This window comes from Miniopterus natalensis, chromosome 19, assembly GCF_054644295.1.
Source record: "Miniopterus natalensis isolate mMinNat1 chromosome 19, mMinNat1.hap1, whole genome shotgun sequence".
NCBI lineage: Eukaryota > Metazoa > Chordata > Mammalia > Chiroptera > Miniopteridae > Miniopterus > Miniopterus natalensis.
This window is the reverse complement of record NC_142099.1, coordinates 27,927,075-28,071,253: the sequence shown is the minus strand read 5'-3', so window position 1 is coordinate 28,071,253 and position 144,179 is coordinate 27,927,075.

Here is a 144,179-nt window from a genome sequence, read left to right as displayed (position 1 = left end):
AGAGGAAATCTTCAAAGAACTAGAGGGGAAAAGAACACACATTATAAAATGAATGACACACACAGCAGAAAAGACAAGAGGGGAAGGGAACTCTCAAGTCGTAATATTCTTACACTACACAGGAGATCGGTAATATTGCAACTCTCCAGCAACCACTAAAAAGCAAAATAAAATGCAGAGTTTTGAACAATAAACCCGTGGTGGACATAAAGTGAAATCATCTTTTTAGTTTAATTAATCTAAAAAAACAGGAAAGGGAGAAACAGAACAAAGAACAGATGTGACAAATATAATAGAAACAACAAGACAGTAGATTTAAACCCAGCTATATTGATAACTACATTAAATGTGTTACAGATTTCAGTTAAAGGGCAGATATTGTAAAAATGGATAAAAGAACAAGACCCAACTATATGGTGTGAATAAGAAACCTACCTTTTGTAGAGAAACATAGGTTTAAAGTAAAACGATGAAAAATATATACTGTGCAAACACTAATAAAAGAAAGTTTGAATTGCTACGCTAGTTCAAGGTAGTCTCCAGAACCATAAGTATTACCAGGCGTGAGGAAGGCTGGGTCATAGTGATAACAAAGTCAAGTCATCACAAGGGCATAATTTTTCTAAATGTGTATGCACATAGCAAAATTTCAAAACACATAAAGCAAAAACTGATAGAACTGAAAGAAAAGACAAATTCACAATTATTGTTGGAGAGGTCCACCTTCTTCACTTAGTAATTGATAGACTATCTAGTCACATGCACAGGGGGATAGGACATGTCACACTTGGACATCAACATGACCTAAATGCATTTATAGAATCCTCCACTCAGTAACAGTGGGGTACTCTGTTTTTCTTCATGTGAAAATGGAACATTCACCAGATTAATCATATTTTGAGCCATAAAACATGCATCACTATGTTTAAGAAAGTTAAAATCATATGTTCTCTGACTACAGCTAAATAAAAATGGAAATGAATAATAAAGAGCTACTTAGAAAACCTAAAAATATTTGGAAACAAAAACTACATTTCTAAATAACAAATGGGTAAAAGAGGAAATCAAAAGGAAGATAAAAATGTACTTTGAAATGTATGTAAATTAAAATGAAACATTAGAATTTGTGGATGAAGCTTTTCAGGTGAGAGAAAAGGTCTCATATCAATTATATAAATTTCTACTTTAAAAAAACCAAAAACAGGTAAGAAGAAAGCATTAAATCCAAGGTAGCAGATGAGTAAAAATAAAAAGGGTGACAGCAGAAACGAGCCAAGTGGAAACCAGGACAGCAGCAGAGAAGATCAAAGAATTATAAGCTGATCCTTTGAAAGGATCAGTAAGATTGATACACCTCATATCTGGAACTGTCTCATATGTATGGTTGCCACTAGCCACCTGGGGCTATTGAGCAATTAAATTGTGGTTAATATGAAGCAAAATATGAGGTAGATGTAAAATACACACAGGCTGCTGAAGACTTCTAGAAAAAAAAAAATAGCAGAAAAATTTTATCACTTTAGGTTAAGCAAAGAAATCTTAGAACATAAAATGTAAAAACAAAAAACAAAAAATTTGATAAAATAGGTATTATGAAAAAAAATTTTTAATGTTTAAAACTGCTCTTCAAACTTTTTCTCTTTAAAAGAAATTAGGAACAAAATGTGAAGGTAAATCACAGACTGGAAGAAATGTTTGCAAATTATAACTGATAAAAGACTTGAATCCAAAATATATAACACGTTCTAACAATTATTAAAACACAGTATAGACAAACAACACAATTAAAAATGGGCAAAAGATTTGAAGTCATTTCACTTATAAGATATATGAATGCATATCAGCAAATTAAAAGATGCTAGTGAACAGGGAAATGAAAGTTAAAACCACAATGTCCAACCCCTTGGAGTGGTCAAATTGAAAAGGCTGTAAGCATAAAGCATTGGGGAGGTTGTGAACCAGCTTAACTCTCATACATTGCAGTCACCTTGAGAAACAATTTGACAATTTTTTTAATTTGGCAATTTATAAAATTAAGCTTACACTTACCAATGCAACCATTCCATCCCCAGACTTACTCAAAAGAAAGGAAAACCTGAACACACCAAGACTTGTACATGAGTGTTTCAAGGAACAGTCCTCCAGCCAAAAATCCCCTTGGACATACCTAGATCAAAGATCTGGATGATTACAGCCATGCTCTTTCCATTACTCCAGAAGACGGGCAAGGTAACACTTAACAGCAGGTCAGTGGGGCAGGTCAGTCCAATAAAAGGCATAAGCTTTGCCATGGGACTGACCTGGGTTGGAACTCTAGATCTATCATTTCTCAGCTCTGGGAACTTGGGCAAGATCCTTAGTCACTCCGAATCTCAGTTTGCTCAGCAATGATAATGGGATTAACAATATTTATCCTATTGTGAGCGATAAGCATGAAATGAAATAAAGTAGGTCTCTAGCATGGTGCTTGACACATAGTAGGTACTTAATACCTGATACCTCTAAATGTCCCTTCTATGCTGTGCCTATGTTGCTGAATTGGGTGTGATTCCCAGTCCTCACTTAGACCACATAAGCCACATAAATCAAGAGTTGATAGATTTAAGTAAGAACAGGACATTAAGACCCAGAAGAGGACTTTTGAGGTTTCAACTAAGACTTTCAGGGAAGAAGAGGAATCATTGCAGTGAGGGAGAACACATACCAAGGGAAAGCTCGGGGTAGCTCAGTAAAAGGGCATTGTAAAGAAAGTTACAGGATTTGGAGTCTGGATGGGTGACATAGGGGGCAGCCCAAGGAAATAGGGGTTGATTCTAGATTGGGGCTGTCAGAAAGTGAAGGCAGCTCCAGGATTGGATATCTGAATACTAGATCTACAAGGAGAGCAGATGGGCTACAATGAGTAAAGAAGTAGTAATCGTTCATCTTAGCCTCATGTTTAGTATTTTGTGGAAAACAGATAACTTTGTTTTCACCTGTACTTAGACACAATTATGAAGTGGACCTGCTTTGTTTTTTATCACCGACTCAGAGTAGTGACCTTGCCTGAGATTTTTATTGTGTGAGGTTGTTTATGTCCTATTATAGAATAACATGACTAAGCTGTGAGTCCCATGCCAGCTTTCAAATGCCAGGGATGCTCTTTTTCATTCGTTTTCCTTTTTTAGTCAAAAGCTGGAAACAATACAAATGTCTATCAACTGGTGAGTAAGTAAACAAAATTTGGTGTATCCATGTAATTCAATCCTACTCAACAATTAAAGAAATGGACTGCTATTATATGCAACAACATAGATGAATCTCAGATGTGAAAGAAACTAGATACAAAAGTCTATATACTATGTGATTTTAGTTATGAAAAATTCTAGAAAAGTCAACAGAAGAGTGGCTAACAGCTGATCACTTGATGTATTCCAAGGGTAAACGCAGGTATTGACTGCAAAAGGGAGGAGAGAAATTTGGGGTATGAAAATGGACTACGTCACGATGACGATAGTAGTTATGACTGTAGGGTCAAACTTCATCAAATTGTACTCTTAAATTGGTGAATTTTATTGTATATAAATGTTGCCTCTATGATTCTTTAACAATATATATTTACCCTCTTTTGGGGATAAGAATGGTTCAGTCTTTAGATACGCACTAACCAGTCTCGTCCTAGAGTCAAGTGAAAACATTTCCAGTCCTTCTGATCAATTAACCTTCCCCAAGAGTAGGTAGAAGTTTTCTAAAATGGGAAAATAAGAGTTGATTTTTTTTAGTGGATCAATTAGGCTAATTAACCACTGGTCAAGGAACACCTGGATACTGTCCCTTCCCCAGAATTGACCCTATCAGTGGCCCTCATATTCCTTTTTTCACAGCTACAGTGACCTCTGAAGAAATGAGGGTCATCAAACAGAACACTAGCATGTCACTTCCCTTCTCTTGACTGTAGCTCTGACCCTCTACAAAGGAAGAGAGGTGGATATAAGCATTTCTCAGGGCACTTCTAGCTCAGAAAAGCCTCTTATATGGGTTACACTTGCAAGACTCAGTTTAGGTTCAAACATGCCCCTGACATTCAGTATGTGCTTGTGTGTGTGTGCACATGCACATGTTGTTAGGGATGTGGGCTGGGTTGAACAGGTATAGGAGACGAGTGGATGCTAAGGATTTGGTGGATTGTTTCATCCAGCTAAAACAGCAGCAGCCTGAATCATTTTGAGACTTATTGAGAGTGTACAATACTTATTAATTTAATAAAATGGTTATTGCTTATCATAATGGAAGCTACCTAATAAAAATAAGATGGAAATATCCTTAAAGTAATAATTTCGTGTCAGCTCTGATTCTTCTGACATTAACTCCTTCAAATTCCACTGAGTTTCTAAAACCAGTGCTACCATCTGACCCCACAAGAGGGGCCTCTACTTGAAGTCCCACACTTTAGAGGGCCCCTCTTTGTCCCATTCCTTCAACTGCTCCTCACCTCAATGAGTAAGAAGTCCATGGGCCTGAAGGGAAATGTCAACCCAGAGTGTGTGCCTGCAACCACATCTATCTAGACAATGTTTAGAGTACCTACGCTCCCCAGATCCCCAATCAGCTTGGAGTTCACTTCAGAGCCTAGGTAAGCCTCTCCCCCGGTCTTCTATTTACCCACACCTCCACTTAAGGGGTGAAGATTGGACAGAGCTTAGATGTGTAGACTAGGATGTTCACAGGAATGCTCACAGGGTCCCACGTGGTGCACGTCAAAGCCAGGACTGGAAGAAGAAGGGGCGGGGGGACACAGGCCAGGGGCCAGGGCTTCCCATGGTCCCATGAGACCACTTTTAAGAACAGAACCCTGAGGGCTCTAAGAATTCTAAAGGTAAATCTGGTCTTCAGGTTACTACTTGGATATAATTGTCAGTGTAGACATTTAGAATATATTTTATTTCAGTTTTTTAGCTTCATATAAGAGGTTTAAATACATAGACATTGGCATGTTAGTCTCCGTTTGGTAACTGTGCCCTGGGTTTTGTGAATGTCAGGAGCAGACCCGTCCAGAGCCCACAGACAGTCTGAGAAGCGTTTATTTGCTTTAAGACAAGTTACTCCACTATGGTAACCGAGAAATGTCTAAAGGTGCACATCTCCACACAGTTATACCCACTGGTCTTGGCTGGGAGAATTTAGACCCTGCTCTTCGGTGCTCTGCATCCCTCCCATTGATCATTCCACTTAATTTGAAATAAAACTAATAAATGGAAGGATTCTCATTATAAACTCTGATTGGTGACATATTTAATATACATTGACCTTAATTTGCTACCACAGAGATTAGTTCAGGAGAAAGCTAAGTCTACCATGAAGGGATTAAAGATGCAGAGGTTTTTTAAATGAGTTAAAAGAAACTATTAAAAGTAATTTTGAGCTGTGCCAGTGAAACTGCTAGCCAAGGAAGGGGCAAGTCAAACAGAAAATAAGCAGATAATGAAGTGCTTGGAGAACTTATGGGACACATTACCCAGAGAGAAAAAATATGGAAAAACATGATGCCAGGACTATTTAGCTGTGTAAGGCCAGCCTTGATTAGTTTTCAGGCTCTCCACTGGAGCGAGGGTGTGTGTGTGTGTGTGTGTGTGTGTGTGTGTACATGTGTGTATAGTATGTATGCATATATGTGTGTATAGTATAACTGTGTGTATAGTGTGTGTGCATGCGAGTAGCAAAAACAGAGAGCTATTTACAAGGACATTTCACCTTTAGGGAGGAACAGAGGCCATTTGTTCCATGATAGGTATTAGCAAAAGAAGCCATTCTCCTGTCCCCTTCTCCATCTCCCTACACACACACACACACACACACTACAGAAAGTGACATATCAGCTGTCCACTATGGTAGCCATAGTTTCATCTAGCTTCCTTACTGGGGAAAAAATACCTCAGAAGACACTCCAAGTCTCCCAAGAATTTCTGGTGACATTAATTGACCTTCAAAGTCTTGCAAGGTTAAGATGGATGTGTGGAACAGTCTTGCTATATTAGGAAGAGTTTATGATTAACTGTGGGATTGACAGGTGTCCAGAGCACCTAGTAATCTTGACATCCTGTTGTCAAAATAGACGTGTTAGAAAGGGATGTGGATTTAAGAGATGTGTCCACATGGTGTCTGCTAATTTCACAGAAGGAGTCATCTATATAATCTATAATTGGGTTTCCAAAGTACTTAAGTCAGAAGACAAGACCCACTCAGACTTGGCAGACCAGTGGCAGGAGCCCACAAGCCGGAGGCGGGTCCCCAGCTCGGGAAGATCAGAGAAAACAGGCATAAAGCCGCTAGAGCTGAGAAATTCCATGTTCCACTGAACTCATGGAGCATGTAAAAAACCATGACACTTCTCATTAAAAACAACTTTAATTTGATGGGTATAAGATTCTGTGAAATGATATTAACTCACTCAACCAGAGGCTGTAATCCAGTGGGAAAGCATGAGGCTGGGATCAGGAGACTCGGCCCATCCAGCTGAGCAAGTCACTTCCCTTCCTCACACCCACCACCTACCTACTGTTAACTTTAAATGACACTGAATTGCACCCTGGGAACTCAACAATAAAGGAAATAAGAGTAGCGGTTGATAAGTGTGCATTTTACACGAAGTGTGTCAAAGTACAAATATCTAAAATGTTCTTAAAGGGTCTCTGATCTCCAAGGTAGTGTCAATCTAAAAGATGAGTAATGGGAGCACATAACATGAAGAAAGAGAGCAAGCCATCTGAGCACTGTCCTGGGGAGAAGGTGTTGTGAAGAGTTAAATGAGGGTTTGATCCACCTGGCAGGTGTGCCCTGTGATGGACATGTGTGGAGCCACTACGCAACATTAGCCATTTCAACCACATCAATGCTTCCTCATTCTGAGGCTAACCTCTACAAGGACACTCTTAATTACAGTTGGCTTCCCAGGTAGCTTGTCCAGAAGGAGAGACTATGTTTGCCAGAGATTATGAGTATAGGGTCAGCTTAGAAGTTCCAGTTCTCATGGTGCCCTAATAAAAATTATTTTATGCCTTAGTCTCTTGTGAATCTATTCTGATTCTACCACTTACTCTTTGGATGTGCTTGCACAGGGTACCTTCCTCTAAATCTCAGTTTCCTCATGTATAAAATGGAAAACATCACCTTTCCATCTTCTTAGAGTTGTGAGGGTTTAGTGATTAAAGCATGTAAAAGCACTTAGCACAGTGCTGGGCACCTAGTGTGTCCAGCAAATGTCCGCTAGGACTATTGCTGCCTTCCTTCCCCTTGTTCTTTCTCTTGTCTCTCCATTTATCTCTCCACCCACATACCCCCATCTCCTCTCCACCTCATCTACCAAACCAGTCAGCCAGTCACTGGGTCATTGAGCAGTCATTTGCCGTCTAGTAAAATGTACTTAGGGACATGCACTGGGCTGGACACTGAAGCATAAATAAAACCCAGATTATCTCCTCAAGGGCTCCCTCTCTCCTTGGCACTGGACTCTGCCACCCCTTAACATTGTGAAGGACACACAATAATAGGCACAATTGTATTGAATACACTGATATTATTGTTGATGGTATCAGTCTTCCCTGATGAACTCCAGAAAACTGACAAAATTGAGTCTCTGAACCTACAGACTAGAGGGGTAGTCTCTAGACTGTGGTGACTTCATCAGTCTTTTTTAGGCTTCCTAGAAGCCAGGCCTCCCTAGGTGATCTCCCCCTGTGTTTCCTTTAACCGATTTCTCTCTTATAACTTCTACACCATGTGAAATAATTCAAGTTGTTTGCACATAATAGAATCCAGATCATTAGAATACTTTATGTTGGTGTTCCTTGGGCCAGACTATCCAAATCCTATGGGCAACACTTACCCAGGTCTCCTAATACACTAGGTCATTCCCTTCGACCTGGTTTCCCCTTAGCACTATTGTTGTCCCTCCCCACCCAGGTAGCTGGAAACCACAAAACAGCATCTATTCACTTAAAGACACTGTTATAACTGAGTTAGAGCATTTTCTTCCTGAAGAGATATTAACATACTTAAAAGTCCTTGAAGAAAATTGTGTCAATGGTCACTACCTTTACTCTTGTTCCTAGACTCTCTGAAAGACAGGGTGGGAAGGTTTTTTTTTCTCACAACTATAAATGGATTTGAAAAAGCCAGAGGAGGAAATTTTCTGTTTCTATAGAGAGCCAGGGTGACATGACAGATAATTAGCAGGACAGCCTCTTTCTCTGAGATGGGAAGCTTAGCCATATCAGGGACTTAAAGCCCCCAGCCCTTCTAATATCCCCTAGTGAATTTCTTCTCTGCGAACAGCCAGCTCTGCCAAATGACAGTGACTTTCGCCTTGAAACCTTCAAAGGCACCTTTCTTTGAAAATCCCTTCCCTATGATGCAGAATAGCAATAGCTTTGCCATCTTGGCTACGGTTTGCAGGGTATGTTCAGGTGAAAGTGAGCTGAAGCCCAGACGAACTGACCTGTCCAACAGGATCGTGCTTTGAATATGAATGTGCCTCACATCCTGTCTTTCTTGATGTGAAATTTTTCATTTTCTCCTTTAAAGCATGGAGCCTGAGAGGGTGGGGAGTTCCCCAGATGCCTATTTGAGGGAACAGAGAGTTTAGGTCAAAGTGGGGAAAATGTTTCTTTCCTTGGAGTATCACACTGAATTATTTTCGTGTTGATATGCAGTGATGCTTTGTGTGAGGGGAAAATGGAAAGAATGATGTCCATGGGCATAGTTGAGCAAAGAGACAAGTTATACAATCTATTTCATGAAGCCTGAGCTGATCACTACTGAATTTCAAGGGTGTTATAATTTGTAATCCATAAATGCTCCCCTTGAAGAGCTTCTGAAGCTTGTTTTTAAAACATGCGTCTCAGAATAAATTGGCATACATAAGAATCCTTCTCTATCTTTTTCCCCCCCCAGGAAGTGGTAATTTCACTTATCTTTCCCACAGGTTTTATTTACTTTCTATGCAGTTATTAAGCTCCTCCCCCAAAGTAAGAAAGTTATAGGAAGAAGAAGAAACTTTCCCAGGGACTTCCCAGAAGAGCCCCAGGGTGCCTTTGAAAGGAGACCCAGGATGTCAACAAGGAAGGATAAGCAGCGGAGCACCAGCCACTGGAGCAGGTGGAGTGGCCACCACCGGGGTCCATTCTAAAAACTGAATAGGGCTGATTCTCTTGGCCAGTTCAAAATCTTCTTCTTTTCTTTGTTCAGTCTCCTTCCAGAAGACATTGTCAGTGTGTCATCTTCTGTGTCAGTATGCTTTAGAGCATCTCACTCCACCGGATACCATGGGGCCAATGTCGCTAACAGTGACACTTAACAAACCAGGCAGAGAACTGCTGTCATCCAGGCGTCCATCCTATAGTGAAGCCATAGCACAAAGGGCATGAAGCTGAGTGCTATAAATAGGAGTAGCCATCACTTTTACCTGTTCTCTCCTCACATCTTTTTTTTTTCCTACCCTCTTGTCTCAACATTTACTGCACACAGTGTGTATCAAACACATGCTGAACACACAAGGCATTACCTCATTTGACTGTCCCCAAACCCTGCAACTACTATCATCATCATCATCATCATCATCATCATGGAGATTTTTTATCAACGTGCACAATTAGGTAGAAGAGATAGGATTTGAATCCAGATAATCCGATCCAAAGCTCACATACCAACATCACTCTACCCATTTACTCTAGCTCTGTTCAGCATGTTGAGTATGGCCAAACCAGAACCTTCTAATTATTGTAGAAGATCACGATAGGCTAAAAGCATCGGGTCTTGATGTCATCAACTAGGGAAGTAACCTGAACTGCAGCATAAAAAATATAAGTTAGCTATAAAGAGGGACTTCTTGAAGTCGAGATTTAAATTGACAGTCCATTATCTTTTTTGGATCAGAATAAATTTTGAGTTGTTTGAACAGCCATACCTAAAGCAGAAAATAGACTACTCATGTCGTTTTCTAGACACATTAAATTACTGGTGATTGAGTTCCTGGTATTCGTTGTTTCTGGTTCTCCCCTTTCACAGTACATGCAGAGACATATGCCCTTGGCCCATTAGTCTCCACTCTTTCTCATTTATCTCCCTGCATTTTATTGACTGAGAATTCTTAAAACATGGGATGGCTTCCCTTAAGTGCCAGCCTGACAATCCATTAGTAGTGTCTGCCTCTTTTACTGAACCAAGAGAGACTCGCAAGTCTAAGGATGCCAGGCCCCGTTCCCTGTTGCCTCCTTCTGAATGCATGGAAGGCAGACAGTGGCACAGTGAACACCTGACTGAGCTGGGAGCCTGGAGGGGTGGGCTGGTGGAGTATACAATTCTGGAAGAGCTTCAGGAGTTAGACTCACTTGGGTTGGACTCTCCCTAAGTCACAAATTAGCTGTGTGACCTTGGATAAATTATTTAAGCTTTTTGAGTCTTAGTATCCACATCTTTAAAAAGAGTCATTTTATACCTACAAAAAAAGGGGGGCATGCAATGAAAGTACCTATTTGGGGGGCAGAGATCTTGAATAGACATTTCTCCAAAGAGGGCATATGAAAAGATACTTAACATCACTAATTATCAGGGAAATTAAAATTAAACCACAATGAGACATCACCTCACACCTGTCAGAATGGCTCTCATGAGTGCTGGCGAGGATGTGCAGAAAAGGGACCCCTCGTGCACTGTTGGTGGGAACACAGATTGTTGAAAGCACTATGTAAAACAGTATGGAGGGTCCTCAAAAAATTAAAAATAAAACTACCATATGACCTAGCAATTTCATTTCTGGGTATTTATCTGAAGAAATCCAAAATATTAATTCAAAAATATATATGCATCCCTTATGTTCATAGCAGCATTATTTACAATAGCCAAGATATGGAAGCAACTTAAATGTCCATCATTAGGCACATGGATGAAAAATATGTGGTACCTATATACAACAAAATATTAATCATAAAAAAAAAAAAAAATCTTGTCATTTTTTGGCACCACTGATGGATCTAGAGGGTATTTTGCTAAGGAAAATAAGCCAGACAGAGGAAAACAAATATCATATGATTTTACTTATACATGAAATCTAAAAATTAAATAAGTAAATAAATGGACAAATAAAACAAGAACAAACTCATAGACACAGAGAACACACTGAGGGCTGCCAGATGGAAGGGCAGTTGGGAGGATGGGTGAAAAGGTGAAGGGGTTAACAAGTAAAAACTGCCAGTTATAAAAAGAGTCACAGGGGTACAAAGCACGGCATATGGAACATAGACAATAATATTGTAATACTATATATGGTGTCAGGTGGATACTAGACTTATCCAGTTATCATTTCATAAGTTATATAAATGTCTAATTACCATGTTGTACACCTGAAACTAATATAATATTGTATGTCAACTATAATTAAAATAATTTAATTTTTTAAAAGAAAGTGCCCGTTTTTATTTTTTAAAATAAACTTTCGTGCCTAATTTTTAATCATAAGCTGAAATCACTTTATATTTCTTTTTATATTCCTAACCTACTCTCTCTGTTGTAGTCAAATGGGACTATTCAAAGTCTTTCCTATCTTGCTTATTAATCTAGAATATTTCTCTCACTCCACAAAATTCCCTCCTGAAGACTTTTATTGATCCCACTATCATTTTAATTCTACAATGTCTAAGAAACTTTCTACCAAATATTCAACCTTCTTCTTTAAACTTTAAAAACACACAATATTCTTTGCAATACAATTTCTACTCACTTCCTCAGCCTCATCTCATACTATGCACCTCTCAATTTAGGCATCAGAAATGCCAAATAATTCATCATTCCAGAAGTCACCATAGTTTTATGTGTCTCTTTTTGGAACAGGTTTCTTTGTCTAAAATGTGTGTCCCCCTGGTGGACTCCTACTCATCCTTCAAAATCTTACGGTGGTATCGTTTCCTCCATGTAAAGCGTTCTCTGATGTCCTCTCTGTCTGGCTTACCAAAATTCATCACCCTTATTTCTACATTAATTCAACAACTTATGAATTTGCTATTATTGTTTTTATCATATGATATTATAAATTTCTTATTCACAAATGTCTAAATATGAACTCCTTGAGGGTAGGAACTATAAGGTATGTATGTTGTATGTCTAGGCACCGTGGCTGGCATGTAGCTAAAGGGTGCTCAAAAATATTCAAAGGGATGATCTAAATAAACATCACATATAGTCTGAAACACTATTTTGCATTTGGTCACATGTTCTCTTATTTTGTGGTTATGCCCATCTGTCTAGACTTCTCAACAGATTGTAAGTACTTTGGAGGCAGAAAGGACTTCGTTTACTCTGAGTCTCCTATAGGGCCAAGCATTTCCTAGGTAATCATTTGTCAGGTGGGACAATGCAAGAGAAGAGGGTGGGAGTGGATTTGCAGCAAGAGGCGAGTGGATCCCAATCGCTCACGGTCATGAGGCTGGCAATGGCCTTTCCAAATGCACAGGAAAATCACATGGGGCTGACCACACACTTGTCCTCCTGACCAAGAAAGCCTGGAAATCTTATTAACTGGTATAAAGAGAAGGTCCAGGATCTAAGGCTGAACTCAGTTCTTGTAAACGTGCCCGTAACTACCTCCAAGAGACGATTGTAAAGCCTGCTATGGAAAGGTATTTGTCTTTCAGCAATTACACATATTTTGCAAGTGCTAACACTTATGTGGTGGAAAAAGAAGGCCAAAGGGAAAAAAAGAAAAACAAATTGGGGATTGGGGGGAGAGGGGCTGGTTTCAAGGAATTTTATCTAATTTCATTTTAATTAGATCCTTTTTCTAACTGAGTTTCTAATTTTTCAATTAGCAATTAGCAGCTGCAACTCATTCTGAGCATCACGAGGTGCCAAAGACACTAATTACACCACAGGAGTGGGAGGCTGGAAATGAGAAATAAAATTATCCATGAATGTTATTAGAAGAAAGAAATGATTACTCTCTGTAATAATATACTGATGTGAGCCTAATTAGATTGAAGGATTCAGAGGGGAAAAAATGAGATTTAAAAATGAATTACATTTAGTTGCCTTGAGGTCACAATTTTGCCATAAATATTGCTTTAGAACATCTCACTTGAAAACACGTTTGCGAGCCTGATAATGTTTATGTCAGGTTGTTCGGAAATGACCCACGTCTCTAGTATACAATAACTCAAAACATCGGTGACTTCCGAAATGCCAATACTCTTCCCGTAAAATGTGTGTCTGAGATTTCAAAAATAAACACTCACACCCATGCACATACATAAACAAAGCAGGGAAAACAATACCCAGGCACTGGGCAGTGCCAGAGCAAAGGTGTCCCTTCTGGCATTGCAAACCAGGGGTGGAATTTTGAGCCACGAAATGGAAAGTTGTGTGGCTGTCGTTTCCAATCTGTTGGTCCAGTTCGTTTCCTTCCTCCCATGACAGTGGTGAGCCTGTAAAAGTGTTCTAGGGAAGGAAGCCACAAGTTGGTGGCTCCTCCATATTTAGAATTGCTAGTTTGAGAAACACTCCAGTCAAGAAGTGTATAGTTTTCCATTAACAAAGCAGCCATGCAGACCATCTGTATTCTCACAGAAGCACTAATTTTCTGGCTCTGGACACAGGAAATCAGAACTATGGTATTGATTCCTAAGTAGCTGCAAAGAACTCTCCAGACTCCCCAAGGCCTGAGTAGCTGACCGTGGGCTCCCACGGAAGCCATCCCTTCCCTGCCCAAGTGCCACGCTAGTGACTGGACCGGGCCTAGCAAACATTCTCACAACCCCTGTGGCCCGTAGGTTGCGACCTAATACTGCCTCCTCTTACTCTCCTTGGGAGAAAGGTAAGATTTTGAAGGGAAGCGGGAAATTCAGGGAGTATAAGCATCTACTTCACCTCCCAATAAAATTCCTGAAAATCTTACTGCTGTCCACTTTTCTCAACCTCTCCACAGACTTCCTCAATTCTAACGGCTTTTCCTCTTTCCTTATGATTTCCAAATGCCTTGGCCCCTCTCCTGAACTCTGTCCTGACAGTTTTCACCATTTAAGCAGCAATCGTAGCTGAAGTTTTCATCCTCACCTTACAGTCAACACTGGCAACATCCATCACATGTTTATGCTCCTCAGCCACCGGCATTCTAAACGCCTGTCAGGGTCACGGCCACCCTCTCATAAGCTCAGACTTCAACCCTTGAATTAATCGTTAATTTCCCCCTTCTCCCCTTCTCCCTAGCTCCTTTCTGGGCATTTCTAGTCCTGCCAGGTCTGCCTGAGAAAGTCTCCCACCAGCTTCTCTTCTCATTGCCAATGCCCTGGAGTCGGCAACCTTTATTTCTTACCATAACTTTCTAACCGGTTCCTCTGGAAAATGCCCCTACCCTCCTCTCCCAGCTTTATCTCTCTGCAAAACGGCCTGGATCGTGTCATTTCCCACCAGAATTAATGAGTGGTTGCCCTTGCTTTGGGAAAAAAAGCTCCGACTCCTAAGCCTTCGTGTCCTTTCTCCAGCCCACATTCTGAGTGTAATTTTTGTCTCTTCTGTTCAATATTCTATGCGACAGCCGAACTCATGTAGGGGTTCAATGCCTTGCTTGTCCTGTATCTTTTAATTGATATCCCTCATATCTATTTCCAGAAAGTCAAATCCTACTTATTCGGCAAGACCCAGCTCAAATAGTGATAATATTTCTAATCCTCCTTGGCATGCACAGAGGGCTTTTCATTTTCAAAGCAAGTCCACATCCATAGGGTTTATTTCAGCCCCACAGCAGCTCCAAGGGAGGCAGGGAGGAGAGGCATTACTAAGCCTCTTTTAGAGAGGAGGAAACTGAGGCCCAGAGGGAGAAGCGAGTCACCTGGCAGTCAGCGAGGGACCAGACGCAGCCCCACTGACCTGAGCTGCTGCTCTTCGCAGCGCCCACAACGTGCGGACTGTTTTCACTTTTCAATCGCCCAACTGGAGTCTTGCAGTAAAACAACTGCCCTCCTGATGGGACCTGGGAAAATTGATGAGCTCCCGTTCCCTGGCCCGCCTATCTGTCTTTCTATATCTCACCACATTTGCTACTAATTATATTTCTCTTTATAACCTGAGCTCTCCGGTTAAGTAATGCAATTGATCATTCCTGAAAAATATCACTAATTTCAAAACGGCTCAGAAGTATTCTGTCATACTGTTTTCTTTGTCATTTCTCCACCCTGATGTTAGAATTATTAAGACGGCACATGCATCAGAGGGAAACGAAAAGCTAAAGACACAGTAGTGAGGGCCTAGAAATGTAGTGTCTGTATGTGTCAGGGGAGGGAAAGACTTAGGGAAGAAATCTGATCGTTTAAGACAAAAAAGGCAAAAGTTAATTTAAGACACAAAGGAACAAAAGAGACATAAGTCTTTGTTAACCAGAAGCTTCCAAGGGATACGGCATCTGCAAAGAAGAGAGCAGGGTGCCACCCTTGCTCTGTAAACTGAGCATCGCCTTGCACTTGTCTCTGTCACTGCTAACAGGTTGTGACAACTCTGTCAGCGAGCAGAAAAGCAGGACTGGGTGGGATCGGGCTGGATTGGGAAGGGAAGAGGTTTCATATTGCAATTTCCCCCACCCTAAGAGCGTATATTGCTTAAGCTACTCCTCTCTTTTGTTCCATTCAGGAAAGTAAAACCAAAGAGCTACCTCCCAAGCTTGCATGGAAGGGGTGGCACAGGGCAGGCATGACTGACACCACCTCCCTGGGGTAGTTAGAATTCAGAGCTGTACCGGGGGCTTCTGTGTGCTTGCTCTTCTACTAGCCCCACTCACTCTCGCAGAAAAGTGGAATAAAGTAGAGAAGGGAGAAGCGAGGATGACGATGCTCAGAAACTCCATGCCCTCAGGATTTCCTCTTCTTCCCTGAAAGCTTTAGTTTAAGCCTCAAAAGTCCTCTTCTGGGTCTTAATGTCCTGTTGTTACTTAGATCTATCAACTCTTCTTGATTTGTGTGGCTTATGTGGTCTAAGTGGGGAATGGGAGTCACACCCAATTCAGCAACATAGACACAACATAGAGCATTTAGAGGTACCTACAACGCTAGAGACCTACCTTATCTCATTTAATTCTTACAGCACACAATAGGATAAACATTGTTAATCCCATTAGCATAGCTGAGCAAACTGAGACTCAGAGTGATTAAGGATCTTGCCCAAGTTCCCAGAGCTAAGAAATGATAGATCTAGGTCTGTCCCATGGCAAAGCTATGCCTTCCCACTGGCCTGCTCTGCCCCACTGGCCTGCTAAGTGTTAGCGTATCCATTCTCTGAAGTAACACAAAAAGCGTGGCTATATAGTCATCCAGATCTTGGTTCAAATCTGGTTCTACCACTTACATATTGAAGAATAGTAATTTCTATCTTAAATGACTATTTGAAGCAGCCTCCCGTGCATTACTGGGTAAAGATGAAGGAAACATTTTTGTGAGCACCTGTACTACCCCCATTATTCTACCTCATGTGTGAAAGGCAGCGACGCATAATGGGAAAAACATAAAACTTTACACTAAAAAAGAAAATTAGGTTCGAATTCCCATTATGCCATGTAGTAGCTGTGACCTTATACAAGTCACAACCTCTCTGAACTTTAATTTCCTTTGTAAAATGGGGACTCTAATGTTATAGATATCTTACAAGGTTGTCATGTAAGTCACATCAAATGTAATAACAGATATGAAAATACTTTAAAAATATAAAGCATGCTCAGCAGTTGAGCATCAACCTAGGATCCAGGAGATCACAGTTTGATTTCCGGTCAGGGCACTTGCCCGGGTTGGGTTTCGGGCTTGATTCCCAGCAGGGGGCATGCAGGAGGCAGCCAATCAATGACTCCCCCATCGTTGATGTTTCTATCTCTCTCCCCCTCTCCCTTTCTCTCTCTGAAATCAATAAAAATATATTTTTTAAAAAATTAAAATTATATATGAAGTATTATACAAATATATTAAATATTGTATAAATATCTCATTTAAACATAGATATACGCATATACCTATATGCATGTATATATAAATACATATATAACATAATATATACATATATGTATATATGGCATATTATATATATCTATATATTTATATTTTAATATATAATGTATGTGTATGGCATAACATGCTTCAGATAAATTAATCCTCTGTCTTCTCCACTCACTAGGATCTTTTTTAGCCCTATTTATCTTTACCCAGGTGAGATAATACCTAGGGAGCCTCAAGTCAGAGCAAGAAGTCAGATCACCTGTTAACACAAATAACTAAATGGCACTTGGTGTTACTCTGGCTTCTCAGTGGGGTGCGGGAGGAAGAAGTCTTTAATCTTCTGAGTTGTGGGGTAAGAGGCAGGGGGAGAAAGCTCTCCGGCCTGGAGCGTGCAGTGCTCTTTCCGGATGAGAGCGCAGTCAGGACGCAGGCGGGGTGATCTGCTAACCCAGAATGGGACAGCGCGAGCGGTATGCGTGGCAGGACAAGGACGTTGATTTCTCTTTCTGTTCCACATTCTTGAGATCGGAGAAGCCAAGCCCTCCAGAAGGAATGTCTCAGCTGCTGGTGGAGAAGCAGTGTCCCAGAGGTGGGGACGGAAGGAGCAGCCTCTGCTCCGAAACTCTGGATCTGACACTGTCCCGCTCCTCTCTCTGCCCTCCTCTCCCTTTCCCCTCCTCCCACTGCTGTCAGTTGCCTAAGGAAGGGGTCATGGAAGGACTCCCTAAACCACCATGGATGGACAGGGAAGGCTAAAAGATGGGGGCCAGGAGTTCTGGGGGCCTCTCTTGCCTTCCCAGGCCCTGGGCTGCGACAGGGGGAGGCTCACTGAGCTGTCACAATGTTCCCTGCCTGGAGCCTGGGTGGCAGCTGTCCATGCCAGGCCAGACTTGTGAAATCTCTTCCGAGCTTTGCTTGTCTCACAGCCCCCACCCCAGTGCTAACACCCCTTTGTCTCCAGCTGGCTCTCGGCTCCCTACTGTTCTCATTTGTGATTTGATTTTGCCCAAATGGGAAGCGTAACTCAGAGCTGGGCTCTTGTCCAACTGGTCCAGCACCATCTTTCTCTTCCCTGGGCTGTTCGCGCGCTCCTCTTAGGGAGGATCCTTGCTGGGTCTGCCTTCCTCTCTCCATCTGGTGCTGCACCCCCGCTGCGGGGGGCCTGCAGGGCTGGAGCTGGCCAGGCAGGGCAGCCGGTGGACAGCGAAGCCTTCGCGGCTGTGGACGGGGAATCCAGGCTGCCTAGGTTTCTCTGCCAGCCGATATCAGAGAGACAAAACACCTAGAGAGATTTTAAAACATTCGAGACAAAAAAGCGAACGCACAGGATGGGAGAGCTTTGTCCAGCCAGCACTTTTATTAGTAATAAATCTGCTCTAAAAATGTATAAGAAAAAAAATTGGGCAAATCACTTTCATGAAAACCCATTTCTCCCATGCTCAGCCGTTTTCCCACATCAACTCTTCACTCTCCCAGAGACAGCCTCCAGCCATGTAACACAACAGTCGAAACTAAACTCACCCCAACTCCACCCTGGTCCACTGCAAGGAGCAGGGTGCTGCAGGCCCGCAGAGCCCACTGGGCTTCTGGTTTTGTGCTGACCCATCTCCGCGTTGAAGGCTGCAGGGAGATTGTGGGAGACAAGTGCCCGGTGTTTCATCTTCCCCGATCCTCAGAATGGGGGGGAGTCCATGAAGGGGTCCAAGGTGATCTCAGCCAAGCTGCCAGGAAATGACTGCTAACCAGTCAGGGACAGAGCCTTGTATCTATTCTGTGTGGCTGGATTTACAGAGGTCAGATGAGTTTGCCTTAAAAGTGCCCTTGCATGACCCTTCAGGTGTTCATCATTAGCTGTGCCACTGTGGAGCTCAGGTCCTTGCAAAATAAAGGGGACATTCAATGGGCAATGCTGGCATCACATCTCTGAATGGGTGATGCTTGTGCACATCTCTAAATACACAATGCTTGTCATACATCTCTGAACGCTTGCCACACATCCCAGTACTAATTTTCCAGGACCTGGCCACTACTCATCGGCTATACCCATTTACTTTTGGGCCACACAATGGACCCACATGGTATTTGCACCCCTCCAAGAAGACAAAAAATAAAGAGTCCAGAGTAGGCCACGCCCTGCACCTCTCAGCATCCCTCGGGAGCAAGGTCACCACCTTCTCCAGGAGGTTCCGCCTGATTGCGTTGGAAGTTTGAGACTCAGTGACCACACACACTGCCCGGGTCTAATCCCAAGAGCACAGCCATGTAGCAACCTGGAAGCAAATGCACAAACCCATAAAGCATAATTACGCCCTAGCCAATAAATAAACAATCACTGGCACAATTAGTGCTCACTCCTTTGGAATTCCCATCTTACCTCAAAACAGCCTTTCTCTCCAACCGTGTCAATACATTGATATATTACAAATAAGTGGTTTCGTGGGGGTGAGATGCAAGCTCTCTGGAAACTAAGGGTGACTAGAATACACTTCCAGGGAAAGCATTTGCGTTCGGATGCAAAACAATGCTAGAACCCCCAAGCCTTACCATGGACCCCAGCAGCAATAAGAACACGGACCGGGAATGAGCTAAATAATGTTCCTACTGTGCGCCTGAGCTAGAAAAAAGAATGAAGAAGAGGAGATAAAAGAAATGACAAGCCTGGCAGGGGGTGGCTCAGGGGTTGAGCATCAACCTAGGATCCAGGAGATCGCTGTTCGATTCCCGGTCAGGGCACATGGCCGGGTTGCGGGCTCGACCCCATTGGAGGCGTCCAGGAGGCAGCCTGTCAATGATTCTCATCATTGATGTTTCTATCTCTCTCTCTCCCTCTCCCTTCCTCTCTCTGAAGTCAATAAAGATATATTTTTTAAAAAAAGAAGAAAACTCCATGCCATTGTCTGGGAACCTGGGATGCTGGAGGTGGGGAAGGGACATCAGAGTAGGGAAAGAAAGAAATGAGAAGAGACAGAAAGGGGGAATACGCCAGGGTGCAGTCGAGGGCCCCTCACTGCACTAGGTGGTCTCTCTCCCTGGGGCACTTTTTGTCCACTTAATTAATTCAGGACTAAGGGATATGGCACCAACTATAGGCAAGACTCAGGGATGAGATACAGAAATAAACAAGATATATGGTTTCTGGTCTTAAACTGTGTACATTAGTTCAGCTGGGGCTAAATTATAGACACAAATACTACTAGTTGGACATTACTGTTTGCCATAGAGCTATACGTTAGTTTGAAAGAAGGGATTCTTGGCCAGGGATGAGGAATTTCATTGAGGAGTTGTAACTAAATGAATCCTGGTACTAAAGAATTTCTTTCCAGGGATTCTGGGTAAGAAGATACAATCCCTAATCCCGGAGGACACTGTGGTACAAAATGACAGATGAGTTGATAATGAAATGTAGAACTGCTCCCAGAGGTTTCTAGGCCTAAAGTTTGGCCACATGATACATCCACAATCAGGCATCTCATTTATTCCCATGTTGTCTTTTGCATTTATTGCTGGGCCCTCCTCTACTCTCCTAGGCATTTAGAGCCTCTCCTTCCCCTGTAAGAGCCATAGTTTCTGCCCATGGCTGCAACGAAGTCTCCTGGGAGCCTGTTAAAATGCAGATGAATAGGTCCTCACCCCAACTAATGGAATCAGGAGCACAACCTGAATTTCTAATGCATAACAGGATCCCTGAATGAATCTAAAACTGTTGTGTCTGTAAATTGCAGGACCAATGCTAATGCTGTAAGGCTGTCCCACCTGTTGCATTGCGAATGCTAAAATTTCCTGATCGTGATGTGTCAACACAGTGACCTCTCCCTCCAAAAGCCAACTCATAATGATGACAGAGAGGGTTTCACTCGTTAAAATTTTTTGTTTGCTTTCAGAAGTTTCAGACCTTCTTGGAGGGTGTTTGGGGGTGGGGCACGACCAGGAGTTAGACCTCAAGATTTCTTTGTCCAGCTTGGCTACAAAAGCCACCTAGGACCTGGGTTGCATATCAATATATTAGGTCACCCAATTAGTCTCTACTGGCTGCATAAACTTTGGGCTGACAAGTCTCAGGTGAAAGGTTCTTGAGAGTAAGTGTGCAAAAACCTTCTTTCCCTCTACAAGGAATTCTCCCTCTCGAGGATACTATTTCTTTCCAAGAAACACAAATTAACTAGCTGCCACTAATAACCTCCAGACCAACACAAACACCCATTTCCCCTTGAAATTAACCTTCTATTCTGAATCTAAACAGCGTCTAATTAGCCCCAGGCACTGGTGAGCTAACTAAAAGAGAAGTCTGTAGGAAATTAAAACAGGGGATAGTTTCACTGATGAAAAAAAGAAGAAATAGCAAAAAGGCATCGTCCAATTATGCTCCTTCAACCTCCGCCCCCTGTTCTTTATCCTGCATCTTCATCTGTCTTCCTTTCTTACAAACCTTGTAAAAGAGTCTGCTTTTCAGACGAATACTTTTCCCATCTCATCTGACACCGAGAAGGCAGGAAAAATATTGCCCATCACGATAAATATCAGTATAATATTCCAATTTTCCAGCATTTGACAGCAATCAAGGGAAGAGTAATGTGTTTCCTCTGTGACTAAATCATTTAGAGACCAAGGTATTCTGTCTCATTCTCATTAGGAAAAAAAATATTCCAATAATCTCATTACCCCAGTGTGAATAACACTGAAAAGGCACCAAGACTAATGGCTTCTCCTGCGCTCGCCTCCCCGGATACCAGCGGGCTATGCTTTGATGGGACATGCCTTGGAAACGGGGCATGCGACCGGGTGACATCTACTGCCCTCAGAGCCCCGCCCGACACGTCCTGCTCCGTCTGCAGCAATGTTTGCACCCCCCCCCCCCGGATTCCAAAGACTCTCTATGTACTTTCAGAAAAAGCTAACACCAGTGGAAAAGGAATGTGGTCATGGCATATTAAACTTTATGAAAATTCTTCTGGAGAATAGCGTAATTTCACGGCACATTACCCTGAAATGACCTAGTACTTGAACAATTAATTTTTAAGGTACAGCCTTGACTTCCCCTTCCTGTATTTGACCCATATCTGAAATTGTCAACAATGCCAAGGGTTGGGCAGTGAGTGGGGAGAAGAGCAGGAGGCTGGAAAGGAAGCCCTGTCTACCATATTTTTTTTTATCAGCATAATGCTCCCCTCTTTGGTTCAACATGATGGAAGAGAGCAGTTACTCTCATTGGGGAATTTCTCAAGCAGCACGGCCTCCCAGGAAACGGCACAGTCTAGGAGACATCAGCTCTACTTCTTATGTCTGCCACTGGTTTACTGTGTAACTTTGGACAAACTTCTTTCCCACTCTGGGCCTAAGGTGGGGAAAGGAGGGATCTTCCTTGTTATGCGTCTAAAAGGAATTCTGCAGTGGTAAGCAAATAGGCATAGAACAGGTCCTCTGGTCTCCTTGGAATTAAAACTCAGAATTTCTCGGAATTGTTTTGCTGTGCTTTCTACATCCCTTGTTTCATTCTACCCACATGTTTTCTCCATCTCCCTCCCTCCACCACTCCCCTCCACACACACACAGAGAAGCAGAGAATTGGTAGCCAAGAGCATCTTCTTAGACTCACATAAGACACTTTAAATTCACAGGCAAAAGCCATGGTACAGTAGAGTTCAGAAGAATCTAATAAAATATCCATGTGAGTTCCTTCATTCTGAGGGGGAAAAAACAAGACTCAGAGAAGAGAGATTTTCCCCAAGATCACAGAGTTGTTTACTGGCAGAACCACCAGTTCCCAGTCCAACACTCTGCCCTCTGGACCAAGCTAGTGCCACCATTAAGGTTTTCTATCATATCAAGTTCAGAGTTCACAGAGGCGGAGCTGGACTTACAGATACAAGCTTCAGAATAAAAGGGTTTAGGGTTTGAAAAAAGCCTTACAAATTACTGAGGCTGACTCACTGGGTGGGTGACCAGACATCTAGATTTGCCTGGGACTGAGGGGGTGTTTGAGGCATGGCACTTAAAACTAGGAGAGTCCCGCAAATACTGAGATATGTTGGCCCCCATAAGGCCCCTCCAGATGTTGCTTACATTCATTCTCCATCCCTCAGCATCCTAATGCGTCAGCGCTGTGGCACCTAGGGTGCCCTCATTTAGTAAATCGCATTGCTCAAAGTGCAACCCACAACTGTGGGTCTGTAGTCCGCCCTTCAGGGCCTCGCCGCACAAGCGCAGAGCTGTAGGCAACTGCCCCCAGGCATCCTAATGCAGGGCCTCCCTCCCTGCATCTGGGGAGACAAGAGAATTAAAAGCTCTATGGACACTGCGAAGCCTTCTAAACATGTTCTTCTCTCTGCCAGCCTTCGTTTGATGAAACAACTTCTTCTGTCTTCCTGGCTCCTTATAGGAAGCATTATTAACTGGCTGTAGAACAAGGTTTTTGCTTTGTTTTGCTTTTTACTTATCTGAGACTCCAGTGTCTCAGATCTCATTCGGAGACAGTGCTCCTTTCAGGGGCTGGCCTCGGGGTGATCAGATAGCACAGGCAGACAGGTTTCTGAGGCAATAGTACAGCCAGAATCTGTGGCTTTTTGTGAGATCTTTCTGGGACCCGGATGAATTTCCAGCCACATCTACCTGATAGGGCAGCCACCCTCCTGGGTAGGAATGGTTTTCTTTAGTGAGGTGATCAGATGGGTGACTGCTGCAACCTCACACTTACTCCCTTGGAAACCGTCTTGACCGGCTATTACCTCTTTTCAAGGGATTGGGAATTACCTTCTTTGCATAGGACAACAGTTCTTTGGATGATTTTCCAGGGTTGCAATGCAGATGGCCAAGTCCACCAAAAGAAAAAATCGAAAGAAGACAAAAATTTGGGTTGGGCTTTCTCTCCTCCCATTAACATCTCCCTTCCTTTGCACTACGGCAGGGAGCAGTGTCCTTCACTGCCCTTCAGAGTCCCCACTCTCCCAGTAGGTACTTTCTTTCCCCTAATTGCCATGTGCTCCATGTCACCACCGACTCCCCCCTCTCTTCCTCTCTCTCTAAATCAGTAATTTTTTTAAAAAAGATGAGAATGTTATGTTTCATTTTCATAACGATTTTTTTCGTAAAGGAGTAGCTCACTGACTATAAAGCAAGGCCCTAAATGGATGTTACCTGCTCTACCTAACCCCTCCCCCTATTCGTCTTGCCCTATTGAAAGCTTCCCATTTGTATACTGAACTGGGATGGAAGCTGGTGGCTCATATGACTGCTTCTTTAAAAATAAAAATAATTGTTATGTACAGTCAGCTACTTTGTAGAATAATTGTCTGTTTGGGTCTATTTGACATTTCCTCATAATTGCATTCAGATTACATTTTTGTTGTTGTTGCAGAAATGCCACAAAAGTAATGCTGTTCTTCTCAATGAAACATATCAGGGAGCATATAATGTAAATTTGTGCTATTACTGGTGATGCCAACTTTCATCTCTTGATTAAAATGGAGTCTGCCAGGTGACTCCACTCTAAAGTTAATTACTAAGTATTTTGTACTTATTAATTAATAAGTAATTTGTGGGAAGATGCTCTGACAATATGTAAATATATTGTTCCTATTCATATTTTCCCTGATAGTTTTAATTTCTATTGATGATTCTTGCCTGAATTATTTAATATTACGATGATGCTGAAATGGTGATTTTTCTAATGCTCATACTACTTTTACCTTTATTAGTTGGCATCCGACCATAAGAAAGAGTTTTTCCTTCATTTCCACTCATTCATATTTATATTAACATGAAAACATGAATTCTTATTTTATTCAGTGGGTCATAACCTGTTATATCACTATTTATTTTAATGCTTGAATTGCTGGATTTAGCTAGTAGGAGTTCACCCAAGCAGACTCACATATGTGTCTCTCCTATCTTTTGACGTTCTCTGATCATTCTTATTTTCTGACCCAGGAAGATAGTACACTCTCACGTTGTACTTTCCCTTACTCAGTCCAAGAATTTATTATTTCTCTAAGAAGTTCTGATTTCTTTTCATGGATAATGGTATTTAGGAAGCAAAATCTAGGTCTGTTCTTTGCTCCTGACATATCATTGGTTCTAGGTCTGCTCAATAGCAAAGCTAGGAAATACATATGGGTGTATACACAAATATCTATATTTCTACTTATTTATTTATATGTGTGTTTGTGTATATATACATACACAAACACACATATAAATGTAGACAGATACCTACGTGTGTGTGTGTGTGTGTGTGTGTGTGTGTGTGTATAATATGTATATATATATATATTATACACACATGTAGGTAGATAGATAGATATACACAACCATGAGTTCACACCAATACCTCCCATTCTAGCCAAACATGCCAGGGTTTATTATGGCCTCCTCTCTTTCCATACTTGTAAGGCTCATCTGAACAGTAACAAACTGGCTCCCACTATCCTCAAATTATTTGCTTATTTGCTCAACTCCCTGCATTTAACTAATATCAGGTTCTCTCCTTGGCCACAGCCACACCAATCTTGACCACACAAACTTCCTCATTGACCGGGCTAGAACATACCACCCCAGCTGAGTTTCTGTCTCCTGTCCCACAGGACAGATCAGACTATGGGTTAATTCTTCACATTCAGACAATATTGCTAAAATTCTTGTGTTGACAGTCAATAGTCCATTAGGGAAGTTTAAAGAAAATATAAAGATCTTTTATATTTATCCATAGTTTTACCTTTTGTGGTACTCAGCATTCCTTCTTGAAAAACTAGGCTTCCATCAAGAATCATAAATATATTCTCTATTTCTTTTGTAGTTCAGATGTGATGAAGGACAATTATCCTTGCTCTTATCTATCTGAAAAAAAAAAGCAAGGATAATCTTACTGGATAGAGGAAATTTTTAACCCTTACCCAAGGATATGTTCATTGATTTTAGAGAGAGAGGAAGGAAGAGAGGGAGTGGGGGGGAAACATCGACAAGACTGGAAATCTACCCTGTGACTTTTCGGTTTATGGACAACACTCCAACCAACTGAGCCACACTGGCCAAGGATGGATATAGAATTTGAGGTTGACGGTGTTTTCCTTTTTTTCAGCACTGAAAGATGTTGTACCATTGTCTCTTCTCTCTCCATTGTTTGTGATAAGAAGTCAGTCATCCTTCTTGTTGTTCACAGTACATTTGTTGTTTTTTAATCTAGCCGTTTTTAAAACTTAATTCTTATTGTTAGTACTTATCAGTTTGATTATGATGTATTTAAGTGTTATTTTCCTTAATTTATCCTACTTGAGGTTTGCTGAGCTTTAGGATCTGTCAGTTGACACCTTTCATCAATTTTGAAAACTTTTAGGCCATCATCTATTCAAACATTCCTTCTACTCTTCTCTCCCCCTCTTCTCCTTCTGAGACTCCAGTTATATATGTCCTTGGCCTTTTGATATTATCCCATATGTCTCGGATACTTTGCTTGTGTGTGTGTTTTTGTTTTGTTTTTTCTATTATTAGTTTTAGTTTTAGTTTAAATAATTGCATTGACCTATATTTCAATTCATGGATAATTTCTTCTGCTGTACCCAGATTGCTATTCAAGCCACTGAATAAATTCTTTATTTGTGATACATTATTTTTTTATTTCTAATATTCCCATGTAGTTCCTTTTTTTACTTTTTTGGCTGAAATATTTAATATATGTATAATGTTTAATTTAAAGTCCTTATTAGCAGATAATTTCAACATCTGGACCATCTGTGTGTCTCCTACTGACCCTTTTTTATAGCTGACATTTTCTTGCGTCTCCTCATATTTAATAATTTTAAGTGTATACAGGACATCATATATAAAAGAACAGTAAAGACTGAAGTAAATAATATTTAAAAACAGAAAAAAAATCTCTCATTTTATGCCATGCTGCTAAAGTTTGTGGACTGAATAAATCTACTCTGCACTTGAGCTAGATCTGGGCTTTTTTGCAACATTAGTTACATTCACCTTTCCAATTGTTCCAAATATTTTGAAGGTAGGATCAGGTATTTTCCTTCAGCAGGCCTTAGAATCTGCATACCTGTGATAACCTTAAGAATTCTCTAGGCACTATCATTCCAAATTGTGGGGTATCTCTCTCATTTACAGTCTGTAAAATATTTGGGTACCTGGAGAGTATTCTTTGCTGGCTCTCCATATCTTGAAAGAACTATTCTACAGGCCTGTTACTAACCCTTATTTGGCCATTAAACTGCACTTAGTAAAGATCCAGAGAAACTTTTCTGTTTCCTCTTCTACCTTTGTCTTGCTGTACCACTGCTTTGCTCTTAGAAAGTCCCCTGGTATCAGAGGGAAATCTCTCTCAGTTCTTCCACCCTGCCCTCACTTTCAGCACACTGCCCAGGTGTGGTGGGTGATATGGAAAAGGCCCATGGGAAAGAGTTGGTGATTGTATGTAGAATCACTCTGCCTGGGACTCTTCAAAATTCTGAACTGTCATGTCAGTCTATATGCAGCCATGTTCATTAAGAGTAAGGCTGGCTTCTCATTAAACTCTTTCCTTCCCTTTCCATTATGTATCCAGCAATTAAAACAGCTGTAAGACTATTCTTTCTTATAAAGGGCTCATGTCTTTGGATTTAGTTTATTTAGGATCCTTTGAATCCTCAGAGCTCTGATGGGTTTTAAAAAAAATTAAAACTATGATTTTGTGGTTCATCCAGCTCGTCCTCATTGTTAGGATGAAAATAATTATCTCCTGCACCAGCTTATATATTTTGTCCCTTGGTTTCTACAAGTCTAATGTTATTCACTTCTTTTCTGGCTTTTAATTCTTTCTTTGTCTGATCTTGTTCACATCAAGCCTTGGAAAAAACACAACTCATGGGATATATGCAAAATGCAAATTTATATTGGTACCTCACTGTCCATTTATACTTTTTTCATTCTTACCTGAGAATATGTTTTTATTGATTTTAGAGAGAGAGGAAGGGAGACTGAGAGAGAGACAGAGAAACATCAATGTGAGTGAGAAACCTCAATTGGTTGCCTCCCACATGCACACCAATGGGGGATCAAACCGTAACCTGGATATATACCCTGACTGGGAATCAAACTGACAAACCTTTCAGTACATGGACAATGCCTAACCAACTAAGCCACACAGGCCAGGCCTATACTTTTTATTGCGAGGTCCCTTTCCCATGTGCCTAGATTAACAAAAACAAAAACAAAAAAACACAGTTACACTTGGGAAACACATAAAATCAAAAAATTACTTAAGTCATAGAGTCTCCATTAGAAATTTCTAGTTCAATATGTTGATTGACATCTCAATCTTAATTCAAAGGTATAACAGCTCATTTCCTTTTCTCATATCCTAAAGGTCATTACTAAAAGCAGATAAACTACCATCAAGGAAGATGGGGTCACCTTTCTCTCTTTCTCTGTTACCTCCTCCTAGCTGCTGTTTTTTAACCTGCTAGGATTGAGTTGGGGGCCCAAATGAAAGCAGGAAAGAAGAGGAATGAGAAGCTTCTGCCTTTACTAGTTCTTCCTCAAGATGGTTCTGTTGCCTTTGGGCTTGGCCAGAATATAAAGCTGGCTCTTTCTCTCATAAGCATATTAGTGGGTTTTTGGAGGCTTCCAGACTGAAGTCCCAACTGGAACTCTTCTGACATAAGGTCTCTTGATCAAGATAACTTTTAAAATTACACCAAATTAACATCTTATCCTGAGGTTCACATCCCTTCTCTAGAATCAAGCATCTCTCATTTTACTGCTACCACAGGCCAGCTCAGATGGCCTCTCCCTCCCATTAGGTTTCCTTAGGCATGTGCTAAATGCAGTCACTTGTCCCCCCAATTCTAAATACAAGATTTACATACCAGCCTTTCCACGTGACCTCCTTTGCAGCTCCTCTGAACAGACTTGAGTGAGAAATCATAGGAATCCCAGGACAGACTTTTTCCAAAGAAATCATCGTTAAGTTCTCCTGTCAATCTCAGGAGATGCCTTTGTATTTTAATTGTTAACATGAGAGCTAGCTAAATATTCTTAGGCACCTACTTTTACATATCTGTCTGGTAATCCGATACCTCACTTTGTAATTTTTATATCTATTTTCTCTCGTTGCCTCAGTGAAAGCTTCCAATGTAACATTCTGTTTCATCTCCCTTTCTCCATCCTTTAAATGTTGGTATTCCACAGGTTTCCGTCCTTGAGCCAATTATTGCATCACTCAGTACTCTTGCCTTCTCTGAGCAGTTTTTCCACTCTCACGGCAACAATTATGCACATGCAAATTGCTCCCAAAACCTTATGTCTAGGTCTATTCCCTCACCTGAGTCTCTAACTCCTAATTCCAACCACTTACTGAATAATAACACTGGAGCCTCCATTGGAACTTCGAATTTTACAAGACCCAACTCAAACGTATTCTCTGCATTGTTTCTAACTTCTTAGTTCTGCTCTTTCATCTTCTTAGAATGCCCTTGGCTTCCCCCCGCACATTTCCCTTCTTCCTATGCATGAAGAAAACTAAGAGCCTACTTCTAGCTTAGGTGTCAACTTCTCATTTCCCACACCCAGAAAAACTGATGGCTTCTCTTCTAGATCCCTGGGATTTTTCTGTCTCCCATCAATGGCATTGTCTGCTATATATTCCCATGTGTGCCTGTCTCTGTCTTCATACTTTGGGAATTCTTCAAAGGCAAGGACCATGGCAGAGTCATCTCCAGGGCCCAGGGCCCCTGATCCTGGTACCTAGTCTGCTATCACTAAATTTTTGGCTTTTGTTAATTTTTATTTATGGACATTACATCATTGGAACTTTATGATATATCATTAGATCAAAATTATCCTCAAATTCCAGACAAGAAAATTATAGTTCAAATAGTTAAGTCACTAGAAACAAGGTTTCACAGACAGGAAAGAAGCTGAGCCAGCATTTTAGGACTACATTTTATTCACAGCCTAGTACTCCTCTTTTCTGGGATGTTTGTTTTCATGCCAACCTTAGAGTGTCTGGCCTTTCAAGCATCCTTAAAGCTCTTTCAATCCTTAAACTCCTGCTGCGCATTTTTAGATAAAAGATTTATGAGGACTTTTCCTCTATTATTCTGGCTCCTCTTAATTCCTTCCAAAGAACAGGCCTAAAATCCAGCAATCAATTCATTTGACTAAGTGGTATGTCAGGCTTTCGACTTTGTTTCCTCATGATATCCATATGAGCTGTTCATAATACAAGAATAATGCCACCTCTGTGCATTTCTGCCTTTTTTGTTTACACAAGCACATCATCTAAAACCTGGCCTGAAGTTAAAAGGGTATTACAGAGCCAGCATCTCCCCAAGAGCCAGGCATTGGTTCAGACATGCTCCAGGCTGTTTTTTCCAGCCCTGGCCTATGACTCATAGGTGGGTATTGTAAAGAGAGACTGAGCTTTGTTGAGGCAAACTTTTTTGAACCTGACAAAGGTTTTTGTCAGCTTTGCCAGCTAATACAGTTATAGCTGGTGCATGTTTTAGTAGAACCTGAGACAGAAATGGCAGGTGATGTTATTCTAAGAACGGATCCCGGGGAGCAGGGAAGATAAAATTGGGAAGGGCGAAAAACCGGTACAAGGATGTGTTATCAAGCTGGTGGATTCCTGTGGACAACTGGACATCAATACCAGCGAGACCCTCTGAGGAGCTGATGGAGAACACACTTGAGAAATGTTCACCTCAGGGAAGGGAGTGGAAAGCATTTATCACAAGCTCCCTTTTCCCCGTGGTCAAAGATCATTCCATGGAGCAATACTCCTACTCACTTCTAAGTCGTGCATGTAGATGTCAGTTCACTTCTGCAGGATCCTCACCATGGTGCCACACAATCCTGAGGCTGAAAACAAGCGAGAGAGGGTCAGGGTGCATCTGTGAGAAGCTGGCTACCCTAGCAATGGCTGAGCGAGTATGAGATGATACACATGAAGAGTTCAGCATAACATGTGCCTAAATTGAACAGCTGGTCTCCAACGACAGAGCTGTAGTAGGTACCTAAAGAAGCAAACTCAGATCAACTCTGGAGGAAGGTATCTTCATCCAGAGCCTCTGGGAATCCAAAGAAATAATTTTCAAAGGCCATGGATAGCACAAAACAATTTTCAATTACATAAGGAAACAAAGTAAGAAGAGTGAGAACCAACAGTCCAAAACAGAAGTAGAAACAGGTCCCTGAAGACTCAGGTATTGAAACACTAGAAATATATTTTAAACCACTATATTTAGTATTGAAAGAAAATTAAAGCGAAAATAACTGCCTTTAAAAATGACAGCACGGTTTGGCCGGGCGTGGCTCAGCAGTTGAGCATCGACCTAGGATCCAGGTGATCGCGGTTCGATTCCCAGTCAGGGCACATGCCCCGATTGCTGGCTTGATCCCCAGTGGGGCATGCAGGAGACAGCTGATCAATGACAACTCTCTCATCATTGATGTTTCTATCTCTCTCTCTCTCTCCCTTCCTCTCTCTGAAATCAATGAAGATATATTTTTTAAAAATTAGCATTTTTTTTAAAAAAAGTTGTGGTTTGATTCCCAGTCAGGACACACACCTAGGTTGCAGGTTTGATCCCAATCAGGGCCTGTACGGGAGGCAACTCATTGATGTTTCTCTCTCACATCGATGTTTCTCATTCTCTCTCTTACTCTCCCTTCCTCTCTCTAAGGTCAATGAAAGTGTCCTAGAATGAGAATTGTTTTTTAAAAGACAGCATTTGAAGAAAATGGTTTTGTAGTGCACATGCAAGGAGCTTGGAAGTCACCATTCACACACACACACATACACACACTAAACAAACTGTAAATCAACAACTTTTCTTAGAGGCATCAGAGAATTGAGGTCGCAGGACAAACTGATGCCCCAAGGAATTGAGAGATAATAGGCAGATATTTTTTAAAATCACAAATTAAGGAAGAAAGACCTTCACAGAAACCAGCACTGGGGTTAGGAAAACCTAAACTGTAGTTAATGAGTTGCTGGGGGCTCAGCATGGACAAGCCTGAGAGTTAAAAACCCCAGGGAGGCTCAGCATATGGAAGGTGCACTCGTACTTTTGTAAGCTTTACCTCCAGGAGCTGCACCAAGTTCCCACAGTGAATATTAGAAAGAAAAAAAATCCCCTTTTGCTACCAGCAGAAGGGGAAAATAAACCATTTTAAAATATACCAGTGTTCAGTTATTCTTAACAAGGTCTGCCTGATTTTTATCAGCGCCTATCTGGCCTAAGGGAAATGAAATACCCAACTCCAGTGCACTCTAGCTCTCCTCACTCACCCAAAGTGGGAGAAAGACAAAAAATACTGAGTAGCACTTGTGAAGGTCACAGTCCCTAAGTACAGGCTCACTAAAAGACTACCACAGAATTACAGAACACTTCTCCTACCCCACATACCTTACCACCACATCAGTAAGTATTTCTTTATAATAACAAAAACATACAACAAAAAAACCTTCCATCTCTCAGATCTTATTTAAGAAGTATATAAGGAAACCAAAAAACAAGAGGGAAACAAAAACAAGGATGCCAAAGTATATTTTAACCTTGACATTTTCAGTTACATCAAACAGTAAAGCACAGCCTAACCTCCATCCAGATAAACATAGAACCTCACACTGCAGGCCTACTTACTTTAGATCATATGTGGTTTTCAACAGAAAATTACAAGGCATACTACAGGACAAAAACAGTTTAAAAATAAAAAGTAAGCATAGAATCAGATTGTGTTATGGAAGAGAAGCCAGAATTATCAGACCAAGAATTTAAAATAAATATGATAATTATGCTAAAGGTTCTAATGGAAAAAGTGCTCAACATGCAGAAATATATGGGGAATGCAAGCAGACAGGTGGAAACTAAGAAAGAATCAAAAGCAAGTGTAGAAATCAGAAACACTACAACATAAATAAAGAATGCATTTAATATGTTCATCAATAAAGTAGACACAGCCTTGGCTGGTATGGCTCAGTTGGTTAAGTGTCCTCCCGTGCACCAAGAGGTTGCTGGTTTGATTCCCGTTCAGGGCACATGCCTGCGTTACAGGCTTGATCCCCAGTAGGAGGTATGCAGGTGGCAGCTGATTGATGTTACTCACTCACATTGATGTTTCTGTTTTCTCCCTTCCTCTCTTTCTGAAAATCAATAAACTATTCTTTAAAAAAAAAAAGTAGAAACAGCTGAGGAAAGAACCAATTAGGTCAAAGCAAAGAGAAAAAAATTTAAAAGGCATAACAGAATATCTAAAGAACTGCAGGACAATTACAAAAAGTATAACTTAGACCTAATGGAAATACCAAAAGGCGAACAAAGAGAGAGAGGAACAGAAGCAATATTTGAAACAGTAATAACTGATAATTTCTTAAAATTAATGATAGACACCATAATACATATGTAGGAAGCTCAGTGGACATCAAGCATGATAAACACCACACACAAAACTACACCTAGGCATATCATATTTAAACTGTAAAAAAATCAAGGATAGAGAAAATATTGAAAGAAGCTGCAAAGGGTAAGGAAAGGGAAGAGAAATCATACCTATAGAAGACCAAGGATAAAAATCATATCAGACTTCTCAAAAATCATGTGTGTGAGAGCGGAGTAAAATATTTAAAGTGCTGAAATGAAAAAAACACACACACACACACACAAAACCCACGCCAACCGAGAATTCTGTATCCAGACAAAGTATCCTTCAAATGTAAAGAAGAAATAACCTTTTAATACAAAGGAAATTGAGAGAATTTATCACCAGTAAACCTGCCTTGCAAGAAATGTTAAAAGAAATTCTTCAAAAGAATAGGTAAATTGATACCCATCAAAAACTCAGATCTACGTAAAGAAAGGAAAAGTATGAGAATAAATAAAAGCAGAATAAAATTATTTACGTTTCTTATTCTTAACAAATTCAAGTGTCAAAATAATCATAGCAACAATGTATTTAATGACTGTAGTGTATGGATAAGTAATAACAATGTCTAATGGGGTTATTTTTTTAAGGATAGTTTTAAATACATGGCAGCAAGAACAACAACAAAAAATCCATATACAAATATCAAGAGGCCTAGTAAAATGCCTCATTCAGAACACACTTGTCGCCACAATTTGAAAAGAAATCTCCTGTAGGCTCAAAGCAACCATCAACCGAGCAACGCCCATGAAGATTCATGTGGAAGGGCTGCCTGGGGGCAGAGGAGCAGATCTGAGTGGCTGTGCTGCCAATAAGATAGGTTTAGCACTAGATACTTAGTGACTGTGGCCAAGAAGGGATCTGAAGGCTCTTCAGTTGCCCTCTCCTGCTCCTTCATCCTGCTGCTCACTCATCCAGAGGGTGAGGTTGTCTCACAAGAGCTAACAATTTTTAACAACATAGTTTTAAGAATCGGGGGGGGAAAAGAATGTCACTTGGAAGAAAAGACAATGGAAACCTTCTTTAATATAGATTTCTAAGTAATAGGGCCCAGGCTCTCTAAACAACTCTGAAATATTTTGTTTTGAAAACAAATTGATTGTGAGTGGGCAGTGGTGAGAGCAGGTGGGTGGGTCATGCCACATCACTGCCATTATGATGCTTCCTGATTTAAGACCCTGCTAGTTACCTACCACCCTGCACCTTGCAGGAGCCCAAGATCCTCCAACACACAAGTGGAGGGCCCAATCCAAAGTGCTGTGACCAAAATGAGCAAGCGGATGGTGACCAGGCTCACTCTGGGGCTGCTGTTTTTGGTGGTGCTTCTACCCACGCAGATTTATTCAGAAATTCCTTTGATCACTACGCCAGAGCCTCCTGAGCCGACCACAGTGCCATCCAAATGTGCCTCGCAGTTAACAGCCAGTCTCCTTGCGGTCTTATTTGCTCTTTTACATCTCTACTTTTAAGAGACCCAGGCCAAGAAATATCTACAGTTCAATTCATATTCTACAGCCTAATCCATATGGCATCTTGAAGTTCAATGTGGCAAGGGAAAACAGGTCTTTCTCAAATCTACTAATTTCTAATCTACAAATGCAGAAAATGTTGAGAATCTCCCATTGGACTGGTTTAAAGAGTATCTGCAGGTTTGACTCTGTAATGAATGCCAAGAGTGAGTCTGCTGGAGTTTCACGTACAAGGACAGAAAGAGACAACATAGAAAATTAACGATGTGATTAAGTGTAGCTTAAAAGTTTTAAGTATGGACATCTAAAACTTTACCCTGAAAATAATAATTTCACCTGGATCTAAAGGAAAAGATGAACTGTGGAATGGAGAGTCGGTTTTCACTTTGCTTCATTAAACCTAGAAGGCAGTAAAATGATTAGGTAATTTAAAGAGCTTCCATGATGTCAATTATATGTATATTGGAACCACCAAGTGTTACTATAAATCCTTTGTATTTCAGCAGTCTTAATTTGTTTTGAAATTTTTATTTTTTAATGTTTTTTATTGAGACTTTAAAGAGAGGAAGAAAGAGAGAGAGAAACATCAATGTGAGAGAGAAACATTGATCGGTTGCCTCCTGTTCATACCCCAACTAGGGACCGAACCCATAGCCTGGGTATGTGCCCCGACCAGAAATCAAACCCGCCACCTTTCAGTGTACAAGATGACACTACAACCAACTAAGCCACACTGCCCAGGGCATCAGCAGTCTTAATTTAATGTTCATATATTCTACAGAAAGTTTTACACTGTTAAGTTTTTACTATTCTCTTGGGAATTTAACTCTTTCCTCTAGGGCTTTGTATTTGACATTGAGTTGACTTTACATAGTAATTGACATGTGCCAGGGCAATGATGGATTCTAATCTACTACAAATCTAACCATGAGTAATTCTTGTACATACACTTAAAAGTCAAATGACAGATATTTCCTATCACACATTTCCATCCAATAGGAGCGCCAGATTTTTTAAGCTAACTTGGATCACTTAAGTTGATTCCGAAGTTTAGAAGTGCATCGACATCAATCATTCTTAAAGTACGACTTTTTATTTCTGCATATGTTGAATAATTTTTACAGTTTAAAAACTTAGATAAGTTTTGAAGGCATATTTGACAAATCTTGAAATTAAGAGGCAAATATATGAAGGAGACAAAAATAATGTATATTAGGTATTTGGGAAGTGAAGACTGGCAATTTGCCTGCATTAAATTTACAACTGTTTTGTGCTCTTTCTGTAGACATTTTTTAAAAGCTTTATGAATCAGAATAGCTATATTTGGAACACTTTCTATACCAGTCAATGTTTTTAAATTGTTAGAATATGGTCTAAGTCTACTTGATTCTGGAAATTAAAACTTTTTACAACTGCTTTGATATATGAAAGCCTTTTTAGAAATAGACACTCCATGAAACCTTTGGTTCACATGTCACACACTGATGCTTAGATTATTACAGTATCCAGCATGGCCATAGCACTCTTAAGTCTTAAACCAATATTTGCCATCTTTAGTTTTTCATACTTTTAATTGAATTTATTGGGACAATATTGTTTAATAAAATTATATAGGTTTCAGGTACACAATTCTATAATATATCATCTGTACATTGTATTGTGTTTACCACCTCAAGTCAAGTCTCCTTCCATCACTATTTATACCTTTTTCTACCTAGCCCCCAATATTTGCCATCTTTGGAAACCTATACGGGAACAACCAGATCCAACAGATCTCAAGCTATTTGAGATCTATGTGTGTGAACACTTTTCTGCTTTATATCTGAACACTGTACATCTGTTTTGGATTCTATATTGTGCTTGGAACTGATTTGCATTGAACACAAGCTAAATAAAAATAAATGGCTGGAAGAGAAATTAAAGTATTTGACGTAAAAAAAAATTATATTAGGAAAAAACCAGCAAGAGAAATTCCTCTGCTAGGTGCATGCCCAGTAGAAGCCAAATATTACAGGGAGAAGTGCTTCTGCTATGAGGTATGCTCAGTAGGAACTAAGATGGTAAACATAGATGACTGTCAGTCTAACCTGGAAAAAGGATCCAATTGGATAAGGGACACAGAACCCCAAAAGATCTAGGGAATGGATTGGTTAGGGGGAGAAACCAGCAGAGTCCATGAAAGATTAGAAGTTGATTGATTAGTTTGAAAGGGCTCCTGGTCCTTCCCAAGGCCAGGATAATATAACCCAAGCTTAACAAAGCTTTACCCCCCACCCCGCTCTCTCTCTCTCTGTCTCTCTCTGTAACACATGCTCACCCCAGTCGCCCCTGTGTCCTTTCTCCATAGCAGCCATGAGGTCCCACCGGCTGTGCCACCAGCAGCAGCACCGAGCTCCAAAAGCAGGCCTGGGCACAGGGCTAGGCCGCGCCCAGCCAGGACCAGGCTACGCTAGCCGATGGGGACAGGCACGGGCTCACCCAGACCAAGCTTCAGCATGGCACAGACTTTTGGACACTGGCCTCTGTACTGGGCTTGGTGAAGACAAGGCTGGACCTTTCTCATGGCAGGACGGATGGAGATGAAACGTTGGGAGCATAGGGGCAGCCTCTTATTTTTACCCAAATAAATCTTACCACCAGACTCCCTTGTGGGTCCCCGAAAATGCTTTTCTCAGGACCCAAGGACCCCACTCCCATTGGCAACACAGTGAGGCCATGTACCAAATTGCCACAGAGGGAAATAATCAGTAACCTCGGGAGAAACACTAAAAACCTTATATAGACCACGGGGTGAGGGGGGTACGTATTCCTTCTGCCCATCAAAGGTCTACTGGTTCAAGGTCACAGGTAAGGTGACTGAGTGAATTCCCTGCCCCAGAGAAGAGGCTGCCTCCTGAGGAGAAGCTATCCCTGCACCCCAGCCAGCAGCTTCAGTCTCTCTCTAATCATGCCCCTAGTTGGTCCGAGCAGAGGGGGCTGATTGCTCAAAGACTTGAAAATTAGTGGACAAAAAGCAGAACCCTTAGAATAGCATTTTATCTGCATCCAAAAATGATTTTCCACTCTACACCTCCCACAATCTCCACTTAGGCAGCAACACCGGAGCTCTCTGATTATCCCACAGGGTTCTCCCGTGTGCTCGAATATTTCTCAGAATCGAATTGTTCTAATTCGCTTTCCTTTAAAGAAAAATGCAGCGATTGCGTTGTAACCTGAAGGTGTTCAAAGGAGAAATACAACCGTGAGCATTAAACAAACAACTTGAAGGAAAAAAGAGAGGAAGAAAGGAAGGGAGGGACGGAAGAGAAAGGGCGCAGAAAGTTAATGTCCCAAAGGTCTGGGACTTACTGCCTTAAGAAAGCATCACTCAGGAGAAAAATTTCTGCTCACTACTTCGGAGGCCAAATGAGAACCACTTGAAAAAGCCAAACCCAAGAGGTCCTGTCTCCACACAACTAAGTTTTCTCAAAAGTGAAGGCGAGTGACATTTACAGCTTCTAGGAGGAGCTGATTATCACTAACAGCATTATTGTTATTCTAACCTATTCCAGGCCTTTTTTTAGCATCACGAAACTCCCTGAAAGTGACTTCTGTCTCTTTGGTCCTTTCTATACCCTTTCCGCTCTCTTTGCATTACAATACACAGGCCAACAATTCTGTAATTTCCCCCCATTGAAATGTATCTTCTCCCCACTCCCAGAAACAGACTAGAGTGATTATTGAATAGGTCTGGGTACTCAGGGCTTCATCTTTTCTTGCTGTAAGTAGACAGCCGTTTTTTATTCTTACGATAACTGAAAAAATTGAACAATCATTGTCCTACAGAGGTGCTGATCTGGGAGCAATTGTGCTCTGTACCACTCCATCCCCCTTTGGGAGCAAGATCGGTTTTTAAAATAATGACTTCTCTAGCAGTTTATTACCAGCCTGGAGTCATTTTCACACCTCAGAAGTGAAGGCTTAATGAGCAGAGAAATTAAAGAGTAAAACTCTGCTGGTGTCTTCTTAAACGGTGGCATTTTGGCAGCTCAGGAGAAGACGCGCTTGCAAAGGAGGACACATCACACGCTCTTGTTCTCCAAATGACCTTTAGGTAACGAACCTCAAAGTTTCCCCCTCCCCGCCCCACATCCCCACACCTTTCTTTTTAATCTTGGAGGAGGTGCCTCCCAGGAAGACAGGGAGTTGAATAATGGAGCTGAGTTCACCTGGTAGAGAGCTGAAAACACGGTCACGCTCAACAAAACCCCCCCAAGTGAGCAGTGACCACACCCTCCCAGACCCTCGCCCCACAGCAACTCCCTGCCAAAAGTTACAAATTCTTAGGCATCTTTTAGAAACACGCTCAAGTATCTCTTGTTCTTACGTTACCGGAGTTGGGGTTCATGGCTTGCCCAAGGTAGAAACAGAGAAGGAACCCCAGAGAAATTTCCAGACAGATTTTATTGAGCTTATGCTCAAGCATAAGGGAGGCAGCACAGAGGAAAGAAAGGTCCTCTGAACTGGCTCCAGGGTCTGGCTCTGCTTGGCTGCTTTTACAGGCTGCGGATAAAGCGGGCCCGCAGGAAAAGGAGAGCTTTTTGCAAAGGTGGACACGTGAAGGGTTCAGGAGTGGAAATTTCCAGGCTAGGTCCTTCTGTCCAGTTGCCTGGCAACTATCTCTGCATCTGGGCTGTGGGTGCAAGATGGTGGTGTTCTCACTATCATAGCCACAGGGACGTCCTCTGGAGGCCAAACTTCGTCAACTGCGCACTCAGAACACTGGTTTGACATCTTTGCCACCTGATCTTAACTTGGCTTCCTAGCTACCCGGTATTTTTCCATTCCCAGGCCAAAGTCCCTATACCGTCTCGTTTATCCTTTCATAACCTTCCCAGTTAGTTGCTTCCTCTTCAGTGCTCTTCAGGGCCATGTCAATTATTTGCACATATTGTGATTATTGTAGTTTTAATAGTCTACTTACATGTGCATCTTTTCCAGTGGGCCTTGAGCTGTGCAAAGACAATGACGAATGTTTGTTTTTACATCCCTGATGCCCACTACAGTGCTTTAGCAAAAGTAAGGCCTTAGCGAATATTTGGTCAGTGAATAAATGATTGAATGATTCTAATGATTCTTTTCAAATGAATGATAGTGTCAGGGATCATAGCCTTTGACTCAAAATAGAGCAATAAAGACCAATAGGTCAATGGAAGAATGGTTTGTGCTCTGCTCAGGATTGCCAAGTTTACGTTAGAGAGAAAAGAGAGCTCACCAGTCCACCTCCAACCTCTTGAATGAAACTTTCCACATCACTGCTACGATGCAGAGGCCCTGGGAAGCATTTATGCAAATCTATTAGCTTTCCTACCTGGCCTGAAAAGATAAAAAAATCTCACATTCGGATGATCTTTCTCTCATAACACCTGTAATCTTGGGGGATCTGTTTCTGGCTAAGAAATCCTCTCTGAGGGTGTGATCAAATTGCCAGAGTAGGCAAGTCAAATTAATGAAGTAATAGCAATCAGTCTGTCTCGGCAGCTACTGAACTAGCATCTGCCTGCCTAAATTGCTTACCTTGCTTGGTTGGATTTGAAGCTCTTATTGATATTTGGAATGTTTATCTCATTCTGTTAATATCGGTAGTTAGAAGGCTGGATTTTGATTTCCAGTGCTTTCATTTATTTTCTCCTTCTGGTAAGGAAAGCCAGAGAGGAAACAAATGAAGAGAATGTGGCTGTTGGGGTGAGAGAGAATATTGATAAGGAAGGAAAATGTGGAATATGAGGGTTCTGCTCCTGAGAAGATTCAGGAAGGTTGACATCCCTTCAAGACAACCAGCAGCCAAGGCTGTTAACAGACATCGAAAGCATTTCTGAGCAATCTCAGGTTCCATGTGTTGTTTGTGGAGTGGGCTTATTGTCATAAGAGTCAGGAGATTCGCCCCTCCTCTGCAGTAGCTATGAGAAATGAGGCTGTTTGCTTTAGAAAAGCCAATGAAATTAGGCTGGTGTTTACTGTTTCATAAAGGAATAGTGGATAAATTACCCACCTAGACCATATTTGGTAGAACTGTTAGTTAAACGTGACAGCCAGGCCTGTAATTTACACCGCAGTTTGGAAATTTAAGCTGGGAGGCTCGGAGCTCTGGATCGTGCATTATAAAGCTCCTTTTGTACTTCTGGCTCATTTTGTGCTGGGAATCATTTAGCCATTGACTCTAACTGCTAATACAGTTCCATCAAATACCAAGTATAAATCAAAATTACTGCGTCATTCAAAATCTGTCCTCAGAGTTGTTTATGTGTACTTTTTCCACCATTACTTCAGTATAGTTATAAGAGAAGCCGCTAAATTATGATATATTGTGCATGCCTTGCTCCTATCTTACTAGAGCCTCTTGCAAATAAGACGTAATCCATGACAAATTATTCTTCTAGTTATACAACACATAAATAATGATAATAAAAAGGGAATCAAATTGATGAAAGATGAAGAAGAGAGAGAGGAGAGAAATGTTTCAAATTAATAGCTCTTCTCTTGGCCTTGGCTGTCCAAACCAGGTGGGAAAGACAAAGGAGGGATTTTAAAACTAACTTTGCCACACAAGAGCTTATGTTCCTGTTTGTCTAGTCCAGCCTATGAGAGCAATAGAAAAGTCACTGGTCACATACATACCTTTCTGTTTGAAGCCGGATCTCCTGACTAACTTTTAGCCTTATATATAGAAGCCCCATTCATCATTTGTAAAATCATTCCACTCAAAGAAATATTTGTTGTATGCAAAATATCATGGATCATGAAGCTAACAGTGGGAGATGCCCAACCCAGCAAATCCACTTTTGCTAATATCCATTATATGTCAATAGACCTCAGATGGTAAAAATCACTGGAGTATTCAGTCTGAGCAAAGCTGCCATCCTGCCTGAGTCTTTGTTTTATGGCTTTTTAAATTGTACTTCGGTACAAAGAATAAGTGGGTAAATAAGTTAGCGGTAGATTTATTCACAGTAGATTAAGGAATATTGTGGCAGGAGGAAATTGCTAATGTCTTAATATTGTCCGTCTGCCTTTTCCCACATTTACCTCTAAAATTCTACCAGTCAGGCTTGGAGAATTATGAAATCTACCTAAAAATATTAAAAATGCCTTGTTGCCCTGGCCAGTTTGGCTCAGTGGTCCAAACGGTCAGGGGTTCAATTCCTGGTCAAAGGCACATACCTGGGTTGCAGGTTTGATCCCTGGCACCCCCTCAGCTGGGGAAGGCAACCAATCAATGTGTCCCTCTCAAGTCGATGTTCCTCCCCCCCCCACCTCCTCCCTCCCTTCCACTTTCTCTAAGAATCAACGGGGGGGGGGGGGGGGACATATTAGGGTGGGGATTAACAACAACAACAAAGCTGCCTTGTTAATTGAAGGACTTACCCCCTTCTTCTTCCTATATCATCATTTTCTTCCTTTGTGCCATACATTTTGCAGATATGTCTGATACCGAAAGACATAAAGCAACAAATCAAAAAAATCCTATCTGGAGCCATAATGGTCATTAATCTTACATTAACACGGCAAAACAAAAGATTTGGGAGTGGGCATTTATCAAATTGTACTTTCCCCTGACTGCTAGCTACTACAATACAAACATGAAGCTGACAGATGAGGTGCTAATTTAACTGTCTAAAAGTAGCTTCAACAAAGACTGTTAGAATTGTATCATAATAACAAGACATTTTTTTTTTTTTCCAGATTCCAGTACTTAAAAACGTCTGTTTTCAAAGGAAGTTTCAGAAACTGTTATGAGTCTTGAAAATTTGGGTTGTCACTGATGAGTCCTCCTTGGCATCAATAATCAGCTGCTATCTCAGGATGCTGGCTCTCCAGGGCCTCAGCTCAAATCAGCAAAGCAGTTTAGAAATCCAAAGAGAGAGAAGAGCCTTTGTAATTAAGAATGTTCTGCCCATTTATAGAATCAAATTTTCCAGAAACACAGCTTAGTATAAGCCACGTTTCATGAGCATTTCAACATAATATAACAAACACAAGCGTTTCAATGAAGCAGACAGCAGAGCAATTTGTTCTAGCAGATGGTTCGCCCTGGGATCAGAGCAATTATCTCCTTACTCTACACACAGGGGTAGCAGAAGATTCAACAGTTGACTATTCAAAGCAACTTAGCAGTGCAAGTGAATTTCTGAGCTATTAAAACAAGCAGGGTTTGCATCCTGCACTCTCCATGAGCAAGTCCTGCAGAATGTTCTGAAGAATAGCAGATGATTGCTTTGCCTTATGTGCGTGGTCCTCCTGCCGAGTTATCTTGAGGAACTAGACTCAGAAGATGCAAGGACGTAGAAGACTGCTCACTGTTCTGCCACCCCTCGAAGGCTTAGGTCTACTCTTTCTAGCGACTACTGCCTAGGAAAATGACTCTTTCGCCTTCTTTTATCTTTCCTCTGTGTCACCCTGAATCTATGGACCAGTGAAGTTGCCCTCGCTAAAACAAATCAATTCCTAAAATAAAGTTTGCAATTCACACTTCAAGTGGTGAAGAGATCTAATTTTATTTATCATTTTCTGATATGCAACTACAGATATGAAGCTAGTGTACTGAAACCAGCTAATAAATGTTCACTGGAAAAAATTGTTCAGTACATAACACAAACAATAATATTCTATCTAGTCACCTGAGCAATAAATACTTCAATCAATTCCCTTGAGTTGTGGTCAAATATCCCCCAATTTTTTATAATCTGCCTAACTTTGGCAGAAGAAATTATAATATAAATATGGAATTAAACATGTTATGAATGGGCTCAGTCACTTCTGTATACCTAAGTAAAATAAAAGCTAGAAATAAAATTAAATAAACAAGCAGAATACAGTTGGTGATAGAGGGTTGGTGGTTGGGAGAAAATTATAAATCAGGCCACTATACGTATTTGAGAGTTACAGGGAAACACCCACCTAGGAAAGGCTTTTGAAAGTCATAGGATTTATGACTTAGAAAAAAACAAATTTAAGCAATGGAAAACCAAGGGAGCTGGGACACTTAGAATGCTGAAGGCTGCTTGGATTGCAGAAGTCTTGCAGAATCCAGCCAGAGGCTAGACATGCCAGCTACCTTTGTTGCAGGAGAAACTAATGTACCAGGTTTCCCAGACACAAGTGGGAATAAGGTTCTTGGGGTACTGCTGAAATAAGCATTTTCAGAATCCCCCACAGGCGAATGGATGCAGTAAAAGGATTTATTTGCGTGGAGTTACATTCCTTGGATTCCACAGTCCCAGGCTCCATAAACCAGTCCTGGAAGAGGTGTAGCTGGGGTTCCAGTAGAGCCAAAAGCAAGCCTGGTGCCCAGAGTTTCCCTTCCATGTTGCAGCCAGGTCCAATTCAGCACTCAGGCTAATTAAAGTCCACTAGTCCATTGTGCACAGGGGAGTGTGCCCCCTGCAACAGGAGTCCCAAGAAGGCCAGAGGGCCAAAGGCCAAGAGAGAAGAGAGTGTGCTCCTTTGTCTAGGAGTTTAAATATTTAGGTTTTGTGCACTTGCAGTGACCTCGCCCATCCCTGGCCACTAACTTATTCCCAGAGGTGACTGACCCACCCTCCCATGTCACTCAGACCTTACTGGGCATGTGTCTAAACTGCTTTTGTCCAGTCCCTTCCCCCATCTATCAGCAGGGAGAGTGTTAATGTAGCTTTTTGGCAAAGCTGAATAAATGGCATGCCTATATTATCTAGTCTTCCCTTTGTTCTTTTCCTGTTAAATAATAACCAGATTATTATAAAAGAATCACCTTCATTCTCATGGAAATAGAAAAAGGTGGCATCTACTTTGGAGTAGAGGTAAAAGTCAAGGAAGAATTAGGAGATAAAACGTTGAGGCTACCCTAAATCCCAAGCATGACCTTCAGTAGTCTTTGTGGATTCATTGACTCCTGAAGTCTATAAATTGCGACCAGGTATGACTTTCTGCCCTTAGATGAGTGAAGTAGCTTCATATGCCCACGGTTGACTGAACAGGCCTTAAGAGCCTTCTGGGTTTAGGAGGAAAGTATCAAAAAGGTATAGAAAGGAAAGTTTATACAGAGACAAAGTGGGGCCTGGCAGGAGAACTGCCTGGGCCATAGAGATGGAGTTAATCTCCCCACCTGACCGGATAGTTTCCGAAGCAGTGCTTTGCTTTCTGGCTCCTATTCAGAACAATTTGAGACTCTCTGAGGTCTCCATGTCTATTCTGGTCCCAATGTGAAAAATGAGAACAAGACTAATAACAAAAAGTAAAAAAATTATTTTAAACAATTGTTTAAATCACTTAGACACCAACTGTCAAACACTGTGCTGAGTACTTTGAAAAATTTAATTTGACACTCATTAAGCTCTATGAATAGGCTTTATTATTCCCATTTTTCATGTGAAGAAACAGGCTGTTTTATTTTTTGGATTGCAAACTAAAACTCTAACTATACTTTTAATATATTTTTATTATTTAAACTAAGGGCCATTCTGTGACTATTAGATTGCTTAGAGAGAACTTTTTGCCTTTCTATGATTAACTTTTCTTTAAGCTCTAATAATTTAACCCAAGGTTATCAAGACAAGAAATCACATATTGGGATATAGGTAACAGGATGGAAAAGAAGAGAGAAGGGAAGGAGGTTGTCTACCCACCTCTGGCGATTATATTTAACAGATAATGTAGGTTTATTGTCACGAGGATGTTATTGACCCTGTGTCAATGACAACAATAAAGAAAACACCATCAACAACAACAAAACACACTTGTAGCAGGAAGGCTTGCTATGTGGCACTTATTGTTCTAAATGCTCAATGTAAATCATTGAGTAAATTACTCATTTATTATAAATCGTTTAATAAATTACTCATTCATAAGAATTAATGAAGTGCTCTCATACAATTATCATTTCTATGTTCTTTTCTTTTGTCAAGATAGTCACAGCTGTGAAGAATTTACCATATAATCAAATACCAGTAATTTATTTTTTAGAACAATATTAATGGTTGGAGAGGTCTGAAATGTAACTTTTGAACATTTTTTACATTAGAATTACACGGTTTACTTCTCCAACCACTCCAGGAAAAAAAAAAAAAAAAAAAAAGGAGTTTATTTTGTTCTTTATTTTTCTGCTGAGCAAGAGATATATGAACCAATTTCTAGTACAAGACTAGAAATCTTGAATTTGAACCTGCCCTGTTTTCTACTTTTAAATTCTGTTATTTAGAGTAATCTCTGTACCTATTCTAAGAGGGCTCAGCCGGCCCTGATCTAAGCTGAAGTGATGCCATCTTATTTAATGATTTCAAAAGTATCAGGTATTAGCTTTTCTTGCCAACTCACTAACCCTCTTCTTCATAATGATATTGGTTTAAAAAGTACAACAGATGCATAACAGCTGGCTCAGGAACTTCAACACCTCAGCTATCTCTTGGCACCACTATCAATGTTTTCCCCCGAATACCAGTCCTAATTGCTAGTGTTGCACAATTCTGGGGTTTGAAGTCTTAAACACACTACCTACTTATTGATTTTCAAATTATATGATTTCACACAATAGGTGGTAGATAGTTAGGCACTTATAGTTCAGCATTGCTTGATTTTCTATGAGTATAACTTGCAGGTTACAGGAGTTTTTCCTAATTAGTGTGCCTGCAAAAAGTCCTTTTTTCCCCCTAAGTTTTATCCAACAGTACAATTTTTTATGCTTGAGTTGTAAAACCTTTGAAAATAGAATTTTATAATAGGAAGTGACAAATCCTAGCTCAGTTTAACCATCTGCCTTTAATAAGTACATGTTTCTTTCCCCCTGCAAACCCTGACATTTTCTTCCCATGACCCAAGGTCAATCAATCAGAGAAGGAGAGGCGATAATTAAAAAGAGACTGCTAGTAAATCAGCACTGTGAAAACTGCTATAAATGAAGCGCATGTATCTCTGAGAAAGAGCACCGTTAGAACCTGGCTTTCAGGGATGCTTTTCTACTCTTTGATACCTACTGTTTCCATCAATGGCTCCTCCACATCTGAAGTCCATGGTGGGCTCTTTTAGGACCACGGACAGGGACACACAAAGGAGGCAAACTCCTCGCCGCACATGGTGACGCTGAATGTGGAGAATTTTGAATGACAATTACGTGCATTCATCTTAATTTTGGGTGAGGGGCATCTGGTTTGAAGGAGCTGCTGGGATTTCAAAACTCAATGAAGATTGATATTGTCCAGAAGGATGAAGCCTTCAGGCAGACCAAGGGCAAATGTGCCTACCCAGATTTGCTAATAATTAGGTTGTATTTAATTCAATAATTGTGCATTTTAGGAGCAGAGTGCCAGGATCCATCAACATTAGGTTTCTCCCTTGTTCTCGAGGGGAGACTGATAGAGCTCAGGCCAGCATAATCTGTTACTATTTTATAATTGGATTTGTTTTGTTTCCTTCAGTGAACTATTTTGAGAGCTATGAAGAGACATTTGCTATAAGCTAAGAGACAAAAGGGGGCAAGAGTGGAAATGTGCCAAGTGGACAAGTTAGAACATAACATGTAGACGCTTAGTAATGAAAGAACTTATCCTGAGAGATGGAGGGAAGATGTAAATATAGATAAGGGCACATAGAGAAAATTATCGTTATGTCAAATAGAAAATCAACGTTTAAGGGGATGAGTCAAGGAAACAGAATGAAGCGTACACTTTGCGCTTTAAGGTTTTATCTCTTGACGTCTACCTATAAATTTTGCTTTTCATCTTCTAATTTTGAGAAATAGATCACATTTTTATGCTTGCTGGGTAGAGATCAGGCATTGTGATTTTAAGATATTTATTCAAAAATCATTATTACTTGTCATCATAAAGTTTAGATTTTTTTCTTCTTCCAATCCAAAGAACATTCATTCAAATGTTTCTTCTTGGTTCCACCAAATAAAGCAATTTGTCTGCTTTGCTCACTCACTGAATCTCTAGCGCATGAAAGAGTATCTGGCAGATATTCAATACATATTTGTAAAATAAATGAGCATACCTGCCTTTCAAATTTATATTTGTTCTTAAAAGGTTCTCCTTCACTCATCGGTTCAGTAATCTTTCTCTGACCACCTCCATCCCTGCTGAAGGTGGCAGTGTCCGCTCTAAGCTCCCACAGCTCCATGGGTGCACTACCATCAATCTGTGTCATTCTGGCTTGGAGCAAAGTAAGTCTCATAGGTTTCTTGTTTCCATTCCTCAACTACAGTCTCTAACAGCAGAAAGTACTTGAACCTGGTAGATGATCAGTGAATATTTCTTCAATGAAATTAATATTTTAGCCTCAATCTTGTGCAATAACCAGACAGCTCAGAGAATTCCTGATCCACAGCCCTCTTCTGGCTTCACGGCTCCCTTCTAGAAGGGTCCAGGGCTCTGCTGTACATTTTTAAAATAATAATAAATTGCTTGATTTATTACTGAGCACTGAGCTAACTGCTTTAATTTCATTATCAAGGTTCATCTTCGACCTATGGAATGTTATTATTCCCTTTTAAAACAGACAAAATTGAGACTAAAAAAAAAAAAAAAGGTAAATAAAATTTGCCCTAGGTCATATAGCTTGTAAGTAGCAAACCAGACATTTACAGGGGCTGAAACCAGATCAACCTGATGGAATGTGAGCCAAAGAAAGAAAAGATTTTGGAATCAATGTCTAATTTAAAAAACGAAATTCATGCCCTTAGGTGAACATGTTAGAATTTAACATTGTCAAGATTCTAAAGCAAATGTCTTTAGATTTACTCAATTTCCAAGCTTGTATGTACTGAGGACACTTTTTGACACAGAAAAAAAATTTTTTTTTTTTTAGCCAATTTGACTTTGATAATTTCATCATGCCAAAAGAGAAGAGCTAACTTGTGCATTTCTCCACTATATGGCATTATTTGCTCTTACATCACACTTAGTTTTACTTATCTACACACGCAGATCCATTTCGCCTGGGTCAAATAATAATTTTGCCTACTGTAACCTAATGTTTGGAGCTATGATTCCCAAGGGAAGCAGGGACTAGGAGGACAAAAACCTTTAAAGCTTTCAGAAATTAGATCTTTATTTACAAAGATATGTTGCGGCATAGCTTGCAGACACATTCGTATTCAATGTACTTGGAGGCTTACGTGCATTTTTTACTCTGGCCTTTGTTTCCCTCTTCTCTTAAAATGCATCGTACACTTATCCTCGGCTTACTTCAGGATTTCAATTCTGCCTTGGAGATACTGTCCAGATAGTCTGAGTCATTGGTCCTGTTCTCAATAAAGTATAGAAGATGGATAGCTTCAGCACTTTCCTTCAGCTCTTATAAATCTAATAAGTGACTTCATCCATATCGCCTCTTTTGGAATCCTTCACATTGTCTTGGTTGGTTTCTGTTACAGATAAGAAGGGGGAATGTTTGCCAACCTTGATATTGATGAGCCTGAAACGGCAACTCTAATAAATCTACATCTATACAATTTTATTCTTATTGTTCAGCCAGCGATCAGTGGCCTTCCCTAAGTGAAAAACAATGCAGCCAAAGCAATAAAGAATCAGGTATTGTCAGGTCATTTGGTGCTTAAGTTAGGCTGAACCAGGCAACTCTACAGAGCTCCTTAAGGTTAGGAACAGACATGAGCTCCTAGCGATTACTGCCAAATATTGGTGACAACAATTCTCTCCAGACAGTCAGATAAGAAGGTTACACAAACTTTCAGAAGGTGTCTAATTTCTTAGTTAAAACAGGAAAACTGCTTCATCAAAATGAACTTCTTATGAATTATCAAGTTTCTAAAATTAGGAGACACAATATGCTTCCAAAGAAGAAAGAAATTACAAGCAACAGACCCTGAGCAAGAAATATTTTTCTTTGCTTTTACCCCAAATCTCACAAATCTTATATTTTGTTTCAGCATGTGCTTTGGAAAACCAAAATTTCCCCCCATTCTTCCAAGACCCTTTGCTGATGTAGAGATGATTTTTCAACTCATGAAACTGAGTTCAATCACTTTAGACCCAAAGTTTTTGTTTCATTTTGTTTTTAAGGCAAGCGAGAGAAAAACAGAAAGAAAAGTTTCTTAAAAGTGATTTGTTAACATGCCCTGATTGGATAATAATTATAAGGAGATAATTTACAGATTGAATCATGCTAGAAAATGCTGCAAAATCTTGTCCTGAGTTTAACAGAACATTTATCCCTAGTACGATTGCTTTATTGATACCTCTGAGATTTCCAAAAGAGAATTTGCATGGCCCTTGTGTTTAAAAGAGTATTAAAATAGGCCTTACCAGGGTGGACCTGCCACAACATCTTTGTGTGGTCCTGAATGATTAGATCACATGAATCCTTTTCAGAAAGCCGGATAAACTCACATTTGCCCTCTTGGTTTCTCACTGACAACAGTCACACAGGCCCAGCTGTTCCCAGCAGCTGCTCGGTGTAGAACTGCCTGAGCTGAAATGCCTTCCAGCTCATGGAGGTCCCCAGGAGTGCTACAGGACAATCACCGTGTCTGGGAATGGAGGCCAGCTCCAAAGCGAGACAAACCCAAGGCTGAGAGAAGTAAGAAAACAACCCCCATTCTGTCTCTGCCTCTTGTAGAGAAAAAATAACTGTAAACCGTTTCATTCCCAGCCTGCCCTCCCGAGGGCTTCACCTTTATAATGAGCTAGACTAGAGAAGGGGCCTCCATTCCATTCCAAATGAATTATCATTATAATAGGGCATCTAGGCTGCTCATCCAAGATCCCAGAACTGGGGTGACAGTAAAGTGGAGGGGGCAAGAAAGGGGGGGGGATTTACATACAGAGATAAGCATGGACAGTCGTTAAGAGAACAGGCCTTCACTTCAAAAAGACATGAACTCGGCACAGGTCTCCTGCCTGTTAAATATGTACAGCGTGTGCTTATTTGATGATGAAAATCAGACGATGGCTATTTGAATGGAAATGAATTTTAATAAGCTTTGGAGGCAGAGGAAGCAGCAACCCTCCACTCTCCCCTCTATCACCAGGCACCTTCTGGACCATCATTACCACAAAGGAAAGAATGCCGAATGCTAATCGGCAGTGAAGAAAGCTTGCTTGCTATCTTCCTCAGTCTTTGTGGGTGTTCATTAACCCTGAGGGAGCCTCAGCCAGCAGAGGACAGATGTCCCAGGGACATGTCCTATCCCTTAAGAAAAGTAAAATGTTGAGTAGCCTCAGGGATCCTGCCTATAGAAGAAAATGGGAGAAAGCTCCCTTAGGAGTTAAAGCAAAGGACTATTAGCGTTTAGCACTTACATTGCACTATTTAAAAATCTGCAAAATTTTGCACGTACTTTGCACTTTTATAAAATTAAGTATAATATGGTTATTACTCATTTCTTATCCTGACAGAGAGACAAAAGAATCATCTTATTATAAATCTTAATCTCCACCTCCATTCTTAAATAAAAATTAAAACAAATATTCTTGGGTTATCTCTTATTGATATTTAAGAATAGCCCAAGAGCCCGGCTGTGCGTGGCTCAGTGGTTGAGCATCGACCTATGATCCAAGAGATCATGGTTCGATTCCCAGTCAGAGCACATGCCCAAGTTCCAGGCTCGATCCCCAGGAGGGGGCGTGGAGGGGGCAGCCGATCAATGACTCTCTCATCACTGATGTTTCTCTCTCTCTCCCTCTCCCTTCTTCTCTCTGAAATCAATGAAGATATATATTTTTCAAAAAGAATAGCCCAAGAGGACAGAAACATTCTGGTGACCTTAAGAATTTATGAAATATCTTCCCTTACCCCAAGCAAAACCACATAAACCCACCCCTCGATAAAAACAACAGAATAATTTCGAAATTCTTTCGAAGAAATTTGCCTTCTAAATGGCAGAGTTCATTGGGGAAACCATGGATCCCCTAGTAACTATCTTTTTCCAACCTTTTTCATACCAATCCATGTGGTTATTGTTTGTATCTCTCTGTACAAGTTCTAAATTTGTACGATCATTGACCCTCAGTTAGTCCAAGCTCATTAAGCCTGACCTTAAAGGCATCACCATCCCATTTAAATTAAACCTTTTGGTAAAAACCCTGTAAGATTGTTACCAAAGGAAGACCAGTCTGGAAATAGGTTCTTCCATGGTGTCTTGAGAAAGAAATTTCAGGGACACAAGTGTAAGAGGATTTTAAGCGACGGTGCCAAGATTTACTAGTGCGCCCTTGAAAAGGCTGCCGCACTCAATGAGGCACTTCCTTGGCACTGAGCTGGTAGGTCGCGTTCACAGCCCCTGGGCACACCATGCCCAGCGTCTCATCCACGACAAGGTAGTTCAGCTTCATCTCGCTGTGGGGAGAAGTTCAGCTTCGAGGGCAGTAGGCCCGCACTTGAGCCCACCAGACCCAGGAGGGTCACCAGGGCCCAAAGCTGCTGTGCCATCACCCCGGCACCAAAGGCTCCGGTAGTCTAGCTCAGTCTCTGTTCCCATCCAGCCCACTATTGTCACCGCGCTTCAGCCCGCGCCTTGGCGTGGGTACCTAAATAGTAATAAAGGAAAGGAAGCAAAGGGAATCGGGCATTAAGAAGCCTCATGTACTAGGAAGCCACAGCTTCGCACACTCCCCGGGAGACCACAGCACTGCCACACTGTGAGGACCCACCAAGACAGAGGCAGGCCCCTAGGCCCCGGGGCAGGACAAAAGGCATACATGAGTGACTCAGTAAACTGCAGAGGGTGGTGGCAATTCCAGGAATTAACTTAAATCGGTGGGTTTGACAAATACCAGGTGTACTCAAGCTTCAGGCCAGGCGCCTGTGGTTGAGAGACATCCTGAGCCCACCCTTCCTAAAGAATTTACAACCCTTGCAAGGACAATGATTGCTTGCTCACTGTAACCCTATATAAGCCTGTCGTAAATTTGGGTCGGGGTTCGAGTTAGAATTCCACTACATTGGATATGACGGAACCCCAGGTAGCTGGAATAAAAGTACCTTTTGCTGTTACATTATCAGCTCTGGAGTGATTGTCTTTCCGTCGCATAGGGGATCTGATTCTCGGACATAACAATGCCAGTGGCAATTCCCAGGGGCCTCACCTGGGAAAGGATCGGATTGGATAAGGGACACAGAACCCCAGAAGATCCTGGGAATGGATGGGTTACGGGGAGGGCCCAACACTAGCCCCATGGATTGGAAACTTGATTGGTTAGTTTGAGAGAGAGCCTGGTCCTTCCCAAGCCCAAGATAATATGATCAGCATAACAAAGAGCTTCCCCCCCCCCCCATCTCAGTCACTTGGGGCCCACAGCAGACGTCAAGGGCTGCGAGCTCAGGCCTGGGCAGAGCGCCAGCTGGAGTGTAGTTGGGACACAGACTAAGCTAGCCCGATGGGGACAGGGACTGAAGTGGGCTGAACCAGGGGCACAGAATTTCTGGATCTTGGCCTTTGATCTGGGCCCCATGGAGACAAGGCTGGACTTCATTCACAGCAGGATGCTGCTGAACCTGGGGCAGTCCTTTGATCTCTGCTTCTACCGTAAACCTTACCATCCTCCCATGCGCGGGTCCCTGGAAGGCTTTCCTTGTGAATCTGAAAGGGTCTCATTTCCACCACGACACACACTGCTACAGAGAGATCGGGCCTTTTGTTAAGATTCTCCCTATTTCCTTGGGCTTGGGAGAGGGCAGGCTTTCTCTCAAACTAGCCAGTTTCCTCCCTAGCTCTTCCTGGGCGTGCATTCCTATCCTACCCGGTCTCTTTCCCAGGTTTCCTCAGATTCGTCTCCTGCCCTTCATGGTCCCCATTGTGGCTTCTACTGCGCGTGCACCCAGTAGAGGACCGTCCCCCTTAACCCTTTCTCCCTCCCTCCTTCATCTGGGGGAACTGGCAGGTTGATCCCTGGGGTGATGGGAAAGCAGGCCGCTGATGCGTTTGGCTGAGCGATTCGGCTATTCCCTGGAGTATCCGTGAGACTATAGTTTCCCAACCTAACTGAGCTCAGCCAGGTTTCTCCCTTCTCTTTTGTTAATACCAACTAGCTGCTCATGCTAACAAGATCTCATTTTCCCACTGCCCTCTCTAATGGTTTGTTAAAGTCAGTAAGGCTCTCCTGGTTGATTTCATACCAAACCAAATAAATTATGCATTTTTATGAAGGAAAGAAAGGAAATACTCCCATTGCCGAAGGACCAGAATATCTGATACCTTTAATATCTAGAAGTAGATGTTGTCATTAGCAAGAACTGTGGCCTCTCTACAATGTACGTGTCATGGTGTCAGCGATAAGACCACTAACCCTGCTCGCCACCAAAGCATTCGGGGAGAGAAGAGGGGCCAGGATGTCCTAGCCAGCCTTTCCCTCTTCGGATCCTAACGCAAGCACTGCATTCTTAAAAGCATCTGCAAGTGAATTCTTACTGATACGTGTGTCAACCGTGTATTTTGTATTTGAAGATTTGCCTTCTGAGGATTAACACTTAATCCCTTAGATATTTACCAGTCCATATATATATATAGATACACATATGTGTCTATCTATCTATCTATCTATCTATCTATCTATCTATCTATCTATCTATCTATCATCTTACTAAATCTCAATATTTAATGAAGCAGGAGAGAGCAAACACAAAGAGATACACACACACACACATACACACACAAAATCAGTTGTCTTCCTGGAGAGGTCTCTGAAGAACTAAAATAAACCTCTGTTCCTTTTTGCTAGAAAGGTGCATGTTAAGTTTTAAATGATGTGTTTAATGAAGTTGCTCTTTCCCACTTTCGTTTCCTCTTGAGCAACAATTACCAGCCCCGCCCCGGGGGTCCCAGAAGTAAGTAGGATTGAATAGCAGGGAGCTGGGGATGGGCTTGCAAAGGTCTCAGCCATTTTCCCCCCATTACCGCCCGGTGAAGCTGCTCTGGCTCCCACAGCCTAACAAGGTGCTAATGGGCCATGCGTTCTAGCCCAGTTCACAGCAGGTTCTTTCAAATGGGTTGGGGAGGTTGATTTGCATTCGAAATCTTCCCTCTCTCACTTGCTTTTTTGTTGGGGCCTTTGATTTCTACTCCCCAGACACTCTCCGGGCTGACTCAGAATGGCACAAAATCACATCAGTTCAGAATCTGAATTGCCTGAGTTTGGATTTTAAATGTGCCCCATTATTTCATCAAGTTGTGGTGGGGGGAGGAGCGAGGGGGAAAGAAAATAGAATAAAGAGATTTTAAAATGAAAGGGAGAGATGATGACAGATGGATGCAAATGTTCCTTTTAAGTGGAGAGGAGCAGCTGATGTTGGGGCATGAAATTAAATTAGTGCATCTGTGGCTGGATGCATGTCATTCAGCCTCATACTTTCTCATGCAGAGGAGCTGGGCTACCTCATGATTAGCCAGCTTACTTGCATGGGGCCAAGAGCACTTCCCTGCGTGCATGATAGAGGCCCTTTTCATAAAACCGGGCTGCTTGCAAGAAAATCCACCGCACCAGGCAGGCCTCTCCCCTCGCCGTGTCCCTGACACCCTGGGCAGGAGGAGTTGGCTTAGCGGCAACTCGAGTTCCCCAAGTCAAAGGGAGGTGGGAGGGAAACGGAACGGAAGCCCGCACCTTTTCCAAGGAGACAGTGTTTACGAGGGGCCTGCGGTGCGCAGAACAAGTGAACAATCTGCCTTTGAAAGGCCTGCCCACCACGTGCCGCAAGTGTTCGGAATTCATAAATGTTTACAGCCCTTTCTGTAGAGTTACAGGACGGGCTGTTTCTTCAGGACCAGGCTCCGGGGCTGCGCCCCAGAAATAACGGTGCTCAAGCTGCCTCTTGCCTTCTGAAAGCTGAGCAGCCTTCGGGAGGCAGGGCCACTGCCAGGCAGGGTTATGGCACAGCTGAGCTCCTGGCGCTCTAGCCTTCTTCCCTTCATCTTGCATCTCAAATCCCATTCTCTCTCACCCAAAGCTAATAGCCTAAACCAGTCATCCCCCAACCTGTGAGGCCCAGGTCGTTGCCTAATCGGCATTGCTTTGTAGTGACTTTGGGCAGCAGAATGGGCTGCCCCCAAGATGTGCCACCTGGGCATGTGGATTCTTTTGAGCTGGGGACAATCAATGCCCAAAAGACTCAGAGTTTTTTAGTTCCCCCTCAACTGCCTAAAAGGATTTAGATAGAAAGCCTGGTCTAGAAAGAGAATTAATACCAGAAATAACTACATAGGGTATGGGCCAGGTGTGGTGGGCTGGGGGGAGCTCAGGAGGACCTGTGTGTTCCAAGTCTGTGTTCCATTGCCTCTGCGTGGCATGGGAAACATTAGTTTACCAAACATTTGCTCCGTCCATCTTCCTGTTAATTGCTTCCTTCCCTTAAAGCCCCAGACCTCTACTCCCTTCTCCTTAGCTCAGGATAGCATATAGGCCTGGATTGCCTTCCTGTCTTTTAACCTGTCATGTCCATGTGAGGCTTCCGTATGTACAAAATTAAATCTGTTTTTCTCTTGTTAATCTGTCTTATGTCAATTTAATTATTAGACCAGCCAAAAGAACCTAGAAGGGTAGAATAAAATTTTCCTCCCCTACAGTAAAAGCCAATTTAACAGGGGATCCACATTACCCTCAGAAACAGTTACATGAAACTTAAAAAAAAAACTTTTTTAAGCATAAGTTAATTCCTGGATATTTACAACAGAACCAGTCATCACCCTTTCCCACTGGCCATGGCCATATTCTAAGAGTAGTTCCCAAAATGTCTCGTAAACCTATGGGTGGGATCACAGAGAGATTTTTAGAAGGACATTATCCAGTATCAACTTGAATCTATTTAAAAAATGAGAAAAATGATTAACTTAAAAAGTATCATCATAATAATGTTTCTTTATCAAGGTAAGAGACATTAAAATCTCCTTTCAACCACCGAACTATTTCATGGACTAAAAAATAAAAGTTAAAAACCTTCACTATTTTTTGTTTCTTCTTTCAGCAAGGTTGGGGTTCAGAACATGCTACCCCAAAATATGATGCCTTAGCATATCGAATATTTTAAGCTGAAGGGCCTTCCAGTGAAACAGGTCATAAGACCCCCATGTGAGAGGTGCCCCCCTCCTACACCTGAAGGAAAAGAGCATCCTATCTCTAAGACCAAGACTTTGAGAAAAATCCAAGGGAATGGGACTTGCTGAAACTCCACAGGTTTACCACTCTCAGCTCACACCTCTCTGTCCTGTCACATTTTCCCACTGCTGGCCACTCTCATCAAGCCTAGTATCAAAACATTCAGGTTTAACCATCACTTTGGGTCTTTGTTTCCATATAAAGTCTCCCGGATCATATAAAACATATAAATTTGTATGCTTTTTCCCTCTTGTTAGTGTGTCTTTTGTTACAGAGCAGATAAGAACCTAGAATAGTAAATGAAAAATATTGATTCCTCCCCTAGAGCAAGCAAAAGAGATATAAGGAGGAAAGGCATGCTGCTTCCACACAGAGACCAGCATTTTATGGAAAAGACTTTCTCCAAACGGTGCCCACCTATCAAGGAGCATACACATGGGAGGAGGCCCAGGTGTTGCTGTTCACATCATGTGCTCAGGTTGGCAAACACCATGTGGTCTTCCTTCAGGCAATTTTCAAGTTGTCTTTTTAGGTTTCTTACACTGGAAATGCACACATAACAAGGATTAGGAAAGTATAACATCAGGGGGAGAAAAAGAAGAGAGAGAGGATCTCCTGTAAATATATCCCTGCAAGGTATTCTTTCTGGATACTCTCTCACCTGACATTTGCTCCATTTCATGCCTTACAGCCCAGGAAAATTCCCCATAGCATTTTGCAGACAAGCATCGCCGTGCTGCTTGGTTCCCCCACCCGAGGTGCTTAGCTAGCCAGTCCACATTTACCTCCTGTTGCTGTTTCTTTCCCAGCCAAGTCCTTTATTCCCTGAAGCACTTCTGATGTGGTTCTTGGAACTGTCTCCAATGTGTTAGGACTGATCTGCCCCAAGCAAAATGCTTTGCCCATCTGGGCCAGGAAGATGTTTGCATTGTTTTCCATCGATCTTCCTCTCTCCGAAGGAATTGGATAAGAAAGCATGTCTTACTCCATCATTGCCACTGTCCTGTAACAAGAATCTTCGGCTTGGTTCTCACTAGGAGAACATCAAGCCTGAGTGAGGAAAGTCAAATTGTATTGCTTTGGTAGCTGAGCCTTGGTGGATATAGACTGAGGTATATCTTGGGTTCTTTCTCACTGCCCCCTGCAGAGCATCCTTTCTTGCTGTAGCAACCCCAGGTACCAGCATTGTCCCCATAGATCCATAGACACACACCCCCCCCGCACAATTAACCCCAACCATTTTCACTGTTCCTGATATTTTTTTTTTTCAAATGCACCTAACAACAGTTTATCTCATTGCCCCCACTGATGTGACAAAAGAATTAGAATCTAAAGAATAACTGTGACATAATTTTGAGGGCCATGTGGACCACTACTGAGTTATATTTGAGAGAAAGCAACTATATTGCTTCATCACTTCACAACACATAAAGAAACACCCACTAGCTGTCCAATAGGGATTTCATAACTATTTGCTCATTTTATTTTATTGAGAGGAGATAAACCTTCCACTGATTCCCATTATTTCAGGTTAAACTGTACCTATAGATACCAATATTCATTTGAAAATAAAGTGACTCTGGCACAGTCGGAGTGGCTCAGCAGTTGAGCATTGACCAATGATCCAGGAGATCTTGGTTAAATTCTCGGTCAGGGCACATGCCTAGATTTCAGGTTCAATCCCCAGCAGGGGACGTGCAGGAGGCAGCCGATCAGTGACTCTCTCATCATTGATGTTTCTCTCCCTCTCCCTTCCTCTCTCTGAATTTAATAAAAATGCATATTTTTTTTTAAAAAAAGAAAAGAAAGCAGCTTTGAAGCAAGCACTGATAACATTTTAGATCACTGTTTATGAAATTTTACTGTGCACAGGAGTCACCAGGGAATCTTGCTAAAATGCAGATTTTTATTTATTAGATTTGGGGAGGGAATCTGAGATTCTGCTCTGATGTGGTGCTTATGCCACCAAGTTTTCTGAGTTCTTGCAGCTAATTATTAAACTAGTAGCCTTTGGGACCCTCAAACTTGCAGTTGGTGTCAGAAGTAATTGGTCTTGCAGACTGTTTCCTCTAACTTATCAACTTTGAAAGCATTATGCCAAGTGAATGAAGCGAGACAGAAAATGCCACATATCATATTATTCCATTTTCATGAAATGTCCAGAACAGGCAAATCCATGGAAACAGAAAGTAGATTAGTGGTTACCAGGGGAGAATGGGACGTGGCTGCTAATGCGTAGAGGTGTGTGTGTTTTTGTTTGTAGTGATGAAGATGTTTTGGAATTAGATAGTGGTGATGGTTGCCCAACTTTGCTAATATACTAAAACCTATGGAATTGTGCACTTTAAAAGGGTGAATTTTGTCTTTAAAAAAAAAAAAAAGTAGCTCAGTTTTGGCACTCAGTAGGTTACCCTTGAGCAGGCCTAGAGTTGAAGAAACTGGGGAAGAAAGGGAGCTGAGGATTCCCCTGTCCCAAATGTTCCCATGAGCGTAAAGCCCCAGGGGGTTAATTCTTTAGCACCCACTGCAGGAAACTAAGAGTGGCAGTAACAAGCTGAAGTCAGCAGCCTTGGGCTCTGTCCCCCTCATCTCACCCTTTGGATGGCAGTAAAATTCATCACCAGGTTCTCCATAGGAAAACAACAACAAAAAACAAAACCCTTGTTAAAAAAAAAAAAAAAAAAAAACTGTTTAAAAAACCAAACAAACACTTTTCTGCTTTTGTTTCTCATTAAAATGCCACTTTTGAGTCATTTAGGAGGGTCAGGTTGGATGTTGGTCTAAAACCTTTGACAGCTACTCTAATTGCCTGGAGGTCCACTAGCAGTGAGGGCTCTAGCAAGTTTAATTTTGAAGTTTCTGCAAAATCATTAACATGTAACCAGAGCCAGGAAATTAGAGATGAGGAGAGAGCCAGTCTCCTCTGTTCTGGACTGTCACCCCTTCCCCGGGCCAGGACAAGTTTTCCTTCTAAGGTGTTATTTCCTGACAGGGTGAGAGGAACCCTGGGATCTGATTCCTAGTTCTGCCTCTAGCTTATCACATGGTCTCGGGCAAGTTAGTCAACACTTCTGGTATTGGTGTTTTTTTAAAATATGTCTTTATTGATTTCAGATAGAAGAAGGGAGAGGGAGAGGGAGAGAGAGAGAGAAACATCAATGATGAGAGTCATTGATCTGCTCCCTCCTGCACGCCCCCTACTGGGGATGGAGCCCACAACCCGGGCCTGTGCCTAGACCTGGAATCAAACCACGATCTCCTGGATCCTAGGTCAATGCTCAACCGCTGAGCCATCCCGCTGGGCAACATTTCTGGTATTCTTAAAAATGGGGCACTGGTGCCCCTCCTGCTCGGCTCTCTGCCTAAGTGCCGCCTGGACAAGACACTTCTATAGAGAATTTCTGCAGAGTGAGGCGGGGGACTGTGTGCACAGGGCACTCTGGGAACACCCGGAAAGGGCGATCACTGAGCCTAAGCTTAGGTTGGGAAAGCTTTCTGCAGAGAGAGAAATGGATTAAAATAAAACATTCTATCATCACACGAAATTGGTCACTTTTAGGGACTATAAGAGAACACATTAAAAAAACACATTTTTTAGCCAGGCCAGTGTGGTTCAGTGGTTGATTGCTGACCTATGCGCCAAGGTGTCACGGGTTCGATTTCTGGTCAGAGCAAATGCCCCGGCTGGGGGCTCAGTCCCCAGTGGGGGGCGTGCAGGAGGCAGTGGATCCGATCGATGCTGATGTTTCTCTTTCATCGATGTTTCTATCTCTCTCCCCCTCTCCCTTCCTCTCTCTAAAATCAATAAAAACATATTTTTTAAAAACCACCTTTTTAAAGGGTGTTCTAATTTATTGTCTCAAGCATCACGGTGGCCATTTCACGTCCTCCATGGTCATTTAATCACATTGAATCCCTTTCTTCAATCCTCACGACAAACATCCCGGAGACTGTTACGCTCTCCAGTCTACAGGTGAGAATATTGAGCGCACGAAGTTTCCGTAACCTGCTTAAATATCATTTGACTGGCCCGTGACAGAGATGGGTTTTGAACCACGGTTTTCTGACGATAACAACCGCGTTCTGTCTACAGAGCAGTGGCTCTCAGATCCGCTGATAATCAGAATTGCCTCAGGGGTTGTGAAGATTAATAGGCAGAGTACCAACTGCTACATCCTGTTACCCGTCTACTCTGTCCTTAAGGGGCTTCTTAAAATTTCATTTTTAACGCAGTGTTGCATCTTGCATGCTCTCCCTGGCTGTTTCTTTCCTGGAAAATCCTCTGGATCAGGTCCAGGAGGCGGCACAGTACAGTGGGCAAGTACACAAGTTTGGAGCCAGTAGCTGAGCTGGAACATTTGCTGGCTGTATCACCTTAGGCAACGTATTTAACTTCCTTGTGCCTGTATATTCAGCTGTGCAATGGAAACATTGCCTCCTTCAAGGGACTGTTACAAAGATTAAATCGGGGAATGATGTAAAGTGGTTAACAAAGTGCTAGGCACAGGGTAAGGGGGCCATGAATTCCACCTTGTAGGGTTTTACTCCACCCTGTTCAGAGGAGAAGGGAAAGCAGTGAAAGAAGCCAAAATCCAAATCCATTTAAACACTCTGTCCCTGATAAGGGTGCCAGTCAGGGACAGCTCTTCCCCGGTGACCTTCATCTAGCACTTGAATGCTGCCGCAACAAATCCAAATGTTTCCCGTGCATTTTGTTTTCCAAAAGAAGTTAGGGATCACAAAAGCAAGTTTACAGCACTTCACAATTAGAAATCCAGATGCTAATGAAAATCCAATTCAATCTCTATTTATTGATCACCTACTATATACTAGTTGCTGAGAGATAAAGAGAGGTAAGCGGAACACAGCCCCTGTCCTGGAACTCCTGGCTCATTCCAGAGGGTTAGATGAGACCATCGATGATCATAATATAAGGTGCAGCAGGAGAAGCCCCATAACAGAGAAGAAAAGTACTCTGAGAGTTTCGGGGAGGGAGAACCTAATCTCCATTTGGATCAAGACTTCATGAAGGAGGCGAGAGAATTCACACCACTTTAGACGACGGGATGTTAAAAGTGAAGGGAGCTGCCCGGCCAGGCCGGGCGTGGCTCAGCAGTGGGGCATCGACCTAGGATCCAGGAGATCGCGGTTCGATTCCCGGTCAGAGCATATGCCCGGGTTGCTGGCTTGATCCCCAGCAGGGGGTATGCAGGAGGCAGCCCATCATCAATGACTCTCATCATTGATGTTTCTATCTCTCTCTTCCTCTCCCTTCCTCTCTCTGAAATCAATAAAGATTATATATATATATATATATATTTTAAAAAGTGAAGGGAGCAGAGCCAGAGATGTCAAGAGAACACTCCAGGTGGAGGGAAGCGCTGCAGCCCAGGCAGGGAGGTGGAGTGAGGTCTTGATTGGAGAACATCAAGAAGTCAGCTCTGTCTAGCACCAAAGCAAGATGCGCCCAAAGTGGTGGGAGGGGAAGCAGGAGGGCTGGGTGGCAGCTGTATCACGGACGCTTTCAACACCGGGGCGGAGGGGGGACAGAGGTTAACCCGATTTAAGTATAAAGAGCCAATGAAGCACTTTGAAAAGAGGGTGGTATGACTGGAGTTGTGATCAGAGTCCATTAGCCGTGTGGTAAATAGCCCTGCCTCGCAGGAGGTGATTGGGTTTAAGGGAGTCCAAATCACGAAAGCACCTAACCAAAGTTAAAAAGTGCAAAATTCACTCTACTCTTCCCCTTTTCTAGCACCCAGAAAAATCTGTTGTTTTCTGATTGGGCCTGGGGTCTTGTTAAGACTGTGCTGGATGTAAATGTTTCGTTCCTTCCCAGGATCCAGCTACAGAAGGAGCCCCCCAGGACCTGGGCCTAGGAAATCTCTAGGGAGAGGCCAGGGGATATGCTTTTATGACCTTCAGTTATTTGCTTCAGCCCCAGGAGCTTAGAATTCTGCAGTGCAAGCCCGGTCCCCCTCACCCGGCCTGCCCGGGCCCGCCGGCGGGGAGGCTGGCCCTCTCTCATCTTTTTTAATCTCCCTCTTTAGGGGCTCGGTTTGATGGACCAGCCGTGTCACTTGGCATTCAGGACGTGTGCCTCCCCTCTCCTCTCCACTGCACTGAGCCTGCAGCGCGATCTGGGGGGTTGTAGCCTTTCATTTTCCCTTCTTCCCTCCGCCTGCTGCTAGGAGTCTTTTCTTCCCCATAAGAACCTTCTAGCAGCTTCATCAGAGCCATTGTGAAGAGAAGGCGGGTCTTCCCACAATGGATACCTGATGACTTCTCCTCTCTGCAGACAAATCAGTCCTTGGAGGCAGGTCTCATTACTGCTCGTGAGACACTATTCTGAATGTGCCTGCTCCCCGCTCTCCCTCGGTCCCCTCGGGGGAGGGAGGGCAGCGGGAAAGAAGAATCCAGCAAATGGCCATGCGCTTTTTAAAAATGTGGCTGCGAAAATACTTTCCCCACTAATGGGATTTGAAGGAGACACAGCTTCAGCACATTCTTACCCTCACATGTTCTTGCAAAGTCTTTTACAGACTCGGAAGTTAGCTGAATTTTTCTGAGGTTCCTCCTGTCTTGTCCAACTAGGTGTTTCGTCTCCCCAGAGATCAAAATGCACTGACCTCTCCCCCCTCAAGCATCTCAGTGTCTTAAAATTTAAAAAAAAAACAGCCTTTCTGCCCCTCGCCCTAAGTAATTCCTCTTTTCTTTTGTTCTCACACCTGCAGCCTGGCTTCCACCAGCACACTCAAAATTCATGAATTATGCCTCCATTGTGCTTAAGGCGCTGTAATGGACTTGGTGGGGGGTAAATTACCCCTCAACCTTCTCTGTTTCACATTTTTATTTACCAAACGGCCCTTCCTTCTAAAAGGCCAATCCTTCATAAGGCCTGAGTCTTTCACCCTCCTGATTTGCTTGTGATGTCCTCCAGGTAACAGACACTTGTCAGAGTAATTATTTAATTACAGCTACTCCTTAGGGAATGTTTAAATCTAGATTTCCTAATCTAACTCTTTTTAAATGTCAAGACTAAAAAACCCCAGTGAATTCGTTTCTTGCTCAATCTTTGACTGCCTATTGGAATCGGGAAAATAAACAATTTCAAGTTACACTGAAAAGTCAACATCCAGATACCAGTAATGGGGGTGGGGGGAGAAAAGGTAGGCGTCTATATTCACAGGTGAAAGTTAAAAAAAAAAAAATACAAAAAAACAGGGAGAGGGAGAGATTTAGTGTTATAACTGAGTCATTCGTTGGAAGAAAAGCAAACACTACAGCCTGCACTAACAATGAACTCTAAAGCACAGATTCTGGCGGACAACTAGATAATTTTAAACAGAGAGTGAAAGACATTGATTTTGGTAAATGAACATGGACAGCCAACATGGTTTTGATAGTGGAAGGCACATCCCCTCCCCACCTCCCTTCATCCCTGTCACCCTTGGGTGAGCAGTCAACTCCCCACTGCCCATGTTACGGGAAGGGGCCACTAAAACTTCCTGAGGTACAAGGCCTCCTTTGCGGGGACTGGTGCTTTGCCTGCATAATCTTGCCTTTCCAGCTGTTGGGTTTAGTTAGTGGCATCTCCCTTCACACTGAGGGTCTCCTTTCTATGCTTCCTTATTGGCTAAAATTCAGTGAGCTGCAGTCATTGAGTAAATGACACTTCGCTTCGGTCCTATTAACCATTAATATCCAAATGCTAAGGAAAGAGATTTTCCTTCAACCAAATGGGCCGTTTCACAGGAGGTTCACACAGATTCGTGTAGAAGTTCCTACAGATTCACTTGATATAAGTAAACTAGGAACAAGCCTTAATGCCACCCCCAATCACCTAGACCCAGTAGGGAGAAAAAGGGACCATCTCTAGCCTAGGGCTAGAGCGCTCACAGCTCCAAACAGGGCGAGGACAATGCTGATGCGTGGACACTGTCTTGGTAGCCTGTGAATTCTGCAAAAGTGCAGAGTCCTCTTTTGGTCAGGGAGGGTCATCAGTTCTGTTGGCAGGTTCCAGCATGGGCAGGTATGCTGGGATGCCCCGGAGGGAAGTGGCTACCTGAAGTGGGCATGGCCCTTAGGAGGTATGGTTAGACACCCACGTGCTGGGAATCCATGCCAAGAACCACATGAATTCTTTCCAATTATATCCTTCAAAGTCAGCCCCATCTTTCCAAACCAAATGTAGCCTTTGCACCTAAATTAAGATAACATCACTATAATAAAGTTGAATCTCTTCGCAACTCGGTGTCTTCGTTTCAAATAGTGATCATCGAGCACTTGCTTCTTGCAGGTGCCATTGTGATTGAATGACATCATCCAGCTAAGCATGTAGAACAGTCCCTGACAGGCAGTCAGGACTCCCCAAAGGCGGTCGACTACTCCTGTTGCTGCTGTTGTTATATGTTAGAATCTATATGCTGTAATTCATCTAAAGTAGAAGCTGGGGTCTAATTGGAGGAAGATTTCTGGGGCAACCATACCATACACACCCAGAGAAGTGAGGCTTTGCTGTAGCATGTCTTCCTTTACCATCCCAATGAGGGCATGCTGAGCGGGAAGCAGGGGGCGTCAGGCAAAGGTCCCGGAGCCCAGAAGGTCATTCTTGACAATAAGCACAAGTTATTTCCCTGCCGGTCTTGCAGTTGGGTTTGGCCGGTGGCTGAGTTCTAGCTCAAGGAATGCATGAGGAAGCGATGAATGTCCCACACTAGATCATCCACTCCGTTCTTTTCCTCAGATCCTGGCTGAATGGAGAAGCTTTCCAATCCCTGGAGGACAGTAGAACTCTCATGTGGGACACCATCCAGGAGAGACAACATGGACATCGGACTGCGACATGGGTGAGAAGTAGACTTTTGTTGTATTAAGCCACCGAGTACAGAGCCCTTGTTGCTCATTTTCAACATAGAAGCTAATAAGAGACACAATGATGCATATAATAAAAATATAAGATAAGAAGGAAAAGTCGTAGGTCTTTTCCATTAAAAAAACACACAACTATCCTTGCTTAATGGTATAAAAGCTTCCAGTAAGCTGACCACAGCAGAAAAGATTGTTAAGTAAATCATATTTCCATAATAAGAAAAAGACAGTCCCCTATGTGATAAAATTATGTACTTGAAAATATAACAAATAGATGAATGAAATTTGTGAAGGGAAAGCTGAGTAACACATCACAGTGATGCATTACCATGAGCTACACAGGAATTAGCAGTAACATTGTGCATCTTTCTAGACTGCAAAAGAAATATCAGAGTTATACCAATTAGTAAACATTCTTCAGCTGCCAGAACTTCTCTGTAACAACCTCATCAGGGAGATTCTGACCCTTTATCCAGTGGTGGCTACGAGGAAAAGCTGGCCGACCATCTGGCAGGGACGCTCTGGCCGGGATGCTTGCCCTGGGTGGGGACAGGCTGGAGGACAGCTGTGTCCCCTTTACACCCCGAGAGAGTTTGTGTCCTAGGAAAGGAGCCAAATGATTTTACATAGTCTCCCAATTCCTTAAGTTTTCCAATTGCTGTTTTGGGGCTTCTTGGCATAATTTTGTAACTTATGTTGTAAAAATTTCCAATTCTAAAGAATGAACGAAAGAAAGAAAGACATGTCTGCATGTAATGAGGCTTTCCTGGCTGATTTCCTGATGCTCTTTTGGAAATAAAATTATACTGACTTGGCATCACCTGAGCTCTTACTAACTCAGGAATCAAGGGGGGGTGGGAGGAATGGGGAATCTTCTCATCCTAAAGAGGTATCCGCATTTCAAAGCTGGAAGGTCATTTCACAGCTTCCCTGTTTATCTGAGAGAGAAAATATGTTAGAAATAAAGTAAATAGTTAAGAACTAGTGTTAATTGAAGATCAATCAGAAGTTAACCTACATTACATCTGAAATTATAGTGCTAATTGATGGAAAGCTGGGATTCAGTTTAAAAGCAGATGGTTCCCCATGCAGATTTTCACAACTCAAGTCATCAAAAACTCAGCTACCCTGCCTTATTTGTTTACCCCTTCAGTCTCCAGAAATGAACTCCTTCAGAGCCACACAGGCGAGAGAAAGCAACTTCCTCTTTCACTTTATTGGTTTAATTGAGTGGATGCCTATGTTGGGGACGGGGGCTGGGTAGGGGCAGGGCCTGGGCAGTGAGTAGACACATAGATATGACCGAACATAAATTGCCAGTAAGCTTTCCGTTGAACGGTTACTGCGCACAGAACCTCTGTTCCCAGCAATGAGAAATTCGCAGGCCGATCACATTCATCGCCAGGAAAAGCCCTGGATTTTATGCTGCTGCTGCGTTTGGTGGCTCGTTTTAATTAGAGACTGGGAAATTGATCAGTTTTCGCCTACCAAGCACGGATTCGGGCTTAGGTTCCTACTCCTCTCGCCATTTTCAGAATTAATTTCTACAATTCTTCAGCTGCATCAGCACTTGACCCTGAGTTCACATAAATCCAAAACAGCCGGTTGAGTCGGCCGATGCAAACAAGCAAATTCATAAAGTTAAATTTAAAACAAAATCACTGTTTCAGTCAAAAGCTGGTCTAAAATAAAAAAAAGTTGATCTAAATGCAATAGAAAGAGCTTAAAGTCCGACCTTTTAATGAGAAGCAAAGGGAAAGGGCTGTGAAGAGATTTACTCTGAGGCATCTTACCTAAGGCAAAACTTAAAACAAATGTTTTTAAATTTTTATTTTTTAAAAAAAATTGTTTTTGTTTCTTAAAATATGTTTTTATTGATTTTTTTTTTTAGAGAGGAAGAGAGAAGGAGAGAGAGGGAGAAACATCGACTGACTGGTTGCCTCTTACATGCACCCTGAGTATGTGCCCTGACCGGGAATGGAACTGGTGACCTTTTGGTCAACCAACTGAGCCACACCAGCAAGGGCAAAACAAATGTTTTCTAAATGTCACTATCTCGACAACCTAAAGGGCCTATGACACGATATCCACATGTGTCCTTTTAACACTGGATGATTTTAGCATTCTGTAAACACCCATATTTCTTCTCTACATACACACACACGCGCACACACACACATACACACACACACACACACACACCCCAAGACAAAGCCACTAGTTCCCGACGCAAAGACGGCATGCTTTTCTTAAACAGATACGGTCATCACTTAATAGAACCCACTATTTTGGAAGCAAATGAATCCTTTCGTTTTTAAGATGATATCAAGTACAACATGAACTTGCATTTCAGAAGACAGTGGTAGACATGTGGCCTAGAATTGAAAACAAGAAGTAGGGAGGGGTGAAGGAGGGGACAGCTTTGAAAGGAGGTCTCACCAGATGATGAAAGGAATGTTCTGTAAGAAATCAAAGCCATGCCACTGTGGAGCACAGCCAGGCCCCACCTGGCTGGCGGCTAAGGCACCTGAACAACTGTGGAATAAGTCAGCTGTCCCTCAGTTCCTCCCGGTGTATTAGAGAGAACAGTGGATGGAGGGCAGGGGACAGGGGTCTGTTCTGGGCACCAACCAGCCACATGAGACACCAACCAAGCCCCGTGCACTCTGTGGGGCCCAATTTCCTCATCTCCAGACTCAGGGGGCTCGTACCATTCAGAGTTGCTTAAAATGAGTTTGTCAGAACTCTAGTTCCACAGGCGGTCCTGTAAGGTGAAAAAATAAAAATACTGATTTACATTAAATTAAACGACTCTGTAGTCAGAGAAATTAGGGAAACACGGTGTTAAACGCAGAACCTATCAGCCCGTCTGGTGCTGTGTGTCATGAGCACTGTTACTTCTCTCCCTGGAACAGACTGATGTCCTATTTATTGATAACTTACCATCCACCTCAGCCCTATGATCAGAATGCCAGTTCCAAGAGTTGAACTACTTAAAAAATAGTGACTTGATTGTTAAGTGGTAGGAATTCTCGAAACACTTGGGAAATAAGTCTTTTGCGGGATGAATCGAAATAGTTACACATTTTCATGAAGTTAAATTAAGAGTCCAAGGTTGTAGTGATTTTATTACACTGCTTATCTGAACCTGTTATGTTGGCTGTACTGATAAACCTCATGTAACTTCATTTTATTCTCACAAAGAGGATATCTTTCCTGACCCCAGCTTACAGATGAGAAAAAATGAGGCTCACTCACTAACTAGTGAGACAGTGAGTAGAGTGGCAGAGCCAAGATTTGAACCCTAGTCCTTTGATTGGAATCCCTCCATTTAGCTTCTGTACTGTGTTTCCTCCTCAAATACCTGTTTGATCCGTGAGAGTTGAGCTTGCCTTTATTTTCTGTATTTTCATAGTTCCTAACACAGGGCCAGGCACAGAGACACTCTCTGACAGATGGGCTGTTTGCCTCTCTCCTCTCTCTCTCTCTCTCTCTCTCCTCTTTCTCTCTTTTAATGTAGCTCTTCTGAGTAACACATGCTAACTTCCTTTCAGCCTCTCATATTGATTTTTAGGAAATCCACAAAGTCTCCAGATAAGAGAGAATACACCAGAAGACAAACATCAGACACAAAAGAGCTAAAGGACATTTGCTTTTAGAATAAACTAGGGTGACTCTATCTGGCCAGATAAATGTTTTCACTTTAATGGGAAGCAAAGACTTCAGCTACATATAGACACCCAAGTCCTCAAACAGTCACAAGTTCACCTCTGCAAAGCCAAAGGCCAAGTGGGGAGCCAGAGTCATTTCTCCACCACAAGGAGGTGCGATTCAGGAATCTCCGGGTTTCATCCACCGCCCATGTTACAAAGGGGTCAGGGAGCCTCCGCCACAAGGCATCCCAGCCCTGGTAGCCCGTTTTTGGGATAGCGAGCATGGGGGCTCCCATCAGCACCTCTGAGCCATCCCCAACTGCCTGTATTTTTCTAACACTCCAGGAGCCTCTGAGAGGCAGCAGCAACTCACGGTGCGCAGGAGATCAGCGAGTGAGCACAGGGTGCCCTGGTGGGCCCTGTGGCTGCAGCTGCTCCCCGCATCAATTAAAAACGGAAGCACAAAAATCAGATCAGTTAAGGTTTTATTTAACTTTGACCCGAACAACAAGACTGTTTGCTTAGGCAGCATGTGGGCAAGAAACAAGCGCCGGCTCCTGGGTCATCTGTGCTCGACTTCGTTACACAAACACACACGGGCAAGGATGCTAATGGACGGCACACCCTCTAAAAAGAGTGGCCCTGACAGTTTCCCAGAGCCAGCCTCTTGCCCACCTGTGTGCTCTCTTACCTCTCCGCCTCCAGGGCTCTAGATCACTGGAGCCAACCCCTCCCCTCCCTGCCCCAAGCCCTGTCTCTCCCCTCCCTCCTCTCTCTGGCTATAGGGACCCTGCGGCACAGGCTGGAGAAACTCGGGGAGTCTTTGAATGGCATCTCCAGACCTCAGTCACTGGATGGGAGTGCCAGGGCAAGGAAGCTGGTAGGGGCTGGGAAGGGGCCTTGGCGGGGAGGTGGTCTCAGGAACTTGTTTTTCTGTTCAATCTGTTTGCTTTTTTAAATCTTTTTCATACAACCACTCAAAACCAGCCAGAGTCGGGGGACCACTGCTATAGAAGAAGCATCTGTCTTGGGGAGAGCAATTGAATTAGGTGACCCATAAAGTTCTTTTCTACACTAAGGTTCTGATATTCAGTGTCTGGGGCAAGATAACCCAAGTCCATAGGTGCAAAGAGTAAGGAGTATGCGGTCAGGGCTTGGGTCCTGGTTCTGTCCCTTACTACGTGCCCTTCACCCAACTAATGTCTAGTCTTCTCTTTCTCCATCTGTGAAGGGGGCCGTGACCATCCTGATCTTATATGATCACTGTGAGATTTGCCTGACGTTGTCCATGTAGAGGGCCTAGTACCGAGCAAGTACTTATCAGTGACTTCCAATTAATAAAGCACTGTAATTCTTAATTTAAAGGTGTTTTATTTTTTTCCATTTAAGCAAGTGCTTTGCTCATTACTGTTGCTTTCTTCCAGCGGTTCCCAGACTCTTTATTGGGAGCCCATTCGTATCAGCGGCCCTTGCTGAGGCCACCACATGGGAAAAAGGCAGCACCTGGCCAGCAGAGGCCGCAGTCCAGAACATTCGCCTGGATAAATTGCGACACGACAGAAGGTGGCCCCTGGGTTCAAAAGCTCCGGATGCTCCAAAGGCAGAGCTGTAATTCGCCAGCCTTTCCTGGAAAGAGGAACTGGGGAGGGAGAACTTTATTTCCCATGTGCAGCCTCCCGGGCATCTTCCACCACCCGCCTCAGTCCTTTGTATGTTTACTAATCAGAGCCCAGAAAGGAACAGTGGAAGCAATCTGCTATTATGATGATAATTGTTTATGCTTCTTAATATTATCATCATCATTCGGATCATTTCTGTCGTTACTCTTACTTAATGTCTAAACATTAAGCCCACGGGGCTCTCGAGGTCCACACGCTGGAGATGCCAGTTTAAGCTGTGGCAGTGCCCGAGGTCAGGCTCCTGGGCTGGCGGAGGCAGCGATGACAGTCGCTCTGTTTCCCTCGCCGCTCAGTGAGCTTCCACTGACAGCTCCTCACTCATCCGCCGGCCCTTCTCAGAGACAATCTGTAAGTCATTGCCCAGGGTCTTGAGGGAATTGCAAATGTAGTCGCCTGCCACTAGATGGCGGGCCACAACGCTGTGCATTTTCCAAGTAAGCTATTAACAGCAATCGTAAACGATCCCCCTCTGTCTCCAAGCATTTATTCCCTCTAATAAAATCAGTAAATCTCAGGCTCATTTCTGATTTCAAGCCTAACTTGCTCCATGTCTGAGAGCACCCTGGGCCTGCCTGTTGTCACGCTCTGCCCTTCAGGGATTCATAATCACAACGCCTGATAATTGCAAACCCGTGTGTCTGTAGCGTTTTATAATTTGCAGAGCACCACAGGGTTGGCAGGGCTCTTTTGCAGGCAGGATCTCATCTGACAAGTGACTGTACTTCCATACTGCACCGGCCATAATGCAGCTTCATTATACTGATCAACAATGCGCACGCAGCCACCCACTCATCCATTCATACCCACTTGATATGAAAACAGTTGCTATACAGAATCTTGGAAGGAATGGAAAGGCCGTATTTCAACAAGTGAGAGTCATCCCTTTAGCCCAATCTCTCTGGAACCCGAAGCTGCTCCACCACGGAGAGGCCGGCAGCTGAAGGCCAAGTTCACCAGGCTGTGGGCCTTGGGAGCGGTATTTCCCAGTTTGAGCTGGTAATGCCACTCCGTGGGGGCCTGGTCTGTTCTCTCCTCACAAAAGGGAACCAGCTACAGCTTGTCATTTGCATACAAGCCAGCATGAGTCAAGTCACCCTTGCACTTCAGGAATAAATTAGTTCATTAGAGAAGAGAACAAATCGTGTGTGCATGCGTGGTGTGTGTGTGTGTGTGTTGGGGGGGGGCGGTGTACTATTTTCATCTGTTTTCGTTGTATAACTGAAGAGGTCTGATTTCTGTTATTAACAAGGGAAGGCTGTTCTCCCAGCCCGAGGTTCAGAGGCGCATTGGCTGCATGGGCAGGTGATCACATGCTGCAGAGCTCCTTGTTTTCTGGTGTGAACTACAAACGACACACATTTATTTCATGAAATCAGCATAAACAGTCAGAAGTGTATTGGTTCGGGGAGCGAGTTTGTCCATCAGGGTAATATTCCTATTAGTGCAGCCATTCGGCTGTGGGGAAAAACCATTGTGTTCCACTAATTAAATAGAGCAGGTGACGGCTATGGCTTCCACGTTGGAAACCCTGCTATTTACATATTGTATACATTTTATCATGGGGCTGGAGGGAAATGAACTGTGCATGATTTTCAAAAATTCCTGGTTGCAAGTGGAGGTTAAACAAAGCCCCGGCTGCTTCCCTAGACTGGCGCTTAATCAAGTCCCTTCTTCCTTCACCAGACACTGAGATGGCTCTGTCCAATCTCCCGGTCACCCCCTGTGCTGTGCCTCCCAGCGCCGGCCTCCGGGGCCTTTTGCAATGTGATTTGCTGCTTCTGAATGCAAGTTGCATCTCGGGTGCAAATTCTGTGATGGGATTTGCAGAATGGACAGAGGAAAAGCTCACCAGTTTCATTTCACCGGCGCCCCGAGCAGACTTTATAAAGCAATAAAGACTGAATGTCTAAGGACTTAAAAGAAATGTGCTGGGTTATCATCATCAATTTATGAAACTCCCACAAGGAAGCAGACATGATACAAAACATACAAATTGTGCAGTTGCTGCCTCCGGAAGTTTAAATGGCAAAGAACAGAGTGTTGAAACTGGGTATTACCTTCCTTTCTCGCCTCCTCTCTCCTCGGCTCCTTTTTCCTTTCCTTTCTCTTTGCTCTGAGTTGGGGGGGTCTCGCTGGCGATTAGAGCTGGGGGGGCTCTGAGTGAAAGAGCTGGGAAGACCGAGTGCGAGCCAGTTCTGAACACTGGAGGGGGGCTGGGCAGCAAGGGAAAGCTGCAAAAGCTCGTGTATGTGTGTGTATGTGTGTGTGAGTATGAGTGTATGTGTGCATGTGTGTGAATGTATGGGGATGTGCATATGTGTGTACATGTTTAGATTCATGTGGATGTGTGTGTGAGTGTGTATGTATTTGTGTGTGTGTGCATGTGTATGTGTGGATGTGTGTGTGTGAGTGTGTGTATGTGTCTGTGTGTGTGTGTATGTGTGAGTGTGTGTGAGCATGTGTGAGTGTGTGTGCGCACGCACTGAAGGGAGGGTGAGAGTTCGGTGGGGCTGAGAAAGCAGGCACAGGGGCTGGCATGTTCCCTCGCCCGCACTCTCTCTGGGCCTTATGTACCCTTCTTCTCTACCTCCTGTCGCAGTCCCAATCTTTAGGAATTATTGGCCATAAGGGCCTTTTCAGGACCTACCTCCCGTCTTGTGCACAGGGCACAAGTCTCACAGTCACCGTGTAAACACCCCTCTGTGTTTTAGCATGTGTCAGGCATCATGAAAACAGGGCTGACCAGGGCATGTCCCGCCTTCCAGTATGTCATAACCTGGTGCAGGGGACAATTCTGTAATCCCAGCACCAAGGAACGTGTTCTAAGAGGGATGAGCAAAGTGCTACGGGAGCAAATCAATCTGCCCTGCCTGCCTGGGCAGCCTCAGATGTGAGAGGCGAGCTCCTGCGAGGCTGAGGGAGAGGGACTCTGCAGGACTCTGGCCGAGGGAAGGGCCCGCACGCTGGCAAAGGCTGGGCATTGCGCAGCCTGTTTCTGGCCCTGACGTATCCTGATGAACACAGCAAGCTGAAGTCATGAACTTGGTTGGGGGCCTCAGTTAGCTGGGTGCTTCTGATTGCAAGTAACAACCATGTGGCTGGAGCTGGGGTTTGGGAGGAGGGCAGGGTTATTTCTGGGGTTTTTTAAGGGAAATTTTTATAGAAGAACTTAGGTATCTCAAGGAACTCAAGGCCAAGCATGCAGGCAGGCCCCGGGAACAACTGGAAGCAGTGGCTTGCATACTGTCAGTAACCCAGTCATCCCCGGGGAAAAAGGGATGCTGGGCAGCGGGTTCCTGAGGTGCCCACTCCACCATGAACGTCATTCTCAAACAGCAGAGAAGTGTCGCCAGCTGCAAGGAGATAAGACAGGGTCTGACCCAGTCAGCTTCCTAGAGATAGACAACAACCCTATTTGAACCAAAGGTGGTCAGCCCCGGAAATAAGAGCCCCTCTCCGTTCAGTTCTGTCACCAGGGCCTGCTGGGCCCCGAAGCAGGGGAGCAGCCAGCTGCAGATGAAGCGGGGTCCGCCAGGCTGCATGGATGCCCCTTGGCGCAGAGGAGACTTTATAGCCTTCAACTGACCCTCAGCACCTCCAGAAAGGGTGGGCAGCCTGAAAACCAGGGTACCACAGGCCCAGCCACAGGCAGGGAAAGAGACGGGGAAATATTTCTGGGAATTAGGGGACCAGAGTTAAAAGGGCCATGATAAGTCAAATCAGCTACGACTGCCAAGAACCAGGGCCAAGGAAGAAAAGCCCCGACTGAGTGTCCGGGTGGGGCTAGGGTGCATGTGTGTGGCACATGAATGGGGATTTGATGCCCCTACTGTGCCCTGGTGACTCTGCCACCCCCAGGGGTGACACAGGTGTAAGAAACACGGGTCTCAGCACCCCAACCCCAACCTAACCCTAAACTCTCAGCTTAGTTAAGAACAACATCTTTACTCTGGCGGAGGGCTGTGGGTTGGTGGCACAGGTGTGCATTATTTTCCCATGCGAATTGGACTCCGAAAGCTTTGTTTTAACGGAGGCTGAAGCCTCAGCACCCGGAGGGCTGAGGTGGGGGAAAGCGGCCCTTGGCCTTGCTCAAAGCGAGCTCGGCGCGCCCCCCGCTGGCCGCTGCGTTCGCCGCGCGTCTCCAGAAGCAGCTGGCCACCACATACAAATGGACTCGGCGTAGTTAAGCTGTCAGTTCTAATGTATTTATTTGACTCTCTGCTGTTAAAATGATTTCTCTACAGCACTGCGGTTATTTACGACTATTGTCAGTACAAGGCCATGAGAAGGCAGCAGCAGAGCCAAACAACAAGAGCAGCTGAAGGGACGGCTCCGCCTGGGAGGGCTGGGGGCTCGGCGACAGCCTTTCCTGCGGTTTTGGCGGCTGTTGTTTACTGACTGTGCAGCGGGGGCTTTCTAGCTCACTCATCCATAATGCAGAGCACACTGCCCTCAGCCCTCAGCCCGCAGCCAGCTCTGCTGGGCTCCCCCGAGGAGCTCCAGCCCCGGGAGGGCAACCCCAGCCCCTTCTGTAGGAAACAGTTTCACCGAAACCCTCTGAGTGGACCTACACATTCTCCAGGGGCCAGGCCAAGTTCTGCTTATTCGGATGTGGTGAGTTCTTAGAGGCTGGACCTGGACTTTTACTTCTTACTTTCTGGGCTGTTTCCCACAATGTGGCTCCCCAAATCAGCAGCATCTTTATCACCTGGGAACTTGTTAGAAATACAGATGCTCGGGTGCTGACCTATGGCATGGAAATGGAGTAAGGGCAGCCTTCTGCGTTATCCCAGGCCCCCCAGGTGGTCCTGAGGCCTGCTCAAGGTGGAGGATCCCTGCTCTAGACATTCAGACACCAGGGAAACCTTCCAGGACGTTTACAGAGGTCATCGCCCCTGCACCCCAGGCCCTCCTCCTCCCCCTTCTTGTAAAGGCTTCTAGAATCCAATTGGGTCCCATCCTCCCCTGGAACTTATTTAGAAAATGATCTGCTCTAACCTGCAGTGGCCCTACAACACCTGTGTTCTCAGGCGGGCAGGGTAGTGGTTCATGGCACAGGTTCCTGCTGTCGGTCAGCTCAGACTCAGCTTTGTAACCTCAGGAAAAGCACTTGATTATGCCAATACCAGTCATATAGGATTATGATACCGACCGGATGGGTTAATACAGTAACATTCTTAGAGAGTGCGAGTATATAGTAAGTGTTCATAAATGGTAACTGTTATTATACCATGTGGCATTGGCTCTCACGTCCATCTGTCCAAGCCTCAGCCATCGTTCAGAGCTGTGGTCCATGGATAGATCACGTATTGTCAGAAGACCTGTGTTTATATATGGCTTTTGCTGCTTATAAGCTACAGCACTTAGAGCAAACCACTTAGGCTCTCTGTGTCTCAAATTTCTCATCTAAAAATCAATACCTACCTCAAGTTTTCATATAAATTATCCTATTTACTCTAGCACAAGCATCTGCACTAGGAAGAACAGGTCTGTCACTATGCCCCTTGTGAAAATGAAGCAAGGAGTCAGGAGGTCAAAGCAAATGCCCAAGGCCACACAGTGAGGGTGAGGTAGAATTCAGACTGGAACCCGCTCCCTCTGACTCCAGGTCTCATGAATTTCTATGAGCTAATGCACGTGAGAGCAGTATACAAATAGTGGTTTTTATTTTTGTTGTTTTGGAAGAGCAATCAGAATAAAAGCATCCCATTTCCTGAATATGAATTCAGGAAATCAAAATAATAAACTATAAAGTCCCTCTGGAAAAAAAATCAATAATACCAAAAAGGAAACAAAACAAGAAAACGGAGCACAATATTCTGCTATCAAGATTGAGAGTAAATCGCAGAAATAAATGGAGAAGCAGCACCAGCGTCTCCCCCCTTCTCGGGAGATGTTTGTCTGTGTTCACGAAAGGTGCGGACTGACAGCGGGAGCTGGAGGTCTATTTATCCCAGGGACAGCCCTGTCTGTTTAGCATTTATATAGTGCTTGTCTTCTCAGCAGCACCTAGGCGCCAGTGAGGAGCATGGAAGGAAGGGTCATCGTGGGGAGCAGAGGAGGAGCATGGGTGCCAAGCAGGAAAGAGCCTGAAGATGCCATGAGGGTCTCCCAGCCACGCCCCACTCCACCCCGAGGGAGGAAGGGACCCCAAGGCCAAAGACCAGTCCTGCTGCTCTTAGTACTGAACTCACATGGATAGAGTTCCTTGAGCTCTCAAAACAATCCTCCTAGGAGGAGCAAGCTGTCCCCTGAGTGGTGATGGAAACGAAACCCCTGGGGCCTGCTCTCTGCCCCTATCGGGCCCCTCTTTTTACCCCAAACCGATCACAGACACCTTCTCTCCCCTATCCATTCTCAGTTTCTCTGCCTGACTTCCAGCCCTGCTGCTCCCGTTCAGGCTTACGTCCCTGGGCTCCCAGGTACAGGGTTCCCTTGGGTGCACTGGGGCATGGTGGTGAGCCTGGGACACTGGAAGTGAAGACCTGGCCCACAGTTCCAGTTCTGTTCCTGTGAACTCGGACCCTTGAACTCGTCTCTTACCTTTTCCCCTCCTGGGTTTCATTTTCTGCAGAGTAGTGGAGGCCCCACAAAGCCTTGTGAGCCCCCCATTCCACCCGTCACACATCCAGGCAACACCTCAGAAAAGAGCAAGAGAGAAGAAGGGAGACTGAGTAACTGCCCCCAATCTTGAGCATGACTTCTCTCTGGGATCCCAGAGACAAAATCCCCCCTATGAAAATGGCCTGAGCACATTCCGAACATATAGCTCAAATTCCATTCATACTGTTAGTATTTGCATTTCTTTCATACTGCCAGAGACTTAACATTAACATAAAAATCGCCTTCTAAAGCGGGGAGCAAAGATGTGGGCACAGGTGGCCCAGAGGCACATTTATAAAATTCAGGGAGGTTGGTCTTCAGGACCCCAGCTTTCTGCTTTATCACCAGCCTCTGGGCTTCAGATTCCTCTTTCTCAGAAGAAAATATAGGATGACCTCAGAGAAAGTTCCTCCCAGGCCTTACTGTGAATCTATGACTCCTTGACCGGCAAGCCACCAGTTTTCCCTCAGCACCCTTCCCAGTCACATGCAGGGCAAATGCCTAATGCTTCTCCCCTCTGGGGAACTTTTTTTAGCAGAGATCATGTTTCATATGTCAAAGAAAGAGCCCACAATGGTGAGACCTCAGGTATCAGCCAGGCTGACTGAGGAGAATCTTTGAGGCATTGAGTCCTTTTAAAGGCCCTAAACCTCGGGTCCCATTCTTTCCAGCAAGGCTGTCCTTGGTTCCTGGACCATGGTGACTCCAGGAGCTCAGTTTAACACCTCCTTGGATGTTTTAACTCTTCAGGTGTGTAAGCTCATAGGTTACCCCACGCAAAGCTGGGCAAGTCACATAGAATCCCCAACTAGGGCGGGATTCCTGATGTGGACCGACAGGGTTAGAACAACAGAAGAGCAATGGTTATCGCATCTGCAGATCGACCATGTGCTCACTGCATTAGACTTTAAGCATATATTGCAAATTTCATTCCCATACCAGCAGAGAGGTCTCATTAGTCTAGTTTACAGATGAGGAGACTGAGGCTCAGCAGTGAAAGGAGCACCAGGGTTGTTACCTGTCTGATGCCTACAAATCCTGGGGTCCTCTTTGCACTCTCGGGCCAGAGAAGCCTCAGGCAGGAGAAGTCCTTCCAGAGGGAGGAGGGTGAGTGGACTGGAAGTGAGTGTGAGGCTGCTGCCAGCTTACAACCTGTAGCATCTCCATTCCCTCCCACGGTCCTCTCCCCGCAGCAGGAGGGCTTGGAACCCATAGACGGATTCTTCCCCCTACGGAAACGCTGGCAGAGAGGACTTTTTGTTAAAATGCATGTATATTTTTGGAAATGTTCTGGAGTGTAAGTGTATAAAAGGCTGGATCAGACAGTGCCTGGGGCTGTGGGTGGGGAGGAGGCCGGCACTTTTCCAAAGAAAGGTGCAGCAGCAGCTTCAAAACATGGTTTGATCTCCCCCCCCCCCCCACCGATTTTGATCTTAAAAATGTCTGGAGCCCCAGACAGCCACGGCAGGGTCTCTAACCCCCACGACCTCACCGCCTCGCACAAAGGCTGCTGGACAACAGGACTCGGGTGTGATGGAAAGTGGGCGAGAGAGAGAGAGACAGGAAAACCCTGGGGTTGACGGAGGCAGCTGGTGGCCGGGCGAGGCTTCAGAGTTGTCACCGAGCACACGGAGCTGAGAGGCACTCTGTGTGACCCGGGAGCCACACTCCTTTCGCCCCCTGACACCTCGGGGATTCCAGTGGGATGCTGAGCTGCTTTCCTTCCTCTTGTACTGAGAAGGCAGACGACGCAGCCACTCAGCCCCTGATGTCTCTGTCTCTGACCGGTGACAAGATGGCATTGATGAGTTCCCGAAGGAGTTGGCTTCTCTTGGGTGATTTCCCCCCTGCTTCATGTTTTCCCTTTTCTGAGCGAAGACAACAGAAGTAGACACCGCTGTTATCGGCCCCCAGTCAGTCACACTGTTCACATCTGAGTGACGGCCAGGGGACAGGAGTTACGCTTCCTGCGTGATGCCGTGGGCACCCCCTCACCACGGGAACCACTCAGCCCTTGTCTCTTGGGGAGCCTCAGCTGCCGCCAGGCCGTGGACTGCAAGGGTGCTGGGTTGGGGGTATTACCTTCCCCTAAATCTAGCCTTCCATCTGCCTCCACCGCCCCTACACACACGCACACACAAAACACCCTTACCACGTATGCATTCGCAGGGCCAGACACCCAGCCAGCATGCCCAAAATTCAGTTCCTAACTCTCTATTCAAATAGCTCCATAAAAGAACATGGAACAACATGAAAACAAGAATACATACGAATAGACTAAAAGGAAACTCACAAAAACATTAAGAATGGTTGTGTCTGGATAGAAGAGCATAATTTTCTTCTATTAATCTTGTTATAAAAATTTTATAGTGAGAATATATTCTAGTTCAATGGGAGACACTTCAATTTTAAAAAACAACACAGAATATCTACTAGGGTACTTCTTGAAGGTCTAATCAGTTGTCTTGGATTTGAAAACTAGCTGAGAGAAAGGCCCTATAAAAATGATAAGTGGGGTAGACAGGGTCATTGGGGGGGGGGACATCTGTAATACTTTCAACAATAAAGATAATTTTTTAAAAAATGATAAGGGTCCGGTGCTCTTGGAAGAGTGGAAATGCCCAGAAAGCTGGGTGCTGAAAGCAGTTTCAGAAGAACCAAGAAGATAAGTTAATCTTTTTAAAATAAATACCCTGTGGTCAGTCCCTGGGCTTTAGTTTCTTTACGTGTAAAACAAGTGTTGCAGAATGATCGTGAGGATCCTTCCAGTCTGTGATGTTCTGTAATTATGTTTAGTGGCCTTTAGCATCCTGGGAGCTCCCACCTCCCTCCTTTCTCACGTCCCCTCTGCCTGAGGCCTAGGGGGCAAGCGCTAAGTCCTCTAGATCCAAACCACAGCACTTCCAGAACCGGGCACATCACAGGGGCGTGAGGGCCTGCCCAGGAGGATGCCGTGGATCTAAACGAAGCATCCAAACTCGACCAGGTTATTCGCCTGACTGCCTCTGATCATGAGTCCATATCAAGGAGAAACCCACATGTTCTTTTCTTCCACCATTTAAATATTTTTGCAGGAGGACATCTCACAAAAGTTTCACATCTTTTTCAGATCTCCCAATCTGTGGAGCCGAAAGTGTAGTAACAAAATCATAGGCTCAGGCATTGGTCAGACCTGGGTTTGAAGCCCAGCTCTGCCTCTCCTGAGCTATGTGATGTGAATGATGTTCTTTGACTCCTCTGACCCTCCATTTTTTCCTTTTGCTGAAAACATGCTGATACCTCACACATAGTGCTGTTGGCCATGTATTTAAAAAGATAAAGTGTTTTTGCACGTGGCGGTTGTAAGATAGCTTCTCTCTTCCTGATAAGTTAATTCCCTCTTGGTCTCACAAAACCCGCTTCCTCTTGCCCTGACTCCAGGAGACACTGAGAAACAATGCACAGTCTCCCCAGGTTCGAGTCCCAGGCACATACATCAACACTCAGGATTGACATCCAGCTCCTACAACCCCAAGAAACAACTGCCCGAGAGACCTTTCCCTGCTGCTTAATTTCCTCTCTGTCTAAACTGTACACACACACACACACACACACACACACACACACACACACACACCCCAGCCTTCAATCACATCCACTCTTCTCTGGCACAAGATTGACTAAATATCTAAAGATATGCCCTGACCTCTCAGCACAGGCTAAACGCCTTCAGATGGTGCCACTCTGATTATAATCCCTGCCTTCTCTTCCTATTATCTCAGATGCCAACCCCCCGAGACACATTAAATACATAATGCATTTTGACTTGCATCTGGACTATGCTGTCTGGAGTGGGAGGTTACAGCGGAAGCATATGCCTCCTTCTTAAAATTCAATTATTCAAATTCATTTTCTTCTCCGGCTCCCAGTCCTCACCAGCATCTAGTCTGGGACTTCTCATCAGATCACTCCAACTGCCAGCACTGGAGCCAGGGTGATTGGCTTCTGTTCAACCTGACAGCTGCCATTTGTCGTTGTTGTTACAGTGCATTGTTCTGGGCACTGGGGGTTGGGAGATGTAGGAGACATAGTAGAAACCCTTCAAAAGTTCATGTTCCCAATAGACGGACTTACATGCATTTAACCCCAACAATGCATGACAAGGGTAATTTTCGCATAAGAGATAAAGCAATATAAGAGTACAGAGGAGGAAGCAATTAATATTTCTGCAGTGGGAGGAAGGGATCAGTCAGATAAGATCTCTCCTCTACAGCATGGGTGATGAAAGACTATATGCTCACAGGAAATAGAGATTTGAGTCAACCAAAGCAAAATTAGTTTGCCAAGCATTGTTCTAAATGTAAGGGTGGGGGTGGGGCTTAGGGGTGGTTACAGTGAGAACAGAAAAGGAAATCACTATCTAAAAATAGCTAACAGGCCTGGCTGGCATGCTCAGTGGTTGAGCGTCAACCCCAGAACCAGGAGATCACAGTCAGGGCACATGCTCAGGCTGCAGGCTGGATCCCCAGTAGGAGGCATGCAGGAGGCAGCCAATTAATGACTCTCATCACTGATGTTTCTATCTCTCTCTCCCTCTCTTTTCCATTCTTTGAAATCAATAAAAAATTTAAAAAAATAAAAATAAAAATAGCTAACAGCTCTTCTCAGCTCCCCTCTTCTGCTCATACAGGTCCCTTTGCCTCCATGTCCATATACCTCACCCTTCACCATCTGAAACCCCATTAATTCTTCCAAGCTCCAATCTTACCCACTTTGTGGATTTCTCACCCCTAACAGAATTAGTTGCTTTTCCCATATCACTTATTTTTGTTTTTTAATCTCACCTGAGGATATGTTTGTAATGATTTTAGAGAGAGAGGAAGGGAGAGGGAGGGAGAGAAACATCAATGTAAACGAGAAACATCAGTTGGTTGCCTCCCATACATGCCCCAAATGGGGATTGAACCCACAATCTAGGTGTGTACCCTGACTGGGAATCGACACTCCAACCAACTGAGCCACCCAGCCAGGGTGTTTTTGTGTTTGCTACTTGCTCTCATAGCATTTGTGGCCCAACTCTAATGGCACTCACCGGTGACTGCCTTACATTGTGGTACAATGTAGGTCTTAAGAGCAGAAAGCTTCCTGTAGTCACATTTGTATTCTTGAGTAACTCACAAGTGCTTAGCACAGCGTAGACACTAAATAGATGTTCTTTGCAAGAAAAGCCAGTGGCAAATATAAACCCAGTAGAAAATATATAATGAGGTACTATGCATGTTTTTGGTCAGATTTATAATGGGAAGTATTTACCACTTTTCTGAGCTATAGAAATATTTTTCCAATTGCCTGCTCAAAATCCTCCTGGATATCTCAAAGGTACCTCACACTGAACCCATTAATGTTTTCCACAGCCCTCCAAATTGGCTTTTTCAATCGTCCCTAGTTCTATGAAGGGCACTATAGTCCATGCAATTCTACCAGACAGAAGGAAATCTTGGCCCAACTGGGCATGGCTCAGCGATTGAGCACCAACCTAGGAGCCAGGAGACCGAGGTTCAATTCCCGGTCAGGGCACATGCCCGGGTTGTGAGCTCGATCCCCAGTCACGGGTGTGCAGAAGGCAGCTGATCAATGATGACTCTCTCATCACTGATATTTCTATCCCTCTCTCTCCCTCTCCCTTCCTCTCTCTGAAATCAACAAAGATACATTTTTTTAAAGAAAGGAATTCTTGGGTAATTTTTGATACCTCTCTCTCTCACCCATCATGTCATCACGTTACACACCTTGGTTTTACTTCCCAAGTGTTTCTCAATCTCCACCTCGAAAGCGATGTCCATGTTCAAGGGGCCATTGGCTTTCACCTGGAATCCCTGCATCTCCCTTGGCCCCTCTCCAACCTATTCCAAAGTCTCCTCATGCTCCCTTTCAGTCACCTCCCATTGTCCTGGGGTGAAGACTGACACCTCTCCACAGACTTCAAGGCCTTGAATGCTCTCGTCCAGCAGTCGGCAAAATTTTCTCATTACAGAGCATTCATGCTAAATATTTTAGGCTTTGCAGACCAGGTGAACTTCATTGCAACTGCTCGACTCTGCCATTGTAGCAAGAAAGAACCCACAGGCAATATGAAAAAAAAAAATAACATGTGAGTGTTTCAGTAAAAATTTATTAATAGAAACAAATGTCAGGCTGGATTTGTCTGGCAGGCCATGGTGTGTGGACCCCTGGGCTAGTCCAAAATGACCGCCCCAGCTTCATTTCTCTCCGTTCTCCTCCGCTCTGCTCTCTGGTTCTAAGACCTTGTCATGTCCTCTCCTCCCATAGTGCTTTGCTCAGGCTGGCCCTCCTCTGTCTGCTGCTCACCTCTTACCCTTTCCTTCTTTACCAACTTACTTTTTTTTAAAATTTGTCTTTATTGATTTGAGGGAGAGGAAAGAAGAGGGAGAGAAAGAGAGAAACATCAATGATGAGAGAGTCATTGATCAAGCCCACAACCCGGGCATGTGCCTTGACTGACCAGGAATCGAACCTGTGACCTTCTGGTTCATAGGTCAATGTTCAACCACTGAGCCATGCTGGCCTGGCTGTCGTATTGTTTAATGTCAGACTCTTCCCCCTTGACTGTAAGTTCCATGAAGGCAAGTCCTGTTTTGCTCACTCTTGGCCCCATACTGTCCTAATGCAGTTCCTGGCACTTAATGAGCATTGTTGATGAATGAGTGAATTGGTGAAGAAATGCCAAAGGTGGAATGCGTGGACATGATCAATAACTGAAGGACTGACTTAGGTTATCACGTTAAGGTGAAAATTTTAAATTGCTGCAAACTTTCTGAAGAGCAACGCGTCACTATATCCCAAAACCCTTAAAAATGTATATATCATTTGACTTAGCAATTTTGCTTCTTGGAATTTACTTAATGAAATAACCGTGGATATATATAAAGATTTATGCACAGAGGTTTTCATCATACCATAATAACCAATTGATTTTAAATACGTTGTAAACCATCTAAGTGTCCAAAAAATAATAGGAGGTAAGTTTAATGAATTCATCAATTGAAACCATTTACTATGCAGCTGTTAGTAATAATCTTTTAAAATCATATTTAATGACATGAAGAAATGATCACCGTATATGGTTCAGTCAGCACTGGCTACATAATTCGCACAGCCCAGGAGAAAATGAGAGTGTGGGGTTAATAAGCAGAATAAAATTACATTCCTTTCTTTCATGGTCTCTCGCTTGACATGCGTTTTTTGCTATTTGCTTTTCTAAGTCAGAAAAAATTAAAAATTTATATTATTAGCATGAGTTTTACAATTCATCTTTCTAGTGTACAATAAACGTTTATAATACAAACAATAAACTATTTTACTCACTTGCAGAATTACCAAAATGATTCAGTTTATGTTTCAAAGTTCACACACACGGATTTCTTTCTTCCCAAAGCTGTGGAAAGGCCGCACAAAGTGAACTCGGCTGGTTTTACTTTACTCCTTGATACGCACACAATCCACCGAACAGCTCACTGGTGAGTGAGGAAGAACTTTAAGAAGGGCAGCGGGTTGCCCTGTTTCTCCCTTTCCTTCAGTGTCATCATTTTGGGCCTAATGATTGGCTAATAGAGGAAAGTAGCAGGAGTGAAAAAAGATGCAATAGGGCTTCTTGGCCGTTCGTGTTTCTTTTAATGCCATTGTCTTCTTTCTGCATTAGAAGCAAGTTCTCCTTCAGAGGGACCGCTTGGCCTCTCACCACTGTCAGCGCTGCCACTTGCTCACTCGAAGACGTAACACGCTTACCTGGTACTTAACTTCAGTCCCCTGAGGTCCCGTGCACTGTGCACCCACTGCCACCCTGCGCTCCTGGAGCCACGGGAACACTATGCAAATGGGCAGCAAGAACTGGAGTCACCCGAAGTACATGCATTACACCCTCTGCTCACATGCATGTCCCAGGAGACTTCACTTACACGACACAAACCGAAAGCCGTGATTATTAAGAATTTCTCGATGGCAACAGCAGAGCACTGAACCAAGCCCAGGCCACACTCTCCTGAAGCCAGCCCTGCATTAAATGGGAATAACCACTGTTTGATCTTAATCTGGCTTTGAAAACACACACATGCACACACAGAAATTTTTTAACGACTGGAAACCTATACACTGAAATAGTATCAGCTATCTCTTGGTTTCCTAAATGATTTCTGTGTTTTACTCTGTGTCCCTACAGTAAGCATGTCGTATGTTTGTAATACTAAAGAAACACTGTGCTTAGGAAGCCATCCCTTTAAGCAGCCACAGCGAGCTGAGTGTCAGGTGGGTGAGCAGGGCCTCCTCGTGTGCACTCTCAGGGCAGCGGCCTGCTCGCTCGCCACTGGGAGACCCTCTTTCCCCACAACCGCCAGGCTGGGGAGGGAGCGTGCCAGATGGCAGAGTGGCCCTGCAGCCCGTTTAAGACAGCTTCATCTATTGTTGGTACCGTTTTAAGCACTCTAAATTGGGTCACCTTCTCGTCTTTGCCAATAGTGTCATCATTTGATATGGAAACGACGCATACTATTAAAATGGTAATATGGTTTTTAAATATGCCTCAGCAGCCAGCTTGTTCCGACTGAAGTATTTATCTTGCTCTTCCAAACGCTTTCTTCTGGATCCACAGTAAGAGAGTAGCAGGGATTAAGTTCAAGTGTGTGAATACCCTCGTCTCCACCCTTGGTTTTTTGGGGTTTTTTTATGGATGAGATAGGTTTGGCAGATGTCCCCAGCCTAGAGGATGTCAGGCTAGGCAAGTGAGCCCTTGTTCAAATTTCACTACCTGAAACACTGCTTACCCATCATTGCTATCCAAGGCACCCCACACAGCCTGAAATGTAGTAGGTGCTCAGGAAATCTCTGTTAAATGAGTGGATAAATTATTGTATAGATGCATGAACATATGCAGTGAGGGATTTATCCAGGTAGCATTTCTAATGAAAAGTTCTCCTTCAGTCCCCACTGGCAGAACTGACTTTATTTAGGGACAAAGTAAAAAATTATATACATGGGAGTGTTTAAACAATAGGGCCACTCAGCTAAAAAAATTTCAGCCAAGGTGCTTAGAATTCCACCAGAGATTCATTCTTTTGGGTTAAATCCTCCCTCCCTCCCTCCCTCCCTCCCTCCCTCCCTCCCTCCCTCCCTCCCTCCCTCCCTCCCTCCCTCCCTCCCTCCCTTCCTAGCAAATAAGTAGAACTTTAATTTTTTCCAGCTTTATTTTTAAAAAATATATATATCTTTATTGATTTCAGAGAGAGGAAGAGAGAGAGATAGAAACATCAATGATGAGAGAGTCATTGATCGGCTGCCTCCTGCACACCCCCTGCTGGGGATCAAGCCCACAACCAGGGCATGTGGCCTGACTGGGAATCCAACCTTGATCTCCTGGATCCTAGGTCGATGCTCAAAAGCTGACCACACCAGCTGGGCTTTTCCAGCTTTATTATAAGAAACATTGTGTAATACTAAGGTGTGCTTATTTCACTTACCATAATGCCCTCAAGTTTCACCCATGATGTCGCAAAACGCAGAATTTGCTTCTTTTTTATGTCTGAATAATATTCCATTATACACACAGCGATGTTCAACCTGTTTCATCTCATGGCACATAAACTAATTACTAAAATTCTGCTGCAGACTAAAAAATATATTTCTTGCCGATCTGAGAAAAAATAGGTATAATTTTGATTCATTTACATTGGATGACTATTTTTGTGCTGTCTGTTGTCATTTTTCTATTTGACAATCTAATGGTAAAGAGATCAACACCCCTGACTAACTAGTCCGGTGCTGCACATTAAAAATTCTTGCTGCACAGCTGTGTCACGACACACCAGCTAAAAGCCGCTGATATACACCATTATAGACGTATATGTGAATATATACCATTATGTATACACATGTGTGTGTGTATGTACGTATGCATGTCTCATCTTCCTCCATTCATCCATCGTTGGGCACCTCAGTTGATCCCATACCTTGGCTGTTGTAAGCAATGCTGCGGTGAACATGGGGTGCAGATGCCTCTTCCAGGCCCTGTTTTCATTCCGCAGAAGCGGGGTTGCTGATCACACGGCCGTTCCAGTTGCAACATCTTGAGGAACCTCTATGGTTTTCCATAGTGACGGCGCCAGGTTACATCTCCACAGCAGTGCACAAGGCCTCTCTTTTCCTTACATCCTTGCCATTTGGGTTAATTCGTTTCTGAAGCCTCCTTCTAAAATTCAAAAGTCGCCCGGCTGGTCATGGCTCAGGGGTTGAGCGTCGATCTAGGATCCAGGCGATCCGGGTTCGATTCCCGGTCAGGGCACATGCCCGGGTTGTGGGCTTGATCAATGACTCTCTCATCATTGATGTTTCTCTCTCTCCCTCTCCTTTCCTCTCTCTGAAATCAATAAAGATACATTAAAAAAATAAAATAAAATTCAAAAGTCCCCTAGAGAGGATAGCCCATTAACCCTTTACTCTTCAGTCCAGTTCAGCTTGTCATTAACCGAGAGAAGTAGAGAACCGGGGTCTATGCCTGTGTTCTGATGGAAGGAGCGCTCAGGTGTCCGCTGTGACGCTGCAGAGAGTGTCCGGGGCCGGGGAAGGCACGAGCGCCCCGGGGCTATCAAAGTGTAAGGAGAGGCCAAGAGCCACACGAGGGAAGAAAACTGCTGAGAGAGACAGCGCTGAAAGAAATTTAAATAAATTTCACCCTTTTCGGTTTTTCCCTTGGGTTGATTCCTCTCTCTGTTTGCTCTTTTGGTGCTTCCCCAGGGCCCCCTGGCCTCACCCAGACCCTGGTCCCTCACGGAAATGTCTTCTTGTTTACTCCGTGGTAAGAGGCAGGCAGACCTAGGGGAGGGGTTGAAAGTGGGGTGATTAAAAGAATTAAAGCGTCACAGGGATTTAACCCACAGCGTTGAAATGGTGCCTCGGTAACCGATCCAGGTATTCAAAAGGGGATTAAGTTCCAGGTCTGACTCCAGCGATTTCTTAAATGAAATAAGAGAGAGAAAGTGACAGAATGGAACAGAACCAAATGAAATGGCTTGGAATCGACAGGGATGCTGTAGAAGTTTTACATGGAGAATGTAGCATTTCAGCCATGAAAGACTTCAGCATATCTGAAAATAAATCCAAGACAAGAACCAAACATTTAAAGAAAAAAGGTGACTAAGCTGTCCGTAAAATTTAGGTTCAGGAAAATATAGGTTATTAATGGACGTTGGCCACGTAGAGATTAAATAATGTTTTTCTCATTCAATTTGTGTTTCTTTAATTCGGATATTGGCTGCGCAGTATCACTATGGCTTCATGATAAATATACATTTGAGTTCCAATGAACGAGTCACCCATCTCCCCAAGTCCACGTTCAGCATCTTTGAGTCAAGCCTGGTTCTGCATCCAAAGCTCTGAGAGATGTGGGGGGTTGGTGGGGGGATTGAACAGAGTAAAGACAAGACGTAATTTTCTTCTTAGTTTAATCACAAAAAGGTTGCTTTACTGTCCTTCTTTTCCGCACTGTGAGCCTTCAGGGGAGAGTAAGACATTTCCATCCTGCTTACCCAGGTCATTATCAGAGTAGATTAGAGCTAGGTGCCTCGCATGCAAATGGGCCAGTCGGCAAAAAAATAAATTGGAATTCAGATAGCAACAAATAAACTGGATTGGAGGCTAATTTCGGGGGCTTGCCCTTGCACCAGTGGAGCTGAAACTAGGACAGAATTCTTGGATGGCTTAGCTCCACGCTCTCTCCTCCATCATTATTACTCTCTCTCATCTCTCCCCCCAACACAAACACACCCAGCCCTGCACACCTGCTCCTCCTACTCCAAGCTAATAGCTGTCATCGCCCCGCATGTCACGCCACCAAGTGTGCCTGCCTGTGTTCTCAAGGCACAGTCAGGTACCACAGGTTAGTTGCTGCAACAAGTCACTTCTTAGTCACAGGCTTCGCACTTGTGTGCCTTTCAGAAAATACCCTTAGGCATTTATTTTCTGGATGCATTATTTCAACCACTCTCCCTGACTCCTCTCTACACCTTCCTACCTCTCACCAGCTCCTTGTCTATATCTCTGAAGACAGCTTGGAGCAAAATTTTAAAGTCAGTAGGTTTGCCTTTGAGTCATCCTGCCTGTGACTCCCACCATTTCCCCACTCCTGGTGTCACCGTAAGTCATTCAGCACCCTCAAGCTTCCCCCTCTCTCCCACCAAAACCTGCTTCTAGAAGGCTCACACTTATCACTTATACTTTGGTATGACTGTATTCTTATCTAAGACAGTCAGGCCTTAAGGCCAATGAGAAGTCTTCCTTTGGTACCCCAATAAAGACTTTTCCATTGTTAATGACTGAAATTATACCTCCGAAGTAGTGTTTCTCAGAGCATGGTCTGAAGACTGAGCCTAAGAATCACCTAGCACACCGATTAGGCATGTGGTCTGTTGGATGGCTTCTTCACCCCAAATCCACTACATAAGACCTGTTTGGGTGAGCCCCCAAACCTACCCTTCAATAAGGCATCTGATGATTCTGAAGGCCAACAAAGTTTATGAACTTCTGGTCTTAAGACAATCAATGTAAAAGGCTATGTTTGTCCAGCAATTTAGCTTCCTTGGTGATCACCCAGACCCTCTTCCACTTTCCAGATGTGGAATTAGCCCAGAGCTGCTGCATAACTTACCAAAAATTACACTCCTCATTAGCAGAAGAGAGAAAGTTTTAAAACAAGCTTCCTGCCTCCAAAACCAGGATGTGCCCCCTGCACTTCAGAATGAGTTTAAGAGTGACATAAACCAAGAGCCTACTCATATAAAGTGACTGTTGAAAACTGCCTAAAAACAGAACAGTACCTTTCAGACACTCTTCAAATTATAGGTCATCACATGTACAAGTGTTCAGTAAAAGATTTCTCAGACCTGATATGTGGACTTCAGACAGAAATTCTCATTTTCCACCCCGTGTTCAGAGACTCGACCTTCCACATCCTGGTCCTATCCCTGGTGTTGAGCACATCACATTTTACCTTCTGAGCCTCTGGATTTCAGAAACTCCTTTACCTTCAACTACATAAGCACATTTGGTCGGGACAGGGGAAGGTAACTGCCAGAATGTAATCAATACTGAAAGGAGAGGCTACGTGAGCTGCCAAGGTAAAGAAGCAAAGATTACAGAATTTGAAGGCTCTGGGAGAGGCCAGGGTGAACTTGAGAAGAGCAGAGGGAGATTTTTAGAAACAGATCATGGTGATGACAGCCTGTGACAGGAATAAACTGTTTATAAATACCAGGATGATCATCTCTCATAATAAAAAGGGATCTCTCCCTGGCCAGGTGGATCAGTTGATTGGAGTGTCATCCCCTACACTAAAAAGTTGCAGGTTCGATTCCCGGTCAGGGCACCTACCAAGGTTTCAAGTTCCATCCCCAATCCGGGCGCATATGGGAGGCAACTGATGGATGTTCCTCTCTCTCTCTCTTCCTCTCTCTCTAAAAATAAATAAAAATACATCCTAGGGTGAGAATAAATAAATAAATAGATTATTTCCCCTTAAAAAAAGGGGGGGATCCCTTAAAAACATTTGGTTCAAATCCCCCTTCTGAGGCTTGGCTCCTGTGACTCAGCTCTCCTAATAGACCCCATAAGAACTGCCAGTGACTGAGTCTCAAGATGATACATCTTGTGTTTGGATCTTCCGACTTTTAGGTTTAGCCTTTCATCCAACTGAAACCAGACCTGATCTACCTGAGGAAGCTAGAAAATAAGGAGAGAAGAACAGACACCAAGTTGATATAAAAAATATTCGCATGGGGTGAGTTAACAAAAGGAAAAGACCTTTCATTGACTACTGATAGATAGCAGTTTGAGCAGGTTTGGGAGTTTTGTTTTCTGTAACATGCAGAGAGTGTTTCCTACCCCAAAAGATTTTACTCCGAGTTAATTCTAATCATTCCCCCGAGGGCAATTTCCCTTGACTAAGTAAGGTTCCTCAGGTGTAATGAACTGTAAAAGAGATGAATAGGCCCTTCCCCACTTATAAAACCATCACAGGGAGGAACAACTGAAGCATCTTGCTTTCTTTAGCCCAGAAAAAGTGGAGCAGAGGCTCCCCAATATGGGGCAGGCTTTGAAGTCCAACTCCAGAGTCCAACTCAGGCTTCAAGGCAGCAGGAAGGACTGAGCCAGATAGAGGATCAGGGCCTCCCCAATGCTCTTCCTGTGCACAAGAGATTCTAACAAAGCCCAGAAACTCTTGAAAGGGGCCTCTAAATCACTAAAGCACCTCATATTTCAAGGATAAGTATTCTGTGAGATAATATTAACTTGCATGATTGTCATTTCAGAGAAACGTGGCCCATTTGTAAATGAGTTAAAAACGCCATGTAGGATTTGGTGACCCCTGGAAGTTGTCTTCCAGAGTGTGGGTTCCACAGATATTTCTTCAAAGATGGCAGAGACTTATTTCTCTTTTTAAACGAAAATCTGAGCTGATCTCCCTCAGCTGGCCTTGGGAGCATGCATGAGGCTCCGGGCCTTTCATCTGAGCAAGGCTGGCAGAGACAAGAAGAATATTCATTCTTTGCAGGCATATCATGAGACTAAATTCTCTCTCGTGGTCCTAACATATCTGTATGAAAATAGGTACACAAACACCAGATTTAGAAAGGATTAGGGTATTTATAGCAGGCCTTCCTGAGCCTGGGAAACAGGAAACTAAATGGCAACTAAAAAAATATATTAAGCTAAAACTGTATTCAGAGACAGATTTGCCTCTCCATGTTTAAGTTATGTCATAAAATCAACCCCCCCCCACACACACACCACCACCTCACATTGATTCTAAGAGACAAAGAACTGTGCTTCCACAACACTCAGCATCTAGAGGGTGGATAATTCAGCCCAACATCTACATGGCAGTCGATGATGTTGCCAAAAATCTGGATATTTAGAATAATCTGGATAACAAGCTGTATTTTTCTTTTTTTCTCTCTCCAAGCTCCCTGAAATGACGCTTAGTGAAAGAACATTGAAAACTAACCATACAGCACCCTAGAAATAGAAAATGTAGTCATTATTGAGGTCTCATTTCTCTAAAAAATTGATATGAATCCTTTTAGAAACATTTTGGGTAAGAAACAATTTCTTGACTATCAATCAACGGTACTGCATCTTTCCCCAGCACCACCTCTCCCACTCTGAATGTTATAGAAGCAGCTTAGGAAAATGAGCGAATAACAATAAATGATATTACAATGTTGCTTTGAAATGAGATTTGGTAGCATGAGGCTGGGGAGAAACAGATGGGAAAGAAATGTACCCAGAGAGGATGATTTTTGTTTAAATAAGTTCATAATACGTGAAATGCACAATGGAAACTGACAGGGGAAGTGGAGGATCATTGTTTGAATAGCATCAATATAAACACAGATGCAAAAGAAAGTGGCTTGGGAGATGGAAGAGCCTAGCCTGAATAATGTTGTATACCAATAAAAACCATAAAAGGGGGGGAATGTATAGAGGAGGTGATTATTTCTGTGATGCTTGAAGATGCACATTTTCACAGATATCAAGGGGAAAGGAAAATATGCCTCAGCTATCCCTGAGTTGGCCGTTTTTGTTATAGTTCATAATTCTTCCAGGTTTCACCAAATCGCTGCCTGTCTATCTACTTGAGTGTGTGCTAAGCAGACCTCTATCTTAGAATGAAAGAGGCTATATGTGAGTCAGTCCTGGGAAATACAAAATATGGAGATGTGAAATGTGCACGGGTTCAACCCAACTCCCAGTCCTTGCTGACATTCACTCTAGTTAATGAGAATCACAAAATGTTTAGGGCAGGCAGAGGACACAGGCGCCATCCTTCCTCATGCTCACCTGGCCATCCACTCCTATCGTGCTCTGGGGAGCCTCTCACCTTCCCCGTGTCTTTCTGCTCCTTCACTATTTGCCAGACTACATTATCCTGGGGAGAGAGAAAGGCATTTGTTAGTTATACAGGAATATTTATCAAATATATCTGTAGAAGGAGCAACTACTCCCCATTGTCACTTCTTAGTATTCTACTACCCTTTATGGAAATCTTTTGATTGTATCCATAAAAAGTCACCAAGGATGATGATAATAATAATAATAATAATAATAATAATAATAATAATAATGTGTAAAAAGCACAATATGCCTGGCAGGCATGTGGAAAGTGTATTGTCTACGCATCTCATTTGAGCATCACAATAATCTATAACGTAGGGTGGTTGCATCCATTTTACAGATAGGGAACATGAGCCTAAGATACATTTAACAAGTTGGCTCAAGTGACATTAAGAAGAGCTATTGAAGAAAGCCAGATGCAGGTCTCCTGAAGTTCACTGCTGGCTGCCTTGACTCGATAGTCATGATTGATTTTACAAGCATGGCATTACTTGAGGGATCTGGACAAAGTTCACGCTAACCCCAGTTTCTTTTTCAGAGGTGCCTGAAATGTCACCATTAATAATTCAACACTTTGTATTAAGCATTGCTCTCTTCTTGCAGTGCTCATTTTGCAAGTGCATGTCAAAAAAAAAAGCATCCACCTTAATCTATGACCATCAAGACCCCAAAATCCTGAGAGCTAGAAAAAGCAGAAGACTTATAAAAAGCTGGGAAGGGGAGAGAGAAGGCACCAAAAACAACCTTTACCTACTTCATTGTTTTTCCACAGGCAATGCTTATATGAAAAATAAAAAACGGTAGGACAGATTTTAATTAGACACGAATGTATTCCTAAATATAAATATTGGCTTGGTCAATAGCAAGAATCTAAGGGGTGTCCTCCCAAGGAGACTTTCAAGGTGAAAGACTTCTCTTGGTTGAGTTGAAGAACTTGCCAGAAGACAGAAGGACCAGATGATTCCCCAGAGGGGGCTTCCCACGCTGCTCTCCAACGCCCCGGTGCTGAACTGCTGATGGACAATCCAGTCAGAGCTCTGTGAGGCGGACCCACCCTGCTTCGTGTTATTCCTGTTGTTGTGGACAGAAGAAGCTCTTCTCTGGGAGAAGGGTCACTGGGGAATAACAATCCCCATATGATAAGAGCCAGGAGAAAAAATAAGCAGAAAAAAAAAGAGGTAAAGCTCATGGCTATTCATAATTGGACAGGGCAGATGCTTCATAAAAAATGACAAGCAATAGTTTCAACAGGGTAACAATACTTCTGGTTGGTCTGACGTGTGGCTGTTCTGGCGGTGTGGTCTGAAGACAGGTAACTGCGTTAAGAGGTTCACAATGTGCTTGGGTGAAGGGGCTTTTTTCTTCCAAATCAACATACTAGTCTCTTTCACTAATTGCAATTTGTAGTTCAATGAACAATGATGGGACTTTATTTTACATTTATTTATTTATTTATTTATTTATTTATTTATTTATTTATTATTTGTTTGTTTTTTGAAAACTCTTAGACTGTGTGGCTCTCAGCCCCAAGCCCCCAGGCATATAGATTCTTTTTTTTTCTCTTCAGCGAAATCATAGATTAGGGATTAAAAAAAAATCAGAGAAGCATTTTTTCTTCTCTGCTTTACAGGAAATTTGCTTGAGACTGGAATCCCCTTTGAGAGGTTCGCACTGCGGAGTCCCACCCCAGGCGACCCTCAGGAACTTGGCATTGTTTCCCTGCCTCTGTGTTGTGGGTTCGGGCTAGTCTTCTTTGGCATGAACACTGGAGGCTCCGTATAGTTCAATGTTCTCAGCCTTGGTTCTGTCACGATAAAGGTGTGGCAGGAAAACACATTCATATATTACCTGGCATGTTATTTTCTCCACTCCCTTGTAGTCACCCCTGTTCCCACTGTTGACAAGGGGCCCCCTTTAACCCCAGGGCCAGAGAGCAAAGATGTCACCTTGTCAGCTTCCAAGATAAAGTGCTGAAATTTCTGGTGTAAGAAAGAAAAATGCTAGAAAAGAAATGCTCTTAAGTAAACCATTTCTGCCCGACCCCTCCCCCTACACATTAGGGAGAGGGAGAAAGGAGCTGAGAGGGTTTCAGAAGCAGAGATCCATCTTTGTGTCACTCTCCCCCTCCCCTCCCGCCGATAATTTGGAAGAGGGGAGTAGAACAAGACCCACTGATTTTCAAAAGTCAGAGAGAAGAGATCTGTATCTTACTGGGCCCACCTGGATTTACAGTATCCAGCATCCCTTTCGGTGACGTTTGTGGCTTTGGGAATGTGAGCAATAAGGCAGGGGGGCTGTAAGAGGGTATGCTAGACAGAGCAAGGACCCCCTAACAGCCCCTCAGAATTTCTATGATCACAAAATTCCTCGGAGCTAGGTGATCCGCAAGCTCATGAGAAGGCTTAGGAAGGGCAGGTGTATGCTCAGGACCTTGGAGGTCTGAGCAAGAAAAATGGAGAACAACCCTTATGAACCCAGACGGTGAAGGCTACAGCAAAACCAAAATACTTCAGTGAACGTGGGTGGCTGAACGCCTGGTAGGAGGTCAGTGTGAAAGGGGCTCCCTCAAGGACCCAACGTTGATGTTGTGTCTCAAAGGATGACACCTAGAACCCAAACAGGCAGAGCTGGGAAAATGGGCAGCCCTTGCCCAGATGACACCATGAGGGGGCACTATTGGAAAACCACCCTCCTCTCCAATTAATAAACCAGTTCCCAAGGAAAAAAGCTAAAAGAGAAGGTTTTCCCCCAAATCTAGAATGTAACTGAATTATACTTTTATTTGCCTGAGAAGATACGACATAGGACAAAGTTTGCTTGAAAGTGACTAGATTAAGTTTCTGCATCAGGTGAAATGAGGGCTCAGAGTCAGGAAATTAGGTTGGCTTTTAGGAGAACGAAGAAATTTGTTTTTGTTCACTTGACCCTGTGTTTGTAAAAATTCATGTCTAACAAATAAGTCACGCTCCATAGAGACATGTATATTACATATTGTTAAGAACAATGTCAACAAAAACGTGCCATTGGAATCATGTGAGCGCTGTGTCGTTAATGCTAAGCCCAGCACTTCCCCAGGCACTGAACGAGTCTGAGTGGCTCGGATGAACTCTTCCATCCTGAGCTAGGATTGCTATAGGAGCTAGCTGCAAGGCACCATCCCATTAGGTTACTTTCCCCAATTAATTATGCAAATGATTATTAATTATTAATTAGGACATTTAGTGATGTTATTAAGAACTTGAAAGATAAATCTTTTTGACTTGTATTTAACTGGTAGATTATATAAGCAATAAAGGATACATGAGCAATAGCTGCATAATTACATTTTATGAATAGCTAAAACCTGTAAGGGATGTGGAGAGATTTAATTGACATTTAACAAGATAACTACAGCAAATTAATTAGAAATTATCTGCTAAAATATGAATTAACTTATAATAATATTTTAACCAGCCACTCTATGGTGCTAGTGTCTTCTCATTGTTGCTAAAATACCTAAATAAAATATCCTGCTAGTTAAGATGATAGTGCTAATTTGTCTCCCAAATAATCAATCAGGCTTTATTGAGATTTATTGTGTAATCAGGACACATTAGAGAATGAAAGGAAGTATGTCATGTAGTTCTTGCTGTCACGGGATCCACAGCAGAGGTGGAGGGAAAGAACTCAGCACCAGAGAATAGTAGGAGCGAGAACATTAAAGGGATTACAAATCCTGACTCACTTTACCTCTTTAAACCTCGGTTTTCTCATCTACAAAATGAGAATGATAGTACCTAGCTCAAAGTTTGCTGTGCAAAGACATCTCAGTGCCTGGTACTTAGGAACCTTTCAGGGAAGATCAGCCTTGTCCTAACCTTACTTTGTGATTCTGAGAAGAAAATGTAACCAGCAAAAGCAATTGCCACACATTGTTCCATGAAGTACATTTGTAAACCGAAACCTGGGACAATCTAATGCACATCAAAGATGCAAGGGTCAAATAAATGGTGACGGATTCATGCGACAGAGTAGCACCCACCAGGCAATCAGAGTGAGTCTCATCCAGGTGGACTAACACGCACAGGTGTCCAGTAATGGTATAAAATATGAAAGTACAATGTCGCCCGGCTGGGCGGGGCTCAGTGGTTGAGCGTCGACATGGGATCCAGGGGATCAGGGTTCGATTCCCGGTCAGGGCACATCCCCGGGTTGCAGGCTCGATCAATGACTCTCTCGTCATTGATGTTTCTGTCTCTCTCTCTCCCTCTCCTTTTCTCTCTCTGAAATCAATAGAGATATATATATATTTTTTAAAAAGTACAATGTCATTTATATTAAAAATGGCCATATGGAATATAAAGACTACATATCTTCTATGAGCACATGCATATGTATATAAAAACATAATATCTGAATATGTAGCTCAAACACTTAACCTCTGTACAACGAAGAAAGAACCGGGGTTGGAATAAGTGACCAAAGGAAGCCTTAGCCTTGTCTGCAGAATTTCATTTTAAAGGCTCTGTAGATTATATCACTTGTGTAATTAAAATTTAAATTATAAAAAAATGGGATCAGAATGCAGATGAGGCAGAAGAGTGGCTCAGTGGGCTGTGAAGGATGGGGGTGAACCTGGAGTGGGAAAGATAGAGAAGGTTTTTTGAGTCCTGTGCCTGGGGACAGTCTTCATACACGTCACAGGGGGGCAGTGGAGGCAGAGAGAGGCCTGATGGAGTGAAGTCAGGAAGGAAGGAGAAACGATTGACTAGACTAAAGGGAGGAATAGTTCAGGAACCAGGCAGGGGAGTTTAAGCCTGGGGAGGAGGCACTGAGAAGTGTCTGTGGGGTCTGGAGCAGGGGTAGGGGCGCCCTTACAGGATTATTTGACAAGGATTAGTAGAAACAGGGAGCCCCCAGAGGCTGTTGAAGGCCTTTGGGTCTGCAGGATCCAACACCTGAACAGTGGGAATGGAGAGAAAGGTAAATCTGGGAGACCCCTGGAAGCAAACCATGGTGGGAACTGAGGAAGGGGAGGGATGAGTTAAAGTCGATTTCAAACCATCGAGTCTAGAAGCCTGAAGGTCCAAGGAGTGGTAGCTCGGAGAAAAATGTGGCTTGTGGGCAGACGGCAACTTTAATGATTAAAATTAGAGGGTTCGATTTTAAAATGTAGAATTCCCGAGGATGGCTGAGCCTCTAAGTGGAAATGGCCGATTGGTGCCACCATGATTTGCTTCCAGGGGTCTCCCAGATTTACCTTTCTCTCCATTCCCACTGTTCAGGTGTCGGATCCTGCAGACCCAAAGGCCTTCAACAGCCTCTGGGGGCTCCCTGTTTCTACTAATCCTTGTCAAATAATCCTGTAAGGGCGCCCCTACCCCTGCTCCAGACCCCACAGACACTTCTCAGTGCCTCCTCCCCAGGCTTAAACTCCCCTGCCTGGTTCCTGGTTTCCTTCTGAGGGGTATCAGCCAAAGCCTTTAGACTGTACAGAGTCCCAAGGATGTGAGTGAAATGGGTGAGAAAAGGGAAAAAGAGAGTCAAGCCCTGGGGAAGGAGGGACTGAGTGGGGAGGGAGGAGTAGGAGCACTCGCTCCCCTGCATTCAGATGCTCTTTACCAAGGGCAGGTGCCTGTAACAGAGCATCATACCCACACCCAGGGTCCTCTTTCTTCAGATCTACTTGTTTAACTGAAGGGAAGCCCCAAGGCTGCCTTTCACTGAAGACACCAAAGCTGCATGCAGACTGTCCTGAGGATGCCTTTCTCGGCCATCTGCTCTGCCTCCTGTTTGAATAAACTAAGAGCTGTGCGGAGAAACGACTGCCGCCTCCCCTGGCCGAGCCTCCCCTGGCCCAACACCTGAGTCTTTGCACTGGGCTGCTGTGCCGTTGGCTCGGCCTTGTTATTAAACTCATGTGACCACCTCCCGTGCACATACTGGCATTTTTACTCATCAAGACCTTATTTCTGGGATCCCTTCTGACCTTACAACACCTTTCTAAGAAGGAAAGGGAGGAGAGTCATGCATTGTCCCCCCCTCGAGGGTTTTCTCATTTGTGAAAAAGACAGAATACATTATTCTACCAAGATTCTTTGGTAACACGGATGGGAAGCAACTAGTGCCTAATAAAAATAAGAGACACTAATCACCAGGTACTGTGCTAAGAATTGTATCTCATCACCTTTTTTGTAATTATCCTCATTTCAACATGAGGATACTGAGGCTTCCTAGGACAAATAGCCCAGAGGGAGCAAAGCCAGCACTAAAGCCCAGGTCATCTGACCCCAGGGCTCACATGTCTAACCACTGCACTACATTGTCAGGACTCCAGCCTTACCGCTTTTTGATTTAGATTCTTCGTTTTGGTTGACCCATCATGTTAGTCACGGTTCTCCAGAGAAACAGAATCAATAAGACATGTATAGTTATAGTTATAGATAAAAATACATACTAAAATAAAATGGTTTCACTTTTATTTTTATTTATTTATTTATTTATTTAATATATCTTTATTGATAGATATATAGACAGAACGGGAGAGGGAGAGAGAGATAGAAACATCAATGATGAGAGAGTCATTGATCGAGCCCACAACCCGGGCATGTGCCCTGACCAGGAATAGAACCCCGATCTCCTGGATCCTAGGTCGATGCTCAACCGCTGAGCCAAGCCCGGCCGGGCGGTTTCACTTTTAAATGTAGAAGTCTAGATAATGGTTGGACATCTAAATGGAATTGTATGTGTACGTATGTGTGCATGTGTATACATGTCATATATATACATATATATGTAGGTAACAAGGAATTGGCTGGCATGATTGTGTGGTTAAGGAGGCTGGAAAGTCCTAAGAGCTGTAGTCAGTGAGCCTGAGATCCAGGAGAACTGGTGGTATAGTTCCAATCCAGTCAGAAGCCAGCAGCCTTGAGATCCAGGAAAAGCTGATGTTTTAGTTCAAGGCCAAAGGCAGAAACAAACAGACAATGTCCCAGGGCAAAGGCAGTCAGGTAGAAGGATGTTCTCCATACTTGCAGGAGGGTCAGCCTTTTTGTTTCCCTCGGGCCTTCGACAGATTGGATGAGGCCCACTGCTTTGGGGAGGGCAACCTGCTTTACTTGGTTGATCAGTTCAAATGTTAATCTCCTTCCAGAAACCTCTTCACAGACACACCCACAATGATGTTTGGCCTAATATCTGGGCACCTATGGCCCAGTAGATGTGACACAGATCATAAACCATCACACCCATGTTCTTGCCTAGAATTGTTTTAATAAACAGGGAATGTGGATTTTTTCCCCCCAACTCCCCCCTCTCCGTCTGAATTTCTCATATTGGAGAGGAAGGTGATCATAGAAGACTGAGAAGGAACCATGTCACCTTCATCTGGCAACCTGGTTCCAAAGTGGTCCAGCAGAGACCATGCAATTCTCCTTCAGGGCTGTGCCAGGGAGTGGCCTCTATTGGAAAGGAGACTGAGCTAGATGGTCAAGAATTTTCCAACTCTCAGAGCCTATGCACCTGGTAAGTTTACTCTTTCTGAGCCCCTTTTTCTCATCTTATGGTGATGAAGGAAGCTTCAGAGCTCAGTGAGGGCAAGACCTTCGTTCTGGCCATTCTACTTCTTCCTCAGACTAGTAGGGTATTTCCTTAAGGGTACAGTAGTGGCCAATGTCTAAGAATACAGCCCGGCCCGGCCGGGCATGGCTCAGCTGTTGAGCGTCGACCTGGGATCCAGGCGATCGGGGTTCGATTCCCGGTCAGGGCACATGCCCGGGTTGTGGGCTCGATCAATGACTCTCTTATCATTGATGTTTCTGTCTCTCTCTCTCTCCCTCTCCTTTCCTCTCTCTGAAATCAATAAAAAGATATATATAAAAAAATTAAGAATACAGCCCGTGTCATCGATCAGAGCTGGAGTCAAATTTCAGCTATGCCAACCACCAGGTATGTGACCTTAGACAAGTTAGTTCCTTGTCCTCTGTAAAACTCGCAAGATTGCTGCAAAGATAAATATTTTAATGTAAAAAACAGCACTTCTAATGATTCCTGCCACATGGTCAGCATCCAATAAGTTGATGCTATTATAACAGAAAGCAGGCCCATTTCACTTATCAGTCATTGCCTACTACACCCAGGAATCAGGCTAGAAGGTCATTTGTCGCCACCTGGTGGCCCCTAGTCACAGTACCCACATAGGTCAACCTACCCAAACACAATTTAATACAATTACCCAAGTACGGGCAAATTTAGGCGTCAAAATGGAAATAACAGGGGTGGGGTGGGGGAATTATGTACCAATGAAATGTGACCTTTACTCCCTTAAGTTTTACTTTTAGCTTTCTGCTGCTTGGTGACAGGAACTGTCTCATCAAAAAAGTATCGATGCACATGCCCTAAAATGAACGTTTCTCTTATAAATTGAGAAGCGTGTTTCATTATTTTTTAAGAATCTATTTACAAGATTAGTAACACGTATGTCAAAGTGGGTAGAGAGATAAGCATGTGCTCTGATTAAATGGAGCACGGGCCAGCGTAGCGTGGAGGGAAAAACTTGAGTGCCTCTGATAGTCTGGAGACCCACACGGGGTTTTCAATGAAATCCAGGCCAAAGCGCCTTAGGCGCAGAGTGTTAAGGTTTTAGCAAACTCAGGCAGAGAGCCAGCTTCAAACTCACCTCGCCTCCTTTCCTCCCCGAATCCAGAATTCCACAGAGGCACTGTTGAGAAAAAGAAAAAAAAAGTTAGGCAGTCTCCTTCCATTTCTGCAAATGTCAAAGTGAAGTCCAACAGAAAGCAATTAGCAGATGTCTGCCCAGCAGAGAGAGTGGGAGTTCCAGGCAGAAATGAGCGCAGGCATATCTTAGCATATCACAGGGTGGCCCCATTTACTCCCCATTATCCAGCTAAAAATAACCTCTCTACTTCCTCAGCTTTCTCTCTTTATAAGCATCAGTCCCAACAGGTTAGCTCTTTCCCCTTGAAAGCTTCCTTAAACAAGTGGCAAGCGAGAAAACGAAATTAGAACTGCTCAGGCGCCAGTTCCTCCCAGGAAAACTCGAGTCTCTCCCTAGACTTGGAGGCGCAGGTCAGCCACCACCAAATACTCCTGACCCCTTTCTTCCAGCCCCACCAGCCCCCCTCCCAGAGGCAGGGAAATAACCAACCGTCCCTTAGAGGATAAGAGTGTGTGTGGTTTTACAGCAAGATCTTATTTGTGACATTAAATGAGCAAATCACAAAGCATCTAAAATGATTAATTTCTCACTGGGCCGTCAGAGCGCTGTCACCATCTGACAGTTCTGTCATAAGTGTCATTTATAATGTCACAAGTCTATCCCCCATCAACGTCATTAAACAATTATACTTGATTTAGAAAAAGAAAGAGCACCCGTGGAAAGCCGTGTGTAACGCTTAAGCAATTATATACTTTGCTCTTCCTGGGTGGCTATCCCTGCCAACAATTAAATCTTACTTGATTTGTTCATTTAGGCAAATTATCAATTATTTGGAGGCATCAGCCTGGTCTTTTTTCCCCTCTCTGCTGGCAGCAGCCGCTGTGCCCTGCCAGGATTGATATCAGCAGGATGGACACGGCGCTTTGGTAATTAGCCCTCTCAGCGCCCAGGCCTGCAGCTCCACTCCCCTCACGCTGGTGGGTTTCCTTTGTCAGGCCTTGGCAGATTTGTGAGACTACAGGCTCTGTGAGCTGTTTAAGTAAAGATCACTCTTCCAATTGTCCGCTTTTTTTCCCTTTCTTCTTTAAATTTTGGTACATGCAACCAGTAACGCCACTTCGCCCGCCTTTCCTCTCTCCCACCTTTTTATTTTCATGCTATACGGCCACTTTGTTAAACTCCCACTCACATCCCCAGGTCCCTGTGCTGTGCCTGAGAGTATGGTTTGTCTCAATGGCTATGCCCACCAGAACGGCCGTGCAAATGATCCTTTCTGATTACTGTGTGGCATCATTAGAAAAACATGTGTAGGTGTGTGGGGAGGGGATTAGAGCTTGTGAAGATGAAAAAGGGAAAGACAGAAGGACACTCTTGAACTCTATGAGGGATTCTCTTTGGAATGGGATGTCTGAGGTGTGGCCTGGAAAGGTCAAGTGTCTTTCAAGACCAACAGGAAGCTGGCCAGGGAGGCCTTGAACCAGTTATCAAATAAGGGATGTTTATACCAAGTGTGGTCTGGGAAATTGTCACTTAAGCCTTGAGTCTTCATATAGATCTGACCCATCCCTGGTGGTTCCAGGACCAGGTAGGTGTCTGCTCTTGGCTCAGAGTTTTATGACTCTGACTTCTTTCAATCCCCAGTGGCTGATTGAAAGCTCCTTTTTACCTAAGGTTGGTCCGGTGGGTTTCTATTACTGGGAACCAGGGGGATCCTGACTAATCCCGATCTTCTCAGTTCTCCAGTTCTTCCCTCCATGTTCACACCCAGTCTGCCTGTGAGCGTTTCTGTCTCCTGATTACTGATATAAGAGTTCCCATTTTGTCCCTTGGTAGAGCTTCACTTTGGTTTGGTAAGTTGTCCAAACACTCTCGCCATCCCACCTGTTGACCCAATGGTGGAGGAGTATTAGGGGGAGGGGAGGGTATTGACATCCAGCTGGCTGTTTGAAACCCCATCCTGGAACTTAGAGGCTTTCTCTCTGGCTGACTGGATTGAAGACAACTCTTTGAATTTAACTCTGAGTGCGGCTAAGACAAGTGTAAGTATTACTCAGGTGTCCCTTTCCAATTTTAGCAGTGATTAAATGAAGAGAGAGGCAAGGGAGGAAAGAAGGCAGGCAGGAAGGAAGGGAAGAGAGGGAGCGAGGGAAACTGACAGTTAACAGTAAACATGTTTATGTTTAGAACCCAGAGTCTAGAGATGTATGTATAGGCTTTATTAAATGTTTCATTTGCTTTGGTTGGTGCGTAGCTCATAGTCAAAGATTAAGAAAGTATGTTAGTCATGTCCTGGAGGCCTGCCTGCAGAGCAAGTTCCAGAAAAAAATGTTTAAAAGTATACTTTGCTTGATATAATAGGAAAATGTAGCTAGTTAAGCATAAAGCAATGATACCTTAAATAATAACAATGGTCACGAGATGTTTAGGTTCTGCTTTTTGCTTTAAAGATGACATCACTGATGCAGACTCATGAGATGTTTTGCAGAACCTTGCTTGGTCCCTCAGCCCAGCCAGGTCACCTGACCACAGTTACCAAGGCTCCAGACCAGATGACCCCAGGAGCTAACTTAATCAGACCGAAGAAAACTGCTGAAACTTGAATAAGAACTAACCAGCCAGCTTCACCCGCAACCCCTAGCCCTTAACCCTCAATCTTTGCCTTTAAAAACCCGTGGTTAAAAGCCACCAGAAGTTTGGGTTTTAAATGGTAGCTTCCAGTTCTTCACGCTTGGTGCCCTGCAAATAAGTGGCCCTGCAAACCTCCATATCCACTGGCTGCCTCTGCTGCACGTCGGGTGGGTAACAGAAGGAAGAAAGGAAAACGGGGAGAGAGAAGAAAGATGCTGGAGCAGGCCATGGACCTTGTCTCTTACCCCACATCTTATACGAACACAATGGCATGATATCACACTGCCCCCTCTGAGGGCACGAGTGCCTGGGAACCTTCAAGCTGGTCTGATAAGAACTGTGTGAGTGCCCAGCCAGTGTGGCTCAGTGGCTGAACATCGACCTATGAACCAGGACGTCCTGGCTCGATTCCCAGTCAGGGCACATGCCCGGGTTGCAGGCTTGATCCTCAATAGGGGGCATGCAGGAGGCAGCCGATCAGTGACTCTCTCATCATGGATGTTTCTCTCTCCCTCCCTCTCCCTTCCTCTCTCTGAAATCAATAAAAGCATATAAAAAATTTAAAACAAAACCAAAAAAAAAGAGCCGTGCGAGAGTCTGGCCTAAGCCACCATCTCAAGAGCAGCTCGGCGTGAGTGCTCTCAAGTCTCATTCTTTTCAAGTATCCTTTCCCTGCTTAGCCCCATTCGTTGAATATGGACTCTGGCTCCCACGCACCCCCGAACCCTCCTGCTGTGCCAGCGTCACATCATCTCCTTTTCCACTGTTTCCCTCGACACGCGGCCTCAGGCTCCAGGGAGCCTGCAGCCATTATAAGGTGCCGTTTATTAAACCACCTGTTGACACAACACAGAGGGGTTGCTTGTGTGCAGCACAGGGCAGAGGTGGGGAGAGGCCCACCCAGGGGTGGAGAGGCTTATTCATCACACCTAGCGTGGCATCTGAACCGGGCCTATCGGCTGCCGGAGACAAGCCTGGTAAAAAGTGGGAAACTCAGTCCATCCGCTGCCTGCTTTGAGCACAGCACCACTCGTGCCAATGATGTTCCGCTAAATTGACAGGCTTTCTGGATGAATCAGTTGGACCTTTTGTCAGCTGCTTGACTCAGAAACAGCTCTGCCTTGAGCTCCTCGGTTTGCAAAAGATAAATACACACTGACCTGAAAGGCCAATTGTGCAGAATAAACATATGTGATGTCTAGTTTCATTTTGCAAGCAGAATCAGAGGAAAATAAAGAGTTAGAGAGAGAGGGGTGGGGAGAGGGAAAGGAGAGAGAGAGGGAGGGGCACCTGGCAGCAACGCCGCTGGGACCACTCCAGCTGCGCTGCTTCGGAGGCCCACGCGGCCCTGCCCCGCAGCTGAAGTTGGGACCCAGGTGCCCTTGGAACACTAAAGCGATGCTGCGGTCGATATCACAACTAACGTCAGGGGGAAAAAATCTAAGTTACATTTAAAAGGAATCTACCTTTTTATCTTTTAACCTTAGGCCTTCCCCAGCCATGCAGAAAAATCAATCTTGACTAATCCACTGACCAAGAAAAAGGGGAAAGAACACCCGGGAACCTTGCATTAGACAGCGGCTTGATGCTTAAAGAGATATCAGAGGGAAGGCAATCGGAGAGCTCGCCGGCAGGAGAGCAGGCTCAGCGGGCTGAATTTGGAACTTCTTATCCAAATCCTATGGCTGGTCATTAGCCAGAGAGGCAAAGGACATGGTTACCTTACGTTTTAGCTTATAGATTGTAAACCAGCAGCGAAGTATGGCTTTGCTGAGGCCACGCTTTCTCAACACCTCTTTGCTGAGAGCTGGAAAGCCAATTTCTCTTCTATTCTGGATAGAATATAGCCAGCTATATGACCATTATGTAAGCATTAGCTGGAGAATCACGATGCAGTTATTGCTATCTGTGATACAATAAAGAATATATCTGACCCTTGTTCCCAATGCCTGGCATAGGACTTCAAGAATCCTTGAAATTTCCAGTGATAGGAATGCCCTGTGTTATTCATAAAGAGCCCCTTGACCCATCTGAGTTTACACTAAGGAGGTGACTTCATGGTGGGCCCTTAGACAGTTTCAAGGGAGGGGCTGGCCCATCCAGAAAGACAAAGCACATGATTAGAGAGTTGGAGCTCACCCTCCCACCCCACACTCCCACAGGGAGAGGACGGACTGAAGATTGAGTAATTTGGTTAGTCGTGCCTACTTTAATGAAACCTGAAATAAAATCCCTGGACACTGAGGCTCAGGGGAGCTCCCTGATCAACGAACAGGTTCACGTACCAGGAGGGTGGTGCACTCTGACTCCATGGGACTAGAAGCTCCTGCACCCAGGACCCTCCTAGACCTTGCCCAGTGTATCTCTTCCTCTGGTTGTTTGTTTGCATGCTTAATAATAACACTGTCATCATAAGCACAGAGCTTTCCTGAGTTCTGAGCCATTCTAGAGAATTACAGAGCCTGAGGAGGTTGTGAGAAACCCTAACTTTATAGTCAACTGGGCAGAAGTGTAGGTAGCCTGGGAACCCCACGTGAGGCTGATTTATAAAGAGCAGTCTTTTTGGGGACCTTGACCTTTAACTCCTGGGGTCTGACCCTAACTCCAGGTATCTTAGTGTCATAATTAAATCGAATATTAGGACACAGTTGGTGTCAGAAAATTGGTGTCTGAACAGAACATACTAGCAATTGAATATCCCCAAGTAAATAAGCCACAAAAGTGACCATGCAGGACAAAGACATGTGGTTTCTCAGACTGTTACCACCTTACATTTTCATAGCAATAGGAAAATTGGTAGGACATTTACTTGGGCTCAGAGGCAAAGCATATGGAATTTCAGGACTGGAGGCACCAGGAGATGAAGTCCATATTCCATCTGCAGCAGGATGGCTCTGCAAACATCTCAGAAGCACAGTTTCCTTGCAACTGTCTCTTTGCTGTATGCCTAACACCCTTCCCCACACACCTACCCAACAATCACCTACTTTACTTTTACCAGAAGTCCTATTGCCACTTAGCACGAGGTATATTTTATTTGTTTGTCTCTCCCAGTAGAATGTAAACTCTCCGAGGGCATGGACTTTGGGTGTCTACTGCTATTCCTTCCAGTGCCTAGGACACGACTGGCACTTAGTAGGTGCTTGATTCATGCTTATTAAATGCACAAGGGCCCCTGCTCACACAGAAACATATTCTAATGGAGTGCTTTTTACCTCTTAGCCCAGAAAAGGTGAACCTTGTACTTACTGTGTCTCCTCTTACTGGTCATTAGAGATATGCTGTTATGTTCACTTCTCTCCCAGCACCCATTTTGTTCTCATTAAAGCTCAGCTTGTCTCTTAAGGCTTAACTCCTCAGTGAAGCTTTCCCTGGCATTCCCAGCTCTGACTGGTCTGTCTTCTCTCTAATCTCAGGCAAAAGTAAAAATGTGTCCCACATAATTATATACTGCCATGATTTCTTTTCTAATTATTTTGCTGAGAAATGGAACTAAGCCTCACATATACATTATCTGAATCGCTCACAGAAACTAGGTCAGGGCCTGCACATAGTAGGTGTTTGTTGGTTGGAACTGAAAACCTTGATCTTTCTGAGTTCAGTAAAGCCAGGCCTGAGGAATTCCACGCTCCTCTCTGTGCTCCCATAGTATCTTGTATAAAAATCTATCCAGTTTTCATCGTACAAGTCTCTCTGACTCCACTGGCTGTCAGATCCTTGATATCTGGAACTGTTCCTTTTTCCTCTCTATATCTCCAGGACCTAGTACAGTGCCTGAAACACAGGAATCTATTTCTTTTATTAATTGAATAAACTGAAGGGAAAAAATGCATCTTTTACATGGCCATGCCCTCACTTTTCCTAGTACAGCATGAGGTCCCGAGTAGGTCCTCAGCAAGTACTTGCAGATGCTTGTCTTCACTTGCTTGGTTGAAAAGAAGCAGAACATTCTTGTTTGCTGAATCCATCTACCTGTTGCTTGAGACGATGCTGAACTCGGGGTTTGTTGAGGTCTCGGGAAGAGAAAGATTGACGGACCATGGAGCTTGTCTCTCGGGTATGGCAGAAATGGGCGATGAGGGTGGAGCCATCAGTGGGGTTGGCCACGAATCTTTCTTACCTTCTTTTTTCTTATTGTGGTAAAATGGAGGTAACATAAAATTTACATTTAACAGTTTTAAGTGTACAATTCTGTGGCATTAGGTACTTTCACATTGTTCTGCATATCACTACCACCTATCTCCAGAACTTTTTAATCTTCCCAAACTGAAACTGTATACCCATTAAATAACTCCCCACTCCCCCCTTTCCCTGACCCCTGCTACCATCATTTTATTTCCATCTCTGTAAATGAGACTACTCTGTGTACGTCATATGAATAGAATCACATCGTGTGACCTTTCGTGACTGGCTTATTTTGCTTAGGATAATGTCTTCAAGATCGATCCATACTGTAACATTTGTCAGAACTTCCTTCCTTTCTTAAGGCTAAATAATATTCCATTGCATGTATACTATATTTTAGTTCCCCATTCATGCATGTAGACGTTTGTGTTGCTTCCACTTTTTGCTTATTGTGAATAAAGCTTCTATGAACATAGACAAGTACACAATATCTCTTAGAGTCTCTACTTTCAATTCTTTTGGGTGTATGCCTAGAAGGTGACTTGCTATATCATACAGTGATCCTATTTAATTTTTTGAGAAAATGCCATACTGATTTTCACCATGACTGCACCATACAATACAATATACAGATGATGTGTTATAGAGTTCTACACCTGAAACCTATATAATTTTATTAACCAATGTCACCCCCAATAAATTCAATAAAAAGAAAAACACATAAAAAATAAAGTGTTTCAAATCAGTAATATATTCACATGCTACAAAACACAAGATTAATAGTAAAATATCTACTTTTTACCCCTGTCTCCCGGCCAGTCAGTTCCTCTTCTGGAGGCAGCCAGTGTTACTACTTACCACTGCTCTTCTCTAGCATCCCCAGTTCACCCCAATGTTCAAACAAGTTCAAGATCCAGGCTGAGGCTGGCTCTCCTAAGAGAAGATTTTTCAAACCGCCCGCAGTCTGCTTGGAGGAGAGGTGGAGGGGAAGCCGAATCTGAAATGCACTGTGCCTCATGCGGAACAAACACCCTTTTAAGATGAGAATTATTAAAGCACCAACATGTTATTATCCAAAATGTATGAATTGTCTCTTTTTTTTTTGCCTTTCATTCTGTGTTGAAAGCTTACCTAATGCCCACTCGAACAGATTAGATTACTCTGAGAGAGGCGTCACATGCGCGGCCCATGGCAGGGCCACCCGCACCGTTTCCATTTGGGTTCGCAGTCAGACACCCCCTGGTTTAAGAGAAAGAGCATTTGCGAAATGACTCTTGGGGCTTAATTGGTGTTTCTTTCTTCTGCCTGCTGGTATAATGCAGGAGAGGAGCCTGCCAGGCAATTTAAGAACATTAGCATTGTTTCTAAATACCCACGTCCAAGGTGAGAGAATACAACTGGAAGAGCCCAGAGAGCGCCTGGGGAGATGAAGGGGGGCTTCGAAGCCCGACGCGTGACTCTAATGAACTTGAGCTCTGCCTGGCGGACAGAGAATCCATCTAAATACATTAGGGCCCACAGGAGGCAGCTACCTGAACGCAAGAGATGCTGTGCTCAGTAAGTTGCAAAACGCTGCAAGTAGATTTGGGTAGGTTTGAAGGCCTGAGTCACTACTGGGCGCTGTTTTGATTTCCATGCTGTCGGTGAGAGACATGTTCCCCAGGAGGGTGTCAGAGCCACAACATAGGCCCTCCAGCTGTCCTGGTGAATGTCCCCCAGTGCCCTGCACAGCGGAGGCCACTGTTTGCTTTCCTCCTCTCACTGTATAGACGAGTGAACTTGTTTGGAGATTGGAGGAGGGTTTTTGTAAAGAAAAGAGTGTACAATAAGTTAGCACCACATATAAGTGATTTTTCAGTTTTTTTTTAAAACTTTATTACAATTGTTACCTAAATGGTCAGCTGTGTAGGGTCAATGTGATCACATTTAAATACTATGCATCAGAAATGGACAAAAAAATAGCCCAGCTGGTGTGGCTCGGTGGTTGAGCATCGACCCATGAACCTGGAGGTCATGGTTCTATTCTGGGTCAGGGCACATGCCTGGGTTTATGGCTTGATCTCCAGTAGGGGGAGTGCAGGAAGCAGCCGATCAATGTTTCTTTCTCATCAAGGTTTCTAACTCAATATTCCTCTCTTCCTAAAATCAATAAAAACATATTTTTTAAAATGGACAAAAAATAAAAATATAAAACTTAAATGAATCTCAATTTTGAGTCTGAAATTGCAAAATGTGTGCCTTATAAAACATTGATCTTCCTGCTGAGTTTCTGGGTGAAAGGACAGCAAGACCCTGACACCAACTACCCACAGGGGAGCTGGGGAAAACTTCACAGATTAAGGACAAAGTCCTCTACACAACTGCCCTTATCACCCACAGATTCTGAGATCCCCATGCTTCCCTCATTTCTGACAAACTGCCTACATATCCAGGGGTCCCCACTACCCTCTCAGGTTCAATAATATGCTAAAATGATGCACAGAACTCAGAAAAGCCCCATTCTTATGCTCACTGTTGTATTACCCCAAAAGGACAGAAATCAGAACCAGCCCATGTATCCAAATGGGAGACCCATACAGCATTATCTTGGGGCGTCCCAAACATGAAGATTCCTCTGTCCTCACCCTGTGGAGTCAGCATGTGTCACTCCCGAGGCACATCGATGTGTGACTGTACACAGATTATTGCACAGCAGGGAAGCTCACCTGAGCACCTATGTCCATAGTTTTTATTTAGATTTATTTCCATGGTTTGATTGATTAAGTTATTGGCCATGTGACCCAAACTCTAGCCCCCCTCCCTCCTGTAGAGGTTGATCTGATATCAAGATGGCTCGAAACCCTAAACCTCTAATCATATGGTTGGTCTTTCCAGCATGGCCAGCTGGAATCCTAAATCTTTTCCTTAGCATAAATTACCTAGTAAAAATAACCTCCCAAGGTCCTATTATATGGAAAATTCCAAGGATGTAGAGGTTACCTCTCAGGGACTCAGGACAAAGACCTGCCAAATTCTTCATTATAACACACAAAGGTGATTGAGGACATTTAAGGGGCAGAGGAATAGGGTACAGTGAGAGCTGATAAAGTAATTCTGGAAGCAAAACCCCAAATTCTAGTTAGATTTCAGTATACCATCTTGAGCAAGTCAGTCATCTTGGGTCATAATTTGCTCACTTTACTCATGACAGTAATTACTGATACCATTGCATCAGTGCTTGCTATGTACCAGATGCTGCTCAGAGAACTAGCCTACTTAATCTCATTTATTCTTCACAATAGGCTTGCAAATGTTTTCATTTTATTATTTCTATTTTGTAAAGGGCAGAAAGGTGACTGCGATCTCAGGAGGTTAAATAATTTATTTGAATAAGTGAAGGAGCTGGCCCTCCAAAAAACCAGTGGGGGCCCGAGGTTCCCACTTTAAGTTTCCATTCTTAATGCTATACTGACAACCCATTCTTTGGCTTCCAGGCATATTGGGGAAATAAATGAGACCGATATGAATTATTATACTCTGAAAAGAGGAGAACCTTATAATTCAAGGCTATAAAATTACCATTATTATTATGTCACTGATTATTACTATTAACAGTATTATTTTATATTTATACTTCACATGAATCTGTCTGCTTTTTACAAAAATGGTTTCCACTTTCTTAGGAGTTTCTATTATAAAGAAAAAACTCAGCGAGAAGGCAGGTCTTTCGATTATATTGGGCAAAATTCCATGTAGTTGCCCAAACATTTGTGAAGTATAACACCTACTGTGAGCCACTGTACTTGCAACTTTGAAGGGACAGAAAGGTGAGTAAGACATAGGCTTTGCCAGTGAGGCAGTAATGCAACACAAGATAGAGTATGTCAAGTGCCCCAAGAGACACAGAACAGTCTGTGCAGGTTCAGGAGAGAGAGAGGGAGGGAGAGAGAGAGAGAGAGAGGGAGGGAGGGAGAGAGAGAGAGTGTGCTCATAATCCTCAAGGGATCAAGGTGAACTTCATATCCAAACCCTGAAGGATGGGTGAAATTTTGAGGGACTTGGAGAGGGAGTCTGGTAGCAAGATCAGGAAGCCCAATTCAGGATTTTCTCAGGGACTAGCAAGAACATAGTGCAGTGGTAACATATTACTGTAGGGTGCACATAATTCAAAATCAAAACTCTGGCTTCGCTAAGTAATAGCTTTATGAAGTGGGACGAAGCTCTAGCTCCTCCAGCACCACTGTATGCATTAAAAAGAAAAGAAAAGAAGGGTAAGTAATGTCCAGTTCTTAAGGCTTTTGGGGGGGGCTAAATAAGAAATATATTGAAAAACTTAAATTCCATGAGCTTAAAAATATTGAAAAAATATTAGGTTTTTAATTTTTCTATTTTTGTTTGTCTGAATTACAGGAAATCAGTAGGGCTATGATAGAAAATGTCAATGAAAAAAATGTATAGGAGCCATACTCTGGAGGATGGGAATTCTGGGGCCAGAAAGCCAGAGTGAGGCTGAGCTTTGTCCAGTGGGAACCAAGAATTCAACTCATGTCTTCCTCTGTGTTGCTTTATTTTGTTGAAGGTAATCATAATAGAGTGAATGCCTATTGTTTCAGGATAGCAAACATTAACTCCCCAAAAAAGTGAAATGGTTTGCCTGGAATTTTCAGTGAGGGTAAACATGGAATATGGTCAAGGTTTGTTTTGAAGATTGCCTGAGCAGGTTTTCCTTTTCAGTGGTAACCCTTCAGAGGTGATCTGAAGAAAGCCTAAAAACAGTAACTTGGATTTCACATAGCCCCACGGAGAAGACAGATTAGGGGTCAGATGCCCTGTGAAGTCCACCTGGACAAGAACTTGAAGCACTTCTCTCAGTAACAGGAGCGTTTTGAGTAATTCTTTCTGCCTCTCAGCTCACCTTTCACAGTCCTTGGAAGCAGAGACAAGAAGCAGCGTGATTCCTCACTTGGCCGGAGTTAGAGAGAGAGAAGAAAGAAACTGCTGTCACTTTTTAAAATATGTATATGTCTTTATTGATTTCAGAGAGAGGAAGGGAGAGAGAGAGAGAGAAGGAGACAGACAGAAACATCAATGATGAGAGTCATGGATCAGCTGCCTCCTGCACGCCCCCTGCTGGGGATCGAGCCCTCAACCAGCGCATGTGCCCTGACCAGGAATCGAACTGCGATCGCCTGGATCCTAGGTCGACGCTCGACCACTGAGCCACGCCAGCCAGGCGAAACAGCTATCACTTTAAAATTATTCTTTCCATTTACTCTCTCCCTTCTACTCCCATTTTTGTTAGTTTTATTATTTGGCACTGTTCAAGCAAATATCAACACTACACTACTTTTTAAACTTATCTCCAATTTGTAGTATTGCTCTACGGTTAAGTATATTCATGCTGACTTCCGAGAACTTATAATAAACCCTATAATTGTAGATTGTACGTTCCTTAAAAATCCTAAAGATCACAGAGTCCAGTACTCACATTTAATAGGAAAGACAAGGCCCAGAGAGTGAACACAAGTTTCTCAAGGCCAGTTTATAAAGCAACAAAGCTAAAGGTGAAATATCACTTTCACAGACTCTTGGCGTCAGAAGGGAACTCAGGGGTCATGTGGTCCATCTTCTTACCCAATGCAGAAGTCCCCTTGAATACCCTACAGGCCTAAGGTATACTGTCCCCCATATAGTCAACAAAGACTTTTATCTCCTTACTTTTTTCTTCTTTGAAAAGTATAAGCTGAGACAGACAAAGACAAATTGATGCAGATGCTATTTTTTTTATTCCCTGTTCTTCTCAGTTTAGAAGCTGGCTTGGAAGCACCTCTAGGTTAATTCGCAGCCTGAGCTGGAAATCATCTTCAAGTTCAACTAGCCTAATGCGATTCATTATTCTGTGCTTACGCATGTCTGGCAGCTCCTTCCATCCCCAATTCTTCGGAGTTCTTCCTGAAGTGAGATGAGCACGTGAGAATATATGTGGAGTATACCGCATTATGTAAATTTAAGAGATTGTTATAATTTTTGTATATTGAATCGAATCTCCTTCTCTATTACTTTCAACCACGGTCCTTGTTCTGCCCTCTGAAGCTGTGCAGAATCGGTCTCATTACTCTCATACTTTACAATTCTTGAAATGCTGGAAGACAGCTGTTGAACTCCTTCCTCATGGCTGAGGCTTGAGTCTTTTCATGATTATAAACACAGCCAGCACCTATTCCTTGTGGCCTTGTCTCCAGTCCTGCGAGCAATCTATTTAGCCTCCCCTGACTGAGCCTACTGCATCCAGCTTCTCAATGTTTCTCTTGAAATGCCAGAGATTACTAGAATGAGACTAAACTTTCCGTGTCTGGGCATCACACTTCTATCAGCACAGCCTAAGACAACTTAGTCATTTTGGTGTCTCTGATTACGCCTGATTTGAACTCAGCTGGAGGTAACCAATAGCGCCGAATCTTTTCTTTTGAACTTCTAGTAAGGCAGCTCTCCCACTTCTCAAGCGTGGGCAATTGATATTTTTGTTCCTAAATGCAGGACAACAGCTTGGTAAGCGCCAATAAAAGTTCACTTAGAATTTCAGTGGATGATTGAGCCTGGAGACTGACTCTTTCAGGATATCAAGTTTCTCTGACATGCTGTATACCTTTCTTGGGATTTAATTCTTTCTGAGCTGTGTGTGTTCTGTTCCTTTCAGTCTGAAGAACATATTCTTAAAGAAGACAAAAGAAAAGCAGAGTTCGAACAATTCTGTTTCTCAACATGGCAATAGATCTCTATCACTTTCTACAGCTCCTATGACATCACTGCTCACTCCTTTCACCACTATCTGTAGCAATAATGCATCCTGACCCTGTTCTTTTACTTGAAATAGATGGATAGATGATAGGTAGATAGATGATAGATAGATGATAGATAGATAGATAGATAGATAGATAGATAGATAGATAGATAGATAGATAGATAGATGATAGATAGATAGATGATAGATAGGTAAGAGTGAAGGGGAAAGAACAGGAGGGGAGGGGAAAGGAGAGGAAGGGGAGGGAAGTGGAGGGAAGGGAAGAAGGAAAACTGTGAGGAAGACATAAATTTGAATGACCTACATACCTCCAGCTTGCAAAAATATCTTCCTACATTATTTTCTAAAACTTCACAGTTTTAACTTTTAATTTTAGATCTATGAAGGGGCAGATGTCTACAGTCAGGGTAGCTTGACCTACTTTCCCTTCCCATTTATTATTTAGGACAGTACCTTCATAGTCCTTTAACACTTCACATTTCTTTCTCAATGAAATAGGAATATTTAGTAATAACCTGCATTTTCTTTGACCTTACTGCATTCATAACGATATAACTAATTTTTTATCATGCTCACTCCATTTACCATGTAGACCTTATCTACTGAGACTGGACATGCCTTGTTTGTAAGGTATACACCTTGGGGCCAAGAGGTCCAAGGCACCCACCCCAATGGGAGTTATTAAATATTGACTGGCCAGTTATATCAAGAATTAACACAATGACTGGTGAGAGCCTTAAAAATAAACATACTTCAAAACAAACACTTTACAGAGAAAGGTTAATTTTAAAGTTTATCATTTCTCCTAATAATGCCCAAGTGCTTTGTCATAAGGTGTGTTTTTATGTTGACAAGGGAGAGTGGAGGTTGGAAAAAGAAATAAAATTAAAAGATGGGAGCAAAAGTGTAACATACTCACCCCTGTTAAACTGTTCTGTGAGCTGGAATTCAGAAATCATGTTTCCCACATCCAGAACTGTAATGAGCATCCTGAGGTCAATAAATGTTACCAAGAAAGAGGTTTATATTTTCACTTTTATTCACTACTGCGTGAACATAAATATATTTGTGTGTACTGGCGTGTAACTCTACCTACGCACATCCGAGTTCAGAAATAGAACATTTCTATTATCCATGAAGCTGTCTTTGTGCCTATCACCAATCTCATTCTATTCCTTTTTCTCTTAGAGACCACTTCACTATATTTTCTGTTTATTAATCTCTTTATTTATTATTTTGTGACATATATCTTTATTTCTAAGTAATATATTATTTAGTTTTGCATGTTTTTAAACTTTATATATTTCTGGATCTTGCTTTTTTGTTGTTCAGTTTCATATTCCCGAGATTCATCTATGTTCCTGTACGCTGCTATAGTTCATTTATTTTCACTGGTGTATAGTATTCCATTTATTCAACAATATATTTATTCATTCTATCGTTAATGGATCCTTGGGCTGTTTATAGTGCATGGCCCTCACAGGGAGGGCTAGTATAAACATTCTTACGCATGTCTCCTGGGAGTATTTAGTAGAGTTTCTCTAGGTATATATCAAGAATAAGAGTTACTAGGTTAAAAGGTATGTGTATTTTCAAATATGCTGGACAATACCAAGTTTTTTCCAACGTGTTAGTGCCAATTTTTACTGTCACATGCTTTGTTTAAGGGTTCTGATTGATTCACATGCTTGTCAAACTTCCTATAGTCATCAATATACTGAATGTGAAATGTTTCATTAGGGTTTCAATTTGTATCTTCCTATTAAAAAGGTGGGTTTTTTTCCTAATTTGGTGCCCATTGTCTATTTTTTTTTTTTACTGGATTACTCATCTTTGTCTTCTTATAATTACTAATTTTTATAGACCTTTGTGTTGTTCTTGAGGTGTTTTTTATAGATTCTGGATATGAATCCTTTAATAATTATGTTACAAATCACATCGCCAAATTTGTATCTTGTCTCCTTAATTTCCTTCATGTTGCCCTTTGAAAAATAAGCCTTAATTTTAATCTAGTTTCACTGGATGGCTTGTATATGCATAAAATAATATATTTCCCCAGTCTGTGGCTTGCCTATTTATTTACATTACAGTTTATTTTAGTGAGCAGATATTTTCAATTTTGATATATGATTTATTAGTTACTTTTTTTTAATTGCTGTTTTCTATGTATGTCTAAGAAAATTTTTTAACCCCGGGTTGCAAAGATATGTTCCTAGATTATTTTCTAAAACTTTACAGTTTTAACCTTTAATTTTAGATCTATGAATTAATGTTTTGTATGGCAAGGTTGGAAGTTTATATATGTTTTTCCATATAGACATCCAGTTGTCCTACCACGGTTGCTGAAAAGACTTTTCTTTTTCACATTTTATAGCTTTATAGTGACTTTGTCAAAAACCAGCTCACTCTGTAACTGCGGGGATAGTTTTGAATTTTCTGTTCTGTATCAGTAGTTTTCACCCAATATGTCTTCAAATATTTTCTCTGCTTCTTTCTCTACCTTTTCTCCTGGCTCCCCAATTACACATATATTAGATTGCTTAATATCGCCATATAGGTCTCCAAAGCTTTTTAAAAAATTATTCGATATTTTTCTCTTTATTTCTCAGTCGCATAATTTCTTTTGTTCTAGCTTTCGTTAACTGACTCTTCTGCCACCTTCAATCTGCTGTTAAACCCATTCTGTGAATTTTTCATTTCAGTTATGATAGTTTTCAGCTCTAGGATTTCCATTTTGTTCCTTTTCATAGGTTTTAGTTCTCTGCTTATATTTCCCATCTGTTCATTATGAATACTTCTTCCTCTAAGTCCCTGGACATGTTCACAATAGTTGCTTTGAAGTCCCCCTCTCCTCATTGCAACAGCTGCATCATCTTGGAACTGGGGTCTATTAACGTATTTTATTCCCTCTATGGGCCACATTTTTCCATCTCTTTCACATGTCTACTGATAACTGATTGATACTGGACATTATAAAAATTGTATAGAATCTAGATTCTGTTATTTTCCCCTGAAGAATAATTTTTTTTAAACTTAGCTGGACTCAAACTCTAAATTTTGTCTCTCTTGCAATGGACAGAAGCTTAAATCTCTCCTCAGTTCTCTCAGCTTCCACTGGTTTTCTTTGTTGTGTTTGTTTCTGTCACACCTCCTTCTGGAGTCTCCCCTGTGCAAGGAGAGCTCATGGTCATCCAAAGACTGCAGTGGTTACATCTGTAGATTTTGGGGTTCACCCTTCTGTGGATCCCAGCCATCTAGGGTTTTCCGCCTAATTTTCCACCTAATTTCCACCTAATTTTTATGCATTTTTTACTTGTCTCAATTTCTGTCCTTTAACACATTCAGCAAATAAGGCTGCAGCGTTCCACCCAATGAGCTTTACTGCATTGGGGAGAGTCACAAACAAATATCTAATTCGCAGTTCACCTTTCAAGGTTGACTCCATACTAGTTTCTTTCCGCTTTGAATAACTCCTGTTTCTCCAAAATGTTGGATAATTCTAAAAATATTTTTCCATACTTTCCAGTAAAGATTAGTTCAGCCAAGCTACTCTACTGTTACTAGAAGCCAAAACAAATAATGTCTTTTTTAAATTACATTTTCTAAATGTTTGCTGTTGGGTATAGAAAAGCAATTATTTTTTTGTCATTGAATGTATAACCAACATTCTTGTTTAACTTTTTTATTCTAATAAATGGGATCATTGTAGGTTTTCTACATATACAATGATAAAATTTTGAAAAATCACACTTTTGTGTCTTCCTAATTCTTCTACCTTTTATTGTGCTTCCTCTCCTTCTTATTCTGGGTAAGTTTCAGTGCAATATTTCAGTGTTTTCTTACTTTTTATGCTAGCTAGGAGTTTCAGTGGTGAGAATAAACACCCTTGACTTGTCAATTTTATTTAGAATGTTTTTAACCTTTCGCCACCAAAATATCACAGTTGCTTTCGGTGTCTTGTGACTTGTATTTAACTTTAAAGAAATTTCCTACTTTTGCTAGTTTTCTAAGAGTTTTCTTAAATAATAACTATATACATTATTCTGTAAGTAACTTTTCTATGCCTATTGAATAACCATATGATTTTTAATTTTTTCCTTTAATTTTTTAATCCATTGAATTATAGTAATTGATAGTCTAGTGTTAAACTAATCTTACATTGCAGAATCTAACCCAAATTGATCATTAATATATCACTAGATATTACTTGCTAATACTTTGTTTAGGGATTTTGCATCTATGTTCATAAGAGATATTCACCTATAATAATTACTTCCTCTACTATTGTTCAGTTATTGGTATCAAATTCTGCAAACCTCATAAATGAGTTGAAGACTGTTCCCTTTTTACTATATTCTGCAACAGTTCAGGTAAACATGGATGTAGTGCTTTGAATTTTAGAATTTGGCATAAAAGAAAAGAAAAAACTTTTGGCCTTGGTAATATTTTTAGGGGAAGGTTTTACTACAGAGTCAATATTTTTAATTGTTATAAAGGAGTCTGCTTTCTGTTTCTTCTTAATTCAGGTTTAATAACTTATTTGGGGATATTCTGTATACTTCATCCACTCTCAACTTTATTGGCACAGAAATGATCATAATACCCTTTTATTAGTCTTTTTATCTCTGTAGCCCTTGCAGTTTTGTCTTCTATTTCGGTTCTAAAATTGCTTATTGGGCCTTCTCTCTTTTGAATTGGTTACTCACTGTAGCTATGTCAATTGAATTGTCTTTTTAAAAATATAGACATTTGATGTTGTTAATCTTCATTATTGTATCTTTATTTTTATGTTGCACTGATGTCGGCTCTATCATTACTGTTTTTCTCCTGTTCTTTGGGTTTTTTGGGGAGGGGTTGCCCTTTTTTCTGACTTTTAAGTTGAATGTTCATCTAATTAATTTCCAGCCATCTTTCCCTTTTCTAACATAAGTATTTAAGGCTTAAAATGCTCATGTAAGTGCTTTTTGAAACAAATTCTATAACTATTCCCACCCCATGCTCTGCTGGCTTTCCCCTTACCTCGCTGAGCACTTTCTCCCGGTTGGTTCTTCTTTGTTGGTTCTTCTTTTAATCAGCCTCTGAAAGCCAGATGCCCAGCGCTCAGTAGGTGGACCCTGATCTTTGTCTTCACACACTCCCTTGGCAGTCTAATGCTGGCTTATGGCTTTATGTACATCTACCTGCTACTACCTGCTAGGGATTTTTATCTCTAGCTTAGATCCCTGTCTCTAGGTCCAAACTCATACATACATCCAGTACCCTACTTAGATGTCTAATAAAACTTCCCCAAATTCGCATACCTATGATAGTTCAGACTAGTGTTCACAAAATATTCATTCCACTCCTGCCCACTGTGGGAAGATATGCTCCCCACCCAGTTGTTGGTTGGACTTGGCCATGTGATTTGATTTTCCAGTGCAAGGCGAGCGGATGTGATGCGAGAAAGGAGAAAGCTGTGCCTGTGCCATGGGGCTTGCTCACTTGGGCTTTTGCCATTGCCATGGCAAGAACATGCCTTGCATAGCCCCCGGGTTCCAAAATACAAGTGGCACGTGGAGCAGAGGCTGACCCACCGGCCTGCAGCTTGAAGCAAAGCCATCAACTCCGATCTGCAAGTACACAGTCTGAAGCAAGGCAGCCAGCGGCCTGACCTGCAGGGTTGTGAGCAAAATAACAAATGGTTATTATTATTATATGCCGCTGAATCTGGGTATGGTTTATTATGCAGCAAGAGCTGACTGACACAGAAATTTGCACCTAGAAATGTATGTTTATGTTAGCAAAAACCTAAAATATATAGACCTGGCTCAAGGAAACTATTAAGTGAAGCTGAAGAAATGGGGACCTGTGCTACATGGTGGTAAAACTGTCCCCAGTGATCATCTGGAAGCCAGAAAATATGCTTAATGAACTGGTCAAGTTGAGTGAGTAATTTTGAGGCAAAATGTGGAAATATGAGCTGGCTTCTGCTGACTGTATTTAATAAGATACCACAAGAGAGGTATGGATTTAGGCAAGAGTTGCCTTGGGTATAAACAGAATTTAAAATTATATATATATATATATATATATATATATATATATATATATATATATATAAAGTTTAAAATATTCCATAACTTGCAGGGTTGAAAAATAAAACTTTTTCTCACAAAATCAAAGATTCCAGGAAGAAGTAAAAATCTCCCTAAGTCCTTGTAGGTCAATTCCTCTTGGCTGCCCCCCGATCTCACCAGCTTCTGAAAGGTTAAGAGCTGCTACCTGGCTCTATTGCTCTGGGCCCCTCATTTCCATTGTATTAATAAGCCAAGTTTTGTGACAGCCCTTACCTGCAGAGGAGAGCCACCACTGAACTTGTTAGTAATGCTATGCCTCCTCTTCAGCACAGTCTGACGGCCTTTGTGAATAGTGTCCTCTTGGCCCTCTCATAGAGCATCATCTTCTCGTGGGTTTCTGGCCTCTGGTAACACATGCATTCAGCACACTCACTCCCCTGAACCCAGGCCTCCTAATCATTCCTACATCATCTTTTATAGCAACTTGGACATTTCTGTCTGCTCAGCATAAGCTATAGTTTTCTGCACGCTTCCAAGATTCACTCTAGCAGTAGTTTGTCCCAAACCCTAAAATCTTTGCTAGGGTGTAAAACCACACCCTGAGAGAGTACCCCAAATAAGTGAACACTCCTCATTCAGTCTCATGTTCCAGCCTCTGAACGTCTTCAGTGCGCACTTCCATGGGTGCTCCTCCGGCATCTGCCAGGAAATGTTGGCTAGTTCTTGCATCGCCTATGAGATATAGATCCTTTCCTTCCTTATCAGGCTTAACACTTCTCTAGATGGGTTGTGTTAAAATTTAACCTTGGCAATTCGCCTGGCAACTGGAAAAGGAAATATAGGCAGCTCCTGTTGGAGGCACCTGTTGCCTATGGAAGCAAGGCCTCTGCAGCATCTTCCAAAACAGGAGGAGTGTCCAGCCGGCGTGGCTCAGTGACTGGGCTTTGACCTATGAACCAGGATGCCAGGCTTCAATTCCTGGTCAGGGCACATGCCTGGGTTTCAGGCTTGAGCCCCAGTAGGGGGCGTGCAGGAGAATGCCAATCAATGACTCTCTCTCATCATTGATTTTTCTATCTCTATCTCCCTCTCCCTTCCTTTTTCTGAAATCAATAAAAAAATATATTTGAAAAATCAAAACAGGAGAAGTGCTAGCTCTTATTAAGGAGGAGGCGTTAACCTCTGCATGCTCTGAGGGCTCAGGGGAGTCTGCAGAGTCACGATCCCCATGGTGTCCACCCAGGTGTCCTTGTAACCATATTTCAGGGTCTAAAGTTTTCCCAGCCAGGGCCCTGACCTGAGCGTTGGCTGAGGATTCAGTATTTAAAGCTCTATGACCCTAACTACAAGGACCTGCATTTGTATCTGATCATCTACTACAGGAGGTAATGACCTTTTTAAGCTACAGGAAATGCTCTCTGGCCAACAGACTTATGTTTTAGCTGTTTATTAACTACCCTCAGTTTCTCAATGTCCCTCTGTAAGGGGTCAAGACAACTTAGTAATAACCGGTCGAGTCCATTGTGCTGTGTTCCCCGATACCTTTCCCATGGCTGAGCCGCCACACCAGGAAGGGCATTCCTTTCAGGGGGACATTTTCCAAAGCCACACTTAGTGACAGTTGATCAGTTGGACTGTCGTTTTCGTTACAAGAACTGTCTATGAACCACATGCCACTCTGGCTGCGATCCTTTTGGATGACCAGATGGTGATCGGGGACCCAGTTAACCAAATCCCGTCCTACCATCTGACTTTTTTGTTACCACTTCTAGTAATAACTGGATCTGTCTGGGTTCTCAAAGAAACAGAGACCAAGGCAGAGATATAAATGCAAGAGATGTATTTAGGGAAGATAATGAAGCACGGGAGCAAGGATAGGCACGGTGGCCCTCAGACCATGATGCAAGTCCATCACCCTTAAAAGGAGAGAGGGAAGGAAGGAGGAGCGGGTAGGATGAGCCTCAGACTGCAGTGCAGTTCTGAACAGCCCCGGGTTAGGCAGAAATAGCTCGATCCTATTCCCGCACCCACACACACAGCCCTGGCTCAGTCACTGGCTGCAGCGACTGGAGGAGATGTCCTCAGCTGAAACACCGCGACAGATCTCAAGCACTGCCGCTGGACACTGTCAGCTCACCGCACTCCTTGGGAGCTTCTCTCCTGCAGGAAAATCTGATCAAGTTCACTTCCATGGTTACCTCAAGCCTCCAGCAGAAGAGGTTCAGAATACTTTTAGGTCCTACCAATGGAAGAAAGCATACATTAACCTTGCCACGTTTACTGCAGGCTACAGTGTGCCAAATAGTCTGTTAGTTCGTGATGATACAAAAATGACAACATCAACTGCATTGTCACTCACTCTACAGAGAACTCAGCACATAATCGTTAGCTACAGCACAATGTTGAGATCAGTACAGTACAGGTGCGTGTAAAGTCTCCAGGAGCACAAACGAGAGTGATTCATTCTGCCTTGGCCAGTCAGGGAAGGCTTCACGGAGGCGGGCCATTATAGGAAGGTGTTGCCAGGCAGGTCGTGGGGTCAGGGCATTCCAGGCAGGGGAACCATGTCTTCAGAGTGCTTAACGGTCACTGCCACGGGAGGAGCCACGGTGACTATGTGCTAAAATCAACAGGGTGTTCCAAGTGGGAATCTCTAGGTTGCCAGATACAGAACTAACTCTAGTAAAAAGAGGTAGGCCCAGAAATCTTGTATCCAAAAAACAAAAATTAACAAATAAGTGCAGTTGGGTCCCGTGGGAATTGTAACTGAGTCCTGGAAAAAATTCCAAAGCAACTTTTCTCTGCATCTCTGGTTTTCTCTCCACATCTGCTCCATTTCCTTCTCTCTGCAAACTGGATCTATCACTTACCAGCTGTCTATGACTCAGACACAGTCACCTCTATCCCCTAGTCTACATGACCTTCTAACGTCAACACTCTCCACCCCTGTGTCTCTTAGTGTAGTGATGTTTGCAACTTATTTTGACATGCATTAAAAAAATGTATTACTGGGCCACCAGAAGAATGGCAGATGGACAGATATGTGAGAAAACAAAGCGAAATGTTATAGTATCTAGTGGTGGGTTTATAGATTTTTAATGTATAATTCTTTCAATTTTTCTAAATGTTTGCATTTTTTAATAATAAAATGATGCAAAAAAATAAATTCTCAAAAGAAAGAATCTGATTGATACAGGTTTTACAAGCTCTAGGCCAGGTAAGGAGATGGCCGGCTTTTTTCTGGTCAGGGGTTTACACCTGGTTCAATCAGCCATGCCCAGTGGGGCAAGAGGTCACACGACACAGAAGGCTGCTCCCTCAAGGGGCGGTTTGCAAGGCTGATTCCCTGAAACATGGCTCCATGCCAGTTTAATGGAAATAGGGGGACCCTAAACATGGGGAAGTAGATTTTTACCGCGCTCAAGATGAGAACACTGTATCTGTGCATGTAAAACTTTGGGGTCAGGGGGAAAGGAAAGTTATACACTTGCTCTAAGTGCTGCTCAGAAAAGGGGGCATCTTCTGTGCCTCCTTTTGCTTCCTCTGCCCTCCTGTTCACCACAAGTCCCACCACCTAGGGGGGCTGCATCCTTAGTCTCAGCAACAGGCATACTGCTTTTACCTGCCAGGAAGTGGGGAGCCTTGATCGAAGGGCTCTCTTAGGTAAGGAACAGAATGAGATACAGGCAAGGCGAGGGTGCAGATCGGGGTGGGGTGGGGGCCAGGAGGTAGGGGAAACACATAGGCTGAAACAATTTCTATCCACTGACAAAATATAGATGGTGAAGTCAGAAGTTTTCTGCCATAATAAACAAGAAGAAAAAGTGCAGGAAGTAGGCATATAACTTTATGACCTGTGAAATTGAATTGCCTCTTACGGATTTTTACCTTTAGGTGGACAATGAAGAACTTTGTCATCTCAGGCAAGGATGGGTCGTAAAAGCCACAGGAAGGAGAGGAATCAGGCCTGTCCGATTAGAAGCCAGGAGGCCTTGGTTTCCAGGCCAGGGTTTATATATGGGAGCTTCACCCAGCGGAAGCTGTGAGCTCTGTGAGTTACAGTGCTTCTCGGCCTCAAGGGTCCCTGTGTCACCCGTCATAAACAGCAGCGAAAGGCAAGGCTGCCCTCTTAAATCAGCAGCCTGAGGGAGAAAGCAAGCCCACACGGGACAGCTGGGCAGGGAGGACAGCGGGGAGCCCCCAGCCCTGGCGGCTGAGCTGGGCCTGTTGCTGGTTAGGATTTGGGATCCCACTGAGTGGTGTTTTCTTCACTCACTTCTGACCTGCCATGGGCTATATTTGGTAACACAACTTGCCAAAAGAACACAGTTAATCTTATAAAACACTAAGCGAGCCGTGCCATGCCTCCCTCACCTTTCTGGCCTAGCTAGAAAAGAGATGAGGTAGAGCAAGATGGGCAGAAAGGATGAAGACCTTGTGTAGGATTGCAAGGGACTGTGACTGAAAATCCCCAGCTCGGGTACATTCGGCTCTACGTACTTAATTCTTAAATATTTTCTTTGTCTCTGCTCCCCCCCTGCCAGTGCTGTCCTAGTCTCTCTTGGATCACAGTGGCTGGCCAACTACATTTCCCACCTCTAGTGTGGCTTTGCTCCCACTTATATACTCCATGAGCTGCTAGGGGGAGATTTCTGGAAGAAAGAGCTGGTGAAGGCACCTTCCTGCTCAATGGATTCCATTTTTCCTAAAGATAAACTTCAATTTGGTTGGTTTGGCCTTCATGGCCTTCTGTGGCCTCTTCATGGAAACCTTCTGGAATCCTTAGGGTGGGTTCAGTACTTTCCCCTGTGCTTTGAGCACCCCCCAGGCACCCCTGAGATACCACAGGATACAGCAGGAAGCCTTTGCCTTTACATAATAATGCAGGTAATTCAGAGGGGAAAAGACCTGAATAAATGAACTGCGCCTGACCAATAGATTTCTTCTTTCCTTCAGTGAAGAGTCAGGGAGAATACAACATCAGTGTTTCAATAGTTCAAAGAGAAGGGAGAGCTAAGCTTACTAATCATTTATTAATAAAACAAAGCGCTCTTGTCAGTCAGGGACATTGTGGTACCAATCCAGGCACATCAAGCAGTGGCAGACTGGGGAGACAATGCTGCTCAAGGCAAGGGTGTGTGTGTGTGTGTGTGTGTGTGTGTGTGTGTTTATGTGTGCGTAAAATCAGGTTGAAATATAATTAGAGTCACATGTATGATTTGAGAAACACCAGGGAGAAACTCCAGAGCAAATATAGTTTCCTCAATCAGCTAGTAGGCTCTCTGAGATTGCACCGTTAGAGAAGCACATTTCATGTGGTCTTCACTCAAAGGGCAGATGCCCTTGATAGAGTCAACACAATAAATTATTAGCACCCTTTCATAGATTAGGACATCTGATTATATTCTTTCTTTTTTTAAAGAAAAAAATCACCCATCCAGTTCTAGTTTAAAGACACAAAGCTTGCAGTCCAAGGAAAGAGGTCTCAAGGCACCATTAGTTTCCACCATCCCCTACTTGGGACACTGCACTGGACTGGCCTGACTCTCGTTTCATCCAATTCATTCTCCACGATTTAGCACAAGACGTTGCCTTTCGGTCCACCATATTCACACATCTGCTCTCAGTGAGAAGTTTCTCATCTGTGTCTCCGCCAGGTTGTCAAGGTCATCAATTAACCCATTTTGTTCATCCAGCTCATTCCCAATCTTTTGCCACATTTGTTTTTGGCGACTTATGATAGAAGAGAAGGCATTGAGGCCTGTGTCCTGTTCTTGGATGACTTTCTGCTGCCGTTGCTGGATTTCATCAAAAACCAACCTCTGCTCTCCTCTGGCTCCTCAAAGAGCCACGGGTGGGGAACACCTCATATAGTCCCTCCCAATGTCAGGCTGGACCTTGGCTGCATTTTCACCATTTCTGTCATACTGGTTTCCTTGCTGAGTTTTCTCAGCAATCTCTGTGCAATTTGGCAAGTAGGATCGTATGTGGAGAACCAGGGGTCTGGAGCCTGATTATATTCTTACAGCGGTCAGAGGGTTAAATTATTTTGAAAGCACAGGGAAGCCTTTGAGGAGTTGAAAATTCAAACTGGCTTCCACCATTCTCGCCTACCTTATATACGAGCACACTATGCCCGCCCATGCTATTTAGAATAGTTTAGCTCCCAGACTGCCTCACAAACTTCACGGTTGTAAAAGCTATTTAATCAATCCAGTCCTGGGGCATTAGCAAAACTGGCACCGAGAGAACCCCCAGGCTGCCTGTCTGCCTGGTGACAGAGCTGCCACCATCCCATTCTTGCCCATGAGGAGCTGCTGAAGCTTGTCCCCGCCGCTCTGGGGTTGGCAGCCACTGGAAAATTGACAAAGGAGTGAAAATCAAAAGACGAAGTCTCGTTTTCACTTGAGCATTAGGAGAGCAAATGGAAAAGATGAGAGGCAAACGGGTTTTTTATTTGAGATGCTTGATTTTGAAAAGCGGGGAAATATGGGATATTTTAGTCCCCTTTCCAGTTCAGTGATGGTGAAAATAAAGCTCCAAGATGATCTATAATGTAAAACTTTGGAGATGACTTTGTTTTAGGGGGAAAAAACACACACACAGGTCCAGAAGTTATGAATGTCAGGCAGTCTCCCAGATTGTTCGCAGGGGAGGGAGGCTTGGCAACACAAGTGCTCAGTGCCTGGCAGGATTAATGTCTGGGGAGGGGGGAGAGGTACACTTGCAGGCCGACAGCGTCCTTCAGCAAACGCTGGGCCACCGTGTGCAGCAGTGGGCGCCATGGGGGCCCCTGAGCTATGGAAAGAGGGAAGTCAGCATAGCCGGCTCTGCAACTATGGGCCTGCGGTTGGGGGAAATTGTGGGGAACCCAAGCAGAAGAGGGATGAGAGGAGGAAATGAAATAGGTGCCCCACAAAAAAAGTAATATTAGACTCACAGACTCAGAGCTGAAAAGATCTTCCATCTTTACCCAATCTCCTCATTCTATAAATAAGAAAACTAAACTAATGACACTATCGAACAGGTAGAGAGTACCTACCATTGATTGACTCTATAATATACATCAATTATGCCCTTTAATCCTCATGATGCTTCTCTAAAGTAGGCTCTGTTATCAAAATTTTACAGAAGGCAAGGCTGTAAACTTAGTTTAAGGGGTCTCAGCCGCTTATAAAAGGTCCCCCGGTTACTAAGTGGAAGACTCAGGTAGACTCCAACATCTGCACATCTATCTTCTATATCATGAGGTCTAAGGAGGCACAGAAACTTCTGCCACAGCTGTTTGGGGGCTGAGCCAGGCCCAAGCTCAAGTCTCCCAATTCCTATTGTTGAGCCCTTAAACCACCAACGCAGAGTGTTTCTTCCTGAGCCGGAATGACCAAGTCTCAGTTATTTCTCCCAGGTACTCAGCATACAGCACCATCCAGGCAAATAGTGCTGAACCTCTCAACTCCTCAGAGTGGCCTGGGAATCTCACATGTCCATGGCAAATGGACATTTGCTTGTCCTGGTAAAAGAAGATTCAGGCACCTGGGAGAAGGTGCTCTGGTTTATAATAAGAAGCAGCAGTAGTATGTCACTGAACCCTCGAGGAAGAGTGTACCTGAGTTCTTACTTGGAAAAGTGCAGCTAGCTGATTTTTACATTTTCTGGATGAATGGCTATAAAAATCCTTGGGTTCACAAAGACCTTGAGAAGTCATTTAGTCCATTGCCCTTCCTCCAGGCAGGATGGCATTTAAACTATCTTTGGAAAGTGATTTGTTTTCCTTTCTTTAAAAAATAAAAATATCAGCAAGGACTGCCACAATCCCCTTGTGTCAAAAAGTTTCACTCCTCTTCAGGGTCAAAAGTTCTTCTAAATATCTAACCCAAGTCTTTTTAAGGAAATACAAACCTATTTTCTCTTTTACTGCATTTTCCCTCAGTATAAACATTAATAATGTACCCAGCACAGTCCCTGGACTGGAGATGTACTTGGCCCGGGCTCTCCTTGGGATAATAAAAGCATTCGGCCACATCTGAATATAGGGGTTATATGTGGATGGGATAAACATCCCTAATTAGTAGGTCATAGGAGTCTGAAGTGTGATTTACAAATTGAAAATAGTCTTTAACTAGGACCTTCTCATTAACCAAAACCAATAAGGATAAATCTAGGCCTCCTACAGGAGCAAGTTAGAGGGAGAATCCCAAAAATTCTAAACATGGAATTGAGGTGGGGTTTGGCAACAGTGCTGACACTGGAAGACCAAGGTTTGGGGAATAACTCCATAAGGAAGCACAGATAAGCACGTCTCCGGCTAGAGTATTAAACAAACAAAAAAACAGGATTCAAAATCTGTGCTTTCTAAAAGCATCTATATCTATGTTTTAAGGTTTTCCACACTTTGGTTTCCTAGAACAATTGAACCCAATGATAAATTCCAATCTTGTCCAAGTTAAATCAGGGAGAGCAGCAATGCTTCCTTAGGTAAGGAAAAGGTTCCTTGAGCAATAGGGAAGGAAGTTGGGGAGAGGAAAATGACATACAACAGACCCCTGATGGGTGAGTAGATGAGTGTGGGGTTAGTAAGTCAGACTCAAACCCTAGTCACAGCCAGGAAATACAGAGGATGGGCACCCAAGAAGGCATTCTTCCCCTTTCCTTGAGTGAGTAAAAGCAAAGCCCTAAGGTTCAAGGAGAAACGTCCTTAAGACCAACAGGACACCAAGGGATGATGCTGCGATTAGACTTTTCTGTAATGGCATGAAGAATGGCTGACAGAGATAAGCAATCATATAAGCATGTGAAGTCTAAAGGAGCATGAAATGTTAGAACCAGATCAAATCTGGCTATGATTCTAGTCAGATCACCTCTTTTGATCTCATCAATCCCATGTATGTGCAAAACTTCCAAGACCATCCACATATCAATGACTCCTAATTCTCTATTTTTCCCCCAGACCTCTCAACTCAACTTCATACTCATAGAGTCAAATCTTACTGACCATCTCCACCACTGTATTATACACACAAAACACAATCAACTGAGAACTCAGGAAGGAGTATGATTTTGGCAATCAGAGAAAATCAAATTTGAGTCATAACACTATCATTTATTGGTCATCAGTTTCCTTAGACTAGGTGTAGTTTCCTCAAATGTAAAATCAGTGTTATTTTAAGGATCAAATTAAATGATACTATAAAGTGCAGTACTGACATATGTAGGCCACATATTCATACATTGGATGTTTATTGATTAATGAATGAATGGAGCAATGTAAATGGAGATCCAGTGAGACATAATTATTCTACTAAGGTTATACCTGACTGTAATGGACAGATATTGGTACACAATGAAAGAAACATGGACAAAATAAACATTTCCATTTACTTGAAGGAAGAGCTGAAATGCTGAATGGAATGAGAGACTTTACAAAGAACTGAAAAGAGTGTATCACCTTTTAGACAGCACAATTTTCCAGAGTTACTACGGTCTCTGACACTTCATGCAGTTATTTGGCTGGGGAAAGACTAAACATTAATGGATGAGTTGCAAGGCTGACCAAGAACTGTTAAAACAGCAGCTGGCAGTAATGGAGAGGGAATGAGGCCAGTGGGCTAGTCTTTGCCCAAGACACCTGCCATCTGTGAAAATATTCTACATAGATAGCAGATGTAGATGACAAATGTAGCCTTTAACTGAGAGAAAATCTCAGAGATACAACTGAAACTTCAGACCTGGAAGTCTCCCAAACTCAGAACCTTGAATATGTCACTCAAATTAAAACTTTTAACTAAAATTTCCCTTTAAAGGTTTCCCTATAAAGGATTGCTAAGTATGAAGATGGTGTTTCAAGGCCATTTAGCCACCTTTAAAAAGCAGCAAAAAGGGAAAACTCTGTAGGGTAAAGAAACTGCTCTATCTAGATTGTGGCAATGGTTTACACAATTGTATATGAGTATAAAAGTTTACCAAACTATGCAACTAAATGGGTAAGTGTTATTGCAAAGTAAATAATGTCTCAGAAAAGCAGAGAAGTGGGAAAATCAGAAAAAGGTAAAATATTGTACCTACCCTATGCCTAGCCAGAAAATAACTCAATGAGAACACACGCTTGGGGTTCAAAGTAGTGGAAGGCTGGATGTGGTGGTGAAGGTGCAGGGAGTGATAAGAAGTTGAGTGTCCCTGGAGAAGATATATTAAAAAAATAAAATTCCAGTATCTGCAACTAGTTCTAGTAAGGCCTAGATAAATTAGCAGGCTGGAGTTAGGGGGCAGTGGTCAACACCTCAGAGAGGCTGAGAGATTTCTTATTTCCTAGACAGCTGATCTCAGACCGTTTGGTAGAAGCACATTCATTTACGTAAGAAAGTAAAATGGAAGTTTTGGAAAATTTTGCTACCACTAGCGAACAGGCTCTGAGTCAGAGAAAGACCCCTCAGAGGGCCAGAGGCAGGAGCTATACCCACTTTCCAACATGAAGAAAACTACCTTAATTCCAGAATATATTAGCCCATTAGGGCAAGTGGGTATGGAAGCATTAGCCAAATAGGTTTGGATTCTGGGAAAATCAGACATCAGACATTTGGGCTCAGTGTGTCTCTTTGGATCACAGATATTCCCACAACCAAAGGAGTCATGAAAACAGCTGCTGCCCCTGTGGTGACAGGGGACATGGCACACAACAAGGGGATCCAAACCCAACAGAGAAGGACAGGGTAAATGGTGGGATAATCTACAGAGAGAAACCAGTGTCATGTGGACATAGGAGATCATCCCTGGAAAAGGAAAAGAGAGGAATGAAATGAAGACATTGTGGGAAAAGTTATGACTCTGTACAGAAGGTCTCATTTGTTGAGTTCATGTCCAGACAGATCAAGGTTAGATGGTGGCTCATGTAAACTAAACTCACAAGAGACCATGTGTAAAGCGAAATTGCAATTTGTGCATTTAGGATGGAAATATTCTTTGGTAAGTAACCAGAATACTGGAATCCAATATTTAGAGCTCCCTCTTCCAGGCCTCATAAAGCCTGGAAGCCAAGTCGTCTAGCACAGTGCTGCCTTGATGAGTGCATGGAGTGGGAAGTGGGAGTCTTGAAGCTGAGCTCCTGGAAATCCTGAGCAGCCCACCCATCCCCACATGAGTTCAACTTCCCAGGCACCCGAAGGCTCATTTCCTTCACATTTAGTCTTTGTCTTCTGGATGAGTTAGATGAACAATGACAAATGTTGGTGCTTTGGTGTCTTCCTTTTTTCAACTTCATGCAGATCCACTTGTTAAATGTGGTAAACACTGTGCTAAACGCTTTATAGATATCATCTCATTGATCAGCACGTGACCCTGAAGACATTTAACCAATCTTCATTTAACCAACGAGGAAACTGATTGCCAGGAAGGATAAGTGGTTACAAAAAACCACCGTGGCTGGCAGGGAATCCGGGCCTGTGTTCCTGAGGTCACAGTCTTCAGCACCGTGCTGTGGTCTCCAGGAAGGACCTGATCTATGTCATCAGGCTCGACTGTCTCGAGTCAGCTGTACTCTAGGCCAGCCCACCAAAGCTTCTGCTCTGTTGTTATCCCCCTATGTCACTCAGCTGCCCATTTACAGAATATCTCTCCAAGTTCTTCTACAAATGGATAATCACATGCATATGTATGGGGTTTACTATTTTAACTCTCACAGGAGAATCATACTTTTAAGATTTTGGTGGACAATAATGAGAAATAAAAGGGGAAATGTCCAGCAACTGCCCAGTGCAGGAAGAGTCCCTGGAAGCAAGCTTTCCCTTCTCTTCCCCATGGGCCCTATGAGCCAGCTCATGGTGGGAAGAGGCTTGTTGCTTGTGGGACCCCATGCCTTCCTTCCCCAACTTGTTGCTTCATCTGGGGCCTGTCACTGCAAATGAAAGTGGCCTGCTCATGCCAGGGGCTGGGAAGGGCACTTGGCTGCAGTGTTCTTGCCAGGACAGTCACTTTATTACCAGGAAGGAGCTGGCCCCTTGGCCCAGCAGGGGCTGGGTGTGAGGTCTGGTAACAGAATTCCGGGAGCAGGAGTGGGGCCTGCAAGATCACTGCCCCCCTGCTCTCCCTGTAAGGACCCCAGAAGGGCTGAGGAATGGCCAGGCAAAAGCCTGCATAGGACCCTCACAGAACAAAGTGAGGTCTGGCCTGGGACCAGAGCCAATAAATTATGGTCAGAAAAAACAAACCCAGCAACAACCACCTTCAATTCAAGGACACAGAAGCAGAAGGTGAGGGTGGTTTCCTGCAGACACCCAGCAAAGGCCGTGGGACAGGCTCCAGGGAACGACATTTGAAATTGCTTCACTCTCTTCGTGGCTTTGTGAATCTAAAGCTTTTACCGGAGCCAATGGATTCTTCCTGGGTAAAGATGACAATCTAACCAGGCAGAGCAGATGGATCCGTGAGGACATGGCATGCCTGTTTCTGGATCTAAGGAGCGTACAGAATTGGATCAGGCTGAACTTGCAACAAGATTAACAGCTGCAACAGGATTACACAGCCCAGCCCTCGAGAGGCAGCAGGACCGAGGGAAAGAGCACGATCTTTCCTAATATCAATATTTCCCCTCCGTAAGTTCAAAGCTTGTAACCGCCTCCTTTCCGCCCTGTGCAGTTATCACGCCTTCATTCTCTTCATCTTACAGAAGAGTTTATCTAATGCTTTGTCTTGCCTTTTCATTCATTCAAAAATGGTTCGCCTACTGCGTGCCAGATTCTAGGGAAATATAAGTGAATAAAAGTTGAACTTACATTCTGCCCACTGTGGTCATTTGCCTCAGTCACTTTGTTATTTCCTTTCTTTGTGGGTGTTTCAGAAAGCTTACGTAAGGAGAGATAAATGTGTTGTCAATCCACCGTATTTACTGGAAGTCCCGAGGCCAGGCTAAGGGTTTACCTTTCTGTCTGGGATATGAAATATAGAAATATCTCCGAGAGTACTTTGGGGTCACATGACTAAACACGTCAGCCTAACATCCCCAAACTAATGGACTAAAAGCAAGACTTAATGGAACTGTAAAAGTTATGATTCTGATTTATAAAAACCCTTTCCAGTAGGGGTGGAATTCAATGCTCTCCCCCTGCCCTTTATTTAAACGAACAATTCCCAACCTTACCAAGGATTTTCTCCTATTGATTTGATGTTTGAGGGGCTGCTCAAAAATTCTCTCTACTTTGTGAAAGGGTATCCCTGTTGCCTACAGAGTAGGCAACCCTTCTTTCCCACGCTCGGCTGTAACGCATCTTCATACCTCTGCTTAGAATGTTTTTATCTTGACCTGGCTTGTTGTGACTGCTAACATCTACTTCTCATCTTCTCGTCTGAAAGCTTCTTGAACACAGGTAGGAATTTAATTTAATGTTTGTTTAAATCAGTTTTTCAAAGAGACAAACATAACTGTAGTGGAAAGTGAGCCAAGCATGAGGTCCATGTCGAGAAACATGGGGAGTTCGTAGTAGAGGATTTCACCCCACCCAGGAAGCAAGGACACCAGGTCATGCAACAAAATTGCTAGGCCTCAATAATTTAACAAATGTCCTTCTCAGCCTTGTCTGCCTAGTGAGAACCCATCCATTCTTATCCTGTCCACTGAAGCACCAGCTCCCCTGGTGATAGCCCTGGTCAGAAATAGCTGTGTCCCTCTTACATTCCCAAAACAGTCCGCACAAAATTCCACTTGAGAAATAACCACTCTGTTGTAATGACTCTATCCCACTGGACTATGACCTTTATTTTTTTTTTTTAACAGGACCCCATATGCACAGACTTAGATTAAGAAGAATCCTTGGTTCAACATTGAACTCTGCATGGGCCCTCCACTCCAATTTTGGGGGTAAACAAAGTCTTGTGTGGCTGATACTGTGCTAAGTTCTGGAATCCAAAGAAAATAAAACACATTTCCTGTCCTCAAAGAACTTAAAGCGAATGTCTTTTCTTCTTTGTATCTCCTCCACTTAGCTTAGTTCCTGGCGCATGATAATTGTTTCCTCTAAAGAATCTATACCCTTTTCCTGATTCTTGAATGTTGGGGAGCCCCAGAATCTAGTTTTTTGAATGCTTATTGTCTCCATCAATACACTTTTGAGAGTCTCATCTAGTCCCAAAGCCTTAAGTGACATCTTAAATACATGTTAACAGTCTCAATTCATATGCTGAACTCCAGATACATAGATCCAACTTCTTCCATAAAACTTCTACCAGGATATGTCACAGGCGTCTGCCACTTAGCATGTCCAAAACAGAGTTCTTGGCCCACCTCCTGGCCTGCCTGCCACCAAACATGCTTCTCCCTCAGAGTTCTCCTTTTCTCTACGTTGACCCAGTTTCTTAAGTTAAATTTCCTGCACTCATCCTTGGCTCCTCTCTTTTTCTAACATCCCCACAGTGAATACATTAGAAATACAATTGGTTTAAGCTGATTGTATATTTATCTGTTTGTCCATTGTCTGTGTCTCCTGCTAAGAATAAGTTCCATGAGCACAGAAATTTAGTTCATTTAGTTCATTCCAGCATTCCTGGCCCTTGGTATATAGCAGTTGCTCAGTAAACATTTGCTGTATCAAATTTAAACAAATATTTGTGAGAGAAAGAACAGATGAGTAGACGGTATCTCAAACCTGCCCTCTAGATAAATAATGGAGAACAGCATTTGCTATGCTTTCACCCACGGTGAGCCATAAAAGTTGTTTGCTGATAATATTTTAGAACCAGAAATCAAACATGTATACTTCTACAATAATAAGAAAGCAAGACGAAAGCTGTTTTTCAATTTTCCCATGTTATAAAGAAGTAAACTATGTCAGAAGCATTCTGTCCAAAAGGATGGAAGAAGTCATAAATGGGTAAAACTTCTCTGATTGAATAATTTGGTCAAATATTGGCTTCTGCTACAAAATAAAATACTACCTATCTCAACAAAATCTTTTTTTTCCCCCCCAGAAAAAGAAATGAGAGAAAAGCAGACTGAAAACCATGGGTCTAGCTACACGTTTTTTATCTTATGCAAGTGATAATAAAAGACAGAATATTAAAAGAGATACATAGTGGAGCTAGAAAAATAGTGGAGCTTGTCCTATGGGATTTGAACCAGAATTGGGTTATAGGTAGTATGCAAAAGGTGAAATGATTACATTAAAACCTGTGCATTCCCAAATGTACCAGATGGAAGTCCCACTGCAATTCCTGGAATCTATCCAAGTTATTGCAACTCTTGATCTAAGGGAGTGTTTCTGTTAAATAAAGTTGGTCCCAGAAGCTGGACCAGGATAATATTGTCATGACCCTACAGTGTTTGTATGAATTCACAGTTCACCCCACCTCACCAGAGAAAAAGATTGCAGCCTCCTCCCAGCACTTGTAGTCTCTCGAAAGGAAGAAGAGACTCATAATTGCACATATAGATAACATTGCCATTTTAAGTCTCTATATGGAATCACATCTGAGACATTTACGGTCTTCCTCTGAGTGATTCAAGAAGCAAGTTTAACAATAAATGTCAACTCCTGTTACCTAGAGTGCAGTACACAGATCCCATGATGAAGAGTTGAAAGGCAACGCTTTTCCAGAATGAAGTGAATTCTGCACACAGATGGAAGGCTCCAAAACCAAAAGAAAAATCTAGGAATTCACCAGGTTCTTTGGGCCCTGTTTTATATATTAGGCCTTATCTTTAAATTCAAAATGAATAATGCTGTCTGAATTCCTTGAAGCCAATAAAATTTCAACCACTGGAATGCTCATCTCCCACAGGTACCCTTCCCTGGTGCCTGTGACTATGTGTGTTAGTCCAGGGCTTCTGGGGCGCAGACATGAAGGTGAGATTAAACATCGTCAAGGAATTTTGCCAGAAAGAAAATAGAAAGAGTACCGAGGAGCCTAGGAGAGTCATCAAACCACATAGCAAGTCTGAACCTTCCAAAGGTAGGACAGAGAAAGGAATTGTCCTAGACCACAATGCAGTCTCAAGAAGGTTCAGTGGGGCCATCAGGGAGTCAACAAGCTGAAATCAAGCCTTAGTCTGCTGGAGTATCCCTGCCAAACTCAGTCACTGACCGGGAGCCACCTGAATTCAGGGAAGGAATTCAGAGTCCAGCCATTGGGATCCCTGGTCAATTGTGCTCCTGGGGTTGCAGGTTTGCAGGGGGCATTCTCATGGTTACTACATGAGCATTTTCATGGTACAAGGATAGTACCAATGCAGGGTAGCAAAGAGAGTATTTCCTAAGTATATGGCAAATGTTACTTCCCTTTTTCTGAGCAAAAAAAATTAAAACCCCAAGGGCCTAATTAATGAATGTTCAGAAGAAACTATCTCCCAGCTTCTAGTTCTAAAAGATCTATGCTCTCTCCATGGGCAGCTCAGCCCAGAGCACTAGGTACCGAGGGGTTAAGCACCATGAAACCCTCAATCTCTGAGCACCATCATGAGCTCTGGACCTGGATCCCTGAGTATAGTATCTGCAAATCCTGTAATCTGATGGCAAATGCATTTCCTGAGAGTTTTGGGATTCACCTACGAACCCTAACATTAAAAGGAATGAAATACCACCTCATTTCTAAAGGCTCAAAGAACTCGTGAGTTTCTGGCTGTTTGAATTGCCCTGCCGATGAGAATTTATCAGGATTCCTGATGCACTTGCTCTTGGAATAGGAGAAGCGACTGAAAGAGTGGAAAGAAGAAGCCCCAGGAGTCTAGAAAGGTTTCTTTCAGAGTGGGGTTCCCCAGACTAAGGTAGAGGGGAGGGAAGGACGTGGCCTGCCCGTTCCCCAAACAGAGCCAGCCTACTCGACTTCGGGCGAGATGGCAGGAGAGAGGTAAGAAATCTGCACGTTACTGTTTTATTCCAAGGGGCATAGAGGAGAGGAGGCAGGGAGAGAACGCATTTCAGTGGAGCAGAGTGTTTTCCTTCTATTTCCTAAGACAAGTTCTAAGAGAAAAGGGAATGGAGAAGTTCCTCTAGGAAGGGCACCTGTGTAGCTCTGGAGACTGGTTTCAAGCTGCAAGGCCTGACCAGTTTAAGGCCAGGAGAGACCTAGTGACACTGAGAAATCACAGGACTGAATGAAGGCCAAGTGCAGGTCCTGATTCCATTTCCCTGGACTGTTCCTCACCCACCCTGCAGGGAGGAGGAGCTGGAAGCAGAGAGAAGACGTCACAGCCTCTCAGCAACCAATCCCGGCCTGGGGTTTCCTTGCATTCCCCCCCCCTCCTCAGGCGTCTGGGACCCCATCAGAGAGCCAGCCTTTCTGACAGCAATTTCTTGGACTGGTTCTGCCCAGGGCATCAGGAGGTTCCAGCCCTCAGACCCAGGGGAGAACCTGAAAATAGTAAACAAAGCAGAGCTCAACAGTCTCTCTGATGATAGCAAAGAGTAAAAGAATGCAAAGCGGTCCAGCTCACCGGGGAGAGGAAGGGTGGGGATGGCTAATGCATCACCTGCTGCCGCTGAAAGGTTTACAAAAATGCCCTTATATTTTTTAATCATCTTGCGCTTTATACCTTTAAAGTACAAATATGGATCTCAAACATATCAAGGGAACAAATTAACTTAGAAAAATGGTAATGCTTTCCAAGGTTGCACCTGCCATGAAATTGCTCCAAGTTTGCATTTTCCCTGGGTCTCCGGTGTGTCATTAGCCCAGATTGATTGCCCTCCTCCCCTGAACAGCTCCCCCATTAGAGGGTTATTGTATGGAAATTAATGGAAGGTGGGGAACATTTTTTTGCAGCTGCAGTAGTTGGAGTCACTTTTGATTAAGCGATAGAAACCCAGCAGACGAGGGAGATCTCTGTTTTTTAACGGCCCCTTGATTATCCCCCGAGTGGAGCTTAGCACTGGCAGCCTCTTCGTGGGTGGATGTTCTGCAGCCTCTTGGATGGCGCTGTTTACACTGGCCCACCTTTGTGTTTCTTAAATGTTTCCCCACTCGAGCTCCCCATTAGTAGTCCAATTTGATGTGAAATTTAAAGCCAGTCCATTCATTCCTCGTTTTCTGTTTTCCTGCCTACGATCCCCTCTCCACACCCCTGCCCCATCACTGCTTTTTAGAGATGCAGAAAGAACACAGTAATATTCCCTATTCTCCACCTTTCTACCCTACTTATCTCTTGAGAGCAACTACTGAAAGGGCTTAAACCAGCAATCAGAGCTCCGATGGCCCCAGGGAATGTCAAGGTGCACATTAAGCCTTGGACGGGCTACTCAGCAGCTGACAATTGAGGGCTGACAGGTTCCTCTCCTCCAGTTCTGTCAAGAGCTTTCAAATGTCCCAGAAAAACCAGGGCTCTTGCAGATTAGGAGTTGATCTGCTTGTCATGCCGGGTCAATGTCAGACTAAAGCAATTGAGGGCAACAAGACATGATGGGACAGAAACGTGAAGGACGGTTTAGGTGCAAATTGCCTGCAGAGGGCTGGAGGAGGGGACGGCGGGGCACAGAACTGCATGACCTTCAATAGGTCTTTTCTAGCTATAAATTCTAAACCTCTGTGTCTGTGCCCCACTTTCTACATTCATTCGAGCTTTCATTCATTTCTCTTCCAGTGAGTATTCACTGAGTACCGTTTCGCTAGGTATTGTGGTAGGTGCTAAAGCTGGGGTTGGGGGAGTGGATGAAAATAGCCTTCTAGTTCAGAGGAAAGACAGATGTGTAAACAAAAAATCACAATATAGTTTGAATAGTATGGGTAATTGTCCTAGCAGAAATCCACCGAAAATACTATTGCATGACAGAAGAAACGATGACATCTGCCTGAATAGGATGGGCCAGAGTTGGGGTGGGGGGAACCAGAAGGGACATTTTCAAGTGAGATAACATTGGAACTGATTCTTGGGAATCCACCTGCCAGAGAAAAGGTAGAAGATACAGGATTCTGGTTAGAGGGACCAGCATGAGCAAAGGCCTGAAGGAGAAGAGCACATGTGCAGGGAACGGGCAGATTCTCGTGGCTGGAGTGGGACCTGCAGGGAGGAAAGTGATAGGAGATAAGGCTGGATGAAGACATTGGAACTGGATTATAAATAAAGTAGCAGGCATGCTAAGGAATCAGGACTGCACCAGTGATAGAAACTTAGACTCTGGAGGTTTTTAGCACAGGCATTTCATTACTATGCTGTTTTAGAAAGTAGACTGACAGCTGTGGGGAGGAGGCCCTGATGTGGGGAGACCTCAGAAGATGAGGCCGGTTGCAGTGGGAGCAGGGTTGAAAGGGGGGGAAGGGGGGGCAGGACTGCAATTGTCTGTGTGAGAGCCAGTGGAGCCTCTAACTCCCCCATCCAACCGAAGGCCCTGGCTAGGACTTCCACCTGTCAGAAAACCATCCCAAGACCCTCTCGAAGCTCATATGCCAAGGACGTGCTTAAATAAAAAGTTAACTTTAAAAAACTGCCATCTAGTCGTTTAATAAGTTCCCAAACATGTTGAATAACATCTCCTGCCTCCAGCAAGGGAGGGTGGGGTCAGCTTAAAATAGATATTTGACAATGGTCAAGACTAGACTTCTGGCCCCGGGATTGAGTGATGCTTCGAGGACAGCCTCTGAGTAGCCTGCACCATTGACCTCAGGACTCTTCTCCTTAATCCTGGGAGGAAATTAGCTCCTGCCTTTGAAGATGGCATCTGCGCCGAGCCATGTCCCTCTGCTAGACAAGAGCAGGCCTGATCTTACTTCCGAGGATTTAGTGGCAGAGAGGCAGCTCTGCTTGGATGCTGAGATGACACTTGCATTCTCCATACCTGTCTCCCCCCCCCCATGCACCCACCCACTTCACTCCTTTATCATCACGTCCGGGTCTAAGGCTCGCACCTTTCATTCCCATACCTGAGGATAAATGACTGTTGTTGAGAGTACTGGCTATTATCAGGCAGAAGCAATAGCCAACTGGCCATCACTATCTGAAATTCCTCCTGCTTAAATCAGTCTGGGGATTAATGCTGGACGGCTCCAAAATGATACACTAGAAGCCAATTTCTCTTTCCCCCTTTGGGCAGCCACCTTCCATCTGGCACAGTAATCCTCAAAGCTCATTTGGAAATCCCGCTCATCTTGGTCCCTTTAATAGCCCTAAAGGGACAAGCTGATTCCCCAGGGCTGATAATTTATGACCCTGATAGCATCGCCTTGGAAGAAGAGGAGGGAGTTTCCATCTAAGGGCTGCCTCCTACCCAGAGCTTTGTCTACAAGTCCTGACTCTCTTTTCTCTTTTTCTTCCAGTCTATCCCTCCCACGAACAGTGAAATACAAAGACTGTGAAAGTCTTATAAATATCTAGCCAGTTATAGGTATTGTTGTGAGAAGAAAGTTGTGATTATTTCAGCTCCCGGAGTGCTTGGGGTGCTGATACTGTTTTTAGTTGCACTAAAAGTAAGCTGTTGCCTGCTGCTTGGAAAGGGTAGGGTAATGCTAGGTCATGACACTTCAACGTGGGAGAAGCTAGTTCCCACGTAAAAAGCACTATAATCACATCAGTTTGATGAATTGCTTCACAATTGAAGACCCCATCCCATTCCCACTTTGAATGCTTCCCTTCTACAATCACCTAGCTTACTAAAAGCAGCATGGATTCAGGGTAGCCTGATTTGAAGGTTTTAAGACTTGAAAAAATAAGCTCAAATGTGTCTTCAACCCAAGATGTCATTAACATGGCTCAGTGTCCCCTCTGAGTGTAATTCTGAAGGAAAGGACCCAACCATATGTTTGGGGAGCCTTCCACTGATTACCAAAAATAGCTGATCTAAACAGCAAGTGCAGACAGCCCGTTTGAAAGTGCCCAGTGGCACTGGTCGTAGAGACACAGAGAGACCAGGAAAGAGCATGACTTGGCGGACTACCAAGCTGACAAGGGTCAGCAGTCACAAAGAGGACTCCACACCAGTAAACCCCAAAGCAGGAGGGTGCCGGATCTGCCAGTAAGAAAGCAAAGCACTGAGTCCTTTTGTCTAAGATAGAGTAATATTGGAGAGCAGTCTTTTCCTATCGAGGAACCCATGTCCACATTCTTCCAGACCCAGACACTGAGACACTAAATATCACAAAGTTTCACCTGAGCAAGAAGACCCCTTTAAGATCACCAAGGCCTACCTTTAAAGCACCCTTAAAGTAGCTAAGTGTAGATTTGTTTTAAAATCTTGAGGTAAAAAAAAGTTATAGACTCTCCCTTTCAAAAAAATCTCACATAGCCCAGCCAGTGTTGCTCAATGGTTGAGTGTCTACCTATGCTCCAGGAGGTCGCTGGTTCCATTCCCAGTCAGGGCATGTGCCAGGGTTGTGGGCTCGATCCCCAGTAGGGGGCGTGCTGGAGGCAACAGATTGATGTTTCTCTCTCATCAATATTTCTATCTCTCCCTCTCCTTCCTCTCTGAAATCAATAAAAATATATATTTTTTAAATCTCCCATATACAGAATCTTTTCTTATAATTTTAAGAGGCTCATAAGATCCCTGAAGCCTTATGATACACAGCAGAAAAAACCCCTAGTGTAAACCCTAGTCATAATGCCCATCAGAGAAATGCATCCATTCATGCATTTATTCAATGACGTTATATTAAATGTTGACAAGGTTCCTAGTCCTGTTTTGGATGATATTAAAGAATATAAAGGGGGGAAATGCCTCTATGAAGTTACAATTAGGTGTGCAAGTGTCAAGAGGAGGTGTTGGCCCAATCTAAACAGAAATTGCTGTGGGAGGCTAGTGATGTCCCTCCCCCAGTGTTCCTTTTATGTAGGGATTCAGAGTAACAGTTATTTACTAACCGCCATAGAAGTATTTTGATATTTCAACATCTGGAGCAGGCCAGCTGATAATGAACTCTGGACAAAGTTAACCAAGAATACAGGCACTACCTGATTAAATGTCTCTTGAGAATTTAAAAGAGCTGAACTCCTAGAAACAGAGTAGAATGTTGGTTACAAGGGGCTAGGATAGGGGAACTGAGGGCATGTTGGTCAACGGGTACAAATGTGTAGTTAGAAAATGAATAAGTTCTGGGGATCTAATGCATAGCATTGTGATCACAGTAAACAGTACTACCTTGTACACTTCAGAGTTGCTAAGGCACTAGACCTTAAGCATTTTCACCACACACACACACACACACACACACACACAAATGATGTGACATAATGGAGGAACTAGCTAACTCCACAGTAGTAACCATATTGCAATAAATAAGCGTATGAAATGATCACATTGTGCACAGTAAACTTACACAATGTTATATGTCAATTATATCTCAATTTTAAAAAGAAATAGCATA